The 144179-nt window shown below is 42.7% G+C and overlaps 5 protein-coding genes and 1 long non-coding RNA gene across 10 annotated transcripts; 5 read left to right on the top strand and 1 right to left on the bottom strand.

Annotated features, from left to right (window-relative positions):
* Positions 1-33106: 33106 nt before the first annotated feature.
* Positions 33107-130931, top strand: LOC125252375. Of its 2 annotated transcripts, XM_048165603.1 has the most exons (6): positions 33107-33324; positions 33816-33896; positions 34105-34185; positions 129233-129313; positions 129522-129602; positions 130344-130931. In XM_048165603.1, exons 1-6 carry the CDS (start codon positions 33206-33208, stop codon positions 130678-130680), a joined length of 780 nt encoding a protein of 259 aa, XP_048021560.1. In that variant the 5' UTR covers positions 33107-33205; the 3' UTR covers positions 130681-130931. The 2 variants fall into 2 exon arrangements, with proteins under 2 accessions (XP_048021560.1, XP_048021562.1); XM_048165605.1 differs by lacking the exon at positions 129233-129313 and having other exon boundaries at positions 33110-33324.
* Positions 41092-42723, top strand: LOC125252371 (olfactory receptor 10H1-like). The gene is made up of 2 exons (XM_048165598.1): positions 41092-41233; positions 41577-42723. Exon 2 carries the CDS (start codon positions 41584-41586, stop codon positions 42511-42513), a length of 930 nt encoding a protein of 309 aa, XP_048021555.1. The 5' UTR covers positions 41092-41233; positions 41577-41583; the 3' UTR covers positions 42514-42723.
* On the top strand, positions 41106-83344 carry LOC125252374 (olfactory receptor 10H1-like). Of its 3 annotated transcripts, none has more exons than XM_048165602.1 (2): positions 41106-41233; positions 82218-83329. In XM_048165602.1, the coding sequence occupies exon 2, from the start codon at positions 82225-82227 to the stop codon at positions 83152-83154; it is 930 nt and encodes a 309-aa protein (XP_048021559.1). In that variant the 5' UTR covers positions 41106-41233; positions 82218-82224; the 3' UTR covers positions 83155-83329. The 3 variants fall into 3 exon arrangements, with proteins under 3 accessions (XP_048021559.1, XP_048021558.1, XP_048021557.1); XM_048165601.1 differs by lacking the exon at positions 41106-41233 and adding an exon at positions 71132-71259; XM_048165600.1 differs by lacking the exon at positions 41106-41233 and adding an exon at positions 81762-81890 and having other exon boundaries at positions 82218-83344.
* Positions 71120-72706, top strand: LOC125252372 (olfactory receptor 10H1-like). Its single transcript, XM_048165599.1, has 2 exons — positions 71120-71259; positions 71572-72706. The coding sequence occupies exon 2, from the start codon at positions 71579-71581 to the stop codon at positions 72506-72508; it is 930 nt and encodes a 309-aa protein (XP_048021556.1). The 5' UTR covers positions 71120-71259; positions 71572-71578; the 3' UTR covers positions 72509-72706.
* On the bottom strand, positions 84455-86144 carry LOC125252376. Of its 2 annotated transcripts, none has more exons than XR_007181216.1 (4): positions 85533-86144; positions 85358-85420; positions 85206-85279; positions 84455-84840 (listed from the first exon to the last, which is right to left on the bottom strand). It is a non-coding gene; the product is annotated as an uncharacterized LOC125252376 (long non-coding RNA). The 2 variants fall into 2 exon arrangements; XR_007181217.1 differs by lacking the exon at positions 84455-84840 and adding an exon at positions 85064-85109.
* Positions 116750-118975, top strand: LOC125252370 (olfactory receptor 52N2-like). Its single transcript, XM_048165597.1, has 2 exons — positions 116750-116868; positions 117131-118975. The coding sequence occupies exon 2, from the start codon at positions 117138-117140 to the stop codon at positions 118074-118076; it is 939 nt and encodes a 312-aa protein (XP_048021554.1). The 5' UTR covers positions 116750-116868; positions 117131-117137; the 3' UTR covers positions 118077-118975.
* Positions 130932-144179: the final 13248 nt, after the last annotated feature.

The following is a 144179-nucleotide window of genomic DNA, read 5'->3' as shown; positions in this document are numbered from 1 at the left end:
TGTGACAAATACATGGGGAAATATACTTTTGTTTCATGTAGTTACAGGGTAAGTATGACATTGCGGGCCGTAAATTAAAGTGGAGCTTGTTACCCTCTTATTTCATGTAGTTACAGGGTAAATATGACATTACGGGCCGTAAATTAAAGTGGAGCTTGTTACCCTCTTATTTCATGTAGTTACAGGGTAAGTATGACATTACGGGCCGTAAATTAAAGTGGTGCTTGTTACCCTCTTATTTCATGTAGTTACAGGGTAAGTAATTTAAAAAATGCAAACAATCTGATATCACTGACTCCGAAACCTTTATTTGAAAAACAACTTTATTAAAAACAGGTCTACAACACTTATTCATTTTTTTAAATCAACTTTCCATTTCAAATTCTAAAGTCCTGACAGAAAGTAACACGTTTTGTCCGTTTTTTGGTTGTTGTTGTTTCTCGCTTGGCTTCCTCCTGCTCTTGTTTCTCAACTGATGAATCTTAAGAAGGAATCTCATTGCTATTCTGTATTATAAGAAAATACAGTACACCCCGAAATTTTCTCATGGTTTAGGCTATTCATCTTTTCACTTCCAACCAACTGTCACCAGCGCCTGCATGAGAGTCGACTTTGCATTTGACAAAGAACATTGAAATGAGCAACATGAAGCTTTCATGATGTTCTCGCAGGAGATTCATGTGAAACTCGCGTGAGAACTGCCGTCTCTGTTATTCTGTCTTGTTTGTTTCTCATTCTCATTATCTGTTATTCTGTGTATTTTGTTGTCAGCATTAATAAAATAATAATAATTAAAAAAACATCTGCGTGAGTTTCTCGGCACGCTTACGTCACGCTTCAAATTACGTCAAGCATGAACTCTCAACCCTCGCATGCACGCGCAGAAGACAGTTGGTCGAAAGTTTTAAAAATATTAAAATATTTGGTATTTTTCTTACAAATACGTATCGTTTCACTTCAGAAGACATCGATTCATCCATTGGTGTCGTATGGATTACTGTAGTTGTGCTGTTTGATGCTTCGACTTTTAGGAACACGTGAGCTTGCATTATAAAGCGTTCCCATATGATTTATTTTTTCCTAAAAACCTTTTTATGTTCATCTTAAGAAGGGAAGTCGTATACATCTCAGATGGCATGAGGGTAAAAGATGAGTAAACAAGCACATTTCCGGGTGTACTGTATTTTCTTTTAATACAGAATAGCAAATGGGATTCCCTCTTAAGATTCATCAGTGGAAAGAAAGAAAAAGAGGAACAAGAGGAGGAGATAGCCAAGCAAGAGAAACAAATGAGAAGTGTTGTAGCTTCAAAACTGTTTTGAAATAAGTTGTTTTTCAAATAAAGATTTCCAAGTGATATCAGATTGTTTGCGTTTTTTTTTTTTTTTTTTTTTTTACTTTCCCTGTAACTACATGAAATAAGAGTGTAACAAGCTCCACTTTAATTTATGGCCTGTAATGCCATATTTACCCTGTAACTACATGAAATAGGAGTGTAACAAGCTCCACTTTAATTTACGGCCCGCAATGTCATACTTACCCTGAAACTACATGAAATAAGAGGGTAACAAGCACCACTTTAATTTATGGCCCGTAATGTCATACTTACCCTGTAACTACATGAAATAAGAGTGTAACAAGCTCCACTTTAATTTACGGCCCGCAATGTCATACTTACCCTGTAACTACATGAAATAAGAGGGTAACAAGCACCACTTTAATTTACGGCCCGCAATGTCATACTTACCCTGTAACTACATGAAACAAAAGTAGCTATATTTGCCCATGTATTAATAAAGATTGCAATAGTTCTTTCTACTTGCCTTGAAACAACTTAATCAGTGCACTTTCTCGCTAAATTGCTCCCAAACATAAGATTGTTGTCTATCATAACAGTGTAAGTACCCCTTAGTTCTAAAATACTTACAGTATAAATAATTTGGTAGTTTCCTGGTTGTTACCCCTTTATTCCCAATACTTTACATATTGTTCCCCTATACTTACACATACGTACTGTATAGGTACACTATAATTATCGATAGTTATGCTGTAAATTCGTTATAATTACACAGTACTTTCCGGGCTGTAATCTAAAGCGTTACCAATGTTATTCTTCTTCTGATGTAATGAGTACATCTGGTGTTATAGGAAGTGTTCCCGGTTCCGGCTGACCTAATTTATGCAGCCTAATAATCCTTTAATCCTTTTCCACTCCAGTTGGACTGCAGTCGAGGATCTGTGACTCGGGAAACTGCTGTATAATCCTTTGTTCACCAGCTGCAGCGTGTTTGCTATATAGCACCTGGCAGTCTGTTTCTGTTTGTTTTTTGGGACTATAATAAACTTTGCAAACTACTTTCGCCTCTGGGTCATCTAAGGTCACCTGAAAGAAGGATCTACCATCTGCGGTTGATTTTGATATTCTGGGTATTATCAGCTGGCCTGAATTCTGAGATCACAATAGACGTGGACTATAATGCTTTAAGAGCTCGCTGAGGTACTGGGGAGCTAAACCATTTAGTGCTTTGTAAGTAATTAGCAAGATTTTAAAATCTATACGATGTTTAACAGGAAGCCAATGCAGTGTTGACAAAACTGGGCTAATATGGTCATACTTCCTAGTTCTAGTAAGAACTCTAGCTGCTGCATTTTGTACGAGCTATAGTTTATTTAACAAGCGAGCGGAACAACCACCCAGTAGAGGGTTACAGTAATCTAGCCTTGAGGTCATGAATGCATGAATTAACTGTTCTGCATTTTTCATTGAGAGCATATGTCGTAGTTTAGATATATTTTTAAGATTGAAGAATGTGGTTTTACAGATGCTAGTAACATGGCCTTCAAATGAAAGATTGGTATCAAAGAGCACACCCAGGTTCCTAACTGATGACGAAGACTTAACAGAGCAGCCATCAAGTGTTAGACAGTATTCTAGGTTATTACGTGAAGAAGTTTTTGATGCAAAAATTAGAATCTTTGTTTTTTTCTGAATTTAGTAGTAGGAAATTACTGGTCATCCAATTTTTTTTATATCAGCTATGCATTCTGTTAATTTTGTGAATTGGTAAGTTTCGTCAGGGCGCAAAGAAATGTAGAGCTGAGTATCATCAGTGTAACAGTGAAAACTAACGCCATGCTTTCTATTGATATCTTCCAAGGGTAGCATGTACAGAGTGAAAAGCAATGGTCCTAGTACTGAGCCTTGCGGTACTCCATATTGAACTTGTGATCGAAATGACATCTCTTCGTTTACTACTACAAACTGATAACGGTCAGATAAGTATGATTTGAACCATGACAATGCAATTCCACTAATGCCAACATGATTTTCAAGTCTATTTAATTCTCTGGAGTTGGCTAACGCGGCGGCACGTTTTGCAGGATTTTTTCACATTGCAGCAAAATAGACTTAAAATACTACGTAATTTTTTTTCATAGAGACATAAGTAATATATCAATTGAAACTATAGAATGTCTGGTTCTTTTATTTGTGTACACTCAGAGTAAAAACACAATGTTGTGCTTTTTGTAAAATAAAGAAAACTAACATGATGCGTGATCTCTCGTCTCCCTCTGAACGAAGTCCAATCTGATAGTTCTCAGAAAATGAACTGTAACTTAGTGAATACTAATGACAAAAAAATAGACTTATGTCTAAAGAAACGTTGAAATGTCAGGTTTTAAATCGTGTAAGTCAAATCGAAAACAAACATTCTGTGTTTATGTAATCTGTATGAAAAGAGAGCCATGTCAGAAGTCCGTGATTCAGCTCATTATCCACTAATGCGGCCACGCCCATGGAGCCAGCGCTATTCAGACACAAATTCAGTCAATACATGCATTCATCGTCTCAATCGTGTATTTATTGTCCTGAAAAGTGTTTATCTGGATGTTAAAGCTATGGTTAATGACCTCTAGAAGACATGCCGTTAGTTCCTGGTTCCTGTTCTTCTTTAAATGAATTTGTGGACTAAAGGTGCACAGAGATATTGAATAAACATTACTCCTCTATATAGAAAATTGACATAAACATATGAGAATCCATCAATATTTCTCCAAATGTGCATGCTTTTAAGCTAAAAGCCTATATGAAATGCCATAGAGGTAACATAACTGTTCAGACACTTTGCATCACAGAAATGCATTATATTTTAAAGTATATAATAGAATACCATTATTTTAAATTGTAATAATATTTCACAGTATTGCTGTTTTTTTCTGTATGTTTGATATACACCATGATGAGCTTGAGAAACATGATCACAGAGGGTTTTTTCACAGCCTACCTGACTGAAAGGCCTCATTATTATGCAAGTCATTTCAGGTCATTATTATGCGATTCTTTTGTCTTCTCAGGTGTAAATGACCCATTATTCATGATGATTCACGCCTCCACGCATACTGTGTTTTGTGTACTGTGCATAAAGTGTCTTACAAAAACTCGATAACAAAAGCAAAAACAAACCAGGTATAAATAGACAGACACTGATGAGCAAACACAAAAGAGCTGAATGCAATGACAGGATAATGAGTCCGGGAAGTGTGTTATGGGAAATTAAGTCCAAGAGTGTTATGAGGAACAGTCCGGGTCGGAGTGCCCTCTAGTGGCTAATTTGGGCACTCCAACTGGTGCTCATGACAGTACCCCCTCTCTACGGAGCGGCTACCAGATGCTCCATAAGACAAAAACAAAAACAAAACTCTCAGGAGGGAGGTGGACCGGAGGAGGACCAGGGGGAGGGACGGTGGGCCAGGTCCAGAGTCCCCGACTGAAGGCCAGGGGGGAGCCGGAGTAATAGACCATGGGGGCTCTATCGAGGTCGGAGTCCTGGCTGAGTGCCAGGGTGGTGCTGGAGGAACTGACCAGGTGGGTTCCAGCAGGTCTGGATTCCGGGCTGAATGCCAGGGTGGTGCTGGAGGAATTGACCAGGTGGGCTTCAGCTGGTCTGATGGCCTGGGCAGCAGTAGCAGGATGGTGGCAGGGTGGACGGTGGCAGGGCCGACCAAGGGGGCTCAGTGAACATATGAGGAAGAGCGGGCTGCTCGGTGATGGCCTCCATGGCCGTATAAGGGAGAGCTGATAGCTTGCGTGCATCTTCCTGGCACGCAAGACCGCCAAAACATAGAAAGTAAAGACAGCCCTCTTGGCCATGACCGGACTGACATGGAGAGCGGGCTGCTCTGGGACGGCAACAGGCTGCTCTGGGACAATAGCGGGCTCGGGCTGCTCCGGGACGGCAGCGGGCTCGGGCTGCTCCGGGACGTGGTCACAAGACCTTAAGTGCGTTCTCCAAGCACGCAGAACTGTCAAGATATAAAAGACAAAGACAGCCCTCTTGGCCACGTCAGGACTCACCGGGGGAGCACTCGGCTCCAATACCTCTGGGGTGGCCTCCGGGCCAACAGCGGGCTCTGGGAAGGCCTCCAGGCCTACAGCGGGCTCTGGGAAGGCTTCCTCTTACGTGGGTGAGGCGGTGGCTCTGTGCCTACCTCCTCTGTAGGCACCGGAGCGGACTCACAGGCTGGAGCGGGCTCTGGAGCGGCCTCACTGGCTGGAGCGGCCTCACTGGCTGGAGCGGCCTCACTGGCTGGAGCGGGCTCTGGAGCAGCCTCACGGGCTGGAGCGGCCTCTGGAATGGACTCACGGGCTGGAGCGGGCTCTGGCTGAGCAGGTGCTGCCCAATGGCTTCTATGGGAGAGATAATTGACAAAGCCCCAAAAATCCAGGATTTGAAGCCCCTTCAACTCCCATTGAGGCAACGGGTCATCCAGGCATTTATTAAAGATCTCCTTTATAGCCGCATCATTATAACCCAGCCCCACCGCCATAGTCCAAAATGACTGGGCAAATCCTCCCACCTCCATTCCCCGCTGGAGGCGACAACACCCAAAGTCAAGCCATCCGCTCCCTTACCGTGGCCGGAGGAAGAACTCGAAACCCCATACTGCTGGATCTAGGCATGACTGAGGTTTCTGTCACGTTTGGCACAGAGACAGGAAGGTAAGATCCATGTGCAGCTTTAATGGGGTAATCCAAAGTCGTAATCCAGACAGGCAAGGGTCAAAATCCACAAAACAGTCCATACAAAAACAAGGGAAAAACAAACAGAGAAGCCGGTGACCGTAAATGAAACCTCAATAACAAAAGCAGAAACAAACCAGGTATAAATAGACAGACACTGATGAGCAAACACAAAACTGAGTGCAATGACAGGATAATAATTTCGGGAAGTGTGTTATGGGAAATGAAGTTCAAGAGTGTGGTGAGGAACAGTCCGGGTTGGAGTGCCCTCTAGTGGCTAATTTGGGCACTCCAACTGGTGCTCATGACAAAAAGTGAGATTTGAGATCGGCCTGTAATTGACTAATTCTCTAGGATCAAGTTGTGTTTTTTTTTTTAATAAAAGGTTTAATAATAGCCAGCTTAAAAGTTTTTGGTACGTATCCTAGTGATAAAGATGAATTGAAAATATTAAGAAGAGGATCTATGACCTCTGGAATAATCTCTTTCAATAGCTTAGTCGGCTTAGTCACCTATGTTAAATACACAAAGATAAGTAACGTAACAAGGAACACCTGCATAACTCAATCAACAACCATGGAGACAACCCAGAAAAGGAAACACTGGCAAACAGGAACTGAACTCAATTAACACACACACACACACAAAAAAATAATAATATTCATGTTGCATTATGCCCCCTCCCAGAAAGGTGTGTCATCGCACCATAACAGCCCAACTAAGGAGAGAGGATGGGGGCTCTGGAGGAGGATGCAGAGCAGGCAATGGAAACCAGGGGAGATGGCTGATGGAGAGACCAGGGGCCTAATTTATAAAACTTTCCATAGATTTCATCCTAAAAGTTTATGTATGCACAAAAGCCAGATTCTGTGTACGCACAAAAGTTTTCAGATTTATAAAACCATGTGTACGGCAGAACCTGCACAAAAATCCCTTTATAAATCCCTGTCAGCGGAAGATTGTGTGTAGTGCATCAGTTTCATCAGCAGAAGCCAGCTTCAGGTCTTACAAGGAGTTTGTAGGCCGCTCTGCGTACATTCACATTTTCACACCAATTATACTCTAACAGAGTCTACTAACTACGTCATTACTAAGGTAAAAATGATTCTGATTGGCTAAGAGGAGATAGACAAGATTAGAAGTTTTCCACACATGGACAGATAGTAAGAAACGTATCTTCATGCGTCAGGAAGCTGACGAGGGAACCCTGGATTTAGGGACTGGATGTCCCTTTGGGGTCATGAGGTCGTGTCTCTCAGTCTCTAGCTCAGGGGTCTCAAACTCAAATTGGTGGAGGGGCGTTGCTGTGATTGACACCTCATAGGAGGGCCATATTAACATTCAAGCGCAAGAAAGCGCAACATTTCAGAAAATTTACTTTCCTTTGCATTATTTCTCATTTACTTCAAATTTCATTAGGCCTACTAAAATATTTTTATACCTATACTATAAATATTTTATTTACCATACCAAATGTAAACAGCAGTGTCTCTCTCATTGTTACAGAGTGTAATATAATTATATAATACTATTATTAATATAATACTACTAATATACTAATATAATACTATTAATTGCAATAGTCTGGTGCAACTTCTCACATCCAACAAGGTGCATGGAATAAAAAAATTAGTAATTTAGGAACAAAACCAGCAACACTTGTGGTGTGGAGGGGTCAGAAATAAACAAAAAACTGGAGCTATATATCAACTTTATTTTGCCAAAAAATAAAAATCTCTCATTGTTACATGCATTATTAGTTTTTAACATCTAGTGTAAGTATTTTCCCCTCCTTTATGTTAGCTTAAATAACATTGAAATCTTGCACTGAACAACACTGTACTGAACAAATACAATCCCTGAATACATTTGTACACTCTTCTGTTTCTTGACAGACACCTGCAGCGCTTCTGCTCACACAGCTGAGACACATTTGTCCAAGATGCCGTTTGAGCATCAGTAACGTTTAATGGTTGCATCGGACGCGTTTCGGTGGTTTAAAGGTCCCATTTTTCGTGTTTTTTTGAAGCTTTGATTGTGTTTATAGTGTGCAATATAACATGTGTTCATGTTTCGCGTGTAAAAAAAACACAGTATTTTTCACATAATTTACTTATTTGTATACCGCTGTTTCCACTGTCATAAAAACGGGCTGATGACTTCCTTGTTCTATGAAGTCCCTCCTTCAGAAATGCGTAACGAGAATGCCAGCGGTTCCTGTGTTGTGATTCGACAGCAGTTTAGGGCACCGTGCCCGGAAAGGTCACGCCTCTTACCATAACGTGGAGATGCATGCGCTCAGTGTTATTGTAAACATGTCTTTAATTTTACCCTATCAATTTGAGCCGGAATCAGACCCGGTGATTGGACTGCGGGATGAAAATAACAGCGTTTCGACGACATGGCGACAAACACACTCTACAAACGCAACTCTTGTGTATTCCTGTGGACGGAGGTTAGTCAAAAAACTGTTTTAGTGACGTCATTAAAGAAGGAAGTAGAGGGATGTAGTCCAAACTGGCCGTTCGATGTAGGCGACTTCTGTTAAATAAAATATCTCGCTTGGCATTGAACTTTGAGCTTTAAAATTTTACAGATTTTATTTATACTCTAACAACAACATTACACACTAACTAAAGTTTAAACCATGGGATCACGAAGAACGGGACCTTTAAATCGACGCTCGTGACTTAAAGTCGAGTGCTTTTACTTTAATTTAAGCCGCGCACACACTTATTAGGCAAGCGCGCTCATAATAGAAGCGACGCGGTTGAGAGCGCAGCTCATGGTTGCATAGCAACGACAGAAGCTACTGGAGCGAAAGCGCTTTGAAAAGGAAGAGAATGCGGCGTGGCCGCTTATGTGACGCGATATGTGAATGCCCCCATAGAACGGCGTCTTTTTCTTTGCATATCAGACAGGTAGCAACTAGAGAATAATCATAATAATTTAGCGGGCCGGATTATGTTTTATTTTTGAGACCACTGCTCTATCCGAACTGCCAATTGTCAGGACCTGCACAGAATATTAGCACACATACACAGATACACAGCTTCACAGCTTCTTCAAGGTTGAAGTCAGCCCAGGCTCCAACTGTAAACAGGAAAGTTTCTCAAAACATAAGATAACATGACAGACAAAGACACAGATATCAGCAGATCTTCTGAAAATAACATTTCAACAGCCACATAATCATTCTATGGTTGTATATGAAATAAATCACTCTAATCATTTAATAATAAAGAGGTTACATATTGATTATTGATTATCACTTTTATTATAATCACTCATGTCAATCATTCAAAAAAGGATATATATAAATATAGTGAAGAGGCAATGGAATTTTGATGATCTCCCTTCAACACCAAACTTGCTCATCCATGTCTTTATGGAACTTTGTGCACTGGTGCACAGTCATGTTGGAACAGGTAGGGGCTATCCCTAAACTGTTCTCAAAGTTGGGAGCATGAAATTGTCTTGGTATGTCTTAGTATGCTGAAGCATTAAGAGTTCCTTTCATTGGAACTAAGGGATCAAGCCCAACCCCTGAAAAACAACCCTACACCATAATCCTCCCTCCACCAAACTTTACACTTGGCACACTGCAGTCAGGCAAGTACCGTTCTCCTGGCAACCATCAAACCCAGACTCGCTCTAGAGTCCAGTGGCGGCGAGCTTTACATTACTGCACCTGACACTTTGCTGTTGGTCCCAATTGCTTCCACTTTGTTATTATACCACTAACAGTTGACCATGGAATATTTAGTAGTGAGGGAATTTCACGAATAGACTTATTGCACAGGTGGCAACCTATCATGGTGCCACACTTGAATTCACTGAGCTCCTGAGAGCGACCCATTCTTTCACAAATGTTTGTAGAAGCAGTCTGCATGCCTAGGTGCTTGATTTTATACAACTGTGGCCAAGGAAGCGATTGGAACACCTGAATTCAATGATTTGGAGGGGTGTCCCAATACTTTTGGCAATATAGTGTATATTAGAATTAAATAAACATTTAAACATTACCGCTTTATTATATATATTTATATATTACCTTTATTATATATAACCTGCTCTGGAGGTTACGTTCAGAGAGTAAGTTGCTATGGCTACTTACATACCCTGAACGTTACCTTAGTTTTTGGAACAAAAAGTTGAAGTTATCCACTTACTTACTCTTAAAGGTGGTACAGAGGATGTTTTCGTTGACTGAGTTTTTGAAATGAGCGTTTGAAATGATACACATTTTACGACTAGCTAAAACATTCTGACTATGCTCAACATACAGCGATAGTTTCCTGCTCCTGAAGCAGATTTATATACTTTCACATGGAATTTGAACACCGACTGTAATCGCAGACAGAAAGCAACTGGCTCTGACTGGACGCGTTTGAGCGCGATCAGTCATAAGTATCAATTTACATTCATAATCGGCCTTACAAATCGTTAAGCCGCGCACACACTTAGTGGATTCATTATGTCGGACTCACCTCATAATCTGCAGTTGTTACTCCTGTCTCCTGACAAAAACATTGCATGCGGCGCATGTAGTGTGGAAAGTTACTAGAGCGCGCAGCCGCGCGTCTCTCACAAGGAACGTCATGGCAGTGATTGACAAGCCAGAGGGCCAATCCGCGCACGTCTCTCACAATGGCAGTGATTGACAAGCCAGAGGGCCAATCGTTTACGCGATGATCGCGTAAACGATTGGCTGATGTTTTTAAGGCCCTACCTCGTGCACAGATGATGTATATTAATAATATTCCTTTCAGTGCACCTAATAAATAGTCTTTTATCACTTAGTAAAGACAGTTTCAAGTAATATTGCAAAAATGTATAAAACAAAACATCCTCTTTACCACCTTTAAACATACCCAGGTATGTCACATAACCTGCTTTCTGGAATACCCCCCAGCTGTAGCAGCAGTAGCAGTTCAGATTGCATATAGCGAATATATAACAGCAACAGAATACATAACAATTTCAGATGGTAATGTTAGAGATTTTATTAACAAGCATGAACATGCATAACGATTTTAATGTTGCAAATAATATTAGCAGCAGCAAGTAGACAATACTTAATAAATAAGTCAATAAATAATTTAAAAAGTCACTGACTTTGTGTAGCAGTATGCTATGCTTAGCAAATTCAGATCATAAATGTGATTGTAAATATATTAACAGCAGCAGCTGTTACAACACAGAAGGGTCAGAGACAGGAATTCACAGATAGAGATGTTTATTGATACCAGCAGAGTTAAACAGCAGTGCAGGTGAGTATGAGTTGATGTAATGGTGATAACCGAAGTGCAGATAAGTGATACTGTCCTTTTGTGGTTGTAGAAGTGAAGATCTTGAATGGCGTTGGAATGACAAAGCAGAGACGTAGTCTTAAACCAGGCAGTAGATCAGGGCAGGCAGCAAACAGTAAACACACAATCGAGGCAGACAGAGAACAATTGTCAAGGCAGGCAGCGATGTATTGTAAACAGAGAAAACAGTCCAGGGTCATACACAGGGATATCATAAACAGGAATATATGCTCAGAGTTGTTAGCCACGGCAAAACAAAACTTCGCAGTGAGTGAGTGTGAGCGTGCTGGTTAAATAGTCCACGGGATTGGCTACAGGTGTGCGCGTGATCAGCGCCAGGTACGGGATGATGGGAAATGGAGTCCAAGGGGAGAAGTTCAATACTCTGGTGACGATGACCTCTGGTGGTGATCAGAGGGAGCCACAGAGGCTTGATTTGTGACAGAGCCCCCACCCTGCGAGCGGCTCCTGACGCAAGGAGGAAATCGACGCTGGGATCTTCCACAAGGTCGAGGGGCCGGTTTGTCCGGATGGGTCAGATGAAAGTCAGTAGTAAGTGAAGCGTCTAGGATATCATCCGAATGGACCCACGACCATTCCTCTGGGCCGAACCCCTCCCAGTCCACAAGGTATTGTAAGGTTTTGCCCCGGCGTCTGGAGTCTAGCAGTTTGTGCACACAGTAAGCCTCCTCTGATCACCAGTCCCCTCTAAGTTCTCCTCTTGGGCCGCCAGCAGGCTTGAGCAGGGAGACATGAAGTGAGTTTGGTGAGATACGGTAATTGGATGGCAGTGATAGACAAAAAGAAACAGGTGTTATCTGTCTTATTATTTTGAAAGGAGTTAGTCCAGTGGAAGGCTTTTGAATTGAATTTTGTGCATATTCAGCCAAGAGTAGGAATCGGCTCCAATCTGCTTGGTTATGGTGGCAGCATGATCTAAGGAACCGAATGAGGCGTTCTGCCTGACCGCTGGACTGTGTATGGTAACCAGAGGTTAGGCTGATGTTAACACTGAGCTTCTGGAAAAAGGCAGACCAAACTCGAGAGGTGAACTGGGGTCCCTGATCTGACACAATGTCCTCGGGGAGGCCATAGAAGCGGAACACACAATTGCATAAATGTTCAGCAGTCTCCAGGGCTGATGGCAACCTTGGCAATGGGATGAGACGGCAGGCCTTGGAGAACCAATCAATCACGGTGAGTATGGTGGTGTGACCCTGGGAGCTTGGGAGATCAGTTATGAAGTCAATAGCTATGTGGGACCATGGCTGCTGTGGAATGGGTAGCAGCTGGAGGAGACTGGCAGGTACCTGTCGGAAGGATTTGGACATTTGGCAGGTGTCACAGTTCTGGATGAAAGCAATGGTATCTGACTGCAAAGATGACCACCAAAATTTATTATTGAGAAGCTGCTCAGTACCATTGATGCCGGGTGTCCAGAGCTAGGTGTGTTGTGTACTAACTTTGAAACTATGTGTGCTGCCGTTTTGACCAAGTCTCCCTGGAAGAAGAGATTATGATATCTCAATGGGATCTTCCTGGATAAATAAAGGATAAAAAAAAAAAAAAAATGTGAGTACCTTGTCACGTAGAGTGGTCGGGACGTAAGTCAGGTTTTGGGGACAGTGCGGTGGTGATGGATCGGTAACCTGGGCCTCAGTGATCTCAGTCATGATATCCCATTGGACTGGAGCTATGATGAGCGTGTTGAAAATAATGGGTTCGTTAGAAAGGGGGTCTGTAGAGGATTCAAACTGCCTGGACAAGCAGTTCCAATGCCCGTGCTGGAAGCATCAATTTCAACTGTGAATTCCTGCTCAGGATCAGGGCAGTGCAGTATGGGCGCTGTTATAAAACATTCCTTAAGCAGTTTAAAGGCATTGATAGCTGCCGTTGACCATGGTAGACGACTTCCCCCCTTCCTAAGCATGGTGGTCAGAGGGGCTGCAATGGTACTGAAGCCTCTAATGAAACGTCTGTAAAAATTGGCAAAACTAAGAAATTGTTGGAGCTCTTTTATTGTGGTTGGTCGGGGACAAATCAACACTGCCTGTACTTTGAAATCATCCATGGCGACCCCCTCTGAACTGATGATGTAACCCAGGAACGAGACAGAGGTCTGATGAAACTTGCACTTCTCCACTTTAGCATAGAGCTGGTGTTTGATCAAACGTTGCAGCACAGAGCAATCATGTCTTTCATGGTCCTTAAGTGAGTTAGAGTTTATGAGTATGTCGTCAAAATAAACTATGACCCACCTGTTCAGCATGCCTCAGAAAACATCATTGATGAAGGAACACGGAAGGACTATTGACCAGCCCGAACGGCATTAACAAATATTCATAGTGGCCAGTGGTCGTGGAGAAGACGGTCTTCCATTCCTCACGGATGCAGATTAGGTTGTAGGGCGAGTTTGGTGAAGTATTTGGCAGAGCGGAGTTGTTCAAGAGCTGCAGGTACTAGAGGCAGAGGGTAACGGAACTTGACAGTAATATCATTGAGTCCACGATAATCAATACAGGGGCATAAACCGCCGTCTTTCTTACTCACGAAGAATGGCCAGATGAACCCCTTGGACAATTCTTCCTCAATATATATGGTTTCATGGCCTCAGATTCAGGTTGGGAGAGAGGGAATGTTCTGATTCTAGGGGGCATGGTTCCTGGCAGAAGTTCTATGGCACAGTCGCCATCTCGATGAGGGGGTAATTGAGATGCTTTGATCTTACTGAATGCCTCAGTTAAATCGTGATACGCTGGGGGAAGCTCTGAGAAGATTGGCGGGTGTTCAGCAATGGGAACAGTGGTGTCTAGGTTGAGGGAGACGGGCTGCATGCAGTGGAGCAGACAATAATCTGACCAGTGTGTAATCTGTCCTTCTGACCAGCAGACTCGTGGATTATGCTTCTGAATCCAGGGGAGGCCGAGGATGAGTGGATTTTGTGGTGAATTAATCAGGAAAAAACAGATCATTTCCTTATGAAGGGCTCCAATCTGGAAAGTGAGGTCTCCTGTGGTGTGGTGAAGATGGCCCGTCCCGAGGGGGCGCCCATCTAGCGCTGCCACTGCCAACACAGAGTCACATGGAATTAAGGGAAAGTTTGGAGATTTGGCAAAATCAGCATCAATCAGATTGGCGGCGGCCCCAGAATCAAACATGGCCGGGGTAGTAATAGATTTACCATTTAGAGTAAGTACTACTGGTAATTCAACATTGCTTGAAGTGTGGTTATGTGTACTCACCGCAGAGGGGTTACTTTGGGCAGGACGAATGGGACATGAAGCTCGTAGATGGCCGGGCTGACCACAGTTGAGGCAGAGCTTGAGACGAATGCGACGCTCTCTAAATATTATTAATAGCGGAAGTGGCAATCTACACTGAACAAAATTATCTGAAAACCAGTCAGTATCTGGTGTGACCACCATTTGACTCATGGAGTCCAACACATCTCCAGCGCCATCTGATCAGTTTGTTGATTGCAGCCGGTGAGTATGCTGGCCATTCAAGAACTGGGATGTTTTCATCTTCCAGGAATTGTGTACAGATCCTTGCAACATGCTGCTGTGCATTATCATGCTGCAACATGAAGTGATGAATGGCACAACAATGGGCCTCAGGATCTCATCACGGTATCTCTGTGCATTCAAAATGCCATCAATAAAATGCACCTGTGTTCATTGTCCATAACAAACGCCTGCCCATACCATAACCCCACCGCCACCATGGGCCATTCTATCACAAAGTTGGCATCAGCAAACCGCTCACCCACACGACGCCATACACGCTGTCTGCCATCTGCCCTGTACAGTGAAAACCGTGATTCATCCGTGAAGAGAGCACCTCTCCAAATTGCCAGACGCCATCGAATGTGAGCATTTGCCCACTCAATTCGGTTACGACGACGAACTGCAGTCAGGTCGAGACCCCGATATATAAAGCAAAATCTATAGAATGCACTGCTTGTATAGCTTATTTTTTCCAAGCAGACAGACTGACAGACTGGCTAAACCGACTGTCTGCTAGCTGCCTCACATTACAGAAGTCAGATAATTCCCAACACATTGAAACTCTTCCACCTAGATATCACAAAGAGACTGTGTCTGTACCCCGAACTAGTAAAAACAAAAAACTTCCAAACCCATTTAAGGGTAAAACTTTAATTGATGTTCAACAAATAAAAAATAGAGATAATACTGATAAACAAATGATAAAGCTTGGATTGTTGAATATTAGATCCCTTTATTCATAAACAATTATTGTAAATGATATTATCACAGACAATAATTTAGATTCGCTGTTTTTGACAGAAACTTTGCTAAAACCGGACTATTACATTATTTTAAATGCGTCTAGCCCTTAAGGTTATCGACACAATCCTTGTCAGAAAGGCAAAGGGGGAGGTGTTTCTGTAATTTATAGTGATATCTTCAGTATTAGTCAAAAGTCTTTCAAATATAATTCCTTCGAAGTGATGGTACTTTATGTAACGTTAAGTAAGTTTACATTTGTGCTGGCTACTGTATACAGGCCACCAGGAAACCATACAGACTTTGTCAAAGAATTTGCTGATTTTCTATCGGAGTTAGTACTAGCTGCAGATGAAGTCCTTGTTGTTGTTGATTTTAATATCCATGTAGATAATGAAAAAGACGCATTGGGATTGGCATTTACAGACATTCTAAACTCTATTGGAGTTAGACAACATGTGTCAGGACCCACTCATTGTCGTAATCATATTTTAGATCTAATATTGTCACATGGAATCAATATTGATGCCGTTGAAATTCTGCAGCAGAGTGATGACATCTCAGATCATTGACACTGACAAGCTACGCAATATCGCGTTCATTATCAAAGGCGATTCATCTGCAATAATGAACGCGATATTGCGTAGCTTGTCAGTGATCTACGGTTCTGTCTATTAAATGACGCTCCATTTGAAAGCAGGTGATGGCGATTTCACGGTAATCAGGGACCCGGCTTTACTGACGAAATGCGCGTGACAATCGCATGCGATATATCGCCCAGCCCTATTATCTAGTCTCGTGTATACTACATTTAGTCAAGGCTGCAAAACTGCCTCCCTGCCATAAATATGGTAGAACATCACTTCTACTACTAAAGATCGCTTTATAAATAATCTTCCTGATCAGTTTCATCGCCTTTGCATACCAGACAGCTTAGAAGACCTTGATGTTGCAACAGAAACTATTGCCTCTGCCTTTTCCAGCACATTAGACTCAGTTGCTCCTTTGCGCTTAAAAAAGATTAAGGAAATTAATCCAACGCCATGGTACAACGAGCACACTCGGGCCCTAAAGGGAGCTTCCAGAAAAATGAAGTGCAGATGGAAGAAAACAAAACTAGAAGTTTTTTGTGGAGAGAGAGAATGATTGAGACCTTAAAAACTGCTAGATCTGCCTATTTTTCAACTCTTTTAGAAGAAAATAAACACAACCCTAGGTATGTATTTGATACAGTGGCTAAATTAACAAGAAATAAAGCTTCAACTTCTGATGTTTCCAAACAGCACAGCAGTAATGACTTTATGAACTTCTTTATGTCATGAGCCAGGTTTGATTGTTTCCACAATATTCGGGTGAGCCAACTGAATGTAAAGCCTTCTTGACCCAGTGTGAAGTTGTCTTCTCTCTCCAGCCCTCCACGTATGCGGCTGACCACGCCAGGATTGCTTTTGTGATTTCATTGTTGACGGGAAGAGCACAGGACTGGGCCACGGCGGTTTGGGAGGTGGAGGCGGAATGCTGTCTTTCACCTCCTTTAAAGAAGAAATGACTAAAGTGTTTGATCAATCCGTGAGTGGGTGTGAGGCTTCTCGTCAGCTTGTTGTACTGCACCAGGGGAAGCGCTCTGTCTCGGATTACTCCATTGAGTTTTGCACTCTCTGCACGATTTCTGGAGGGTTTGTGTCCCAAGATAAAGGATGAGATTTATGCGTGTGAAGTCCCCGCTGCTTTTGACCAGCTGGTGGAATTAGCAATCTGACTTGAGAAGTGAGCTGACCTTCGGCGTGCAGCTGGTACCATCCTCTCCTCAACTTGCGCCCACTGCTGTGTCTTTCGAGGCTGCCCAATTCCCTGAGCCTATGCAGACTTCGGGCATTCGCATCTCCCCCACCAAACACCAACGCTGTATCCTTTATCATCTCTGTATGTACTGTGGACGTTCGGGTTATCTGGTAGCAGTCTGTCCGCTAATAGAAAGCGCTCGCCAGTAGACCGGGGATTACTGTCGAGCGCTGCTTCACACTCCCCTCCTGCTGAGACTGTCACCACACTCCCTGTCATCCTCCGGTGGGCAGGGGCTGTTGCATCGTGTCAAGCCTTCATTGATTCAGGGTTGGAGGGAAATTTTGTGGACGAGAAATGGGCTCGGGAGAAGATCCTACCCCTGTGTTCACACTAGACAGCAGTGAGCTGCCTGGCATTCGCTATGTCACCGTACCGGTGAGTCTCACCATCTCTGGCAATCATCAAGAGGCTATTTCTTTTTCTATTTTTATTCAACTGTTGCCCCTATTGTTTTGTGTCATCCCTAGGTCGTCCAACATAATCCTCAGATGAACTGGGTCGAGGGGACTATTCAGTCCTAGAATTTGTCATGTCATGTTCAATATCTTGTGTCTGCTGTCCCTGATGTTTCTTCTATCTCTGTTTTACAGGAGGAACCTGGTGATTTGTCTGGAGTGCCGGAGGAGTATCACGATTTGCGGGCGGTCTTCAGTCGTTCCCGGGCTGCATCCCTGCAGTTTTGGTATAGTGTAACCTATGCAATACTTTAAATTGAATAAGTTGTAATCTGGCATTAATAGAGCAGGTATGAATTCGTTTCAGTCCCTCTTCCCAAATCTCATTTGAGATATTAATTCCGATATCATTTTCCCATGCTACTTTGAGGTGATCTGAAGACACTGCAGAATGAGAAACAAACAAAGAAACAAATTGTGTCACCAAATGTTTGTCCACAGGAGGTTGGCCCAAAAGATCGTATATATAATGATCCTGAGGCAAATCCTAAAAATTCAGTAAAAGAATGTTTTATGTAGTGGCACACTTGTAAATATCGGAAAAAATGTGATTGGGAAAGATCAAAGGTTTTATACAAGTGTTCAAAGGTGTCAAATTTATCACCTATATAAAAGTCCTTGACAGTGGTTAGTCCTTTGCCTCTCCACAGTGAAAATACCTTATCTGACAGGCCGGGCAAAAAATTTGAATTATTGCAAATGGGCAGGCGCACAGAAGGACACCTAATATTCAACGCGGTCTTCATTTGTTTTAAAATTCTGATGGAATTGAGCACAACAGAATTCTTACATTTTAATTTCTTTAAAGATACAGGAGAGCATCCAACAACTGACCAAGCCTCAATATACAGCCACTTTGGGTCTGTATCCATCAAATTATCGGCAGCTTGATCGCTAATCCACCAGAACATCATAGCTCTTGCATTAGCAGCCCAATAAATGACGGAAATCAGGGAGTGCTAAACCACCTTACTCTTTCGGCTTCTGTAAATGGGCCTTAGAAATTCTATGTGATTTAAAACCCCAAATGAATGGCAAAATGACAGAATCTAATTGTTTAAAAAAAGAATGTGGCAAATATATAGGTAGGTTTTGAAAAAGATAGATAAATCGAGGCAGAGAGACCATTTTAATGGCATTAACCCGACCGATTAAAGATAACGGAAGGACCCTCCATTTATCTATAGAGATTTTTAACTTATTTATGGCTTCCATGAAATTCAAACTGAAAATATGTTTCAATGTTTTGGGAATGACTAATCCTAAATAAGTAAAGTGATCCTCTGTTATTCTAAAGGGTAATGACCTCAGAAAGTGTGCATCCAGCCCTTCACCCAAGGGCATGCATACATTCTTCTCCCAGTTAACAGAATAACCAGAAAAAGAGCCAAAGGCCTCAAGTGATTCCATTAAAAGTGGCAAAGCAAAAGAAGGATCACTTAAATATAAAAGCAGATCGTCTGCATATAAGGACAGCTTAACCTCAGTACGACCATATGATATACCCCTGATCCCAGGATGATTACGAAGATGGATGGCCAGGGGTTCTAAAGCTAAATCAAATAACAGTGGGCTTAAACAACAGCCTTGTTATGTACCATGTTGAAGAGGAAAAAAAAGAAGACCTATCCGAATTAGTAAGTATTGCAGATTTGGGGGAAGAATAAAGCATTTTTATCAATAGTTTAAAATTCTCACCAAAGCCAAACCGATCTAAAACTGAAAATATATAGCTCCATTCAATACGATCGAAAGCCTTTTCGGCGTCTAACGAAAGAACAGCTGCCTTGGAACTCTTACTCTGATTACTATACAAAATATTTAGCAGGCGACGTGAATTAAAAATAGAAAATCTTCCTGGGACAAAGCCAGTTTGATCTGTGTGAATTAACGAGGCCACATGTTTATTTAAACGTGTTGCCAAAATCTTGGCAATCACTTTTTGATCACAATTGAGGAGACTTATTGGCCTGTAACTAGAGGGCTCTGTAACATCTCTGTCTTTTTTCTTTAAAAGGCATATATGTGCCTCATAAAAAGAATCTGGAAATATTTTCTTTGCAATTGAATGATTTACCATTCTAAGCATCAAAGGACCAATTGCATTTGAGCTGGCCTTATAGAATTCCACACCAAACCCATCAGGGCCTGAGAAGGAGAAGGAGTTAATTGCCTCCAAAATTTCACAGAGAGTAAACGGTTCCTCTAATTCCTTTTTGGCACTTTCATTAAGTTTTGGAAAATCCACCGAATCAAGAAATTGATGCCCTGTATTGCTCAGCTCAGAGCAGCTGGAAGAATAAAGGTGCTTATAAAATTCAGCAAAACGATTATTAATTTCTTTTGGATGTGTTAATAAAGTACCATTCCGAGATTTTATTTGAAGAATGGCCCTACTGGCCTGCGCACCCCTTAATTGCGTGGCAAGAAGCTTATCTGCCTTGTCTCCCAATTCGAATTGTTTCTGTTTAAGTTTAATTAACAAATTAGAAACCTGATCACTCAAAATAGAGTTATATTCATATTTCAGCTTAAGAATAGCGTTAAGGTCACTCTGAGCTTTAGATGAACGAAAAGTTTGTTCTAAAGACGGAAGTATGGATTCTATCTCTGACAGACGACTACGCTTTTCCCTCCTCAACGAAGATTCATATGCAATATGACGACCTCTTAACACAACTTTACAGGTTTCCCACAAACAAGAGTCTGAAACATCCCCCTTATTAATCCCCCTCCATTAGTAATTGAGGATTGAAACGCCAACAATACTGCGCTTTTGGCAGCAAAATTTTCAGACCCATAGAAATAGGGCTATGATCAGAAATGAGAATATTATGATATTATGATATTATGATAACCCCCTGAATGAGTTTCGAATCAATAATAAAGTAATCAATACGTGTATAGGAGTTATGAACGCGAGAAAAAAAAAGAGTAATCACGGGCAGTCGGGTTAAGTAATCTCCATACATCAACAAGATTCATGGATTTTATCAAATTATTTAAAACCCCTACGGACTGAAAAGAAGGAGGAACTTGTGAGGAGTGACGATCGAGATGGGGATCCAAATAGCAGTTAAAGTCTCCCGCAATTATCAAATTGGTCGAGTTAGTGTCTGGAATGAGCCTGAATAATTTCCTAAAAAAAACAGGATCATCTATATCCGGCCCATACACATTAACACATGTAATCGGGAAATTATTAATGGATCCGGATACAATAATATATCTTCCTGCAGGATCAGACACCACGGAGTGCATTCGAAAAGGAATTGATTTCCGAAAAAGTATAGCCACACCTCTAGCTTTAGACGAAAAAGTGGCTTGATAAACTTGCAAAATCCAATTTGCCCTAAGCCGTGTCTGTTCATTGGGTCTAATATGGGTTTCCTGAAGGAAAATAATGTCAGCCGACAGTGACTTTAAATGTGAAAACACTTTCCCCCTCTTAATCGGGTGCCCCATTCCTCTTACATTCCAACTAACAAATGTAATATTCACTCCAGCATTGCTAATATTATTAGTAATAGTGCCAGTCATACATTATCTTCAAAAACATAGCAAACGTAAAGTCAGTAGTAAACGTAGCAAGAATAAACATTATCTGGTGCAACAGAAAACATAAAAAAGAACTCACGAACTCCCCAACGCTGCTCCATGAACCGAAGCAGCAAGTATTCCCCATCATCTCGGAGACAACAAGAGTGCAAGACTAACTTAGCTTACCTTGGCCACAAAGAAGAGCAGGAATTATGAAAAACACACAAGGAGTAGCTACTCCAGAGTACACAAGGAATTCTCCGTTGCACAAATAATCAGTAATCAGAATCACGTACCACAGTGAAAGTTAACAAAATGTTTAAAAAATAGTCCACTTCCATTAGTCAAAGTCTATACTCAGACCAAGCGGAGTAAAAGCATACTTAGAGGCTACGCTGAGTCATTTGACAAGTTATCCACAAACTTCTTGGCCTCTCCCGGAGATTCGAAAGAGAGCTCGCGACCGTTGTAGTGCAGCATCAGTTTAGCTGGAAAACGCAGGGACCATTTCAACCCAGCCTCCCGCAGAGCTTTCGTTACCGAGCTAAAAGCACGTCGCCGCGCTGTCACCTCCGGTGTATAATCAGGGAAGATATGAATCCACTTTCCTTTATATTCCAGAGGAAACTTATCCCGGCTCAAACGGAGGATTAAGTCTTTATCCTAATCATTGTGGATCCGTGCGATAATGGTGCGAGGTCTCTGGCCTTGAGACGGCTTGGGTAACAGCGCCCGATGAGCTCGGTCAATCTTCACGGGTTTGGGGAAGTTGTCTCGACCGAAAAGTTCGGTAATCAAGTCCGAAATGAACACTGATGGGCGCCCCCGCTCCTCACCTTCACTTATTTCCACAAATTTGAGATTCAGCCTTCGAGAGCATCCTTCCAAATCGTTCAGTTTAGCCCAGAGAGATTTGTTTTCCACACGCAAGTCTTCACACACCTTTTCGACCTCTCCAAGGCGTAAATCAGTACCATTCAGGGCACCTTCTATCTCCACCATTTTTTGTTTAACGTCAGCCTGTTCTGACTGCAGGTTGACCAGCGTAGCATCCAACGTATCCAAGCGAGCACTTAATGCTGTCATCTTATCCTTTATCAACACTTTTTTAAATCATCCCCTTGGGCACCGATTGCGGCAAGTATCGCATTCACATTTCCCTGTGAAATAGGATCACCTGAGTTGGCGTCCTCCTTAGTTGCAACCGTTTTTGAGGATTTCTTAGACGCCATTTTCCTGACAGAACGAGTCAGCGCAGTAACGAAAATCACCCTGAACGCACTTAAAATTCACTAAATATTCAAGACAACTTACTAAAGTTGACTCTCAGTGTCAATATCGACTGTGAAGTGGATTGACGGTACTTTAATTTAAAAAATATTCAAAATGTAATGTCAACGGAGAAGAGCTCAGAAAAAGGCGACTATTTCATGATATGCGCACGTGCGCCCCCCGCAAACATATTTTCCATTTGTGCTGGTAGATTACAGCAAAACAATCCACATGCACACAAACCTCTGCTCTGGTCGCGTCTCAGGAAAACACACTGTGTTGTAGCACTGAGGAAACGAGCACCAACGATATGTCTCTGAATGACAACAGACCGAGGCGAGAGAAGTGATACTTCCTCATGCATAATACCGCAATTATAATCTTATGCATACTACAGCACAGTGATTGGATTAAATGAGCTTCATGTCATGAATATATGTCGAGAATCGCTTGAAACGGTCTACGTCAGCATGTTCGACCATGCCCATACTTGTACCGAAAGTACACGATGACGTCAGATTTTGTGACGTTGCTTCGAAGCAGCTTTTCAAACCGGAAGACAGAAATCGCTCTGAAAAATGCAAAAATAACTATTTTTCACTTATGAATAACATTAATGAGTACCTTTAGTGTTTTCAATGATGTGCATCCTAAACATATCTGTTTACAGCTCAAAAAAAGTGTTTTGGGGTTTCATGACCCTTTAAATAGACTCGAAAATTATGTTGGCATTAGTGGAATTGCATTGTCATGGTTCAAATCATACTTATCTGACCGTTATCAGTTTGTAGTAGTAAACAAAGAGATGTCGTATCGATCACAAGTTCAATATGGAATACAGCAAGGCTCAGCACTAGGACCGTTGCTTTTCACTCTGTACATGCTACCCTTGGGAGATATCATTAGGAAGCATGGTGTTAGTTTCCACTATTACGCTGATGATACTCAGCTACTGATGAAACTTACCAATTGACAAAATTAATGGAATGCATAGCTGATATAAAAAATTGGATGAACAGTAATTTCCTATGACTACATTCAGAAAAAAACAGAGATTCTAATTTTTGCACCAAAAACTTCTTCAAGTAATATCCTAGAATACTGTCTAAAACTTGATGGCTGCTCTGTTAAGTCTTCGTCGTGAGTTAGGAACCTGGGTGTGCTCTTTGATACCAATCTTTCATTTGAAGGCCATGTTTCTAGCATTTGTAAAACCGCATTCTTCCATCTTAAAAATATATATTTTCATATTCATGCATTCATGACCTCAAGGCTAGATTACTGTAATGCTCTACTGGGTGGTTGTTCCGCTCGCTTGATAAATAAACTACAAAATGTAGCAGCTAGAGTTCTTACTAGAACTAGGAAGTATGACCATATTTGCCTAGTTCTGTCAACACTGCATTGGCTTCCTGTTAAACTACAGATTTTAAAATCTTGCTAATTACTTACAAACCTGATTCCATAAAATTTGGGACACTATACAAATTGTGAATAAAAACAGAATGCAATGATGTGGAAGTTTCAAATTTCAATATTTTATTCAGAATACAACATAGATGACATATCAAATGTTTAAACTGAGAAAATGTATAATTTTAAGGGGAAAATGAGTTGATTTTAAATTTCATGGCATCAACACATCTCAACACACCTCTTTTTTTTTTATAACAGTCTGCAAACGTCTGGGGACTGAGGAGACAAGTTGCTCAAGTTTAAGAATAGGAATGTTGTCCCATTCTTGTCTAATACAGGCTTCTAGTTGCTCAGCTGTCTTAGGTCTTCTTTGTCGCATCTTCCTATTTATGATGCTCCAAATGTTTTCTATGGGTGAAATATCTGGACTGCAGGCTGGCCATTTCAGTACACGGATCCTTCTTCTATGCAGCCATGATGTGGTAATTGATGCAGTATGTGGTCTGGCATTGTCATGTTGGAAAACGCAAGGTCTTCCCTGATGGAGACAACGTCTGGATGGGAGCATATGTTGTTCTAGAACTTGGATATACCTTTCAGCATTGATGGTGCCTTTCCAGATGTGTAAGCTGCCCATGCCACACGCACTCATGCAACCCCATACCATCAGAGATGCAGGCTTCTGAACTGAGTGCTGATAACAACTTGGGTTGTCCTTGTCCTCTTTAGTCCGGATGACATGGCGTCTCAGTTTTCCAAAAAGAAGCGTAGCAGATATTGTACGCCAAAAATCAAGCCATGTATACTTCATACCCCATGCCAATAAATGCTGGTTGAATTTAATCCACTCTGAGAGTTGTCATGATTGAACTTCAAACTCTTTGCAATTTTTCTCTGAGAAACTCCACTCCGCCGCAGCATTGGGGAAATTGGTGATCCTCTGCCCATCTTGACTTCTGAGAGACACTGCCACTCTGAGAGGCTATTTTAATACCCAATCATGTTGCCAATTGACCTAATAAGTTGCAAATTGTTCCTCCAGCTGTTCCTTATACAGTACAGTCCAAAAGTTTGGAACCACTAAGATTTTTAATGTTTTTAAAAGAAGTTTCGTCTGCTCACCAAGGCTACATTTATTTAATTAAAAATACAGTAAAAACAGTAATATTGTGAAATATTATTACAATTTAAAATAACTGTTTTCTATTTGAATATATTTCACAAAGTAATTTATTCCTGTGATGGCAAAGCTGAATTTTCAGCATCATTACTCCAGTCTTCAGTGTCACATGATCCTTCAGAAATCATTCTAATATGCTGATCTGCTGCTCAAGAAACATTTAATGTGTACAATTGTACAAAATATTTGTGTACAATATTTTTTTTTCAGGATTATTTGATGAATAGAAAGTTCAAAAGAACAGTTATTATCTGAAATCTAATCTTTTGTAACATTATAAATGTCTTTACTGCCACTTTTGATTGATTTAGTGCATCCTTGCTGAATAAAAGTATTCATTTCTTTAAAAAAATAAAAATAAAAATTCTTACTGACCCCAAACTTTTGAAGGGTAGTGTATAACGCTACAGAAGCTTTGTATTTCAGATAAATGCTGTTCTTTTGAACTTTCTATTCATCAAGGAATCCTGAAAAAAAAAGTACACAACTGTTTTCAACATTGAAAATAATCATAAATGTTTATTGAGCAGCAAATCAGCATATTAGAATGATTTCTGAAGGATCATGTGACACTGAAGACTGGAGTAACGATGCTGAAAATTCAGCTTTGCATCACAGGAATAAATTACTTTGTCAAATATATTTAAATAGTACACAGATATTTTAAATTGTAATAATATTTTTAATTAAATAAATGTAGCCTTGGTGAGCAGACGAAACTTCTTTTAAAAACATTAAAAATCTTAGTGGTTCCAAACTTTTGGACTGTACTGTATGTACATTTAACTTTTCTGGCCTCTTATACCTACCTGTCCCAACTTTTTTGGAATGTGTAGCTCTCATGAAATCCAATATGAGCCAATATTTGGCATGACATTTCAAAATGTCTCATTTTCAACATTTGATATGTTATCTATATTCTATTGTGAATAAAATATAAGTTTATGAGATTTGTAAATTATTGCATTCCTTTTTTATTCACAATTTGTACAGTGTCCCAGCTTTTTTGGAATCAGGTTTGTACAAAGCACTAAATGGTTTAGCTCCTCCAGTACCTGAGCAAGCTCTTAAAGCATTATAGTCCTTCACGTCTATTGTGACCTCTGAATTCAGGCCAGCTGATAATACCTAGAATATCAAAATCAACCACAGGCAGTAGATGTCAGGTGGGGTGGGTGGTGGAAGGAGCGAGGACTCAATTGCAGGAAAGGAAGGGCTTTATTAACCCTCTGGAGTCTGAGGCTGATTTGGGGCCTGGAGAAGTTTTGACATGCTCTGACATTTGTGCTTTTTTCAGTTGTTCATAAACATATAAATGACAAAAGTGTCATTACACTGTATTCAGCACAAACTAGGCTACAATAATATGTGAGGAACATGTATGTACATGTTTGTGTTTTTGAAGGAATAATGTTTATGCGTGGTTACTGAAAACACAAAAAACTTAAGTCACTGAAATAAGGCCAAAATAAGTATATTAAATCTGTGTTCACAAGACTTTTGGGTATTGGAGGTTGTAAACTAGAGTTTTTGCTTCAAAATTATGTAAAAATTATGCTGCCTACTCCTTCATATAAAACAATATATTGATTTAGTTTTTGTAAGACACTTTTTGCCAAGAAACACAGTATGCGTGGAGGCGTGAATCACCACTGAAAAATGGGCCATTCTCACCTGAGAAGACAAAATAATTGGATAGTAATGAGCTGAAATGACTTGCATATTAATGAGGCATTTCAGTCAGGTAGGCTGTGAAAAAAACCTTCTGTGATGTCTCAAGCTCATCATGATATATGAAACATACAGAAAAATATTATTACAATATAAAGTAATGGTTTTATATTATACTTTAAAATATAATGTATTTCTGTGATGCAAAGAGTCTGAATATAGGCTTTTAGTTTAAAAGCATGCACATTTGGAGAAATATTGGATTCTCATATGCTTATGTCAATTTTCTATACAGAGAAGTTATATTTATTTAATATTCATTGTCATTACTATGAGCGCTGGTGTTTTCAATTCATCCTTGAAGTCGGAGGGCGCTCTCTGTGCATTTTTAGTCCACAAATTCATCTAAAAGAAGAAGAGGCTATTCCATGAATGGAGTTTCCAATTCATACTGCAGCCGGAGGGCGCTAAAGAAACAAAAACTCATCTAAAATTCATCTGTAGAAGAAAAGAAAACAGGAACTAACTGCATGTCTTCTAGAGCTCCCTAACCATGACTTTTACATCCAGATAAACACTTTTCAAGACAATAAATACACGATTGAGACGATGAATGCATGTATTGCCTCTGAATTTGCGTCTGAATAGCGCTGGCTCCGTGGGCGTGGCCGCATTAGCGGATAATGAGCTGAATCACAGACTTCTGACATGGCTCTCTTTTCATACAGATTACATAAACACAGAAGGTTTGTTTTCGATTTGACTTAAATGATTTAAAACCTGACATCTTAACGTTTTTTTAGACATAAGTTTAACTTTTCTGTGATTAGTATTCACTAAGTTACAGTTCATTTTCTGAGAACTATCAGATTGGACTTCGTTCAGAGGGAGAGGAGAAATCACGCATCATGTTAGTTTATTTTACAAAAAGCACAACATTGTGTTTTTACTCTGAGTGTACACAAATAAAAGAAGATATTCTATAGTTTCAATTGATATATTACTTATGTCTCTATGACAAAAAATGACGGAGTATTTTAAGTCTGTTTTGCTGCAATGTGAAAAAAAACCTGCAAAACGCGCCGGCGCGTTTTCAGACCTCAGAGTGTTAATAATAAAAATAAAAACAAAAACACAACAAAAACAACCCCGAGGGGGAAAACAGACTATAACTTAAACTTGACTTGACTGACTTGACAGGGACTGACTTGACTAGACTTGACGACACACAATGAGAAATACGACAACGAACCAGCACAGGACTGCAAACACAAGGAGAATAAATAGGAGAGCAAACAAGGCAGGTAACGAGGGAGGACAGGTGGGGCAAATCAACCAATAATGAGGTAACAAGGTGGGCGGGGTCAAAACAATAGACATGAGAGCACATGGCACAAAGAAACACATGACAAGCCATGTGCTCACACAAAACAAAACAAAGACACAAGCACATGGCCAATGAAGACAAATCACAAGCCATGTGCTTACACAAGACGAGACATGAACACGTGACTATGAAAACTCATAAGCCACGTGTTCACACAAAACAAGACAACATGGAAGCACGCAGCCCGTGAAACACAGACTGCGTGCTAACACAACACAAGACAAAAACACAACATGAAAGCACGCGGCAGGTGGAAATCACCGCGTGCTACACAAAACATGAGACAAGAGCGCACGGCAAGTGAAAGTACACACAAACCGTGCGCTCACAATAAAGACAGGACTGGGAGCGCGAGTGTCCGAATCCCAACACAAAACCGAAACCAAACTAGACACAAGTGCCGGGATCCGAACGCCACGCTCCCAACATGAAACAAGGCACGCAGACAAGAGAGCGCACAGCCCCGAAAACACTCGAGACCGTACGCTCACACAAAAACACGACAAGAACGGGAGTGTCAGAGCTCTGTCACAAAACCAAGAAATAAACAAGACTGAAGTGACAGAACCCTGACAGTAGATCCTTCTCCTATTTGGCACCTAAACTCTCTAACAATCTTCCTAGCATTGTTTGGGAAGCAGACACACTCTGTCAGTTTAAATCTAGACTAAAAACACATCTCTTTATCCTGGCATACACATAACACAATATCAATGTGGCGAGGGGGGCGTGGTTCAGCGGAGTCTGCAGTGGGAGAGAGAGTCGGGAGACGCATGGTGAGTTAGTGGGTTAAATGTAAATCACGAACACTTCTTCATTCTTTCTCATTCCAGTAATTGGTGCAGAGACAGGATAAAATGCCTGAAGAAGCAGGAGTGTGTGAGAGAGAGAGGGACTGCTGACTGAGGACGCTGGACTGATCCTGTGGATGTTACTAGAGTGAAGCCCTTCTGTGGATCTGTATTTTGTTATTGTTGTGCATTGCACAGACTTTTGGTTGGAGATTTATTACTTTAAAATCAAAGCTCAGTCAGCAGTCAAAGCCGACCCTGTCCTCTTCCTTCCCTACGAACTTTGAACTTGTTACACTGGTGGCGAAACCCGGGAAGGAAGAAGTGAGCCGTCGCCATGCAATCGACCTCCGCCACGCCATTTGCAGACATTATTTCATCCCTTGCGGTCTTGCATCAAGACCAACACCAAGCCCTGCTGGACCTTCGGACGGATGAGGAGCACTGCTTCCAGGCCATTCTTCAAGTCCAGCAGGAGGACCGCGAGAGGTTCCGGAGCTGGATTGACCAGGAGGTTCGTACAGAGACCACCGGACAGCTCGCTGCGCTCACCCAGATACCACTCAACAAAATGGGCCCATAAGATGACCCGGAGGCCTTCCTGGACCTATTTGAGAAGTAGGATGGCCCCGGGATCAGTGGCCCGTGCGACTCATCCCGCTGCTATCGGGTGAGTCGCAGGTGGCAGCGCAGCAGCTGCCTGTACAGAACCTCCTGGTCTTCGACGACCTGAAGAGGGCCATCCTTCAGCGGGTCGGCCGGACCCCAGAACAGCACCGTCAACGCTTCCGCTCCTTGGAGTTGGGTGAGTCCGGTCGGCCCTTCGTGATGGCCCAACAGCTCTGGGACTCGTGCCGCAAATGGCTGCTGGCCAACGGAAGCGACGTGGAGCAAGTCATAGATCTGGTGGTGCTGGAACAATTTATCACTCGGCTCCCAAGGAAAATGGCTGAGTGGGTCCAGTGCCACCGTCCCATGTCCAACTAGCGGAGGACCACATGGTGGCATGCCCAGGGGTTGGCGAACCCCTGCCATCTATCTCTCTCTCTCCCTCTCTTCCCCCTTCCTCCTCCTCTCTCTCTAGACCTGTCCCTCTCCCCAGGTCTTGTCCGCCCGGCCCTCCTCGTGTTCCGCCCCGGGGACGGGGCGGGACTGAACAGGGACAGTTTTCTGGGCCGAGGGGGGTGGGACTGACTGCTGCCGGGCCGGACCCCGCTCCTGCTTCTCCCCTCTCTCCGCGCCAACCATTTAACCCACTCTCTGCCACGAAAGCGGTGGGCAGGTCTGGGCCGGCCTGTTGGCGTTCTGGGGACCCGGAGCATTTTGTAGACAGCTGTCCTGTCATGGAGGTGGGGACAATGATCCACGTCCCGGACGACCCGCAGGATGCCCCTGGTCAGGCTGGCTGGTACCAAATACCTGTGAGTATCAAGGGGGGTACCTATCAGGCTTTGGTGGCAGTCGTTATTCAATTCAGGGGTCAAAAGCATAACGTTGAGGTGGCAGTTAACCCGCACCTCCAGCATCTGATAATTCTGGGAATGAATTGGCCAGCATTTAACAAATTATTGGGTTGTTTGTGCTCTGATGCCTCTTTGGGGGAAAAGACGCTGGATAAGGATGCACGAATGCAGGTGGGAGAGACTAACCGGGGATCAGTGTTAATTTTGACAAGAAATTTTAATTTAGTTTTAGTCTTAGTCTTTTGACTATAATTCTTTTTAGTTTTAGTCATCTGATTTGTTTTAATTTTAGTCTTATTTTAGTCGGCTAAAATTGCTTGGTATTTTAGTCGACTAAAATAAGACTAAAATCAATAACAGATTTACTAGACAACTTTTTACCGCTGGTATAGGAAACAAACTTAACCAAAATATATAAAACACAAATTCAACTTTATTTCAACACAACTGTGTCTTTATTTCAATTCAAAAGCTTTTATGCAGCAACAAACACTGTTATGGTAATGTAAACAATAACTAGCTGCCAATTCACCATCAATAAAAGAAAAATAAAGTTAGGTCCAGGACCTTAAAGCTTACAGCTGAGCTGAACAATAAGTGCAAACATTTTTAATTTGAATCTAAAGTGCACTGAACAACATTTTCTTCTTGCTACCACAATGCTGGCAATTCAACCACAGAATACTAACACTTATTTACCTCTATTCATTTTCAAGAAAGCACTTCGTGCTAAAGTGACTTTTGCTCTGTTACGCTTTCCCCTGGTAAGGTCACCTGTGACACTGAGTACTCTCTCTGCAAAAGCTTGCGAAGCCGGCATTGCTAACAGATCTAATGCTAATGGTTTCAAGCTGTGATAAAATGTGTCACATTTCCCAAGCCAAAACTGGATTCCTGAATCACAAGTAATGGGCTGTGAGACCTCCTCCTTATACTTGCTTAGTTGCTGTCTGATGCTACATGTGGAGGACTTTGGTTTAGGCTTTGCACGGCATTTGGACAGAAATCTGAAGACTGGCTGCCTTGAGGAGGAGGATGGTGGTCCAGGGTCAGGCTCTGGTCCATTCAGTTCCTCCACACCATCATCAGGGTGAGTCTCTTGACTCTGAGTGCACTGGACCACATACCCCTCTGCCTGCTTAAAAAGTTCCTGAACACTGTCATCAGCCACATGAAGGAGAGTATCACACACAGTAGGGTTGAGAAAGAAAGCAGCTGCAACAAGAGGAGAGAACTTTTCATCTGATGGATCCAATACCCAGGCAAAGCGCTGGTTTAAATTGACTTTCATTTTTCGTGCTAGAGTGACAAAATCCCGATGCTTTGTGTTTTCTTCAAAATCAGTAAGGTGGCTATGCAAATCTAAGAGGGCAGGGACGATCAGTGACATAGACATCGTGTCACTCTGAAGAGTCTGTGTGTGTTCGGCAAAAGGCAACATGAGTTCATGCAATGAGCTGAGCTTCTGCCACTCACTAGAGAGTAAGTTGTCCCACCCCATCACATTCGCTATTTCGCAAAGAGGATCTTTAACTTTGAGGAGCCCTGCAATTATGTAATATGTACTTGACCAGCGCGTGGGACAATCATTCACAACAATTAGGCCACACTTATCCAAAATCTTCTGTGTTGCAACAGATGACTTGCGAAAGAGCTTCACACTTGCCTCCTTGTTTAGCATGTGGACCACAAGCTGAAGCGTGTGAACCACACATGGCATCCTTTCCATATCCATCTCCATGTTTTGATAGCTACCAAAAAGAAAGTAAATACATATCAGGTAAATGAGGTAATACATTCACTTACTGTCAAATGAAATTATTAATAAAAGTGGCTTACCGATGGTCTTCAGTCTCCTCTGAATCAGTTTCACCTCGGGGGGACTCCTCTTGATCATCTGAGCTAGCCTCTTCTTCTTCTTGAGTACTGTGTTTAAATGCTGCTACCATATTGCTACCATTGTCCGTTATTACAGTCAGAATTTTGTCATTTGAAATGCCCCATTCCTGCATGCACTTATCCACGCAGGCCTTAACACTCTGAGGTCTAAAAACGCGCCGGCGCGTTTTGCAGTTTTTTTTTCACATTGCAGCAAAACAGACTTAAAATACTCCGTCATTTTTTATCATAGAGACATAAGTAATATATCAAATGAAACTATAGAATGTCTTCTTTTTTTTTGTGTACACTCACAATCAAAATAAAACTTTGTGCTTTTTAAAAATAAATAAAATATACAGGGTGTGCTGTCCTGCCATCTCCGTCTCTGCAAACATCATTCTAAAAGGTCACTAAAAGTAACTAAAATAGACGGCTTATACATGATACATGGACATGAGAGATATGTCTTTGCAAAGCTTTAAGTGTCTACTTTTAAACGAAACAAATAAATTCTAAAAAAAATATTCTCCCTTTATGTAATCAGTATAAAAGTAAAGAGAGGTACTGTTTCTCCTGTCTTACCTAATTATCTTTAATGTGTGCCCGTCCCACGCGCAGAGCGCTCTATTCATAAGATAATGTGCTGAGGCGATCTATGCAAACTGTAAACGCCCCTAACAGCGTCTTAAAAAGCATCACTACTCAGGTGAGCAGCCTCTTCAGATGGTCCTGGACAGTGAGGAAGAGTTCACTTTTTCCTCGGAAGAAGAACACGACTCTGACGATGAACGTCTGCATTTTGAAGAGCGACTTGATCCAGCTGAAGATACAGTTTCTGATGAGTAAGTGATTTAGTTTTACTTAAATTATTTGACGTGTTTTTTCTATATAAGCGTACATATATATTTGTCTTATATTTACATCTAGGCCTATCTATATAACTCTATATAACTTTATCTCATAAAAATGCTTATAAATAGAATGCTTTTCTGTTGATATTCGACTTGTTATTAATATGCATAGATACGTTGGATACACGCGTTAGATCGATTAACTGCATGCAGTTGAATAGCATATTATGATAGACGTGAATGTGCTAAAATATGCTTGGTTGTGAAATGCGCGAACGTGTTGCTATTCACTAAATGTGCTAACTGATATAGCAGACTGTAACGTTTACACATTCGCACACTTTGTCCGGTAATGGCCAATTGACAGACATATACAGCATGCTTGTATACCTGTTAATTTCCTGTCAGTTATGCATAGCTAATGGTATGAGAGTAGTATCTTATATGCTAATAATAACAACAGTTTTTTTGTTTTGTTTTAGAAATGTGGATCCATCACTCTCGCATTCACCTGAAATTCTCACTAAGAGGGCACGCAGCAACACAGGCGATAATGAGAAAGAGTAAGTACACGTTTACCAACTATATGTGCAAACTGATATAGCAGACTGTAACGTTTACACATTCGCACACTTTGTCCGGTAATGGCCAGTTGACAGACATATACAGCATGCTTGTATACCTGTTACTTTCCTGTCCGTTATGCATAGGTAATGGTATGAGAGTAGTATCTTATATGCTAATAATAACAGTTTTTTTGTTTTGTTTTAGAAATGTGGATCCATCACTCTCACATTCACCTGCAATTCCCACTAAGAGGGCACCCAGCAACACAGGCGATAATGAGAAAGAGTAAGTACATGTTCACCCACTATATGGTAGGCCTATGTACACTACCGTTCAAAAGTTTGGGATCACTAAGATTTTTTATGTTTTTAAAATAAGTTTCATCTGCTCACCAAGGCTACATTTATTCAATTAAAAATACAGTAAAAACAGTAATATTGTGAAATATTATTCCAATTTAAAATAACTGTGTACTATTTAGTCTACAGTGTCACATGATCCTTCAGAAATCATTCTAATATGAGGATTTGCTACTCAAGAGACATTTATTGTTTACAATTGTTCAGAAATGTTTCTTGAGCTGCAAATCATCATATTAGAATGATTTCTGAAGGATCATGTGACACTGAAGACTGGAGTAATGATGGTGAATATTCAGCTTTGACATCACAAGAATAAATGACTTTGTGAAATATATTTAAATAGTACACAGTTATTTTAAATTGGAATAATATTTCACAATATTCCTGTTTTTACTGTATTTTTAATTAAATAAATGTAGCCTTGGTGAGCAGACGAAACTTCTTTTAAAAACATTAAAAATCTTAGTGATCCCAAACTTTTGAACGGTAGTGTATGTATATATGTGTCTGTATGGCTTTCTTTCTTATGCGTGCACAATATTAGTATTAGTGCTTGGTAATGTTAATATATACAATAATAAACATTATATTAGTATTAGTTATTGATGATGCAAATAGTATAGCTCCTTTGTGTAATAACCATCTCACTGTTTTTTTTTCTCCAGCTATAGCCCTAATGAGAGTGCTCCAAAACCCCTTGCAAAAAAGGCCAAGAAAAACATTCAGACAAGCAACAGGCATTCAGCTCTGTCATGGAAAACAGATAATGACACTGACATGGTTCCACAGACTCTGAGATTCCTACCTGCACGGGAACCTGGACCACAGCTGCGTCCTGCTGATGAACACACTCCTAAGAGTCTCTTCAAAATGTTCAAAATGCAAGGAATAATGCCACCGCTGGTCGTCGGAACTGCATGCTTTGCAAAGTACAGCTTGGTAAAAGGCAAGACACACCTTGGAAATGCCAGGCATGTGACATTTACTTGTGTCTTCAGTTGAAAAGGAACTGTTTTCAAAAATGGCACACAGATGTGTGACTGTTCAGATTCTCTGTTCACCACCTCTCACTGACCATTGGGCTGCAAAGATTATCTATATGTGATCAAGCAGGTTATGTATAGGGTGTAAAAGTGGGCTTTTTATATAAACCTTACCTTTATTTGCCTGTATACACAAAATGTGCCTTTGACCCTAGTTTATATGTGGATTATATTGTTAACTTTATTTTAAATAAAAAAGAAAAAAAACAATGATATGTCTTGTCTTTGCATTTTCTTAGTTGACTCAGTCACATTCCTGACTGAATGGCTCATTATGCGGCTCATTAGGGGCAGGGTCTTAATCTCCCCAGGTGTAAATCACTTCATTATTCATGAAGAGTCACACCTCTTCGCATATGGCCTAGCTAAACAAAAAGTGTCTTGGAAATTTAAAATCAATACAATGTTTTATGTGTCAGAGTAGGGAGGATCATTTCCACATCATTTTGAAGCAAAAACTCTACACTAAAATATACAATTCTCAAAAGTCTTGTGAAAAAACATTTAGTATGCATTTTGAGGTATTGTTTCAGTTACTTTTTTGTTTTGTTTTTTCAATAACCACGCATAAACATTATTCCTTTAAAAACACAAACATGTACATACATGTTCCTCACATATTATGGTAGCCTAGTTTGTGCTGAATACAGTGTAATGACACTTTTGTCATTAATATGTTTATAATCAACTGATAAAAGCACAAATGTCAGAGCATGTCAAAACTTCTCCAGGGCCCAAAATCAGCCTCAGACTCCAGAGGGTTAATGGACTGGGCAGTGTGTGGATGGGCAACTTGTTCAAGAGCGAGCAGGATGTGTTCTGGATTGTTTTGATCAACACAAAAAAAGCAACAACTTATGCCAAGGAATGATGCAGACAGTCCCTTTTTAGTCCATAGGTCAATTCCAATTGACACTTTACGAGCACCACACAGTCGTTTCTTAAACTTTGTCATTTCTTCCTCATAGTGTTTTTCAATCAGATTGTTTATCTTTGTTTTCTTTGGCACTGTCAGCTTCTTATCAAATGTTTCTATCATGAGAATAAAGTCATCATCTTCTACTGTAGTCAGTGGTAACCCTGAACGTCCAATCCATTTTGCTATAGCCTCCTCTTTTACTTGCTGTTCTCTGGCATTGCTTTTGTACTTTGTAGTACCTAACAGTGCTTCTGCAATGTTTTGATTGGACATTTTTGCCTTTTTTGTGCTTGGTTCACCGCCTTCATCAGGAGACTTCTGTAGCTGTGACATAAAAAAGGAAAATAGTTTAAATACGTTTATATTATTTATTCATTGCAATCACATTATTTGGTGTGGATAAAAAAAGTAACAAGATTTTATAAGGTATTCATTTGTCTAGCAATATTGTATGTTTTAAATACCACAATATTGCTAGATTAGTATGTATAATGATAGGATGTGAACAGTCACGTTTCACATGACTAATCTAGAAATATTTGTGATGTTGTCAACAAGTAGAACATTATGAAATATACTAAACATTAGTATTAATCAAATGTATGTAGTATAATTTTACATATTCGTATGGTGCTCTCATCTAATTTGAAGAAGGGGCTATTTTGCAGTACTTTTCAGTTCGTAATATTTAATGCTACAACATCTACGCACTGCAGTCCAATTTTCTTTAGCTCAATAAACATCGTTGTGAATTTACCTTTGAGAAAATATCAGGGTGGCTCGTCTGTAAATGTCTTTTCGAATTGGTTGTGTTCTTGCCACGAATGACCGCTCCGCATGCTTCACACTTTGTTTTGTTTTGTTCGTCATCAAACGTGAAGTGAGCCCACAAGTCTCCCCTTCTTTTTCTCCCGGCTGTGGACATTTTGTAGCTCTTTTACACATCGTCTCTTCCAATGCCGTCTTCCCGCGAGCTCAGTCAAAGACTGAATACCTTCGCTTCACGTCTCAATAAGTCAGGCTCTGATTGGTTCTCTTCTCATGCAGTCTCGCCTGTTCCGTTTTGACGATTGGTTCTTGTGTTCATTCCTCACATCTCTCCCGTCTGCTGATTGGATTTTCGTCACAGTCTATTTTCGTCTTGTCCTTTATTCGTTGACGATAATGTCAATCAATTTAGTCATAGTTTTAGTCTCCATCAGTGACTTATTTTTTAGTTTTCGTTTCATTTTCGTCCGCAAAAATATATTTGTGACGAAAATAATGACGAAAATATTTAGTCAACGAAGTTAACACTGCCGGGGATCAATCAGTACAGCCTCAGAAGAACAGAGCGGAATCAGAAGACTTATTCTTTCAGACCGCGATGACTTTCCCTGGAGCAGTCTCAGGACAAAACGCTAAAACATGCCTTTGAAAAGGTCAGTATCATTGACGGTCACCCTCTCCAGCCTGGACGTCCGCTTTCTTATCCATATTTTGCGATCATAAAAGATAGGTTGTATCGAGTGACCCAAGACACTCAGACAAAGGAAGATACACCCCAGTTGTTAGTTCCAGAGAGCCGCAGGGAAATGCTTTTCCAAGCGGCTCATTCTAATCCAATGGCTGAGCATTTAGGACAAACGGCAACACTAAATCGCCTCATGACCTGATTCTTTTGGCCGGGCATCCACGAGAATGTGCGCAGGTGGTGCGCGTCTTGTCGTGTATGTCAGATGGTGAATCCACCGGCCGCTCCAAAAGCGCCTTTGCACCCCCCCCCATTAATGCAGGTCCCCTTCGAGAGAACTGGTATGGACCTCATCGGGCCATTAGAGCAATCAGCGAGAGGGCATCGCTTTGCATTAGTCATTGTGGATTATGCAACGTGATATCCCGAAGCAGTGGCTCTCCGCAACATTTCCGCTAAGAGTGTTGCGGACGCACTGTTTAGTCTAATCTCCCTAGTGGGGATTCCAAAAGAAATCCTCACTGATCAAGGCACGGCGTTTGTCATGCACATTACGCAAACTTTACGAGTTATTGGACGTTAAATCGATTCGTACCAGCATCTTTCACCCACAAACGGACGGACTGGTCGAACGTTTTAACAGCACGCTTAAATCCATGATTCGTAAATTCGTTCAAGAGGACGCCAAAAATTGGGATAAGTGGTTAGAACCCCTGTTATTCGCTGTGTGAGAGGTCCCGCAAGCCTCCACAGGGTTTTCCCCCTTCGAGCTTCTCTTCGGACGCCACCCCCGCGGGGTGCTGGACGTCCTAAAAGAGACTTGGGAGGACGGACCGTCTCAGGCTAAAAACGAAATTCAGTATGTGCTGGACTTGAGAACAAAACTCCACACCTTGGGGCGGCTATCCATGGAGAATTTGTTACAAGCCCAGGACAGACAGAGCCGGCTGTATGACAGGGAGACTAATTTGCGTAAATTTTCACCGGGAGATAAAGTGCTTGTATTGCTCCCCACTTCAAGTTCAAAATTACTTGCAAAGTGGCAAGGACCATTTGAGGTTACACGGAAAATTGGTGAGCTCGATTATGAGGTGATACGATCAGATAGGAGAGGAGCACGTCAAATTTACCACCTCAATCTCCTGAAAAAATGGAATGAGGCAGAATCAGTGATACTGGCGACGGTGATTAGCGGAGAGGATGATCTCGGGCCAGAGGCAAATGTCAAAAAACAATCCCTCACTCTGGCCCCAGGGGGAGATGTTTTGTGTTTTGGGAGATGACGTGTTTTCTCCCCTACCGGGCCGTACAAACCTCATTCAGCACCACATCGAGACCGGGCGTGGTGATTCGCAGCCGGCCATATAGATTGCCTGAACACAAGAAAAAGGTAGTACAGGCAGAATTAGGGTAATGCTTGAAATTGGGGTAATAGAAGAATCCCGCAGTAACTTGGCGAGCCGATAGTTTTGGTTCCCAAAACAGATGGCTCAGTACGGTTCTGTGTGGATTACCGCAAGGTGAATGCTGTGTTGAAATTCGACACGTATCCAATGCCACGGGTGGACAAACTGCTTGACTGGCTCGGTACGGCTCGCTTTTGTTCGACATTGGACCTTACGAAGGGATATTGGCAGATCCCCTTGTCGCCATTATCCAAATAAAAGACAGCTTTCACGACGGCGTTCGGATTACACCAATTTGTTACACTTCTGTTCGGGCTGTTTGGGGCACCGGCCTCCTTTCAGCTACTCATGGATAAAATTTTGCGGCCCCATGGTGCATATGCTGCTACCTATCTGGATGATATTATTATCTTCAGTAATGACTGGCAGCAGCATATGCAGCATTTGAGGGTCGTCTTGAGATCGCTGAGGGGGGCCGGGCTTACGGCCAACCCGAAGAAGTGTGCGATTGGGCGCGTGGAAGTAAGGTATCTGGGCTTCCACTTAGGACATGGACAGGTGCGTCCCCAAATTGATAAGACGGCAGCAATTGTGACCTGTCCGCGCCCCAAGACCAAAAAGGAGGTTAGACAGTTCCTCGATGCTGGCGGGATATTATAGAAGGTTTGTACCGAATTATTCGGACCTCAACAGCCCTTTGACTGATCTAACTAAAAAGGAGGCACCAGATACGGTCCAGTGGACGGAGCCGTGCCAGCAGGCCTTTACCCAGGTGAAGGTCGCTCTATGTGGCAGGCCATTGCTTCACTCTCCTGATTTTTCTCTCCCCTTTGTGTTGCAGACTGACGCATCAGGGGGCGTGGTTCAGCGGAGTCTGCAGCGGGAGAGAGAGTCGGGAGATGCATGGTGAGTGAGTGGGTTAAATGTAAATAACGAACACCTGTTTCTCATTCCAGTAATTGGCGCGGAGACAGGATAAAATGCCAGGAGAAGCAGGAGTGTGTGAGAGAGAGAGGGACTGCTGACTGAGGACGCTGGACTGATCCTGTGGATGTTACTGGAGTGAAGCCCATCTGTGGATCTGTATTATGTTATTGTTCTGCATTGCACAGACTTTTGGTTGGAGATTTATTACTTGAAATAAAAGCTCAGTCAGCAGTCAAAGCCAACCCTGTCCTCTTCCTTCCCTACGAACTTTGAACTTGTTACAATCAATTTATACTTTCAAATCCGTAAAAGGATTGTTAGGCTGCATAAATTAGGACAGCAGGAACCAGGAACACTTCTTATAACACTAGATGTACTCGTTTCATCAGAAGTATTTGCAGAAGACATTGCATCTACGCTAATATTAGTCTCTATGTTTATCCCGAGGTATACTGTAGTCAACCGGATCCGGACCATACCCAGGTGAGATTGAGGACCTGCGCCTTGACACAACGACAACGCAGCCCTGAAGTATTAGCGGAGATTTAGTCAACTAGATCATCCGCTGTGAAGGCCTCATCGACACGACAGCCAGTGGCACAGTTCCTCAGCAAACCGTCCATACCGGCGTGATGAATACGATCCTCAATTGGATGGAGCTAAGAGCTGCTGTGCAGCCAAAATTATATACCAGTTATCACTGTAAAGCTGCTTTGACACAATCTGCATTGTAAAAAGCGCTATATAAATAAAAGTTCATCTGTTATACTAACCACAAACTAAGCTTCTAATGACAGGTTCGAGAGCTGCAGATCCAACCACAATTTTGCTATGCTGTTTGCAAATATATACTAGAATTATGGTTTTGAGAAACACCAAATCACTGAGCTTTGGTAACAACAAATCCTGCAATCATAGCTGGCTAAAAATGCTTTTGGGAAACAAACCCCTGGTAAGCAGTGCACCAATCACAGAAAAAAGAGATACAAGTGTATTTTCACTCTTGGGGTATGATGACAAGACATAAGTTGTGGTGACACATAAATAAAATGGTGATGCCTGCTTAAATCTACTCAGAGACAACCAGGTTGTGCTCTTCATAACTAATGATAATTCAGTAACACTGACTAATAGAGTTAGATGCCTCTGTATATGAAGTGACATTTATATGAAGTGACATTTTTATGAAGTGATGACTGTGTATCCATTGGTCATTTTCCTTGGTAAGTAAAGAATATTTTAGATGTAGTCATATTATATAAAACTCATATTACATAATTGTACAGTGATCTGTAAAGCAAGCAGTGAGCAGTGTAAGCAGTGAGTTCTGTAAGCAAGTGTAAATGAAAAAAGGTCAAATTCCCTTGGTAAAATTAAGGAGTAACCTTTCTACAGAAAGAAATAGATAATAAAGAGTGACATAACAAAGAAAACCCTAGTATGTTTTTCAACATTAATATAAAACATGACTGCTCTCTGGAAGCATAAATAATCTACCTGTAGCAATGCTTTGAGATATTATGTTGTTAATACAAGTGTTTGTCACTTAATCTGTGTTTTCTTTAGGTCACAAATGGACAACCTGACATTTAGATATAGTGTACTCTTAGTGGAGGGACTGCAAATTACACCTCAGTCAAGCCAGCTTACATTCATTTTTCTGTTGATGGCTTATGTCTTTGCAATGGTGTCTAACATTGGGATTTTGATTCAGATCTTAGCGGAAAAAAGTTTACACCAGCCTATGTACATTCTTTTCTGTCATTTGCCAGTGAGTGATATTATAGGAATAACTGTCCTTGTACCGCGTTTACTGAAGGACTTAATGACAGACCCATCTGAGCGCTACATCACATATGTGGAGTGTGTTTTCCAAGCTTTTTTTGCACATTTTTATGGAACAACATCCCATACTATTCTAATGATCATGGCCTTTGATAGATATGTGGCCATATGCAATCCACTGCGATACCCAACTATAATGAGCAATAAAATGATTGTAAAACTGTCGGCAGGAGCCTGGGGTGCTGCAGTAGTTCCAGTGTCAATTTTGATCGGCCTCAGTGTGCGTCTCTCTCACTGCAGATCATTCATTGCAAACCACTTTTGTGACAATCCTTCACTATTTAAACTGTCCTGTGAAAATACAGTGATTAATAATATATATGGATTAACTTTTACTGTGGTTTTACTCACCTCCTCACTGGGGTGGGTGTTACTGACATATCTCAGAATAGTGATGGTATGTATAAAAAGCAATAACAAAGCAACCAACAGCAAAGCCATTAAAACCTGCAGCACTCACTTAGCTGTTTATATAATCATGCAGATCTGTGGATTTGTTCCCATTGTTCTCCATCGTTTCCCTGTATATGCTGAGTCTAGGAAGTTCGGGGGTATGATGTTTCATGTTATACCACCTGGATTGAATCCCATAATATATGGTTTACAATCCAAAGAAATAAGACAAAGGATGTTAAAAATGTGCATACATAAAAGTTAATTCAAACTGATTTTTATTTATTTGTACATTTATTTATGCAATCAAAACAGCTAATGATGTGACCATTTTCTTTAAGTGCAAATTTTAAATACTTCAATACATATTTGGTAACACTTTATAATATGGTTCAGTAGTTAACATTAGTTAACTGCATTAGTTAAAATGAACTATTGATGAACTGCATTTCTAGAGCATTTTTTAAATCTTTGTTAATGTTAATTTCAACATTTACTAATACATTATTAAAATCAAGAATTGTATTTGTTAACATTAGTTAATGCACTGTGAACTAACATGAACAAACTATGAACAGCTGGATTTTTATGAACTAATGTTAACAAAGATTAACAAATACAGTAACAAATGTATTGCTCATGGTTAGTTCATGTTAGGTAATACATTAATTAATGTTAACAAATGAACCTTATTGTTACCACATATGTTAATTTCTTTCTATGAATTTCCTCTGTATAGGCATATCCGACAAAGCAGGCAACATGTATCAATGTATAACATAAATATGTGTTAACAGTCAACATTATTAATGAAGGCATAATTTGTAGCTGGTGTACACTAAATAAATATTAATAATTATTGTTAATTAGTTCTTTTCATCATTCAAGTGTTAATAAAGTGTTAATCCATTTGTGCCCAAATTTTTCTGAATGGTTTCATGCATATAGTCCTGTTAATAGTGTCCTATGTGAACATGTTCTGCATTTATTTTCCCCAGGTTTTTTGTTTTTTTTTTCTTAAAAAAACGTGTTTGAATGTGCGGCAACTATAGTTGCCGGTGGGCAAATATGTTGTATGCACCCCTCAATGTAAAATTTGAATAGGAGGAGAACATTTATGCATCTAACTCAAAATAACTGCTTTCAACAGATCAACAGATCAATCAAAGTTGAAGAGGTTCGAAGTGAACACAAAAAAGCTGCATCTAACTTATAATCTCTTGAATATGAAAACAAAACAAACAACAAATCCGTTTGTTTTAAAGTGGTGGAACATAGTGCAGAACAAAGTGCAGCCATTAAGTTGCTCCAACAGAGCATTGTGAATTAAAAAGTAAAATTATATTGTTCATTAGAAAAAATTACATCTATATGTGACCCTGGACCACAAACCCAGTCATAAGTTGCATAGATATATTTTTAGCTATAGCAAACAATACATTGTATGGGTCAACATTATTGATTTTTTTTTTCTTTAATACCAAAAATCATTAAACATGATCTTTACTTAATATCCTAATTAAGATATTTTCTAAATTTTCTACTGTAAATATATAAAAAAAAAAAAAATTGTGAGTGGATATACATTGTTAAGGACTTCCTTTGGTCAACTTTAAGGCAATTTTCTCAATATTTCAATTTTTTTTGCACCTTCAGATTCCAGATTTTCAAATAGTTGTATCTCGGCCAAATGTCATATCATAACAAACCATACATCAATTGAAATCTTATATATATTCAGCTTTCAGATGATGTATAAATCTTAATTTCAAAAAATTTACCATTATTACTGGTTTTGTAGTCCAGGGTCACATACAACAAACAAACAAAAATTAAATAAATTAAAAAATAAATAAGTTAACAAATAACAATATATAATATATAACAATATAAAATATTATGAAAGCAAAAAGCACTAAACAAGACAAATAACCTTGATTTATTAACCCATTAAACACAGTATACCCCATTTCCCCATGATATATGTACTTACAAGTCATTTGCCCAACGGCAACTATAGTTGCCGCTTGGACCTTTGACTAAGTATACAAAAAACGTCTCGGTTACAAAGGTAACCCTCGTTCCCTGAAGGAGGGAATGGAGACGTACGTCGGACAGACCGATGAATAGGAATCTCGCTAGAGAGGCCAATCTACTTTGAGTGTAACTAAAACGAGCCAATGCACATTGGCATGCAATCATATGCATCAGCTGCTCGCCTCGCAGCGCGGGTATATAATGAGCAGCAGGTGCGTTGCATCTTCAGGTTTTCGCTGAGGAGCCGAACCGGATAGGCAGCAGCATCAGCGGGGTACAGCGACTGTGGCGACGGGACGTACGTCTCCGTTCCCTCCTTCAGGGAACGAGGGTTACCTTTGTAACCGAGACGTTCCCATTCAGTCGGTCACGTTCGACGTACGTCGGACAGACCGACGAATAGGAATCCCTACCAAAGCGCCACAGGAGCTGCCCCCTTCCAGCGCTCTGTTGTAAGCCACCTGAACCCCCTTGCCTGAGGATGGTGGGACAGGGCTAACACAGAGAGAGTCGATCACTGCTGTTCCCCAAAACCCATTCAGTGAGACTATTGGATAACGCTGGGAAAGCGTACCCTTTCGCTGGGAAAGGAACGCTGCGGAAGCCACATCCTTCCCCGAAGGAGTTATGTGGAGAAGTACATATGGACTAACCCTGTAGGGCTGTGCTACATATGGAAGAGCTGGGGTGACTCCAACCCGATGAAGGGTAGGTTCTCCCAGAGGGAAAGACACAGGCTTCGTTTAGGAGCAACCGTGGAACCAACCATATGGGATCCCCGTAGGGTCATACATATGGAACCCAGCCTAAACCCGGTTCTCAAGGATACAACGGAGTATAGGCCTGGCGCCAGACGCTCTGCCACGTCAGCTGCCGAAGGGATATCGGAGGACTCGACAGGGTCTGCCTTGTAGGGACTCTCTGGAGAAAAGAAGCGCATGTAGCGCAGCAAGCCGACACTAAGCCGGGGCCTCTCCGTGCCTCTGACCTGTGGCGAGAACACGGGAGGAGACCGGCTCGACGCGAAGGCTATAGTATCTAGCGAACGTGTAGGTGTCGCCCAGCCCGCAGCTCTACAAATGTCTGTCAGCGAGGCGCCACGATCCAGCGCCCAGGAGGATGCGACACCTCTCGTGGAGTGAGCATGCAACCTGAGCGGGCAGGGCATGCCCTGAGCTTGGTAAGCCAGGGCGATGGCATCCACTATCCAGTGGGCCATCCTCTGCTTGGAGACAGCCTTTCCCTTCTGCTGGCCTCCATAACAGACAAAGAGCTGGTCTGAGGTCCTGAGGCTTTGGGTTCTGTCTATGTACTGTCGCAAAGCGCGAACTGGACAGAGCAAAGCCAGGGCTGGGTCTGCTTCCTCCGAGGGCAGTGCTTGCAGGCTCACCACCTGGTCCCTGAAGGGAGTGGTAGGAACCTTGGGCACATAGCCAGGCCGGGGTCTTAGTACCATGTGGCTATCACCCGGCCCGAACTCCAGGCACGATACATCGACCGAAAATGACTGCAGGTCCCCTACCCTCTTGATGGAGGCCAATGCAACCAACAGCAAAGTCTTCATAGACAGAATCTTTAAGTCTGCCGATTGCAAAGGCTCAAAGGGAGCAATCTGAAGTGCTCTTAGCACCAGAGTGAGGTCCCAAGAGGGTATGGAGGGGGGACAAGGAGGATTTAACCGTCTCGCCCCCCTAAGGAACCTGACGACCAGGTCGTGCTGACCAACAGATTTGCCATCTATGTGGTCGTGGTAAGCGGAGATAGCAGCAGTATGGACTTTGAGGGTGGAGGGGGACAGCCTACGCTCCAACCCTTGCTGCAAGAAGGAAAGCACGACTCCGATCGAGCATCCTCGGGGGTCTTCTCGGCGAGAAGAGCACCACTCGACGAACAGGTTCCACTTCGAGGCGTAAGCACGTCTCGTAGACAGTGCAAGTGCCGAAGTGATGGTGTTAAGTACCTCAGGGGGTAAGTCACCTAGAACCTCCGCGTCCCGTCCAGGGACCAGACATGGAGTTTCCAGAGGTCTGGATGCGGGTGCCAAAGAGTGCCCCGTCTCTGAGAAGAAGGTCCTTCCTCAGAGGAATGGGCCAGGGAGGGCTGTCGCAAGGAGTGAAAGTTCTGGGAACCAGGTCTGGTTGGGCCAATAGGGCGCAACTAAGAGGACCTGCTCCTCGTCCTCCCTGACTTTGCACAGGGTCTGTGCAAGTAGGCTCACTGGGGGAAACGCATATTTGCGGAGGCCCCGGGGCCAGCTGAGTGCCAGTGCGTCTGTCCCGAGTGTTCCCTCGGACGGGGTAAAACAACTGGCAGTGGGAGGTTTCCGGTGAGGCAAACAGGTCTACCTGAGCCTCTCCAAACTCTCTCCAGATCAGCTGGACCACCTGGGGGTGGAGTCGTCACTCTCCTGGCAGCTCAGCTCGTGATAGCTCGTCGGCCACATGGCTGAGCACACCAGGGACAAGAATGGCATGAAGCGACCTCAGACGCTTCTGACTCCAGAGGAGGAGATGGCGGGCGAGTTGCGACATGCGACGGGAGCGTAGACCACCTTGATGGTTGATGTACGCAACGGTCGCAGTGTTGTCCGTACGGACCAGTACATGCTTCCCCCCTAGCGGCCCTTTGAGGTGGCTCAGAGCAAGACATACTGCTAGCAACTCGAGGCAATTGATGTGCCAATGCAGATGGGGTCCCGTCCAAACCCCTGACACTGCATGCCTGTTGTACGTGGCACCCCAGCCGGTGGCAGAAGCATCTGTGAATACCACAGCATGCCGGGACACTTGTTCTAGGGGCACTCCTGCCCGGAGAAACAAAGGGTCCGACCACGGACTGAAGGCTTGGCGGCACTCCTGAGTGATTAGCACCCGGATTGGCCGCGTTGCCACGTCCATCTCGGGACTCTGCCGTGAAGCCAGTGTTGAAGCAGTCTCATATGAAGCAGACCAAGCGGGGTTACTGCCGCCGCGGCCGCCATATGCCCCAGGAGCCTCTGAAAGAATTTCAGTGGGACCGCTGTCCTGCCATTGAACGTATTCAGGCAGTTCAACACCGACTGAGCACGTTCCTCTGTGAGGCGTGCTATCTGTTCGACCGAATCCAGCTCCATACCGAGAAAAGAGATCCTCTGCACAGGGGAGAGTTTGCTCTTTTCCCAGTTGACCTGAAGACCCAACTGGCTGAGGTGTCTGAGCACCAAATCCTTGTGTTCGCACAACTAACCCCGGGACTGTGCTAGAATGAGCCAGTCGTCGAGGTAGTTGAGAATGCGAACACCCTGTTCTCTCATGGGAACAAGGGCTCCCCCTACGACTTTCGTAAAGACGCGGGGAGACAGGGCCAGCCCGAAGGGTAGGACTCTGTACTGATATGCTCGACCTTCGAACGCAAAGCGCAGGAATGGCCTGTGTCGCGGAAGAAACGAGACATGGAAGTACGCGTCCTTCAGGTCGATCGCTGCAAACCAATCTCGGGGACGGATGCACTCAAAAATGCGCTTCTGCGTCAGCATTTTGAACGGTAGCTTGTACAGGCTCCGATTCAAAACTCGCAGGTCCAAGATCGGTCGTAACCCACCGCTCTTTTTGGGTACAATGAAGTAGGGACTGTAGAACCCTGACCTCATATCGGCTGGAGGGGCCGGCTCCATCGCGTCCTCCGCCAGTAGGACTGCGATCTCCGCACGCAAGACAGGGGCAACGACATCTTTCACTGTAGTGAAGAGGACGTCCCTGAACTTGGGGGGATGCCGGGCGAACTGAATCGCATAGCCGAGCCTGATGGTCCGAATGAGCCAGCGAGACGGACTGGGGAGCGCTAACCAGGCTCGCAGAGACCGTACAAGCGGGACCAAAGAGACCACTGGCGTACCCGCAGCGGGGCAGCGAGGTGGAACACAGGGACGCGGCTCGGGGGGCTCTCTTTGTGAGGTGGCCCGAAGCGGCGTCACAGTGTGCTAGGCAACACTTACCTGGTTCCACGGATGGACAGAGGGAGCAGTCGAGGCTTTGGCTGCCCGCTGCTCACTGCTGTCCGCTGGCGACAGAAGAGGGGGATGAGAGTGGTGAGGTTTTTCTCCTCCCACTGCTCTCCAAACCCTCTTCAGACCTGGAAATGGAGGAACTGCTCTTTTAATTTTGGGTACCACTGCCTCTTGGGTCAGTGGCGGAACAGAAACAAACCCAATAAAAGGATTTACCACCCGGCCCTCCTCCAGGGGTGGAAGAGCAGCCCCACCCATCTCTGGGTCGCCCGTCTCAGGGGTGATTCTCACCAACCACTTAAACAGCTGCAGAGACGGGAGGCGTCATCTCCCCACAATGGACACAGCAGAGCCTGCTGGGCCAGAGTTTCTTGCAGGGGACGACACCCTTGGCGACGAGCAGACCGAGGGGCGGCCCAAGAGGAACTCAATGGTTTGTCATGGGAAGCTCCCCGATCCGCTACTAACTGAGGAGAACCGCTGGGCTCAGTCCTCGACAGTGTCACCGAAAAGGCCACCTCGTAAGATGGGAGCATTGAGAAAGCATTTAGCTTGACAACCTCTCGCACCTCACAAGGTAAGCCAGGGGGCACTTCTGGACCACTGAGGTGGACATCGTCTGGCTGAGGGCCTGCGCCGTGACTTTGATCACGGTTAGTCAACAAGCGCAGCTCAACCCCAGCACAGAACTACCCTCATGCAAAAAGAGTGCCTTGGCCTCACATGCAGGGTGGGTGTGGTCTGTGTACAGCCACCCCAACCAAGAGGGTAGTGAGAGAGGAAAAACTTATGCAGATTTTGGCACTTTTGGCATTCCATATTTATGGCACCAACATACCCCCATACTGCCAAGTTTTCCATGCACATCTGGAAGACCCAGGAAAGCATGGCTGTAAACTCCGAATCTGAGTCAGCATAAGCACACACCATTACAGTGGGCAGCGTCACCCTCATTTCCAGAGCATAACAGCACTCTCTCCGATGCTGCAATCGACGTCTGTCCCTCAGCTGGAGCTCTGAATGAAATGCTAGGTTCCCCTATGAGAAGGACCAGCAATCCACTCCAGAAACTGCACAGCTTGCAATGCGCTAGAGAGGGAGGGGCCCTAGGGGGTTGGTTCCCCGAAGGAACCCCTCAACCTCATGTCACCCAAGCCATATCAGCAAAGTAGACCTCTTCTGGTGCACCAGAGAGGGCGCTACAATGGAGATTATGCAAGGGAACCGCGCATCTAGAGCGCCGAGCGAGCGCTGGGTTGCCGTGACAACCCGCGCTGCAGCCCGGCAGCTCGACGGCACACGACACGCAGAGGAGCGAGAGGTTTGCTCTCGCTGATCTCCACGGTCTTCCCAGAGTGTCGGGCAGACCCGCGGCTGTGCTTTTACACACAAGCGGCAGCTGGCCAACAACAGAGGGGACTCAAGCTTCCCGGAGAAAGAAGGGTCACGACCGGCGTGTCGACGTGATCATGTTCTCATATGAAAACATGAAACACCCACGAACATCATTTCAACACGCGCCCAGACATGTGAAACAGTGATCGTGGCCGTCAGTGAGGACAGGAACGACCGCATCCAGAAACACAAGTAGGATGTCATCTTTAAAAAGACGCGAATCTACTTGTGTAAGCTCTTTCAGGGACTTTACTCTTTTAAAAGTGCTGAAGCACGCAGGGGAACGGCCGCCGCAACACAGACAGGGATTGTGTGCAGCCTGTCGTGTGCTCTCTCTCTCTCTTTGAAGGCGCTCACTCTTACCAGCCGTAAAAATGGCTTTTCAGCGCTCAAAAGCGCACCGTACCGGCCGTGAGAACAGCCTTCCGACGCTGTCAAAACAGCTATTTGCTCAAAAACGGCAAATGAAACAAAAACAGAAAAAGAGAGGACTTCAACCCCGCTGCTGTGCTGTTCGCCTGCACTCGGAAAAAAAAGAGAAGTTCAACCAAAAAGCTTGACTCGTCTTCTAGCAGACACTCGCTTGCAGAGAACAGGAACAAACACCGTTCGGCTCCGAAGCGAAAAGCTGAAGATGCAACGCACCTGCTGCTCATTATATACCCGCGCTGCGAGGCGAGCAGCTGATGCATATGATTGCATGCCAATGTGCATTGGCTCGTTTTAGTTACACTCGAAGTAGATTGGCCTCTCTAGCGAGATTCCTATTCGTCGGTCTGTCCGACGTACGTCGAACGTGACCGACTGAATGGGAACTATAAATCTCTTGTAAGATTTGTTTTGTTTGGATGATTCTAGAGACCCTCATGATTACGTAGATATATGTATGTCAACAAAAAATCCTAATATTAACATGAAAATTACTTTTATTTGGGAGGGTTTGCCTTCGCTATGCTTCCTGGAAGTAGGGGTTGGAAGTTGACAGCCTCATGTCACAGGAAGGAAGTCAATACCTTTTTTTTTTATCTTTAAATCCTTTATTTGTATGTTTTCTTGCATGTCATTGAGAAATAAAACATGGAAAATATCTAGAAAAAAACTTACAAAAGGAAAATGACAACCATACACTGCGGCAACTATAGTTGCCGGTGGGCTAAAATGGGTTAAGACATAATTTATGTATTAAGCAAATGTGTAAATAAAAAAATTGAGTGAAGAAAATGAAATAAAGCAACATTTACGCATCAGCATTTGCACATGCACAGAAACCAAGAACTTATAATGCTTCGTTGAGCTTAGTTTGAGCCAACCCTAGATTGTTAGTATCAGAAAATTCTCAACTCCTCAACAGTTTCTCCAGTTCTAAGAAGGGAATTTCACGCTTCACCTTTTCCATTGTGATTATACAATATCAGTAGAGGGCATTGCTATCTTGCTATCTATAAGTAGTTACATTCAAAATAAGCTACCCAAATCCTTTGGAGACTTTCAGTTGCATGACATACTATAGACAATTCTTCATCAGATAAGGTTCATTCATCTGGAATTTATCTTTTAATATTGGTAAATATGTATATTGCTTTAATATACTGTATATCTTTATTCTTTGTAATTTAATTCATATTTAGTTCAGTCATGATACTTTAGATGGCACAGACTGATATCCCCATTATTATGAAATCTACTAGCAATCACATAATTTACTACACAGCACAAGCAGATTCTGTGGCCAATGAGATTAGTCAGGGTAGCATCATATGTTTTGATAGAAATGAAAATGAGACTCTGAGGGATAGAAGAAGTACAGTGTGTTCAATTGATTGTACTATTGTTTAACAACATACCGATTGTTCAACTGATGAAATGTCTTTCTGAAAAAAAAAAAAAATCAGTACAAAAAACACTATAAAACAGTTGTGAAAAAAGTTGTGATAGTTTCATGATCTAGGACAGGGGTCTCAAACTCAAATTGGCTGGGGGCCGTTGCTGTGATTGACACCTCATAGGAGGGTCATTTTAACATTCGACCAAAAGAAAGCGCAAAATTTCTGAAAATGTACTTTCCTTTGCATTATTTCTCATTTACTTCAAATTTCATTACTAAAATATTTTTGCCATACTTAACAAAAAAACTCCACGAAAAAATACTGCAATGATCTTTCTTGAAACTGTCTGTGTTTCTCATAAACTTTCATTCTCGGTTTGGAAAACAACATATTTCATTCACACTTTGCAGCCAAACAACATATAGCCTGAACTACGAAAGCCCCGAACCAGCTCTCATCAAATCTGCCTGTGCGCTTAATTTTTTATTTTTATTTTTTATAGAATCATGTCATTCTTTTGAATATGAAATATGGTATGAGACAACTAGAGAATAATACTACTAATAATAACAACAATAATAATTTAGAGGGCCGGATTATGTTTTATTTTTGAGATCAGTTGCGGGCCGGGTGGTATGGAAGCCCATTTCCGCAACTAAAAAATAAATAAATAAATAAAAATAACAACGTTTCACACAGTTGTGAGAAAAAAAGTCAGAATTCTGACTTTTTATCACGCAATTGCGACTTTATATCTCAGAATTCAAGTTTATATCTCACAATTGCGAGTTATAAAGTCAGAATTCTGAGATATAAAGTCGCAATTGCGTGATAAAAAGTCCGAATTCTGACTTTTTTTCTTGCAATTCTGACTTTTTTTCTCACAACTGTGTGAAACGTTATTTCTCACAGTTCTTACTTTGCTTGCGTTTCCTTTCATTGCGACTGACCATCAGGATTGCTGCTTTGTTATTATTATACATGAATAATTAGCGTCGCACACCTGTAGGTGATAGATAGGTGCGTAGGAAAGAAGACTGGTATAGTCAAAATATGAAAAAACAAAAAAATGAATCCCGCACACTATCAACTTGCAAACCAATAAAAAAGACACTTTATTAGCAACGTTTCGATCGTAAGATCTTCATCAGGCATAAACATTGTATTCAAACTCCATTGTATTTAAAACATCATGAATCACAAAGAATCATCAATATCCAATCAAGATCAGTGATTAAATAATCATTAACACCACATCACATTATTAACTCAACAATTATATAATAAAATAGAATATATATATATATATATATATATATATATATATATATATATATATATATATATATATATATATAATATAATATAAAGGAGTATTATTAATGATATCATATATCCAATGATCATATTTCATAACATCACATTAAACAATGCTTCATCATTCATACCCATAGGTGATAAAGTCTGAAGAGTAAAAATTTTTTTTTAAATATTGGTATTTATTATCTTCTGATCCTGAACTGAGTACAATTTTCCGACACCATCCACTGATTGTATTTAAACGAGGGAAAAATCTAAAAGATCATGTAGTACACGCTCGTTTCGCTCGTCAGCTCCTCATCATCACTCATCACCTGCACCTGGACTCTATTGTCAGCACTCCCCATATATTGCACTCACTCCCTTCACTCCTCATCCGTTCTATGTTTATGTTAAGTGTATGTTTGGTTACTTCCTTGCCCGTGTTGATTAAAGTATTGTCTATAATTGTGGAAATCCGTATCTGCCTCGTCTCTCTCTACCAGTACACGTAACACTATCATGTTTCATCAACTTTGCAACTCAAGGGTAGAATCATGCAATTCTGCAAATTACAGTCGAGGTATTTGGGGAGTAAAAGTTGTTTTTAACAGAATGCATACACTAATGAATTTGACACAATAATAACAATACAATAGTAATAAGAAGAATCAGCTGTGGCAGAGGCACAATAAATCAGACAAAGCGGCACAAAAAGTGGCACATTTTATACACCAACAGCTTCAGACTTCACAGCAGCACGGCTATCGTTGGATGCACTGTTACACAGACAGAGACACTGACCATCAGTTAACTGCAAGAAAAAAAGTCAGAATTCTTAGATATAAAGTCGCAATTGCAAGAAAAAAAGTCAGAATTGCGAGAAAAAAATTCAGAATTCTGACTTTATATCACGCAATTGCGAGTTTATATCTCAGAATTGTGACTTTATATCACGCAATTGCAAGTTTATATCTCAGAATTATGACTTTTTATCACGCAATTGCGACTTTATATCTCAGAATTCTGACTTTATATCACGCAATTGCGAGTTTATATCTCAGAATTCTGACTTTATATCACGCAATTGCGAGTTTATATCTCAGAATTCTGACTTTATATCGCACAATTGTGAGATATAAACTCGCAATTGCGAGTTAAAAAGTCAGAATTCTGAGATAAAAAGTCGCAATTCATCTTTTTTTTTTTTTTTTTTAGGCTTCCATAGGGGGAGGGTGGACCGGAAGGCAAATGACAGTTTGAGACCACTGATCTAGGAACTTTATGCAGCGTGTACCACTGTAAAAGACTGTATGTCTATCCTTCACAGTGTCACGCTGTGGCTGTATAAGCGCACAACAAAGACAAAGGATAAAACTGTAACAGTATTTATTTTTAATCCACAAGGCAAACACAGGAGAACATAAGAGAAAACACAACCACGTTTGATACTGACGACACAAAACCAAGAACTGAATGAACTGAAGGCTAATATACACACAAAGATAACGTAACAAACACCTGCATAACTCAATCAACGACCATGGAGACAACCCAGAAAAGGAAACACTGGCAAACAGGAACTGAACTCAATTAACACAAAATAATGAATATTCACGTTGCATTACGCCCCCTCCCAGAAAGGTGTGTCCTCGCGCCATAGCAGTCTAACTAAGGAGAGAGGGTGGGGGCTCTGGAGGAGGACGCAGAGCAGGCAGATAGCAAGAAACCAGGGGAGATAGCTGATGGAGAGACCAGGGGCATAATTTATAAAACTTTCCATAGATTTCATCCTAAAAGTGTACGTATGCACAAAAGCCAGATTCTGTGTACGCACAAAAGTTTTATAAAGCCATGTGTACGCCAGAACCTGCGCAAAATCCCTTACGTCTTCGCAGTGTTACTGATGATGGGGTTGACAATTTGTTTGAGTACCTCAGGGAGGCTTTTAGAGACAAACGCAGCACACCTCAGCTCCTGCACAGTTTTTACAGCTGAAGACAGCTAGAGGGGGAAAACATAAGAGACCTCTCATGCACTGTCACAAGCCCTCAGCTTGGTTTTGAAATGTTCCCCTGATGCTATTGCGAATGAAAGGGTGGTATTGAGGAATCAAATCGTTGAAGGCGTCCACGATCCATCTCTGCGAAGGGAGCTTCGCAAATTTATGAGAGACCACCCTGGGTACATGATGATAGAGGTGCAAGATAAAGCACAGCTTTGGTTTGTAGAAGAGCCCTCAGTGAGTTCAAGAACTACTAAGTCTCATTGTAGTAGTAACCTGACACAGTGTTCAATTCTCAAGGTGCAAGAAAAAAAAAAAAAGTCACCTTAGAGGATGTTCTTGAAGTGGTAGCCGAACAAGGCAAAGCAATTAGTGAACTGACTCAAGTTGTCAAAAATGTGGCTGTAAGGGGTGGTAGTACAAGGGTGGAGACCTCTAGGCCTAGGTCACAGCCAAAATTCACTGAGGATGGACAACCACTATGTTTCAAGTGTCAAGTCGCAGGGGGGGGCAGACAGACTCAAAATATGTGCCTCCAACCTGTGACCAGTTGTTGCAACATGCTGTGGGTACGTGTCCTGTAGTAGAGCTTTCAATTTGTGGTGTCACCACTAAAGTTCTATTGGATACAGGCAGTCAGGTGAGCACAATATATATCGGAGCAGTTTTTTAGAGACCATTTATGTGGTAAAGATGACGACATCCTCTCCATGGCTGGTTGGCTAAAGCTCACAGTGGCCAATGGGCTTGACATACCCTACCTGGGTTACTTAGAGCTTGAGGTGGAGGCCATGGGAATTAAGATGCCAGATTGTGGCATCCTAGGGGTCAAAGACGTTTCTAGCCCTGGAAACACAGTGCCGTGCATCCTAGGAATTAATATAGTCAGCCGATGTAGACAGCTAGTCCAGGCAGAACTTGATACCACCTTAGAAGGAAAATTAGATTCCGATTGGAGATTCTGATTGGAGAATCTAACTGTTTTCCAGAAAGTCCATTCTTTAACAGAAAATCCATTGTGCGTCTAGCCAGAAAATGGACAGAGCACATACCTGCTGAATTGGTTGTGACAATTAAAGCGACAGGCTTCAATAGGGGCATTGGGGAAGGAAGTCCTATGTTGTTATCACCTCTTAGTACCCCATTGCCAGGAGGTCTGGTTGTCATCCCCACCCTCGTTGACTCCCACTGTCCCTGCATACCTGTTAAAATTATACATTTTTCTCAGGAGGACGTATGGTTGTCACCCAGGACCCGGCTGGGGTGTCAGAGGTGGAATGCGTGGACAGCTTGCAGCAGTGTGAAGTAAGATTTCAGCAGATTTCGGCAATCCTTGAACAGGTGACTTTAAATATGAAGGATGAGCAAGCAGAGATCATGTGCAGGAAATCTTGGATAAGATTGATGTAGGAGGAAGCAAGTATGAGCAAGCTCAGCTCAGGTCATTGTTGAAGAAGTACATTGACATCTTTGCCCTAGAGGATGAGGACCTAGGCTATACAGACAAGATCACACATGAAATTCATTTAATTGATGATGAGCCTATCACACTGCCTTATCATCATGTTCCTCCTAATCAGTATAGAGAAACGTCTAGGTTACTAGTGTAACCCCCGTTCCCAGAAGGAGGGAACGGAGACGTTACGTCGATACTGACGTAATGGGGTCTCGCTAGGGAGCCCAATCACCTCCAAGGATACAAAACAAGCCAATGGGAATTGGCCTGTGAGATTTACATGCCGGGCCCCTCCCCCGGCATCCGGGTATAAATAGGGCTGGCATACTCACCTTCATTCATATTTTTGCTGAGGAGCCGAGACAGGTATCTGGCCGCTCAGCGGTGGCTCAAAGCTATGGCAGGGGAACGTAACGTCTCCGTTCCCTCCTTCTGGGAACGGGGGTTACACTAGTAACCTAGACGTTCCCATTCAGTCAGTCACGTTCGACGTTACGTCGATACTGACGTAATGGGGTCCCGTGGAAAACGCCATAGCAACTAAACCACGTTACGAGTGTTAGGGAGGCAGGTGCTGGCAGGCTGAGGCGTGCCAAATGCAAATGCGGCCCATACTCGGAACCCTCCAGCGCCCAGAGCAAGCCCAGGAATGTCTTCCATACTGGTGGGATGGAGAGGACAGGGCGTTACCGTGGAGAAGTCGAAGCTGCTGTTCCTACCCCACGGGGAAGAGTGCTTCGGAACTCAATCCCTTGTTTTTCAGCAACGACAAAAACGCCAGGAAAGCGTTCCCCGAGGAGGGGAAGGCTACGGAGACCACACCCTGCCCGAAGGGAGGTAACGTGTGGAAGACATATATGGACTGGTCAGAGAACAGTAACGCATATGGAAGATCTCTGATGTAGGTCCTACTTTCCGGGAGGAACGACTAGCAATCAGAGACGGGGCAAAGCAAAGCCGCCCAGGGAAAGACACGGGTTTACCGTCAGGGAAACCTTACCGTGGACAAACACATATGGGATTACCCGAGGGGAATCACAGCATATGGGCATCTAGCCCAGTACAAGGGCAGACCAACTGGGCATACACACGAGTACTGGACCTAGCGCCGGACGCCTCCGCCACGTCTGGCCGCCGCAAGATGCAGGAGGAACTCCACAGGGTTCGCCGTTACGGGGAACTGAACTGAGGAGCGGGAAAAGTGCTCGCATTCCCTCTCCCGAGGGAAATGGCACAGCAAGCGAACACCCATGGCTATCTAGGAGTAGACAGCACACGGGTGGACACCGGTTCCACTCGGAGGTTATAATACCTCGCGAATGTATTCGGTGTCGCCCAGCCTGCAGCTCTGCACAAGGGCGTCGGACTGGGGGGGTAAAGGGTACCGAGTACCCAGGGCCCGAGGCAGGGGGGGCCCCCTTAGAAGTCAGTTTTCTATACATGCATATACATACACTAACATTTGTATAGCATTTATGTACAAATAGGAAAGTTCCTGTGCAAAACTAAACTTGTAGTTAGGCACTGGTTTGGTATAAAAAAAGTCATTTTCATGCTGTGCAGGGCCCCACCACCCCTCTCGAATCAATGTAAATGGTACGACCCGCAGGTTAGGTGCTTCTGCTGCGGACCTGCGGTGAATCAGTTAATGAGACAGTAGCTGGAGTTAGCCTTGATATGAACTAGGAAGACAGGGGAAGAGTCATGTCTTTCCTTAAGGAAAATCAGGGGCTCAAAAACGAAAAGAAAAGAAGATTAAAGAGAGAAAAGGCAAATGAGGGCAAGCAGTCGCTCACTCAGTTTTTTGAAAAGAAAGGTGAGCTCCAAATGCATCATCGAGCATTGACATTGTTTTAACATAAATATCTACTCCAGGTAGAATAGCATACATTTATGTTCGTACTCTATTTGAATAAGATACCAATACTTTATAGTATCACACCCTACATAGCGAGCAAACACTATTTCTGTGTAAATAACGGAGTGAGAAGCAGACGGAGGCGGAGCTGGGAGCTCAACACACAGCCACTCCAGGCAGCTGTGCAGCTTGTCTCCTCTTCTGCTGCAGTTCTCCGAGTCAGAAGTTTACATGAAAACACTGTATATTTCCCTCAATTGTCTAAATCTAACACCCGCGAAAACACAGATCGTTAGCGCCTATTTTACAGCATTGTTATGCAAATTAGATCGCGCACGCTCTTACATTAAGTACAGGATTGTTCTTCTCAGTTTAATGCACATCTTAATGATTGAAAATGACTTATTTTAAAACGTAATTCAAAGACTGAATGTCTAGTTCGGCGGTTAGTGTACCCTGTGATTCTATAGTCTGCATTTATTTTAAACAGACAAATAATCAGCAATTAACTTGTACTTAGCCTACACTTTAAAAAAGGTATTGTGACAATAAAGGATATTTTAGCAACCATTTGAAGCCATATATTTCAGTTTCAGACAAAAATATATTAATCAGAGTGTGGCTTATTTTGTTTACATTTTAAAGGTGCCCTAGAATCAAAAATTGAATTTATCTTGGCATAGTTGAATAACAAGAGTTCAGTACATGGAAAAGACATACAGTGAGTTTCAAACCCCATTGCTTCCTCTTTCTTATATAAATCTCATTTGTTTAAAAGACTTCTGGAAAACACGCAGATCTCAACATAACACCGACTGTTACGTAACAGTCTGGATCATTAATATGTACACCCCCAATATTTGCATATGCCAGCCCATGTTCAAGCATTAGACAAGGAAAGTCAGTATTAACGTCTGGATCTGTGCACAGACAAGGTAAGCAAGCAAGAACAACAGCGAAAAATGGCAGATGGAGCAATAATAACTGACATGATCCATGATAACATGATGTTTTTAGTGATATTTGTAAATTGTGTTTCTAAATGTTTCGTTAGCATGTTGCTAATGTACTGTTAAATGTGGTTAAAGTTACCATCATTTATTACCGTATTCATGGAGACAAGAGCCGTCGCTATTTTCATTATTAAACACTTGCAGTCTGTATAATTCATGAACACAACTTCATTCTTTATAAATCTCTCCAACAGTGTAGCATTAGCCGTTAGCCACAAAGCATAGCCTCAAACTCATAGAGAATCAAATGTAAACATCAAAATAAATACAATACTCACATGATTCGATGTATGCACACAGCATGCATGACGAACATCTTGTAAAGATCCATTTGAGGGTTATATTAGCTGTGTGAACTTTGTAAATGTGCTGTAATATAGTGGAGAGCTCGTGTGGCAGGGAGCGCGCGATGTAAGCGGGTGGCGCCGAGTGTAAATCAGTGCATTGTTAAGGATGCCCCAAAATAGGCAGTTAAAAAATTAATTTAAAAAAATCTATGGGATATTTTGAGCTGAAACTTCACAGACACATTCAGGAGACACCTTAGACTTATATTACATCTTGTGAAAAAGCATTCTTGGGCACCTTTAAGTGTTTTTATGATAAAAATGCAATACCCCACCCATTGGTATCACTATGGTATTTGGTACGGGGGCCCAGCAAGATGGTTTGTACCCAGGGCCCAAAATTTGGTGCTACGCCCCTGGCTCTGCAGATGTCTGCAACAGAGGCACCGTGCGCCAACGCCCAGGAAGAAGCAACACCCCGAGTGGAGTGAGCTCGCAACCCGAGGGGGCACGGCTCGCCTTGGGAGTGGTACGCCAAGGTGACGGCATCCACTATCCAGTGGGCCAACCTCTGTTTGGAGACAGCCTTTCCCTTCTGCTGACCTCCAAAACAGACAAAGAGCTGCTCAGAGCTTCTGAAGCTCTGCGTGCGGTCCACGTAAACGCGCAGGGCACGAACGGGACACAGCAACGCAAGGGCTGGGTCTGCCTCCTCCGGGGGCAGTGCTTGCAGGTTCACCACCTGGTCCCTGAAGGGAGTGGTGGGAACCTTGGGCACATATCCAGGCCGGGGTCTCAAGATCACGTGAGAGTAGGCCGGCCCGAATTCCAGGCACGAATCGGTGACCGAAAATGCTTGCAGGTCCCCAACCCTCTTGAAGGAGGCGAGCGCGGTCAGGAGCACTGTCTTAAGAGACAGATGTTTCAGCTCAGCTGACACGAGGGGCTCGAAGGGAGCTCTCCGAAGGCCCGAGAGGGCGATGGAGAGATCCCAGGAGGGAATGAGGCGAGGCCTAGGGGGATTTAACCTCCTGGCGCCTCTGAGGAACCTGATGATCAGGTCATGCTTTCCTAGTGACTTGCCATCAAGCACATCGTGATGCGCTGCGATGGCGGCCACATAGACCTTCAGGGTGGAAGGGGACAGCCTCCATTCCAAACCCTCTTGAAGGAAGGAAAGCACAACACCGACCGGGCATTTCCGGGGGTCCTCCCGGCGGGAGGAACACCACTCAACGAACAGACTCCACTTCATGGCATAGGCGCACCTCGTAGAGGGGGCTCTAGCCGAAGTGATGGTGTCGACTACCGCGGGCGGTAGGCCACTTAAGTCTGCCGCGTCCCGTCCAGGAACCACACGTGGAGGCTCCACAGATCGGGCCGTGGGTGCCATATGGTGCCCTGCCCCTGAGAGAGGAGGTCCTTCCTCAGGGGGATGCGCCAGGGATGGGCTGTCGCGAGGAGCATGAGTTCCGGGAACCAGGTCCGGTTGGGCCAGTACGGCGCAACTAGCAAGACCTGCTCCTCGTCCTCCCTGACCTTGCACAGTGTCTGTGCAAGGAGGCTCACTGGGGGAAACGCATATTTGCGTAGGCCCCGGGGCCAGCTGTGTGCCAGTGCATCCGTGCCGAGGGTCCCCTCGGTCAGCGAATAAAACAACTGGCAATGGGCGGATTCCCGAGAAGCGAACAGGTCCACCTGTGCTTCCCCGAACCGGCTCCATATCAGCTGGACCGCCTGGGGGTGGAGTCTCCATTCCCCCGGGAGCGTGAGCTGTCGTGAGAGCGCGTCGGCCGCACGATTAAGCTCGCCCGGGATGTAGGAGGCGCGCAGCGACCTGAGTCGGCGCTGACTCCACAGGAGGAGATGGCGAGCGAGTTGCGACATGCGACGGGAGCGTAGACCACCCTGATGGTTGATGTACGCTACAGTCGATGTGTTGTCCGTCCGGACCAGTACATGCTTGCCCTGCAACAGCGGTCGAAACCGGCGCAGCGCAAGGAGTACTGCCAGCAACTCGAGGCAGTTGATATGCCAATGGCGATGGGGTCCTGTCCAGGAGCCCGACGCCGACTGGCCACTGCATATGGCACCCCAGCCGGTGGTGGAGGCATCTGTTGTGACAACAACATGCCTGGACACTTGTACTAGGGGCACCCCGGCCCGTAGAAAAGCAAGGTCAGACCACGGGCTGAATGTGCGGCGACACTCCGGTGTGATGACCACACGGAGTGAGCCGCGGTGCCATGCCCACCTCGGGACTCGGTCGTGAAGCCAGTGCTGGAGCGGTCTCATATGGAGCAATCCGAGCGGCGTGACCGCGGCTGCGGATGCCATATGCCCCAGGAGCCTCTGAAATTGTTTCAGTGGGACCGCTGTTTTCCGCGAGAACGAGTTCAGGCAGTTCAGCACCGACTGTGCACGCTCGTTGGTGAGACGCGCTGTCATGTTGACCGAGTCCAGCTCCACACCGAGAAAAGAGATGCTCTGCACGGGGCAGAGCTTGCTCTTTTCCCAGTTGACCCGAAGCCCCAACTGGCTGAGGTGACTGAGCACCAGGTCCCTGTGTTCGCACAACTGATCTCGGGACTGGGCCAGAATGAGCCAGTCGTCGAGGTAGTTGAGAACACGAACGCCCACTTCCCTGAGCGGGGCAAGGGCCCCCTCTACGACTTTGGTAAAGACGCGAGGAGACAGGGACAGCCCGAAGGGTAGGACCTTGTACTGATATGCCCGCCCCTCGAACGCAAACCGTAGGAACGGTCTGTGTCGAGGGAGGATCGAGACATGAAAGTACGCGTCCTTCAGGTCTATAGCTGCAAACCAATCCCGGGCGTGAACGCACGTGAGAATGCGTTTCACGGTGAGCATCTTGAACGGGAGCTTGTGAAGGGCCCGGTTCAAGACACGCAGATCCAGGATCGGTCGTAACCCCCCGCCTTTCTTGGGTACTATGAAGTAAGGGCTGTAAAACCCAGACTTCATCTCGGCTTGAGGGACAGGCTCTATTGCGTCCTTCGCCCGCAGGACAGAGGCGTTGGGCCCTGTCACCGAGGTGAACAGAACGCAGCTGAACCTGGGGGGACGCCTGGCGAACTGAATCGCGTAGCCGAGTCTGATTGTCCGGAGGAGCCAACGGGACGGGTTGGGAAGGCGTAGCCACGCCCCCAAGCTCCGTACGAGTGGAACCATCCGGACAACAGAAGTACCCATGGGGGGGCAGCACGGAGCACTGTGGCCCAACTCGGGAGGCAGTGCGTCCCGAAGTCGGGGCTGTGAGTGGGGTCCACTCACGTGGCTCATGGTGGGCAGGGTGGCGTGGGAAGGCAGTGCGTTCCCGGGGCGCCAAGACCCTGCCCGTGGCGAAGGAAGGAGCGGCTGAGAGAGAGGGAGCGGAAGCTCACTCACCCCCAGCGCGGACCTTCTTATGTGACCCAGAGGTTTCAGAAATTGCTCTTTTATTGAAAGGGTGGGTACCGCTGGTACAGCGGCGGAACAGAAAAAAACAACACAGGATTTTCCCCCGGGCCCTGTCCCGGGGGAAGGAGTGGAGCGGTCCCCGTCTCCTGAGCAGCCTCCGAAACCTCCGGGTCTCCCGTCTCAGGGCCGCTTCTTAGCCTTCTTCTTCTTTTTAGAAGGAGGCTTGGCGGTCTGGGCGGGGGGCGTGGCCTTCCTGCGGGTGTCTCGAGGAGGGTGGGAGGGTTCCGACCTCACAGGAGCCTGAGCCGCAGGGGGACGCCCTCGGCGAGGAGCAGACGGAGGCACGGCCCGAGGCGGATTGGTGGCATCATCACGCCTGGGCAAGATGTGTTTGATGGCCTCCGTCTGCTTCTGCACCGCCGAGAACTGCTGGGCAAAGTCCTCGACGGTGTCGCCGTAGAGGCCGGCCTGGGAGATGGGGGCGTCAAGAAAGCGAGCTTTGTCGACTTCCCTCATCTCAGCCAGGTCCAACCAAAGATGCCGTTCCTGGACCACCAGGGTGGACATCGTTTGACCCAGGGCGCGTGCCGTGACCTTCGTCGCCCGGAGGGCGAGGTCGGTCGCGGCGCGCAGCTCTTGCAGCAACCCTGGTTCAGCACTACCCTCGTGCAGGTCCTTCAGAGCTTTCGCCTGATGGACCTGCAGAATCGCCATGGCGTGCAGGGCAGAAGCCGCCTGTCCAGCAGCGGAGTAAGCTTTGGCCGCGAGAGCGGCCGTGGTCTTACCCGCTTTAGACGGGAGACGCGGGCGATTCCGCCAGGTGGCCGCGGACTGCGGGCACAAGTGCACCGCGAATCGCACGTTCCACCTGCGGGACGTCCACGTACCCCTTGGCGGCTCCCCCATCGAGGGTAGTGAGAGTGGAGGAGGCAGAGGACCGTAGTCTGGCAGTGTGAGGTGCCAACCAGGTCTTCTGGAGCTCCTCATGCACCTCCGGGAAGAACGGTACTGGGGCGGGACGCGGCTGAGCGCTGCGCCCCGAGCCCAGAAACCAGTCATCCAGCCGCGAGCGTTCGGGACACGGTGGAGGGTTCCACTCGAGCCCGATGCCCGCGGCGGCCCGGGCAAGCATGGCTGTAAGTTCAGAGTCCGCCTCCGACTGAGCAACCATCCCAGAGGGCGGAAGCTCGGAGTCATCGTCGCTCTCTGAACCGTTCAGCCCACTCCCCGATGCAGCGATCGACATCCGATCCTCCTCCGGAGCGCCGAAAGTGACGTGGGGCACCCCCGAAGAGGGCCCCGCGACAGCAGACGGCATCTCAACGGCACATGGTGTTGTTGAGGAGTGGGAGGTTCGTGGGGACGGACCCGACGAAGTGGCTCCCACCGTGATCCTCAGATCTCCCAGAGCACTAGCCTGGCCAGTGGCCGCTACAGCCGCTGGCGCTGGGGTAGTGACAGAGGGGCCTCTCACCTCCGTGTTAAAGAAGGAGAGGTGCGATCTCAACACCAACATGGACATGCCCTCGCAGTGAGGGCATGTACCATCCACGAGCGCCGACTCAGCGTGCGGTCTACCCAGACACGTGAGGCAGTGATCGTGGCCATCAGAAGAGGTCAGGAAACGACCGCATCCAGAAACACACGGACGAAAAGCCATCTTGAAAAAGACGCTGATTGCCCGTGCTTGCTCTTTCAGTATACCTCACCAGCCGAAGCACCCAGGGATGGGCGTAGCACCGTCCTGTGGGCAGCGCGTCGTCACCCCCACCGCTGAATGTGCCTTCCCACCAGCTGGAGAGACTCGAGCAGGCCCCCGGAACAAAAACAGGCAGTAGCAATTAAAATTGCTGTTTGCAGGACCGTGTCCCTATATTCCTATATCCCTTTTTGCTCTTTTGAAATTTCTGAAGGTGAAAGATGATCAGCCGATCGGCTCCGAAGCAAAAGTATGAATGAAGGTGAGTATGCCAGCCCTATTTATACCCGGATGCCGGGGGAGGGGCCCGGCATGTAAATCTCACAGGCAAATTCCCATTGGCTTGTTTTGTATCCTTGGAGGTGATTGGGCTCCCTAGCGAGACCCCATTACGTCAGTATCGACGTAACGTCGAACGTGACTGACTGAATGGGAACTTGAGTTCCTTGCTCTTAAGTGGGTGATTGTTGAGAAGTTTCGGGGGTATTTGTTGGGGTCCAAATTTATTGTGATAACTGACAATAATCCTCTGTGCCACTTGAAAACAGCAAAGTTTGGAGTGATTGAACAAAGGTGGCTTTCGCAGTTATCCATCTTTGATTTTGATGTCCAGTGTCGTCCAGGGCATCGAAACACAGTAGCTGACACATTATCTAGGCAGCCGTTCACAGGGGAGCCTGAGCCGGCTTCGGAGGATGCGGAGTATGATGGATGTGTGGCAGTCTGTGGTTGGATTCACCATGGTACAGAACTGGACCCTGCACTTGTGGCTGCTGGGATATACAGCTGTAAAGTGAGGCAAATGCAAGCTGCAGTGTCAAACTCCCTGGATGATGGTAATGGACTGGGTCAGGGAAATACTCCCACCTTTCCAGGCTATTCAGCTTCCAGCAGCGAGACTTTGTAATTAGTGGATTCAGGAAGTTTTGGGATCAAAAGAGAAGGCCTCATGGGAGGGAGCTAAAAGCTCTGCCAAAACCTGCTTGGTCAATGTTGAGTGCCAAGGTCTACTGTACCGTGTCTTTGAGGATATCAGACATGGGGAATGTTATCAGTTCTTGTTACCTCTCAGCTTGAAGAAGTCGGTCCTGGAGTATGTGCACAATTCTATGGGGCACCAAGGTATCGAGAATAACCTTCACTTGTTGAGGCGCAGGTGCTTTTGGATAGGGATGCACAATGATGTGGAGAAGTGGATAAAAGATTGTCAACAATGTGTGATGACTAAGCTGCCGCAGCCAAGAGTCCACCCTCCCATGAAATCGTTTCTGGCTTCTAGACCTCTTGAGGTAACCCGCATTCGATGGTCGGGAAAACATTCTTGTAATTACCAACATCTTTACAAAGTTCACTCAGGCCTTCCCTACCCAAGATCAAAAAGCAGACACCACTGCCAAGGTGCTGCTTAGGGAGTGGTTCATGAAGTATGGTATTCCAACACGTCTGCATTCGTAATTTTGAGAGTGAGGTGGTGGCTGAACTTTGTAAGCTTTATGGGGTGAAAAAGAGCCGCACCACGCCATACCACCCCACTGGCAATGCTCAGTGTGAGTGGTTCAACAGGACGCTAAATGACCTGTTGAGAATGCTGCCACCTGAAAAGAAACGTTGATGGATAGAGTCTATTGCCCAAAGATTGAGATCGGGGCATTGGTGTACCTGAGGAACAGACCAGTAGGCCATCACAAAATACAGGATGCGTGGGGGCCGATCGTATATCGGGTAGTAGGAATTGTGGACAACACCTACACAGTGGAGCCGTTGGAAGGAGGGCCTGCAAAGAGAGTAAACAAAGTTGATATCAGGCCCTGTGTGAATCATCCTAGTCCCCCTCCTAGGAGAATGCCTAAGGCACGAGAGGAGAAGTCTGAGTCCCATAGTGAAGTGGAGTCCGAGGATTCAGAGGAGGGTGTAGTTTTAAGGGAGGAGAGATCATGTGTGCCTGCAATAAGAAATCTTAGTACCCAGTCTGTTAGCAAACAGGGTAGGGAGCATGCACCCATTGTGGTACTTGGCAGAGAATCGGTTGATTTTGCTCATGTCAATGTTTTATCAGAGCCTGCTGAGGCCTTGGAGACTGAGGAAAGGCTGGATTCAGCTACTAGTGTGTTAACTTGTCCTGTTGCTGCACCACGCCGATGTACAAACCCGATTCCAAAAAAGTTGGGACACTGTACAAATTGTGAATAAAAACAGAATGCAATGATGTGGAAGTTTTAAATGTCAATATTTTATTCAGAATACAACATAGATGACATATCAAATGTTTAAACTGAGAAAATGTATAATTTTAAGGGAAAAATAAGTTGATTTTAAATTTCATGGCATCAACACATCTCAAAAAAGTAGGGACAAGGCCATGTTTACTACTGTGTGGCATCCCCTCTTCTTTTTATAACAGTCTGCAAATGTCTGGGCACTGGGCACTGGGCACTTGCTCAAGTTTAGGAATAGGAATGTTGTCCCATTCTTGTCTAATACAGGCTTCTAGTTGCTCATGTATGTGGTCTGGCATTGTCATGTTGGAAAATGCAAGGTCTTCCCTGAAAGAGACTACGTCTGGATGGGAGCATATGTTGTTCTAGAACTTGGATATACCTTTCAGCATTGATGGTGCCTTTCCAGATGTGTAAGCTGCCCATGCCACACACACTCATGCAACCCCATACCATCAGAGATGCAGGCTTCTGAACTGAGTGCTGATAACAACTTGGGTTGTCCTTGTCCTCTTTAGTCCGGATGACATGGCGTCCCAGTTTTCCAAAAAGAACTTCAAATTTTGATTCGTCTGACCACAGAACAGTTTTCCACTTTGCCACAGTCCATTTTAAATGAGCCTTGGCCCAGAGAAAACGCCTACGCTTCTGGATCATGTTAAGATATGGCTTCTTTTTTGACCTATAGAGTTTTAGCCAGCAACGTTGAATGGCACGGTGGATTGTGTTCACCGACAATGTTTTCTGGAAGTATTCCTGAGCCCATGTTGTGATTTCCATTACAGTAGCATTCCTGTATGTGATGCATACAGGGCCCGAAGATCACGGGCATCCAGTATGGTTTTCCGGCCTTGACCCTTACGCACAGAGATTGTTCCAGATTCTCTGAATCTTTGGAAGATATTATGCACTGTAGATGATGATAACTTCAAACTCTTTGCAATTTTTCTCTGAGAAATTCCTTTCTGATATTGCTCCACTATTTTTTGCCCCAGCATTGGGGGAATTGGTGATCCTCTGCCCATCTTGACTTCTGAGAGACACTGCCACTCTGAGAGGCTCTTTTTACACCCAATCATGTTGCCAGTTGACCTAATAAGTTGCAAATTGGTCCTCCAGCTGTTCCTTATATGTACATTTAACTTTCCCGGCCTCTTATTGCTACCTGTCCCAACTTTTTTGGAATGTGTAGCTCTCATGAAATCCAAAATGAGCCAATATTTGGCATGACATAAATGTCTCATGTGTAGCTCTCATGAAATCCAAAATGAGCCAATATTTGGCATGACATAAATGTCTCACTTTCAACATTTGATATGCTATCTATATTCTATTGTGAATAAAATATAAGTTTATAAGATTTGTAAATTATTGCATTCCTTTTTTATTCACAATGTGTACAGTGTCCCAACTTGTTTTGGAATTGGGTTTGTAGTAGGAGGCCAAATGTTGGACAGGGTTCAAATTTGGAGTGGGCTCGTGGGCTGCTTGGGTGGGCTCATGGGCTGGTGGAGCGGACCCGTCGGCTGCTGAAGCGGGCTCATTGGCTGCTGGAGCTAACTCATGGACTGCTGGAGCTGACTCATGGACTGCTGGAGCTGACTTGGGAACACCTGGAGCAGACTCGTGGGCAGCGGGAGCGGACTCGTTGGCAGCCGGGGCTGGAGTGGGCTTGTTGAAGCTTGGAGAGGAGTCTGGAGAGGTGATCCAAGACATGCCCTCGTATTCTATTATAAGCTCCACTGGTACTGGACCGGGCTCGTGGAAGCCTGGAGCGGCCTTGTGGATGGCCAGTGCGGGCTTGTGGAAGCATGGAGCGGGCTCGGCGAAGGCTGGAGCGGATTCGGCGAGGGTAGGAGTAGGCTCGTCGAGGGTTGGAGAGGGGTCTGGAAACGGGGTCCAGTCCATCCCCTCATACTCAATCAAAAGACCTACTGACACTGGAAGGGGCGTTGCCAGGAGTGACGGCTCAGACTCGGAGGCGGAGAATACTGGGGCTGTTCGAAGACAGCAGACGCTGGAGACTGGGGCTGTTCGGCGGCCTTCTTTTTCTTTCTTGGCCGTTTGGGCCTAGTGGATGATCTTTTCTTTGCCGGCTTGGGGTTTTGGTCCGGCAGGACACCAGGGAAATGCCCACTGGAGGGGTAGGCAGAGGAAACTTGTGGTTGGTGAACTGGCCAGGCTGCTTGTACTTCTGTGGGGACTGGACGAGGAGTACACGATTTTTCGAGAACCTCTTAAATAACAAAATCAGAACAATTCAGAAACAGAATCAGATTAATTGTCTCGACTAAGGGAAAAAAAAAAAACAGGCAGGTTCTTTAAAACGAATCGTGTCCTCGTCCAGCCCCGCCAGAAAACAGGCGTTCAACGGGGCATCTGGCCAGTTCACCAAATAAGCAGCTCAGTAAACTCCTCCACATACCTCTCCAGCCGGCGACCGTCCTGCCGGAACCCACACAGGCGATCCTCTGCTGAAGCTTGCTGGGGAGACATGGGCGAGCCAGGAAACTTGAATAAATCCATCTTTTTTTTTTTTTTTTTTTGTAGGCGGTTGGGTCCGTTCTTCTGTTACGTGTGGTTGCAGTAAGGATGAGGCGAGTAAGGAAATCTACAAAAAATGGTATCTTTAATCAAACAAAGGAGCAGACATACAACCAAACACAGTAAACTAACCACAATAATGGACAGGGAGTGCTAGGAGTGAGTCCAACTTAAAGGGAGTGCTGACAAGGATAACAGCTGCAGGAAATTCAAGGAAATGGCAGGAAGACTGATGAGGGAAGTGAGTTCAGGTGTGCAGACAAAGAGGATGCTGGGAACTGGAGTCTGGGAAGGCGTGGTTGTAACAACAAAACTTAATAAAAAAAGTCACTGACTTTGTGCAGCGGCAGTATGCTATGCTTAGCAAATTCAGATCATAATTGTGATTGTAAATATATTAACAGCAGCAGCACACATAGCAAAATCATACTACAACATTGCAAAATGTATTAACAGCAACAGCACATAGTGCAAATTCAATATTGCATGTAGTAAATATCATTAATATCAGAAGTAGCAATCTACACTGCACAAAATTATAAACGCAACACTTTTGTTTTGGCCCCCCATTTTTCATGAGTAGAACTCAAAGATCTAAGACTTTTTCTATGTAAACAAAAAGCCTATTTCTCTCAAATATTGTTCAGAAGTCTGTCTAAATCTGTATTAGTAAGCATTTCTCCTTTGCCGAGATAATCCATCCACCTCACAGGTGTGGCATATCAAGATGCTGATTAGACAGCACAGGTGTGCCTTAGGCTTGCCACAATAAAAGGACACTCTAAAATGTGCAGTTTTACTGTATTGAGGGGGTCCGGGGGGCTCCGAAAACCAGTCAGTATCTAGTGTGACATTTGCTTCACACAGTGCAACACATCTCCTTCGCATAGAGTTGATCAGTTTGTTGATTGTGGTCTGTGGAATGTTGGTCCACTCCTCTTCAATGGCTGTGCGAAGATGCTGGATATTGGCAGGAACTGGAACACACTGTCGTATACGCCAATCCAGAGTATCCCAAACATGCTCAATGGGTGACATGTCCGGTGATTATGCTGGCCATGCAAGAACTGGGATGTTTTCAGCTTCCAGGACTTGTGTACAGATCCTTGCAACATGGGGCTGTGCATTATCATGCTGCAACATGAGGTGATGGTCGTGGATGAATGGCACAACAATGGGCCTCAGGATCTCGTCACGGTATCTCTGTGCATTCAAAATGCCATCAATAAAATGCATCTGTGTTCGTTGTCCATAACATACGCCAGCCCATACCGTAACCCCACTCCCATGAGCCCATGGGCCACTCGATCCACAACTGCTCACCCACACGACGCCATGCACACTGTCTGTCATCTGTCTGCCAAACCGGGATTCATCCGTGAAGACAACACCTCTCCAAAGTGCCAGACGCCATCAAATATGAGCATTGGTCCTCTCAAGTTGGTTACGATGAAAATCTATGGAATGCACTGCTTGTATAGCTTATTTTTGTCCAAGAGCATGATCTAATTAAGTTCATCTGTTATACTAACCACAAACTAAGCTTCTAATGACAGGTTCAAGAGCTGCAGATCCAACCACAATTTTGCAATGCTGTTTGCAAATATATGCTAGAATTGTGGTTTTGAGAAACACCAAATCACTGAACTTTGGTAACAACAAATCCTGCAATCATAGCGGGCTAAAAATGTTTTTGAGAAACAAACCCCTGGTAAGCAGAGCACCAATCACAGAAAAGAGAGATACAAGTGTATTTTCACTCTTGGGGTATGATGACAAGACTTAAGTTGTGGTGACACATAAATAAAATGGTTATGCCTGCTTAAATCTACTCAGAGACAACCAGGTTGTGCTCTTCATTACTAATGACAATTCAGTAACACTGACTAATAGAGTTAGATGCCTCTGTATATGAAGTGACATTTATATGAAGTGACGTGACAACTGTTTATCTATTGGTCATTTTCCTTGGTAAGTCAAGAATATTTCAGATGTAGTCATATTATATCAAACTCATATTACATAACTGTACAGTGATCAACAATTATTCTTGAGTTATGTAAGAAAGTATAAATAAAAAAGGTCAAATTCCCTTGGTAAAATTAAGGAGCAACTTTTCTACAGAAAGAAATAGATAATAAACAGTGACATGACAAAGAAAACCCTAGTAAGTTTTTTCAACATTAGTATAAAATATGACTACTCTCTGGAAGCATAAATAATCTGCCCGAGATATTATGTTGTTAATACAAGTGTTTGTCACTTAATCTGTGTTTTCTTTAGGTCACAAATGGACAACCTGACATTTAGATATAGTGTACTCTTAGTGGAAGGACTGCAAATTACACCTCAGTCAAGCCAGCTTACATTCATTTTTCTGTTGATGGCTTATGTCTTTGCAATGGTGTCTAACATTGGGATTTTGATTCAGATCTCAGCAGAAAAAAGTTTACACCAGCCTATGTACATTCTTTTCTGTCATTTGCCAGTGAGTGATATTATGGGAACAACTCTTCTCATACCACGTTTACTGAAGGATTTAATGACAGACCCCTCTGAGCGCTACATCACATATGTGGAGTGTGTTTTCCAAGCTTTTTTTACACATTTATATGGAACAACATCCAATACTATTCTAATGATCATGGCCTTTGATAGATATGTGGCCATATGCAATCCACTGCGATACCCAACTATAATGAGCAATAAAATGATTGTAAAACTGTCGGCAGGAGCCTGGGGTGCTGCAGTAGTTCCAGTGTCAGTTTTGATCGGCCTCAGTGTGCGTCTCTCTCACTGCAGATCATTCATTGCAAACCACTTTTGTGACAATCCTTCACTATTTAAATTGTCCTGTGAAAATACAGTGATTAATAATGTATATGGATTAACTTTTACTGTGGTTTTACTCACCTCCTCACTGGGGTGGGTGTTACTGACATATCTCAGAATAGTGATGGTATGTATAAAAAGCAAAAACAAAGCAACCAACAGCAAAGCAATTAAAACCTGCAGCACTCACTTAGCTGTTTATATAATCATGCAGATCTGTGGATTCGTTCCAATTGTTCTCCATCGTTTCCCTGTATATGCTGAGACTAGGAAGTTTGGGGGTGTAATGTTTCATATTATACCACCTGGATTGAATCCCATAATATATGGTTTACAATCCAAGGAAATAAGACAAAGGATGTTAAAAATGTTCATAAATAAAAGTTAATTCTAGCTGATTTTTATTTATTTGTAGATTTAGTTATGCAATCAAACAGCTAATGATGTGACCATTTTCTTTAAGTGCAAATTTTAAATTTTAAATACTTCAATACATATTTGGTAACACTTTATAATAAGGTTCATAAGTTAACATTAGTTAACTACATTAGTTAAAATGAACTAATAATGAACTGCATTTCTACAGCATTTATTAATCTTTGTTAATATCAATTTCAACATTTAATAATACATTATTAAAATCAAGAGTTGTATTTGTTAACATTAGTTAATACACTCTGATCTGTCATGAACAAACTATGAACAGCTGTATTTTTATTAACTACTGTTAACAAAGATTAACAAATTTATCCAGTAACAAATGTATTTCTTATGGTTAGTTCATGTTATTTAATACATTAACTAATGTTAACAAATTAACCTTATTGTTACCACATATTTTAATTTCTTTCTACAAATTTCCTCTGTATAGGCATATCCGACAAAGCAGGCAACATATATAGATGTATAACATAAATATGTGATAACAGTCAACATTATTAATGAAGGCATAATTTGTAGCTGGTGTATACTAAATAAATATTAATAATTATTGTTAATTTGTTATTTTCATCATTTCAAGTGTATGATATAATTTATGTATTAAGCAATATGTGTAAAAAAAATAGAGCGAAGAAAATGGAATAAAGCAGGCAACATTTGTGCATCAGAATTTGCACATGCACAGGAAGAATATTTAAAGCTTCATTGAGCTTAGTTTGAGCCAACCCTAGATTGTTAGTATCAGAAAATTCTCAACTACTCAACAGTTTCTCCAGTTCTAAGAAGGGTATTTCATGCTTCACCTTTTCCATTGTGATTATACAATATCAGTAGAGGGCATTGCTATCTTGCTATCTATAAGTAGTTATATTCAAAATAAGCTACCCAAATCCTTTGGAGACTTTCAGTTTGATGACATACTATAGACAATTCCCCATCAGATGAGATTCATTCATCTGAAATGTATCTTTTAATATTGGTTAATATATATATTGCTTTAATATACTGTATATCTTCATTCTTTGTAATTTAGATAGATAGATAGATAGATACTTTATTTATCCCGGTGGGAAATTCACAGTTTCCAGCAGTATACACAACTGATATAACATACAGTAATACTAGAATATAAAAATAATAAGGTTAGTTTACTGTGTCCTTCTAAAGTCCACCACCATCTCCCTGGTCTTGGTGGTGTTAAGGTGCAGGTGATTTAAGTCGCACCACCTAACAAAATCCTGAATCAATCTCTGTACTCCTCCTCCTGTCCACTCCTGATACAACCCACGATAGCAGTGTTGTCTGCGAACTTGTGCACGTGGCAGAACTCAGAGTTATAATGAAAGTCTGAGGTGTACAGGGTGAAGAGGACCGGAGAGAGCACAGTTCCTTGTGGCTCTCCCGTGCTGCTCACCACCATATCAGACCTGTAGTCCCCTAGTCGCACGTACTGAGGTCTGCCTGTCAGGTAGTCTGTAATCCAGGCTCATGTTGATGATACGCTGTAGTGGGTCTCCCAGCTCCAATGCGCAGGCCTTCAGGCCTTTTTACTGGGACAAAGCCTCCTTAGCTCTCTGCACACCTGAGCTGCTGTAATCATGGTAAGGTGATTATTCTCCTCTACGCTAAGGCTATGTCTGGGGGGACAGAAAGAGCAGAAAGGCTGGGGGGGGGGGGGGGGCATGGGTGCAGCATTATGATGTGTGAATGAGTTGGAATGGTCAAACCTATTGAAGAAGCTGTTCAGCTGATTTGCTCTCTCCACATTTCCTTCAATGATATCACCCCTCTTTGAGCTGCATCCAGTGATTAATTTCATACCGTCCCATACCTCCTTCATGCTGTTGTTCTTCAGTTTCTGCTCCAGATTCCTTCTGTACTGCTCCTTTGCTTCCCTGATCTGGACTCCGAGTTCTCTCTGCACACGTTTGCGCCCCCGCTGATCATTGTCTCTAAAGGCCCTCTTCTTCTGGTTCAGAAGACCCTTGATGTTACTCGTAATCCAGGGCTTGTTGTTAGCATAGCACCGTACAGTTCTAACTGGAACAACAGCATCCATATAGAAGTTGATGTAATCAGTAGTGCAGTCAACAACCTCTTCAATGTTCCCACTGTGCGACCCCTGCAGTACATTCCAGTCTGTGGTTTCGAAGCAGTCTCTCAGAGACCATTTCCTAAAAGAGCGTGTGGTTATGGGTAACCTCACTCTTGGTTTGTAGTGAGGCTGAAGCAGAATAAGGTTGTGATCTGCTTTCCCCAGTGCAATCAATGGAGTGGCACTGTATGCATCCTTTACGTTTGCATACAGTAAATTGTGTCCATAGTCACGTGATTAAAATCCCCAGAGATTAACACAAATGCTTCGGGGTGCTGTGTCTGTAACTTAGAAACAGCGGAATTGATGACGTCACACGCTACCTCCGCGTCAGCGCGCGGGGGGATGTAAACAATGACCACAATTATGCATCCAAACTCTCTGGGCAAGTAATAGGGACGCAAACTTACAGCCAAAAGTTCAATGTCCCTGTAACAGCTGGAGATTTTAATGCTCACATGCCCAGGATTACACCATCTTGTGTTCACGTATAAGGCGAGTCCACCTCCTTTCCGCTTCCCGCTGGCTTTAGTGTCTCTATCCGCCCTGACTGTTCTGAAGCCAGGAAGCTTAACCGGGATGTTAATCGTGAGCCACGTTTCACAGAAGCACAACAAACTGCACTTTCTATAGATCTTAATATTTTTTACCAGTGCAGCCAGTTCGTAAATCTTATTCGGTAGGTATAAATCCTTATAAAACACAACGAGACACAAAAACAAACACTAAAACACTAAAAAGGTAAAGAAAACACGGAGCTGCTGGAAAGGCTGCAACTCTGGTGGCACACATGGCGTGTATTTAATTCATATTTAGTTCAGTCATGATACTTTAGATGGCACAGACTGATATCCCCATTATTATGAAATATAATAGCAATCACATAATTTACTACACAGCACAAGCTGATTCTGTGGCCAATGAGATTAGTCAGGGTAGCATCATATGTTTTGATAGGAATGAAAATGAGGATCTGAGGGATAGAAGTAAAGTGTGTTCAATTGATTGTACTATTGTTTAACAACATACTGATTGTTCAACTGAAATGTCTTTCTGAAGAAAAATTCAGTAGAAAAAGTACTATAAAACAGTTGTGAAAAAAGTTGTGATAGTTTCATGATCTAGGACAGGGATCTCAAACTCAAATTGGCTAGGGGCTGTTGCTGTGATTGACACCTCATAGGAGGGCCATTTTAACATTCGAGCAAAAGGAAGTGCAAAATTTCTGAAAATGTACTTTCCTTTGCATTATTTCTCATTTATTTCAAATTTCATTACTAAAATATTTTTGCCATACTTAAAAAATATATTCAGCAGTGTCTGCATCATTGTTACATACAGTATTAGTTTTTAACAGTTAGCACAAATATTTTCCCTTACTTTATTTTAGCTTAAAGGTCCTCTAAGCGATGTCACACGTTTTTAGGCCAAAAAATTTTTTGTCACATACATCAAACATCTCCTAACTATCAAGCACAAGCTCCAAAAACGGCAACAAAAACAAACTGGTGCAGCCTGGACCACGAATCATAATAAACATGCTCCAGCCAATAACCGACAAGAATGATTTTAAATGCGTGTTCATGTTTCAGGAAGCACGGATGGGAGGGGAGGAGGAGGTGGAGGAAGGGTCTAGCTAGCCTTATTTGACAACACTTCGAAAGTCAACAGGAAGTTACTCCGCTCAGGATCGCTTAGAGAGCCTTTAAATAACATGAAAATCTTGCACTGAACAACACTGTACTGAACAAATGCAATCCCTGAATACATTTGTACACTATTCCATTTCTTTCCAGACACCTGACAGCGCTTCTGCTCCCACAGCTGAGCCACATTTGTCCAAGATGCCGTTTGAGCATTTGTTAGTAGCATCAGACACGTTTTGGTGGTTTAAATCGACGTTTGCGACTTGCGTGAGTGCTTTTACTGTAATTTAGGCAAGCGCGCTTATAGAAATGATGTGGTGTGGTGTGGTCGCGATGCGCACGCGGTGCGGCACGCTCATTTTTTCAGATGCGCCTATGCCGCGGCAAAATGAAAACGTCTTTCAATCGATTCGGCTTGAGCCAAGGAATCAGAGGAAAAAATAATTTTGTTTCTAGCCCTTATGGTTCAAAAGTTATTAACATAAACATAAGTGCAACTTTGGACAGCTGGTGGCGCTAGAGGGATTGAGTTAGAGACTCCAAATTTGCTATGGACATAGATCAGACTGTCCTCTAACTGTGTGCCAAATTTCATAACTTTCCCACAAACGGTTCTATGGTCTGCCATAGACTTCAAGAGCGGAAGAAGAAGAAGAAGAAGAAGAAGAAAAAAAAAAGAACGCCAACGGATACAATAGGTGCCTCCGCACCTTCGGTGCTTGGCCCCTAATAATTTAGAGGGCCGGATTATGTTTTATTTTTGAGATCAGTTGCGGGCCGGGTGGAGGGGGATGGCGGGCCGGAAGGGAAATGGCAGTTTGAGATCACTGATCTAGGAACTTTATGCAGTGTGTGCCACTGTAAAGACTGTATGTCTGTCCTTCACAGTGTCACGCTGTGGCTGTATAAGTGCACAACAAAGACAAAGGATAACTGTAACAGTATTTATTATAATCCACAAGGCAAACACAGGAGAACGTAAGAGAAAACACAACCACGTTTGATATTGACGTCACGAAACCAAGAACTGATTGAACTGAGGGCTAATATACACACAAAGATAACGTAACAAGAAACACTTGCATAACTCAATCAATGACCATGGAGACAACCCAGAAAAGGAAACACTGGCAAACAGGAACTGAACTCAATTAACACAAAATAAAAAATGAATATTCACGTTGCATTACGCCCCCTCCCAGAAAGGTGTGTCCTCGCGCCATAGCAGTCTAACTAAGGAGAGAGGGTGGGGGCTCTGGAGGAGGACGCAGAGCAGGCAGATAGCAGGAGACCAGGGGAGATGGCTGATGGAGAGACCACTACTTATAAAACTTTCCATAGATTTCATCCTAAAAGTGTACGTATGCACAAAAGCCAGATTCTGCGTACGCACAAAAGTTTTCAGATTTATAAAACCATGTGTACGCCAGAACCTGTGAAAAAATCCCTTACGTCTTCGCAGTGTTACTGATGATGGGGTTGACAATTTGTTTGAGTACCTCAGGGAGGCTTTTAGAGACAAACACAGCACACCTCACCTCCTGCACAGTTTTTACAGCCAAAGACAGCTAGAGGGGAAAAACATAAGATACCTCTCATGCACTGTCACAAGCCCTCAGCTTGGTTTTGAAATGTTCCCCTGATGCTATTGCAAACGAAAGGGTGGCATTGAGGGATCAATTTGTTGAAGGCGTCCACAATTCATCTCTGCGAAGGGAGCTTCGCAAATTTGTGAGAGACCACTCTGGGTGCATGATGATAGAGGTGCAAGATAAAGCACTGCTTTGGTTCGTAGAAGTGTCACCTTAGAGAATGTTCTTGAAGTGGTAGCCGAACAAGGCAAAGCAATTAGTGAACTGACTCAAGCCATCACAAATCTGGATTTAAGGGGTGGTAGTACAAGGGTGGAGACCTCTAGGCCTAGGTCACAGCCAAAATTCACTGAGGATGGACAACCAATATGTTTCAAGTGTCAAGTCGCAGGACATGTGGCAAAGAATTGCCCACAAAAACAGAGCTCTAGAGCCATGGGATCTGGATCTTCTGGCCCGCAGGGAAACGAGAACGTATAGAGAAGTGAAGGATTACATCTCACGGTTGGTAAGGAAAGGAGTCATACGAGAAAGTAATAGTGCCTACGCATCGCCAATCGTGCTGGTACATAAAGCAGATGGCAGTATCAGGCTATGTGTAGATTACCGTAAACTAAATGAGGTTGCTAACAGAGGTTGTGTTCCTGGGACATCAGATATCGGCCGATGGTATTGGCAGAGAACCTCAGAAAGTGGCAGTTATAAAACAATGGCCAGTTCCGTCTATGGTAAATGAATTAATATCCTTCCTTGGAATCTGTAGTTATTAGAGACGGTTTATTCAGGGGTTCTCAAAGATAGCTGGCCCACTTCATGACGTGGTGAATTCATGTCCGACCACTGAAATCACCAGCAGAACTAATGTCCTTTTGGGGAGTCTGTGGACTGAAAAATGTCAAACCGCTTTTGACACTCTGAAAGATAAGCTTACTAGTGCGCCTGTTTTAGAGGTGGTGGACTATTCAAAACCCTTCATCGTGGAGACAGATGCGAGCAGTCAGGGACTGGGCGGCATTTTATATCAGCAACAGGAAGATGTAAAATTGTTGAGATTGTTGAGAAGTTTCGGGGGTATTTGTTGGGGTCCAAATTTACTGTGATAACTGACTGTAATAAGATCAAGTTCGTGGGGAAGGAAGAGGACAGGGTGGGCTTTGACTGCTGACTGAGCTTTTATTTCAATAAGAAAAATGAACAAACAAAAGTCTGTGCAACGCACAACAAAACGGTCCACATCCACAGATGGGCTTCACTCCAGTATCGATCTCCCGATCTGTTCCAGAGTTCTCAGTAAGCAGTCCCTCTCTCTCTCTCACACACTCCTGCTTCTCCTGGTGTTTTATCCTGTCTCCGTGCCAATTACTGGAATGAGAGACAGGTGTTCGTGATTTGCATTCAACCCACTCACTCACCACGTGTCTCCTGACACTCTCTCCCGTTGCAGACTCCGCTGAACCACGCCCCCCTCGCCACACTGACAATAATTCTCTGTGCCACTTGAAAACAGAAAAGTTTGGAGTGATTGAACAAAGGTGGCTTTCGCAGTTATCCATCTTTGATTTCAATGTCCAGTATCGTCCAGGGCATTGAAACACAGTAGCTGACACATTATCTAGGCAGCCGTTCACAGGGGAGCCTGAGCCGGCTTTGGAGGATGCGGAGTATGATGGATGTGTGTCAGTCTGTGGTTAGATTCACCGTGGTACAGAACTGGACCCTGCACTTGTGGCTGCTGGGATATACAGCTGTAAAGTGAGGCAAATGCAAGCTGCAGTGTCAAACTCCCTGGATGATGGTAATGGACTGGGTCCAGGCTATTCAGCTTCCAGCAGCGAGACTTTGTAATTAGTGGATTCAGGAAGTTTTGGGATCAAAAGAGAAGGCCTCATGGGAAGGAGCTAAAAGCTCTGCCAAAACCTGCTTGGTCAATGTTGAGTGCCAAGGTCTACTGTACCATGTTTTTGAGGATGTCAGACATGGGGAATGTTATCAGTTCTTGTTACCTCTCAGCTTGAAGAAGTCGGTCCTGGAGTATGTGCACAATTCTATGGGGCACCAATGTATCGAGCATACCCTCCACTTGTTGAGGCGCAGGTGCTTTTGGATAGGGATGCACAATGATGTGGAGAAGTGGATAAAAGATTGTCAACAATGTGTGATGACTAAGCTGCCTCAGCCAAGAGTCCACCCTCCCATGAAATCGTTTCTGGCTTCTAGACCTCTTGAGGTAACCCGCATTCGACGGTCGGGAAAACATTCTTGTAATCACAGACATCTTTACAAAGTTCACTCAGGCCATCCTACCCAAGATCAAAAAGCAGACACCACTGCCAAGGTGCTGCTTAGGGAGTGGTTCATGAAGTATGGTATTCCGACACGTCTGCAATCTGATCAGGGTCGTAATTTTGAGAGTGAGGTGGTGGCTGAACTTTGTAAGCTTTATAAGGTGAAAAAGAGCCGCACCATGCCATACCACCCCACTGGCAATGCTCAGTGTGAGCAGTTCAACAGGATGCTAAATGACCTGTTGAGAATGCTGCCACCTGAAAAGAAACGTCGATGGATAGAGTCTATTGCCGAAAGATTGAGATTGGGGCGTTGGTGTACCTGAGAAACAGACCAGTAGGCCATCACAAAATACAGGATACCTGGGGGCCAATCGTATATCGGGTAGTAGGGATTGTGGAGCTGTTGGAAGGAGGGCCTGCAAAGAGAGTTAACAAAGTTGATTTCTCTCAAATATTGTTCACAAATCTGTCTAAATCTGTATTAGTGAGCACTTCTCCTTTGCCGAGATAATCCATCCAACTCAGAGGTGTGGCATATCAAGATGCTGATTAGACAGCATGATTATTGCACAGGTGTGCCTTAGGCTTGCCACAATAAAAGGCCACTCTAAAATGTGCAGTTTTACTGTATTGAGGGGGTCCAAGGGGCTCAGAAAACCAGTCAGTATCTGGTGTGACCACCATTTGCCTCACGCAGTGCAACATATCTCCTTTGCATAGAGTTGATTAGTTTGCTGATTGTGGTCTGTGGAATGTTGGTCCACTCCTCTTCAATGGCTGTGCGAAGTTGCTGGATATTGGCAGGAACTGGAACAAGCTGTCGTATACGCCAATCCAGAGTATCCCAAACATGCTCAATGGGTGACATGTCCGGTGATTATGCTGGCCATGCAAGAACTGGGATGTTTTCAACAACAATTGGCCTCAGGATCTCGTCACGGTATCTCTGTGCATTCAAAATGCCATCAATAAAATGCATCTGTGTTCACTGTCCATAACATACACCAGCCCATACCATAACCCCACTCCCATGAGCCCATGGGCCACTCAATCCACAACTGCTCACTCACACGACGCCATGCACACTGCCTGCCATCTGTTTTCCAAATTGGGATTCATCCGTGAAGACAAAACCTCTCCAAAGTGCCAGACGCCATCAAATGTGAGCATTGGCCCTCTCAAGTTGGTTACGACGAAAATATATAGAATGCACTGCTTGTATAGCTTATTTTTTTTCCAAGAGCATGATCTAAGTAAGTTCATCTGTAATACTAACTACACATTAAGCTTCTAATGACAGGTTCAAGAGCTGCAGATCCAACCACAATTTTGCAATGCTATTTGCAAATATATACTAAAATTATGGTTTTGAGAAACACCAAATCACCGAGCTTTGGTAACAACAAATCCTGCAATCATAGCTGGCTAAAAATGCTTTTGGGAAACAAACCCCTGGTAAGCAGTGCACCTATCACAGAAAAGAGAGATACAGGTGTATTTTCACTCTTGGGGTATGATGACAAGTTGTGGTGACACATAAATAAAATGGTTATGCCTGCTTAAATCTACTCAGAGACAACCAGGTTGTGCTCTTCATAACTAATGATAATTCAGTAACAGTGACTAATAGAGTTAGATGCCTCTGTATATGAAGTGACATTTATATGAAGTGACGTGACAACTGTGTATCTATTGGTCATTTTCCTTGGTAAGTAAAGAATATTTCAGATGTAGTCATATTATATCAAACTCATATTACATAACTGTACAGTGATCAACAATTTTTATTGAGTTCTGTAAGCAAGTGTAAATAATAAAATAGGTCAAATTCCCTTGGTAAAATTAAGGAGTAACCTTTCTACAGAAATAAATGGATAATAAAGAGTGACATAACAAAGAAAACCCTAGTAAGTTTTTTCAACATTAGTATAAAATATGACTACTCTCTGGAAGCATAAATAATCTGCCTGTAGCAAAGCTTGAGATATTATGTTGTTAATACAAGTGTTTGTCACTTAATCTGTGTTTTCTATAGGTCACAAATGGACAACCTGACATTTAGATATAGTGTACTCTTACTGGAGGGACTGCAAATTACACCTCAGTCAAGCCAGCTCACATTCATTTTTCTGTTGATGGCTTATGTCTTTGCAATGGTGTCTAACATTGGGATTTTGATTCAGATCTCAGCAGAAAAAAGTTTACACCAGCCTATGTACATTCTTTTCTGTCATTTGCCAGTGAGTGATATTATAGGAACAACTGTTCTCATACCACGTTTACTGAAGGACTTAATGACAGACCCCTCTGAGCGTTACATCACATATGTGGAGTGTGTTTTCCAAGCTTTTTTTACACATTTATATGGAACAACATCCAATACTATTCTAATGATCATGGCCTTTGATAGATATGTGGCCATATGCAATCCACTGCGATACCCAACTATAATGAGCAATAAAATGATTGTAAAACTTTCGGCAGGAGCCTGGGGTGCTGCAGTAGTTCTAGTGTCAATTTTGATCGGCCTCAGTGTGCGTCTCTCTCACTGCAGATCATTCATTGCAAACCACTATTGTGACAATCCTTCACTATTTAAACTGTCCTGTGAAAATACAGTGATTAATAATGTATATGGATTAACTTTTACTGTGGTTTTACTCACCTCCTCACTGGGGTGGGTGTTACTGACATATCTCAGAATAGGGATGGTATGTATAAAAAGCAAAAACAAAGCAACCAACAGCAAAGCCATTAAAACCTGCAGCACTCACTTAGCTGTTTATATAATCATGCAGATCTGTGGATTTGTTCCAATTGTTCTCCATCGTTTCCCTGTATATGCTGAGACTAGGAAGTTCGGGGGTGTAATGTTTCATATTATACCACCTGGATTGAATCCCATAATATATGGTTTACAATCCAAGGAAATAAGACAAAGGATGTTAAAAATGTTCATAAATAAAAGTTAATTCTAGCTGATTTTTATTTATTTGTAGATTTAGTTATGCAATCAAACAGCTAATGATGTGACCATTTTCTTTAAGTGCAAATTTTAAATTTTAAATACTTCAATACATATTTGGTAACACTTTATAATAAGGTTCATAAGTTAACCTTAGTTAACTACATTAGTTAAAATGAACTAATAATGAACTGCATTTCTACATCATTTATTAATCTTTGTTAATATTAATTTCAACATTTAATAATACATTATTAAAATCAAGAGTTGTATTTTTTAACATTAGTTAATACACTCTGATCTGTCATGAACAAACTATGAACAGCTGTATTTTTATTAACTACTGTTAACAAAGATTAACAAATACAGTAACAAATGTATTTCTCATGGTCAGTTCATGTTAGTTAATACATTAACTAATGTTAACAAATGAACCTTATTGTTACCACATATTTTAATTTCTTTCTACGAATTTCCTCTGTATAGGCATATTCGACAAAGCAGGCAACATATATAGATGTATAACATAAATATGTGATAACAGTCAACATTATTAATGAATATACTATAAAAATATACTAAAAAAGTATTAATAATTATTGTTAATTTTTCATCATTCAAGTGTTAATAAAGTATTAAGATGTATTTTATGTATCACGCAATATGTGTAAATAAAAAAATAAAAAAAGAGAGAGAAGAAAATGGAATAAAGCAGGCAACATTTGTGCATCAGAATTTGCACATGCACAGGAAGAATATTTAAAGCTTCGTTGAGTTTAGTTTGAGCCAACCCTAGATTGTTAGCATCAGAAAATTCTCAACTACTCAACAGTTTCTCCAGTTCTAAGAAGGGTATTTCATGCTTCACCTTTTCCATTGTGATTATACAATATCAGTAGAGGGCATTGCTATCTTGCTATCTGTAAGTAGTTACATTAAAAAAAAAAAGCTACCCAAATCCTTTGGAGACTTTCAGTTGGATGACATACTATAGACAATTCCCCATCAGATGAGATTCATTCATCTGGAATTTATCTTTTAATATTGGTTAATATGTATATTGCTTTAATATACTGTATATCTTCATTCTTTGTAATTTAATTCATATTTAGTTCAGACATGATACTTTAGATGGCACAAACTGATATCCCCTTCATTATGAAATCGGTAACACTTTACAATAAGGTTGTATTAGTTAACATTAGTTAATGCATTAGTTAACGTTAACTAACCATGAACAACACCTCTGTTCAGCATTAGTTAATGTTTGTTAACGTTAACTCACGCATGTATTAATGCATCTGTAACCCACCACAAGTGGGTGAATAACTGGCCACAGGCTGTAGTAAGAATGTATTGCTTGTACAAGCTTTTATTCACAATAAATACCAAGTTTTGTATAAAAACAATTAGATATTTAAAACACGAGTACACATCATTCAGCAAGGAGAAAGAAACAAAAACAAAACAAATTTATGACAAACCACAGGGCTCCAATCCGGGCACAACTATACGTGTGTAGGAAAATATAGCCACTACTTGCAATGCACACTCCAAATACAGTACAAAAATCCACGGCACTCAAAAGGATAAATAAATCACCAGGAACCACAGAAGAATGCCCACCACCTCACCAGTGCCAGTCACACCCTTGGAGGAGACCCTGCAGCTGCCATGGAAGTAAGATGGAAAACTAAAAAGAAAAAGAAAACAGTATCAATTGAAAGCATACAATAATATAAATACACAACATCCAAAGAAAAAATGAGGGTAATTCACCAAAAATAAAAGAAATCAAATAGTAACAATAGCCGTGCTAGTCCTGCAACATAAAAACCTTTTATTAATAACTGAACACACATTTGCATAAATCAAATTATTTAATCTAATCAAATACCTTTAAATGAACTTAAAAAAAAAAAAAGGAATACATCAACCACACGGTTCTTCTTTAAAAGGAACCTAAAAACAAACTTCATGAAAACAAATAAAATAAAACTACAAACAAATGAAATGTAAACATATAAATGAAATAAACTAAATAGCACTTGTCATTACCTAATTCGCTCTCACTCATTCAACACTCTGAAGGCTGCATCACCAGGCCAATCACCATCAACACACAAGGACTTCTGAAATGCAACAACAAGATAAAACGACTTTCTACCCACCCAAATTAACCTACTATTATCCTTGCATAAACCCATTACCTTGATAAAACAAATACATACGACTGCCTTATGCCCCACGTTCAAAAATCACATAAAGGTGACCTACAGACAAACAATTAGAAGCATGAGCAGCATGAGGCAATATAACAGTCTCGTTGCTCAAAACAGGAACAGCCCTCGGTTAAATTAAATGAACTATTAAGAACAACATTACCTGATGCAAGCTCACGCTTATTTCCGAGTTCAATGAATGAATGAAACGAGGACGCGCAGTACTTCCGTGCGTCTATTTATAGCGTGCCAACTACGTAATGACGCAATTCTTAAAATTGTCCCAAAGACTATTGGGAGTTGTAGTCCCCAACCCATACGTCAACCGGTTACACCCATCCCCCCCAAAATCAAATCGACGTCCCGGCGATAAATTATATTTTCACACCCATGGCCTAAACACACAGCTTTGGGAACTATTGGATGGCCTTATCACAGGGAGAGCTATCTGATCATTAATGCACACAGATTGAGGGAGATGATACGGGTTCCGATGACATCCTGCAGTTAATCTCTGTGTGCGTCTTGGTTCCCCACCACCCTGTGAAACTGGTAACGCACTACTTTGGCTCCTACCTGGACCAGACAAAACATTACCTGTACATTCATCCTGTGAATGTACCTCCTCCGTTGGCTGTGATACAATTAAAATGAGATTTTCATTTAGATTGGGCTCTTCATCCCTCATATGAGGGGACAACCCTGGATCCTCTGTAGCATTATAGACTGGACGCAACTCACAACGATGTATTCGTTTAACTTGCCCACTCCCATCCGCCGGACATATAGAATACACTGGACCTTAAACCATCTGGGCTTTGCACAATCCTGTAAAGGGTAGGATCCCAAACATCCTGGATTTTATTTCTGCCTCTTACCTTATGAGATCTTCGATACACCAACTGACCCTCTTGCAGAGAGTCACAATTCACCTTTTCATTGTTAGATCGAGCCCGTTGGGCTGCAGCAGCTAGCAGGCGAGCTCTAGCACATTTAAAAACTTGTTCCAAATTTTCTTTATGTTGTACTATCCAAGGTTCTCCAGTAGGATCAAGATTATCCTGCCCCAAAATGAAGTCAACTGGCAACTGAGGCTCTTCCCCAAACATAAGAACATATGGAGAATAACCGGTCGACTGATGTTCCGTAGTGTTGTAAGCAAACACAAGTTGTGAAAGAAAATCTGGCCAATGATACTTCTTTTCAGAAGGAAGTGTTCGCAATAAATCATGCATTGTCCTATTAAATCTCTCGCATTGACCATTACCTTGGGGCCTATATGGTGTTGTACGTGTTTTGACAATGCCATATATTTTACACAGTTCCTGGATAATTCTACTCTCGAAGCATCGACCTTGGTCAGAGTGAATTTGCCTTGGCAACCCAAACAAATGGAACCAACGCTCAACCAATACTCGTGCCACAGTCTGTGCGGTCTGATCTTTTGTTGGTATAGCTTGGGTAAACTTCGAGAAGACATCTGTCATGACCAAGACATTTTCTGTTCCATTGGAAGAAGGTTCCAATAATGTAAAGTCAATGGCCAGGATGTCTAATGGCCTTTCTGCTCTGAGATGACCCATAAAGCTCCGAACTTTCGGTCGAACCTCCTTGGCTAATGTACAACGCTGACATTGTTTGCACCAGTCTTCAATAAACTTATACATCCCAGGCCAGTAACAGCGTGTCCTGACCAGACTAGCAGTCCGCTCCACCCCCTGATGGCCATGATCGTCATGCAAATTACTCAAAACCTCCTCCCTTAGGGTCTGAGGTAGTACAACCTGGCGAAACTCCTTAAATCCATCTTGGGCTTGAAACCGTCGATACAGGACACCATCCACCTTCATTAGCCTTTTCCATTGACGGACTAACTCAATCACTGTAGGGGACTCAAAACTCCTCTCTTTTCGTGTAGGAGGTCTCTGACGATCCCAATACACAAGAAACCGACTAATCACTGGATCTGTTCCTTGCAACTCCTGAAGGCTTGTTTTAGACTGAAGAGGAAGAGCAGAAATGGTTTCAACAGTCAATGCAGACTCATTATTAGCACATCGTCTTACCGTTTCTGGAATAGAGGTTGTCACCGAAATCTCTGTCATCAAAACTGCATACTGTCTGGACAGTGCGTCTGCATTGCCATTAGATCGACCTGGTTTATACTTCACCTCCAAATCAAAATCTGCAAGCTGTCCGACCCAACGTTGTTCCAACGCTCCAAGCTTAGCTGTCTGATAATGGCTTAAAGGATTATTATCAGTGTAAACAGTACATTTGTGTCCCAACAAATAATCTCTAAACTTGTCAGCTACAGCCCATTTTAAAGCTAGAAACTCCAGCTTCATTGAACTATAATTTTTCATATTTCGCTCCGATGGTCGTAGGCCTCGACTTGCAAAAGCAATAGGTCTAAGTTTACCCTGATGATCTTGTGACAAAACAGCTCCCAATCCTTGATGACTTGCATCTACTTCCAACACGAAGGGTCTACTAAAGTCTGCATAGGCCAAAACAGGAGCGCTTGTCAGCAACCCTTTCAGTGTTTGAAATGCATACTCACAATCCTCCGTCCAGCTTTCCTTCAAGCACATCTTTGATGACTTGCCCTTTTGGTTACGGCTGACTTCCGCCACCAGCCGATTCAAGGGCCCTGCAACACCAGAAAAACCTTTAATGAAACGCCGATAGTAACTGGCGAATCCTAGAAAAGACCGGAGTTCTTGCACGACTATTGTTACTAGTACAGTTACCTATTACTTACCAACAATAAGTGGTGAAAACCCAAAATAAAACACATTACATTGACAAGAGAAAAAAAAAGATAGATTACCCTGCCGACTACGCCAAATTGTAACCCACCACAAGTGGGTGAATAACTGGCCACAGGCTGTAGTAAGAATGTATTGCTTGTACAAGCTTTTATTCACAATAAATACCAAGTTTTGTATAAAAACAATTAGATATTTAAAACACGAGTACACATCATTCAGCAAGGAGAAAGAAACAAAAACAAAACAAATTTATGACAAACCACAGGGCTCCAATCCGGGCACAACTATACGTGTGTAGGAAAATATAGCCACTACTTGCAATGCACACTCCAAATACAGTACAAAAATCCACGGCACTCAAAAGGATAAATAAATCACCAGGAACCACAGAAGAATGCCCACCACCTCACCAGTGCCAGTCACACCCTTGGAGGAGACCCTGCAGCTGCCATGGAAGTAAGATGGAAAACTAAAAAGAAAAAGAAAACAGTATCAATTGAAAGCATACAATAATATAAATACACAACATCCAAAGAAAAAATGAGGGTAATTCACCAAAAATAAAAGAAATCAAATAGTAACAATAGCCGTGCTAGTCCTTTAAATGAACTGGATTAAAAAAAAAAAAAAAGGAATACATCAACCACACGGTTCTTCTTTAAAAGGAACCTAATTCGCTCTCACTCATTCAACACTCTGAAGGCTGCATCACCAGGCCAATCACCATCAACACACAAGGACTTCTTGATAAAACAAATACATACGACTGCCTTATGCCCCACGTTCAAAAATCACATAAAGGTGACCTGATGCAAGCTCACGCTTATTTCCGAGTTCAATGAATGAATGAAACGAGGACGCGCAGTACTTCCGTGCGTCTATTTATAGCGTGCCAACTACGTAATGACGCAATTCTTAAAATTGTCCCAAAGACTATTGGGAGTTGTAGTCCCCAACCCATACGTCAACCGGTTACACATCTATTCATGTTAACAGCGCAAGTAGTTAACATTAGTTAATCATTGTTAACATTAAATCATGCATATATTAATGAATCTATTCATATTAACAGCGCAAGTAGTTAACATTAGTTAATGCATTAGATAACATGAACTAATCATGAACAATGCCTCTTATTTAGCCTTAATGTTTTAAGGTTAACTTACTGTACTTACATTAGTTTATGTAGCAGTTGACACATTTCTAACTCTCCACTCACTTACACTAAAATAAGGTAAAAAATACCATTGTGTACCTTATCAGCATTATTTATTAACAAGGCATTGATTTGGGCTGTAAATATAATTACGAAGTGCAAACCATCTGAACATTAACAGATATGTTGTTCATGTTTATATGCATTTTACTATCATTACTTACATTCAACAAAGCATTTATTAATGGAATTTGTGAACCTTATTGTAAAGTGTACACTATTTCATCATTAACTGATGAGTTACCAACATTTGTAGACCCTTTATTAACATGACTTACCATTAACAAAGCATTTATTAATGGAATTTGTGAACCTTATTGTAAAGTGTACACTATTTCATCATTAACTGATGTGTTACTAACATTTGTAGATCCTTTATTAACATGACTTACCCTTAACAAAGCATTCATTAATGAAATTAAACGATATTTTGAGCCAACAATCCACACCTACCCATAAACCTACCCATAACCATTTCTTAAATCTCCGTACAGTTATAAATAAAAGAATAAGAGACAAGCGTAATCACAATAATTTATTTTTTTTGCAAAAATGTCAAAAGTTGTACCGAAAGTACGTTAGTTCAAATGATGATGAGTTGCAGTCGCAGTCCTCTCTGGCGGTAATAGTTTTAATAGGGTACAGAGCAGAATTTAAGATAATAATCCATGAAAATATGATGAATCCGGCTTCTCTCCGTGAAGGCGCGCACGCAAATGTCAATCCACTGAAACACGGCATGTCGCAATCTGTGACGAAGCAGGTGAGAACCAGAGGTGAGAACCAATGAGCGTTTGATATCAGTGAACCATGCCGTAACGGATCTCGTGGGCGCGCGCGACTTTTTAAAATTTGAATCATAGCGAGCGCGGGCTTTGACTATGACGGTCGCTGCTGAGAATGAAGATGAAGAACGACGGAAAAAACGCTGAATTTGGATGTTCCTTACAAACATATGGATTATAAAGATTTGGAGTACAGCGAACAAATAAAGTTGTGATTTGTGAATTTATGTTGTGCTTTGGTGTGTCTTATGCATTGTCAGTCACTGCATAGGAGAAAACGCCTCACAGCAAACAAACTAAATATTACAAAATGGGTAAACAATTACAGACATTTTATTTTTCATTTAAATGCTTTGTTAATGGTAAGTCATGTTAATAAAGGATCTACAAATGTTAGTAACACATCAGTTAATGATGAAATAGTGTACACTTTACAATAAGGTTCACAAATTCCATTAATAAATGCTTTGTTAATGGTAAGTCATGTTAATAAAGAGTCAACAAATGTTAGTAACTCATCAGTTAATGATGAAATAGTGTACACTTTACAATAAGGTTCACAAATTCCATTAATGAATGCTTTGTTAATGGTAATTCATGTTAATAAAGGGTCAACAAATGTTAGTAACACATCAGTTAATGTTGAAATAGTGTACACTTTACAATAAGGTTCACAAATTCCATTAATAAATGCTTTGTTAATGGTAAGTCATGTTAATAAAGGGTCAACAAATGTTAGTAACACATCAGTTAATGTTGAAATAGTGTACACTTTACAATAAGGTTCACATATTCCATTAATAAATGCTTTGTTGAATGTAAGTAATGATAGTAAAATGCATATAAACATGAACAACATATCTGTTAATGTTCAAATGGTTTGCACTTCAGAATTATATTTACAGCCCAAATCAATGCCTTGTTAATAAATAATGCTGATAAGGTACACAGTGGTATTTTTTACCTTAATTTAGTGTGAGTGAGTGTAGAGTTAGAAATGTGTCAACTGCTACATAAACTAATGTAAGTACAGTTAGTTAACCTTAAAACATTAAGTTAGTTAATGTTAACTAATGCATTAACTAATGTTAACTAATTGCACTGTTAACATGAATAGATGCATTAATACATGCGTGAGTTAACGTTAACAAACATTAACTAATGCTGAACAGAGGTGTTGTTCATGGTTAGTTAACGTTAACTAATGCATTAACTAATGTTAACTAATACAACCTTATTATAAAGTGTTACCATGAAATCTACTAGCAATCACATAATTTACACTGCACAAGCAGATTCTGTGGCCAATGAGATTAGTCAGGGTAGCATCATATGTTTTGATAGGAATAAAAATGAGGGTGTGAGGGATAGAAGTACAGTGTGTTCAATTGATTGTACTATTGTTTAACAACATACCGATTGTTCAACTGATGAAATTTCTTTCTGAAGAAAAATTCAGTAGAAAAAAACACTATAAAACAGTTGTGAAAAAAATTGTGATAGTTTCATGATCTAGGAACTTTATGCAGTGTGTGCCACTGTAATGACTGTACGTCTATCCCTCACAGTGTCACGCTGTGGCTGTATAAGCACACAGCAAAGATGAAGGTGAGAACTCTAACAGTATTTATAATAATCCACAAGGCAAACACAGTAGAACGTAAGAGAAAACACAACCACATTTGATACTGACAACACAAAACCAAGAACTGAATGAACTGAGGGCTAATATACACACAAAGATAAGTAACATAACAAGGAACACCTGCATAACTCAATCAACGACCATGGAGACAACTCAGAAAAGGAAACACTGGCAAACAGGAACTGAACTCAATTAACACACACACACACAAAAAAAAAGAATATTAACGTTGCATTACGCCCCCTCCCAGAAAGGTGTGTCCTCGTGCCATAGCAGTCCAACTAAGTAGAGAGGGTGGGGGGACGCAAAGCAGGCAGAAGGCAGGAAACCAAGGGAGATGGCTGATGGAGAGACCAGGGGCCTAATTTATTAAACTTTCCATAGATTTCATCCTAAAAGTGTATGTTTGCACAAAAGCTAGATTCTGCATATGCATAAAAGGTTTGAGATTTATAAAACCATGTGTATGCCAGAACCTGCACAAAAATCCCTTCATAAATCCCTATCAGCAGAAGATTGTGCGTAGTGCATCTCCACTGTTACGACCCTGTCTTTTCCTTCTTCACCTGGTGGTGGCAGTGTGGCATCTGGATGTGATGTCAATATCAAATTGGATAATTTATGGGTGGAGAGTATAAATATCTGACTAATGTACTCAACAGTACTTTCTCTGGTAGAACGTGTTTCTCCAGAGAAGTCATTTGCTCCAACCTGCTTTCATTTTGTTCTTACTTCCCAACCTTTCTTACCCATTGGATTCTTATTTTCTTTTGTTTATTTAATTCCCTAGACATTGTGCTATTTTGTTTAGAACAGATAATTTTGTAATAAACAACATGGCAATTCAAAGAACTCATTTGTTTGTGTGATCCTCATATGTGACGGTCAAGAACAAGCTGGCCGTGACATAAATTGGTTGGCTCATCCGTGATCCTTTGGAGTGGGAAATGTTGGTAAGTATTTAACTATTTTTGAGAATGGTCTTTTTGAATGAGAACTCTGGTTAGGAAAAGTGTATCCAGCTGGGTTGTGTATTCAATCCTTCCGACGGAACACTGGTTGTTGTTTTGTTTATTATTTTGCCTTTTTTATTTTTGAGGGTTATTCTGGGTGGAGATATAAATCTCTGTCGGGGGTATGCTTTCGGACTTTCAGTTTGACTGATCGTCACTGAGTTTAGTAAATGTGTCTTCAATTTGTGGTAAGTCTTTGAAGTTTTTTGTGAATGAGTAGGTTACGTAACGGACTGACGTAGATGAAGCGGTGGCTTATGGGAGGTGTAGTTCTAGTAATCATGAGCGTCTCACGTGCATGAACTGTTTGTTTGTGTTGTCGCATAGGTATGTGTGAAAAGATTTCTTTGCATGTCCCTCAGAATCTTTACTTGAGAGGTGTACAAAGGAGCAATTATTACAAATTGCCAAATGCTTTAGTATTGATCTTACTACTCAAGATAAGAAACTAAAGGAAACACTTGTGACGACTTTGAAACGATCACTCGTTGATAGAGGAATTTTAAAGGTAAGAACTGAGTCTATTGCTCCCAGTGATTCTTCTGTGTTTTCTCCTCATGATGTTGATGTTGAAAGTGAATTGAAATTTCAAAATATGTCACTGCAAGAGAAACAGCTGTATTTAGATGCGGCAAAAATCCGTGCTGAGTGTGAGGATCGTGCTATGAGAGAGAGAGAGAGATAGAAAGAGAATTTGCAGCAAGGAAATTAGAGCAACAGTTATCCGTACATTAACTGGAACTTGAATTGGAGAGAGAACGGGAAGGTAGAGCATTTAAGATTAAGAAGTTGGAGTTAGAGTTGGCAGCAAAAAAATGCAGAAGCTCCGCAAATTGATGTGCCTTTTGTTGAATCACATCCGTCAGCTAATTATGAACCTGTGTTTGATGTTCACAAGAATGTGAGATTAGTTCCTCCATTTTCTGAAAAGGAAATAGAGAAATATTTCTATCACTTTGAATGGGTTGCGTTGTCCTTGAAATGGCCAAGGAAGTTTTGGACTTTAATGTTACAGTGTGTTTTCACAGGTAAAGCTCAGGAAGTTTATTCAGCTCTCAGTCTGGAACAGAGTGGTCAGTATGATATAGTGAAATCTGCTGTGTTACATGCATATGAACTCGTGCCTGAGGCATATCGCCAAAAATTTAGGAATTTTAACAAAAATTATGAATGCACTTATGTTGAATTTGCAAGGGGAAAAAGAGTTTATTTGACCGAAGGTGTACTTCAATGAAAAACACAACTAAAGAGCAGCTAAGAGAATTGGTGCTTCTGGAGGAGTTTAAGCACTGTTTTCCTCATGCTGTAGTTACATATCTTACCGAGCATAAGGTGAGTAAACTTTCTGAGGCTGTTATCATGGCTGATGAGTTTGTGTTAACCCATCATGGGTCGTTCAGTTCAGTCAGTCTTAAGAATGACATGAGTAAGTCTAAGTTTTGTTCTCAAGCCAAGACAAAGTCTGTTGTGATGGGGCCAAATATTAAAGCGACAGTAGTTGAGAAGTCCAAGCCTGCATTTTCAAAAGACATGGTTTGCTTTTATTGTAAAAAACCTGGCCATAAGATCTCTGATTGTCTTGTTCTTAAGAAGAAGAAAAGACTCCCAAAACCTGTTGCTTTAGTTGCTACATCACCATTCATAAATTATACTTTTGAGGAAAGGGAGAGCCCTTAGTCTCATTATTGTGGTAAACCTGCTGATCAGAGTGTTACTGGCTCTGTTTATTATATACCTTTCATCACTGAAGGAAATGAAGCTCTAGCGCAAGTTCTGCCGGGAAGACTCAAATGTTACGTCACTATTAATTCAGATCTAACCAATCATTATCTAACACTTGGAGTATAAAAGATTGGTACTTACACTTGTCTGAGTTCGCAGATGCTGACGCGAACTTCATTAATGTAGCGTCAGTTGCAAACCTTACAAATGTCTTCTAACAGTCATATCGTGTGCGCATATTCAGATTCCGAAGAGGATTTTGTTCCACCATCTCCTCTTCCCCTGCGTCGTAGTTCACGCATTCAGTGCCGTGACACCTCATGGGCTCAGTGGTCTTCGGATAAAATAATCAACACTCTCGAAGCAGTCGGAATACCTCTCAGTCAAGGATTATCCAGAGAAGACCTTGTAAGGATTTAGCCTATTTATTAGCTCAATTTAATTGTTACAGGGAATAAGAATTGAATCAACTGTAAATGATTCACTGTAAATGATTCAGAATTAATATTTAACACTTCATCAATTATTCGTCCAGCGAAAATTGAGGTTAGAGTATTTTACCAATTCTGGATAAAATATTATTCTGCGGCCAACAGTAACAATATTTTATTATGATTATTGTTATTATTGTAATTATTATATTATAAGCAAGAGGTAACTTGATCTTTTACGTTTAAGGCAGTAATTTGACACACAGCACAAGAAACTCGTATATGTGAAAATCAAAACAAGATTTATTGACTACTTCTAATGATTACAGGAAACTAAGGCTAAACACACACACACACACACATACATACATGCACACACATTCGCGGAGTTGATGAGTTATGAAAAGTCCCAAGTTCAGTGCTAACTTAACTCATAACCTGAGGAAAATCACAAAAGCAGAGCTTTGGCTTGATTCTTTAGGTTTAAAGGAGTTTCACCAGTTTCCAGTAAGAGAGAGAGAAGTTTGCTTGTACCTGCGTTTGCTGTGACAGCTGAGGTAATCGGGTTGTTCCGTGACTCGTGTACAGCGGAATCCCGTTCTGGATTGGCTGTCTTTCAGGTGACGTCTTCTCGGGAAAGCCCTGTGGGTAGCGCGGAAGCTTTGAAGGATGCTGCTGGCTGAGCGTCTGGCTTGAGCGGCTCTCTTCTTGGGAGACTTTGGTCAGATATTTCACGAAGTGTTTTGGAGTCTGGATGTGACGGCTGTTGAATGATCAGCGGCGCGGCTCGTGGTTGAAGTCGGGTGTTCGATGGAAAATCAGCCCCGGTCAATCAGTTATCAATGACCCATGCGACTTTTCCGCCGTGGTCAAAGTAGCGGTGCTTCAGTCCGGCTTTTGACCGATTTCGAGCGATTTCTGACCGACTTCGGACTGACTTCGGACTTCCAGCTTCTGACATTAGCTTGTTCGGACAGCATAGTTTTAAGGGAGCGATCCTCCAATGAGACGTTGCTACGGAGATTAGACACGCCTCGTCTATTGTCTATTGATCACATCGCGTGATATCTGCAGAACATTCTCCTGTTTTCTTAACAACAATATAAAGTTTCTTAATATTTTCCTGATACTGAATTTCAATGTTTAATTCACACAGAATTACAGAGAATTATAAATTCTGCATTTAGAACTCAAACATGACACACTTCTTACATATTACTAGACTGACCTAATTAAAACAATGATTACAATAATGCATTTGAAGAAAACCCACATATTGAATACATTGAATAGACATGTTAGTAATTACATCATGGCATGTATTATTCTGTATATAGTTTAAAATGATCTCTTAATGATGGTCCATTTGAAATTCAAGATTGAGTCTGTAAGCATAAAGTCATTGAACAGTGACCGGAGTCACAAGTGACCGGGTCAAAATGGATACCTCCACACAAAGGGAGGTATAGATAGGACAGATTCGTCTTTAAATCCGTTGATGGGTGTTTTCCTGTTCCGTCCGATAATACAAGAGGGTTTTGTGAGAGAGTCAATAGACTTAATGTGATCAGACCCTGTGATAGGTTCTGATTAGTTTATTGCTGATGAGCTAAGAAGTCCTTTAGACAGAGTCCTTTGTTAAAAGAAGTCACATCATCACTTCTGTTAAGGCTAGGTGTTTCCTGTCAGGAAATGGATCTTTTGGACCAAATGAAGCTTTGTTCAATCATGTTGTTCATTGATAAAGTCATTGGTAAGTTCTGTCGAGCGATGCCCTACAGTCCCCCTTTTGCTTGGCGAGGTTACTGGTGCGAACGTCGGCAGGCACTGGAACAAGAGGCAGAGAGAGAACAGACACACCCAAGACACAAACAACATCTCCATCACTGACTGAATTCTGGTGAAGGGCTTGGGTATCTTGGAATAAACGGGTTCGGAACACTTCAACTAACATAGGGGTGTGTTGTTTAAGACCAGTTGTAATTGGGTGGTTTCGACTGATCTAATTGTCAGTGGTTCAACGAGGAGGTAGAGGCATGATCTCAATCAGGTTGGTTGAGTTCTTGAATTCAGGTTCAGGTTCTTGGTCGGTTTTATCACGTCGGAAGATGCGCGGGACGCCCGACGTGCATCTATCAAAAGACTCTTGCACGGTGTTCACCCGCTTGTGCAGGATGAAGGCCAGTGTCAAGGTCACAATATATCCTACAATAGTAGAGATGCAAAGTGCTGTGTCAGCAGCAGACCAAGACCGAATGAATGGCACGCCAGCGGGCAGAAGGCAGGCTATAGCTTCTAAGGCCGTATCAACAGAGGTCAGATCAATAAGTTGAATGCTGAATGCTGAAGTACGGTGAGATTTCAAGTTCAGCCTGGTACTCATCGTCGCCAAGGTGATACAATGCAAGATCGTCTATGTGGAGGATCGAGCCCTTAGGGACATTGATCCAGAGAGTTTGGTTAGGCAGGATAATGCGTGTGGCAGCTAGTATCGGATCTAATTGATTCTAGGCTGCAGATGCCCTTGGTATTGTCGCGGACGAATGGTTTACTCGGGTAAAGGTAATGAATGTCTTTAGTGAGCGTACACATTTTTAGGTTTGGGGCTAGGTACAACTGTTCGTTGTTATCGTGGTACGTCACGACCTCAGGAGTGTGTATTTTGACATAGGTGTTCCCTTGCCAAAATCCAATGTTAACAACATCTTTGAGCCGGTAAATATTATTCGAATCGAGAATGGGCAAACTGAGGAGGAAGACTAATGATAGTGAAGGAGGAAAAAGAAAGCATGAGGAGAGAGACAAGAAACACAAAGAGACACAAGGACACTGAGTTTACGAGAGCAAAGTGAGTGTCACATGTGTGGCAACTCCTTTCTACTAGAGGTTGTCACTAGCTGTGCTGTGGAGGAGCGTGTGTAAGTGTTGTGTAAAACAAAACCAGAAAAATAAAAGCAAAAACTTTCCCTAAAATGACAAGTCATTAGTGTGGTGTAGAGTATGGGATTGTCGGTCTGTGTCAGTGGGTTTGAACCTCCCCCTTTTCCTGTCGGTTGGAACCTTGGTGCCTCTTTATCTGGTTTCGATGGACCCATCGAAGGACAGGCTCGTTGCGGCCTTGTCTGATTTTGATTCGGTAGGCAACAGGCGAGAGCTTGTCCACAATCTCATGTGGTCCTGTCCAGTGAGGTAGGAATTTCTTTGACAGGCAATGGGGAGCTTTCTGCCTTGGCTGGGCAAAGCTGTAGTACCACACTTTGTCTCCGACATTGAGTTCTTGTTAAGAGGCCTTTTTGTCGTAGTAGGCTTTACGACCTTCCACGCTTCTCTGGAGGTTTTGTTGTGCGAAGGCGAAAGTCGCTCTCAGGTGCTGATGCAACTCTTCCAGATACTGATGAGTGGTGTAGGCGGTGACAAGGTTCATGTCACCAGGTTGGTACAGCAGGTGTAGTGGTAGTGTCATTTGTCGCCCTGTCATCATTTCGAATGGGGCTACTCCGGTAGACCGGTGAGGGGTGGCCCTGATGGCCATCAGTACCAGAGGGAGCTTGATATCCCAATCCTTTTGGTTGACGGACACATACTTCTTCAACATGCTTGCCACTGTCTTGTTGGCCCGTTCGACCTGCCCTGAGGAAATTGGATGATGGCTTATGTGAAGCTTGGCCTGTATGCCCAGGAGTTTCCATACATCCTGCATAACCTCAGCGGTGAAGTGGGTTCCTCGGTCAGAGTTGACTCTTAGAGGCAGTCCAAATCTTGAGAAGATGTGGTTCATTAACAGGCAGGCTGTTGTTTCTGCTGTATCGTTGGGAGCTGGGAGACACTCTACCCACTTTGTGAATTCGCAAACCACGGTGAGGAAGTATTTGTTACCCCGTGTTGACCGTGGCAGGGGTCCTACCCAATCTATTTGGAGGTCTGACCATGGGAAGGTCATTCCTTTCCGTTGTAGTGGTGCTCTGTGGTTTGGGTTTGCCGGTTGGAACTGGCAACACACCAGGCATCCTTTTACGTATTCCGTCACATCTTGCTGCATGCCAGGCCAATATGCTACTTGTTTGAGCGTTTCATAGGTGGCCTTGGCGCCATGGTGTCCAGCGAATGGTGCATCGTGGGCGTGTGTCAGCATTATCCCCCTTTGGCTCTGAGGAACTACAAGCTTTGGCGCAGTTAGGGGCTCAGGGACATATGTGAGAACGCCGTCCTTGAGATGCAGCATGTGCTTGATTGAGTGAAGGTGGCAGAGATCAGAGGAATTGGATAGGTCGGAGGTGGAAATGGGATGAGTTATTGGGTCGGAAATGTGAGCGATAATGGTTTGCAGCGTTGGATCCGACGCTTGGAGGGTGAGGAGATCATCCGCAGTGAACTGAGGTGAGAGTTCAACATGGGAGGAGGCGGGGGTTTGCGCGCCAGCGGCGTGCTGGTGGCGGGTTATGGCAGCAACTGAAGGGTTGGGTGGGAGGGATGGGAATTTCCAAGGCTCTCCATGTGATGCACCTGCTTTGGCAAGGGCATCGGTTTGGTCATTGAGATCTTTGTCTTGCCCTGGTTGGCGTGAATGACCGCGGACCTTTTTCCAGTAGATGATCATGTCATGTGTGGTGACAATGGTATCGCATGCTTGGAAAAGCTCCTGATGTTTGACAGGCTTGTTGTTAGCTGTCTTGAATCCGTTCTGTTTCCATCCGGCTAGATGGCATGTGAAACTTAGACGGGCATAGTTCAAGTCAGTACATATCAGGAGTTCTTTGATGTTGTGGGAGGCGGCCAGTTGTAGGGTGATGAGGACGGCTGCTATCTCTGCATATTGCGATGAGTGAGGGCCTAACTTGAACTGTTGTGGTGGGCAAGGGTCATTGTTGAGCCAGACCACGCCTGCTCCCGCTTTCAAGTTGCCTTGTTGATTGTAGGAGCAGCCATCGACATATGCTGTGGGCATGCCTTCACACACATTCTCCTCGAAGTACCTATAGTTTGTCAGTTGCGGTGGTGCCGGTTCTTTGGCTTCTGCTGAGGTATTCAGCGTGTCTGTTGAACAGCTCTGATAGGCTGCTAGCCCGTTTCCCAGTGAGGATTTGTGGTTTTGGGCATATCTTGCCTCGACGTCGGTGGCGCATTTGGGTGAGTTGGGATGCGCACTATGTGGATATCAGTCAGGCCACAGTCCAGGGAATCCTTTGCGAAGGAGTCCTTATATTTGCACAGAACTTCTTTAAGTCCTTGGCGATCCATTTCACTGTGGAGGGCATCCGCCTCGCTCAGGATTTGTTGGACTTATGCATTGAACCCAGAGTAGGGTTCCTCTGAGTCATTTGAGGGACTGTGGGCCTTGACAGTCAGTTCTACAGGTGACTCTGTTGCAGTCTGTGTTGACACAGCGTAGACAGCGAGGCGAGTGTCATCTGTAAGTTCTGATCGGCAGACACTTTCTTTAGGCACCGGCAGAATAGAAGTGATGGTGATGATCTCATGGGGCTTTGTGCAAGTTACGGTGTTGTGGCATTCATCTGACATTAGTTCAACTGGTATGTGGCCGATGACAGGAACTGTCAGTTCAAAGTCATGGAACGCCTGGTTGATGAGCCATCCCAGGTGACTGGCTTTTGGCACATTGATGTCTTTGGCCGTACAGTTGTTGAACAACACATACACAGCACGAGATGACACTTCTATGAGAGGTGTGGCTTCCAAGGTCAGTCCTAGTTTTAGGCAGGTCCTGGAAGGTTGGAAGAAGCCTAGCTTACTGTTAAGGGTCTGGCCAGGTCGCATGTTGAGGCGGACACTGACACTCTTGCTGTAAGCGGGGATTGTGGCTTCTTGCTCGTTGATCATGGCGCATGCATCTGGTATTGTTTGACCAGACCGAAGATTCTTGAGGTTGACTGAAGATGTCAATTGGTGTGACAAGGGAGCCCATATGACGTCATTCACGGTGTCAACGCAGGCGTTGAGACGGACCATGACGTCTGCTCCTATGTAGACGTCATGAGGCAGGTTGGGGACAACCAGGAAGTAGTGACTCAAGAGTCTGTCATTCCATCGTATGTCTGCAGCACAGACAATCTTGGAGGTAGCCATGGTTGTTGACCATGGATTGAGAGGGAAGCGGCTATGCTTCGAGACGTGTGGTATGCTCTGATTTGTCTGCTTCAATGTTCTGAAGAGCTTCAGGCTGATAGCTGAGTTTTCAGCCCACAGGGCTAATGCTGCATCAGGCACTGATATGTCTTGGACATTTATGGCAGTCATGATTCGGAGGGAACCTGAGTCTGACGCTTGCAGTGAGCAGAGGAATGGGTCTTGGTTCTTGTTGCTTGAAGTGGAACTTGCTCTTGACTTTGAACTTGCATCGTCAGTCAGTGGATGGGGGGCGGTGTCTGTGGCTTGACACTGCAATTCGTTCAGGTTTACTGACTGGAGGGGCAGAGGCTCACGGACTTGTGTCCATATCTTCAGGTGTTTGAAGTCTATTAAGGGCTCAAAGCGGTTAAGCAGGTCTTTCCCAATGAGGAGAGGATATGTGTTGAGTGGTGAGACGTATACTGGGTGAACAAGATTCATTGGTCCCACCGTTAGGTGAATCGGTGCCACATGTTTTAGTTGTAGGCCTGTGTGGGAATATGCTTGGAGGTTCAGCTCACACCTTTGAAGTTTGAAGGTTCCGTTAGACCTCTTTGTTCTGTTTTGGACTTCTTCAAGGAGTTCTGTTGACATTAGGGTGATGTCAGCTCCAGTGTCGAGGAGGGCTTCGACCTTGATGTGTTGTTCGATGATAATGGAGAGGTAAAACTTTCTTGCGATACCTTTCTCAATGAGATCACCCAGGAGTTGGGGGACTGGAGTTTGGGATGAGAGAGGTAGGATGTCAGCATTTATTTCGTTTTCTTCGGAGGAGTGGCAGACGACCAAGACAGCACTTTCAGGAACTGGAGTGGTTTCCACAGCAGGTGTTTGTTGGATGCTGCTGTGATCTGACCCATCAGGTGTTGGATCAGTTTCTGACTGTTTTGCAGGATGTTCAGGTGGGACTTGTCCGTTTGAAGTTATGGTGCTTGTGGTTCTCTGAGAGAGAGATGAGGTGCTGTTCTCTGGGGTGTGTTGAGTCAGGTGGTCGCTGCCATCTCGTCCGGCAGCTAGTCAGGATGAATCTGGTTTCGCTTTCTCTTCCCACTTCCGGTCGTCCTCCTTTCGTTGGAAGAACTCTTTCATCATCATTTTCATCAGCTCTTGAGAGCCAGGTGAAGTCTTTTGTTCTGGTATGGATTCATTTTGGGCTCTGTCAGCTTGGAATCTTTGTGAGTTTTTTCGTCGATTCCTTGGGCTGGTTGCTCCAGGGTGTGCACTTGTCTAATGCCTTTTATAATGTTGGAAACGTGGGCTGGCATATGCAAATATTGGGGGCGTACACCCCGACTGTTATGTAACAGTCGGTGTTATGTTGAGATTCGCCTGTTCTTCTGAGGTCTTTTAAACAAATGAGATTTATATAAGAAGGAGGAAACAATGGAGTTTGAGACTCACTGTATGTCATTTCCATGTACTGAACTCCTGTTATTTAACTATGCCAAGATAAATTTAATTTTTCATTCGAGGGCACCTTTAAATCAGTATTCACATCACTGGTATTCTTTTGTGTTTAATCTAGGATTACCTAGGCTATGTTATAACAAGTATTAGGTAAGGTTACAGCTTATCATAAAATCCTATATTTAAATCTTCTGTGGTAAGTATACTGAGACAAACTACCCGTAACGGCGTCAGTTTCTATTCTTCCTATTTACATCTATATGGCTTGCTTTATTCAGCTCATCAGGGCATCTCATTCATCCACTCTGTCTTCCCCGCATCTTATATGATCTATGGCAAGGTTATATGCTGGCCTATCAGCCTAATTGGCTTTCATGCTTGACCTTATGTGGCAATATTACGGCCTATGCGGCAATCTTCACACCCTTAAAGCTATGGCAGAACGAAAAGCTATTATATGATTCTTTCTGTTAATGATTCAACATTCATTAAGTCTGTGCATTCATCACCTCTTTCTCTTTGGTGATATTTAGGAATGCATTCAAAGAATCCTTCAACTGGTGCGTATTTTCTTCACATTCTCAGTTCTTTTGGGGGTAGGCTCCGCCCCTGCCTTCATCTTAAGGTAGGATCTGCAAACGTCTGCTACCCTCCGGATTGTACTATGGACAGGGCCTACGCCAAAGAACTTTATCATTATCATTGGTTATTTACATTCATACTGTTGAATAAATCGTATTCAAACGTTTCTTTGCTTCCCAAGTGTTTCTGGTAGAACTCATGTATTAGTACTGGGTTTTGAGATGGGGGTTTGTTGAAGTGCCTTTGCATCGAATCCATCTTTCCTCTGCCATAGTATCTGGTGATGTTGTAGTTGGTGTCCGTTCTGCACTTCCAGTTCCTGGGATTACATTTATTCTAGGAAATGATTTAGCTGGGGGGAATGTTTGGGGTGAGAGTAATGTGGCAGCTCCACCCATAGTAGTATCTGTACCCATAAAAACTGATGTTGAAATTCATAAAGAATTATCTGATTTGTTCCCAGCTTGTGCAGTCACTCCATCAATGACTGAATGTCTATCTGAAAACCAGGATGACAAGGTTCTACTCAGTGACCCCTTCTTTTCTGCTAATGCAGGTGAATCTGAATCTGATGTCTATAAATGTTCTGAACAGAAAGACTTGAAGGTCTGCTCTTTGCCATCTACTGATAAAGAAGAGTCTACAGAACTGCAAAGTGAATCTGAGGTTATATCCACTTCTGAAAACATTTGTACTGGTCTTTCTAATGTTGATGACTGTTCTTTGACTTCTCTTTTACAGATCTCTCGAGAGGAGCTATTAGAGCACAACAGACTGATGATATACTTAAGTTTTTATTCTTTGCAGCAAGGTCCAACAGGGAGTCTGATCTTTCTTCATTGTATTTCCTTGAAGACGGCCTTCTTTGTAGGAAGGGGATCATGCATAAGGATATGATAGAACCTAAAATTCAGATTGTAGTTCCACTGCAGTTTAGAGATTCTGTATTGAAATTGGCTCAAGAAGGACTCGCTGGTCATACTGGAGTCTGGAAAACGTATAGTCATATTAGGCATATTGAGTTTTGTTGGCCTAAAGTAAAACGAGATGTGGCCAAATATATACGATCTTGTCACACGTGTCAGATTACTGGTAAGCCCAATCAGAAAGTGCCAGTTGCTCCACTACAGCCTATTCCTGTGGTTTCCAACCCTTTCGAACATCTGGTCACTGACTGTGTTGGTCCTCTGCCACAGTCTAGGGCTGGTCACCATTATCTTTTCACTATTGTGTGCCAGACTACCCGTTATCCTGCAGCTTACCCATTGAGATATCACCACTAAATCTATTTTGAAAGCCCTCACTAACTTCATGTATATCTTTGGTATTCGAAAGATTATCCTATCAGATCAGGGTTCAAATTTCATGTCAAAGCAGTTTTCAAAACCCTTACGTCAACTTCACGTTACCCACAATGTTTCTAGTGCCTACCAGTCAGGGGATTCTTGAAAGGTTTCATCAAACCTTAAAGTCTCTTAAGGTCATATTGTGTGAAATTTGATGTGGACTGGGAAGAGGGTCTGCCATGGATGCTATTGGCTATACATGAAGTAATTCAAGAAAGTTTGGATTTTAGTCCAAATGAATTGATGTTTGGTCATCCAGTACGAGGACCTACTGCTGTCTTAGCTGATGAATAGCGTACTACTAAGTCTCCAAAAAGTATTGTAGACTATGTTGGTGGATTTCATTGTAGACTTTATGAGGAACGGCCGATAGCTCAAAAGAAATTTGGTAAGTCTCAAACAAAAATGCAACAACGTTTTGACAGGAAGGCTAAGTTTAGGAGTTTTCAGGTAGGTGATCAGGTATTGGCTTTATTATCTCTTCCTACTAATCCGTTTCAAGCCAAGTTTACTGAACCTTACAGTGTAGCTAAGTGTCTTTCAGATAATAATTATCTGTTGAATACTCACAATCATAGGAGAAAAGTGCAGGTCTGTCACAATAATTTGTTAAAATCCTATGTTGCTCCGGTAAGTTCTGCTTCTGTTGGTATTGTGACATCATGTGATCCTTCTAATCTAGATCAGTCTGTGGTTCTTTCTCTCCATTGTATTTGTAACCAAATAAAAAAACTTATTTTTACGTCTAGCTGAGGCTAATTTGACCATCAACCTAGCTAAGTCTGAGTTTGGAAAAGCAAATTTATTTGGGTAAAATAGTTGGAAATGGTTGTGTATCTCCCATTGGTGCTAAAGTCAAAGCCATATGTAGTTTTCCTACCCCTTCCAATATTCGCAAGTTGAGTAGATTTCTCGGAATGATAGGTTACTATCAGAGTTTTTGCCAGAATTTTGCCAGAGTGGTTTCGCCTTTGACTGATTTATTGAGTCCGAAAGTTGTTTTTCTGTGGTCTGAGACATGCCAACAAGCTTTTGAAAATTGTAAGGCTTTATTGGCAAATGCCCCTATTTTGAAAGTTCCAAATTTCGAGAAGTCTTTCTGGCTTGAAATTGATGCTAGCGCTTGCGGTGCAGGCGCTGTTCTCTTGCAAGAGGACTTAAATGGAGTTGAACATCCTTTTATTTTTCAATCGTCATCAACAGGTCTGAAAAGGAAGCCCTTGTCCTTGTGCTGGCTATACAACATTTCGTAGTATATTTTGGTTCAATTGCTGCCCCAATTATTGTTTATACAGATCATAACCCTCCGTTTTTTTTAAATCGCATGAGGAATCGAAACCAACGACTTATGCGGTGGAGTCTTATTTTACAGCCTTTCCACCTGGAAATTCAGCATGTGCAAGGGAAGGATAACGTAATCGCTGACGTCCTTTCTAGAACGTAATATCATGCATGTTTTTCTCTTCTTTCTTCTTTTTGCATCTCTATGGCCCAGAGGTGCTGGAAGATGAGGTGGAGTGAGAGGTGCTTCATGAATAGATGGACCATATTTTTAATTTTTTTATTTTTTTCATATTTTGCTTTTTGTGTTTTCCCCCTCTTTCTCTTTGATTCTTTGCAGAATCTTTTTGAGGAGGGAGGTGTTACGACCCTGTCTTTTCCTTCTTCACTTGGTGGTGGCAGTGTGGCGTCTGGATGTGACGTGAATGTCACATTGGATAATTTATGGGTGGAGAGTGTATATATATCTGGCTGATCTACTCAACAGTACTTCCTCTGGTAGAACGTGTTTCTCCAGAGAAGTCATTTGCTCCAACCAGCTTTCGTTTTGTTCTTACTTCCCAACCTTTTTTACCCATTGGATTCTTATTTTCTTTTGTTTATTTAATTCCTTAGACATTGTGCTATTTTGTTTGGAACAGATAATTTTGTAATAAACAACATGGCAATTCAAAGAACTTATTTGTTTGTGTGATCCTCTTTATGTAACTTTCAAAACGAGCTGGCCATGACACCACCCTGTCTCCTCCCCAAAACCACCATATATGGAGCTTGTTTTACTATGCATAACCTCATCTGCATATAATTTCCATTTGTATTTCCATCCACGTGTCACCATGGTGTAACATCTGGATGGATCCGTTCAGAGTCAATAAACTTTGGAGTTTTCCGAACACTTTTAACCTGATGAACTTTGTTTGTAAATCACTAAATCGGCTCCGGACGACTGTGACTTTCGGCAGGTTTGTGGACCTGTGAGGGTAAACAGAAAACTCCAACTTCCTCACTTTGGTGACTTCAAAAGGAGCACCCCCCCCCAGAGACTGACCAGATCCACATTCCAACACCCACACACACAGGTACACACAAAAACACACACACAGACACATACAGAAACACACAATCATACATTTTTGACTGTATATGTAAAATACAACTATGCTGAAATATATCCATCATGTATTTTAGGGCCTATGCATGTTTCCTAGTGTTTAAATGAGTGTATTTGTGCTAGTGTGCATTTTAATAGTGGAATCTTGTCTGTAAACCATAACTTCTTTTATATGCATTTCTGATGTATCGAGTTTGATCTCTCCTTAAAGCTCCGGACTCGAGCTATTCACTGAGGTATGTCACATAGCTGACAAATGCATTTTTCTATGTGTTTAATGATACTGTGAAGAAAGCACTCCATCTCGAAATCCGATCTGATAGTCATTAAGTATGCAAATTCAGCTAGGAGACCAAACAAAGGAACTTTGCCCGCCAAATAGTGCTGCGCATCTATTGGTCGCTACAATTCAGGAGGTGTGTTAGCTTGGGTTTCCATAAAAACAACGACACACACCTTCTCCGTTCTCTCTTTGGGTCTCCCGATTGTCTCACGAGCACCTCGTGCACGTTTCTCCCGGATGCCTCCGGTGACCACGCGCTGCCATCGCGCTCAGCTTCGGGACCGCCATCTTCCAGTGAAACTCACTCTCAAGTCCTCAGTTCAAACCTTCCCGCGGAACGGAAGAAGCCAACGAACTGCACCAGCACTAAACTGAAATTCGACACGCACAACCAATGCAAGTATACTGCCGTTTCTCAATCTTAGATGATGAAACTGATTTCCGTGCTGGCTCAGGACTGTTTGTAAGTTTGCTACTTGCCTTCTCTCTTTCCTTCTCTACTTCCACTCTTGTACATAGGTGTGTATATTCTTGTATATATATTTAGACGTATAATCTCTGTAGTCGTAGCTGCATATATTAAACACTTAATTCATGCTCGATTGCTCTGTTTGTTCTTTCAACTGAAGACCAAGTCACTTTAACATTTCGATCCTATATCCTTGCTCTATGTTTGGATGCTAGAATAGGAAGTCTTTCCTCGTGGCCAGAGGAAAGAAAAATCTTCCTTTTTATAACATTCTGAGGAGCTGCAGTTTGCTGGATAAACTAACAGTTTCTCTAAATAATTAGTAAACCAGAACTAAGCATATATGTAATTGATTATAATTCGTTGTAATTAATTCACAATATATGTTTAATTCCCCGTTGGGTCGATATATGAATCATAATTTATTCATAAGGCTTTATGAATTATTATATTCATATTTCATCCATAAATTGATTACTAACTGTAGTAAATCGTCACAATGGTTAACACAGTCAAAGGTACAAGACATTGGAAAATATTAGATATGGACTATAAATGCCATTTGCATTACATTGCTAAAAATCATCCAGTATCCTTATGTTTTAGAATAAATATATCAAAATATCCATAAAAACAAAATTGGATAAAATACTTCTTAGATAGTCAGAATAGAGTTGATTCATTTATTTCCACTGGCCAAATAGTATTTTAACTGTTTTAAACAATTCAAATCAAATTTATGCATTTTTGCTAATAAAGTTAGGGTTAGGGTTAGCATATCCCCTAACCCTAACATATCTTTTAGGATGTTTATAGGCTATTTTTAGTGGAAACAGATAGGCCTACTTGCAGTGCATCCAGAAAGTATTCACAGCTCTTCACTTTTTCCACATTTTGTTATGTTACAGCCTTATTCCAAAATGGATTCAATTCAATATTTTCGTCAAAATTCTACAAACAATATGTCACAATCAAAAAGGAAGATTTAGTAGCTAATGTGAAATATAACAATTTATATTTCAGACAGGAAGAGTGCAAGAGTCAGAAGAAGCACGTGCAGTGTAGCGAATTAACTCAAAGGGGGAATATTAATAATTATGATTAATTATGAATATGTGAATCAGTTAATCGGATTAACTTGATGTAGCTACATTAAAATGAATATTAATCAGTTAACCAATCAATTAACCTGTTCGTCCAGTGAACACTCATTGTTAATTGTTTATTAATTCTAAGAAATGTTCATTTCCAGGTTATGGAAAACAACATTCTTATTGTACAGTACTACTCAGAGCATGTAGTCAAGATCTAAATCATTTAAGAGGCAATTTATTATCAGACGGAGTCAGAACCAAACATGTATTGTGCACAAGCTTTATTAACCTTCTGAGGTCTGAGGATTTTTGGGGCCCTGGAGAAGTTTTGACATGCTCTGACATTTGTGCTTTTTTCAGTTGTTCATAAACATATTAACACTCTGGAGTCTGAGGTATCGCCAGCAATACCACCTCGGTTTTTTTCTTACCAGTGTGAAAGAGACTCAAAATACTCCGTCAATGTTGCATATACAATTAAGAGTTATACACCATTTTAATTTGTTGAATATCTTCTTTTATTTGTGTACACTCAGAGTAAAAACAAAAAACAAAATGTTGTGCTTTTTGCAAAATAAAGAAAACTAACATGATGCGTGATCTCTTGTCTCCCTCTCAACGAAGTCCAATCTGATAATTCTCAGAAAATGAACTGTAACTTAGTAGATACTAATGACACAAAAATGAGACTTATGTCTAAAAAAATGTTGAAATGTCAGGTTTTAAATCATGTAAGTCAAATCGAAAACAAAAATTCTGTTTATGTAATCTGTATGAAAAAAGAGCCATGTCAGAAGTCCGTGATTCAGCTCATCATCCGCTCATGTGGCCACGCCCACGGAGCCAGCGCTATTCAGGCGCAAATTCTGAGGCAATACATGCATACATCGTCTCAATCGTGTATTTATTGTCTTCAAAAGTGTTTTGCATAGCCATAGTTAGCGATCTCTGGAAGCCTCTTTTAGTTTGGTTAGTTCCTGGAATGTCACATGGCCTATTCTTCTTTAGGAGATATTTGTGGACTAAATGTGCACAGAGCGCCCTCCGGCTGCAAGTATGAATTGAAAACAGTATCCAGCACGCATAGTGATGACAATAAATATGGAATAAATATTACTCCTCAGTATAGAAAATTGACATAAATATATAAGAATCCATCAATATTTCTCCAAATGTGCATGCTTTTAAGCTAAAAGCCTATATGAAATGCCATAGAGGTAACATAATTGTTCAGACACTTTGCATCACAGAAATACATTATATTTTAAAGAATATAATAGAATACCATTATTTTAAATTGTAATAATATTTCACAGTATTGCTGTTTATGATGAGCTGAGACATTATTACAGAGGGTTTTTTTCACAGCCTACCTGACTGAAAGGCCTCATTAATATGCAAGTCATTTCAGGTCATTATTATGTGATTATTTTGTCTTCTCAGGTGTAAATCACCCATTATTCATGATGATTCACGCCTCCACGCATACTGTGTTTCTTGACAAAAAGTGTCTTACAAAAACTAAATCAATATATTGTTTTATATGAAGGAGTAGGCAGCATAATTTTTACATAATTCTGAAGCAAAAACTCTAGTCTACAACCTCCAATACCCAGAAGTCTTGTGAATACAGATTTAATATACTTTTTTTGGCCTTATTTCAGTGACTTAAGTTTTTTGTTTTTTCAATAACCACACATAAATATTATTCCTTCAAAAATACAAACATGTACATATATGTTGCTCACATATTATGGTAGCCTAGTTTGTGCGGAATACAGTGTAATGACACTTTTGTCATTTATATGTTTATGAACAACTGAAAAAAGCACAAATGTCAGGGCATGTCAAAACTTCTCCAAGCCCCAAATCAGCCTCAGACTCCAGAGGGTTAAGCACATGATTTATTTTAAAGGGGTGATGAACTGAGAAATAACATTTTCCTTGAGCTTTTCACATATAAGTGGTCATCATACTATCCTGTAAGTTTCAGAACTGAAAACTTGTTAGTCAAATAAAAGCTTATATTGACACCAGGCCCAGCAAACGATGACGTCTATCCACTTGTTAAGTCGTGACGTAAGGAGCGCTGTTACTAGGTCCAAGCCTCGACTCGTTTCACTGGAGAATGCCATTTCCACAGACGTTTATGAGCACTATTTATTCATAATAAACATTTAACATTTTAAAGTTAAAAATGTAAAATACTTACAGTCTACAAAACAGTCTCTGTGCTCACATCGTCACAGACATTAATATTTTAACGATTTATAAAAGATTAATCACTGTCTGGCCATCTGGGTGTCACAGAGACGAACTCTGTGATACTCTGACCATCGGAGGGCTCCCTCTCCGGAATACTAATACACTCATACACTCACATTCACTCTTACATTCACACGCACTACCCCGTACCTTGGACCAATCACTACATCCAGCTGCAGCTCATTTACTGGACTATTTAAGCCACTCACAACCTCACCATCATTGCGAGGTCTTGTATTGCCACGGTGTACATTTCTGAGCGTTTTCTATTACTGATTGTCTGCCTGTTATTGACCTTGTTTATTCCCCGTTCACAATTCTCTGCTGCCTGCCCCTTGGACTGTTTATTGTTATTTACTGGACTGTGATTGATATCTGCCCGCCCTGATCTTCTGCCTGCTCTACGACCACGATTCTGTCTGTTCCCTGCCATACCTGTCTGCCCCTGCTTTTGACCCCTGCCTGTCTGTACTACGAATTCTGTTAATAAAGCCTGCTGATGGATTCCAACTCGTGTGACGATTCGTTACACTGGGATTTTGGTATGGCCATAAAGGTTATGATTATAATTTTTTGGAAGTATAACACCACATTGTGTCTGTATATTCGCACCATTTGTTGTTTTCTTGTGGTATGAGATTTGGACCCAGAAGCACTGCAGCGTGACGTCAGACTTAACAACCGAATGATGTCAAAGGGCAGCAAGCACCGCATCTGCAGAAGAAGATCAACGCCTACTTCATCAGTGCCTGTTTAGCCCTGCCCACCGATTCACACATGATATGCAATAGAATAGGTAGCCTAAGTAACATAGCTACCAAGCAATAAACATGCCATTGAGGATTACAAAATATTGTGCAGCGCCTGGACTCGACAGTAATGAAACAACATGTAAGTAACTGTGTTAATTCTAATGCCTGATCTGATATGTAATGATTCATGTACTGTCAGATGTTCTTTGTCTATGTGTCAGTAAATTAAAACCGTGACTAAACGTGCTAAAAGAGAGAGTGATTTCAAATGGAAAGATGTCAGCCAATCACAGCAGTGGGTGTTTACACTGAAGTCTCACAGCAGACACGCCTCTGAAAACAGAGAGTTCAAATCAGAGGGCTAAAATCAGGGTAGGGAAAAATGCCTTTTATTTCTAAATTATGACAATTTTGATGTAAAAAGCATACTAACATTATAAGTGCACCCCAGGAAACATTATAAAACAATAAAACAAAGCAGTTCATGACCCCTTTAAACTTACTATCAAATACACAACTAGTATTCAGGCCAGTTAAGTGATGACGTGTGGCTTTTCAAGAAGTCAAAGAGAGGAGGACAGTATCATCACAGCCTGCATCTGGATGAAGGTTGAACTGTATTGATCCCAGCAAATGTTCTGACCATGATTCCAGTTTAGTCGTTTCTTTGGGAACTGTTCCACAAATGTTCTTTGTGGGTTTTGAATTTTTATTTTTTTTATTTAGCTGTGCATAAGTTGCAGTAGGGTGAGTTTGAAGGGAAAGAGAACAACACAAAACAGATAAAGAACTTTTAAGATCAGTTATTAGTGTATTTAGTGTTTTCTACATTTAATGAGGATCTGTGCTATTCAGTAATGTTTATGACAAAGCTTCAGTCAAAAGTTTAAACTCTGATAATATTATTTAAATTTGTTTCAAAGTCAGATTACTTCTATTCCTTCTTAAAGAGGCTGTTTCATTTGGTTTAGCCATAAATGTTAGTTAATGTGTTGGAGCCATATTTAGATACTTGCACACTATTAATTTAAGAGACTTTAATTTATTTATTTTCTATTTCAAATATTATGATTTAAATATAGAAAGAAATTTTATATTGGTTTAATACTTGGACTAACCTGTTTTATATGTATTTACTTGCTCCTCCTCCTTGACACGTCACTACAGCGCGAAAGTGCAAGTGTTAATAGCCAGTTAGCATTGTTTGGCAGGAACAGGTTAGAGGGTGGAGAGCAACAGTTTCTTTAATCGCATGCTCACACCTGTAGTTCGTATTTTTGGAATTTGATTTGTATTTTATTTGAAAAGTGAACCGGAGATCGTGATTAATAAATAACGTTTTGTTTTGTGACGATTGCATCTCCGTGCGTGCTTTATGGACAGGACATGTGTATTACATGAAGAGACTCCTCCACTAACCTCATGGGGCTAAAGAAAGTTGTTAAAGATTAGCCGTAACATAATGCATTATCTATCAAACATGTACTAACATGTAGTTAAGGCTGCTGTTATTCATGCATGAATTCATATGACTCCTGTCGTAGTTAAGGTTAGCTCTTTATTGGTTCATGATTAGTTAATGCTTTCAAGAATCAGTTCATGCTGAATTAACTCTCTGGAGTCGGGTAACGCGCTGGCGTGTTTTGCAGGATTTTTTTCACATTGCAGCAAAACAGACTTAAAATACTCTGTCATTTTTTGTCATAGAGACAAGTAATATATCAATTAAAACTATAGAATATTTTCTTTTATTTGTGTACATTCAGAGTAAAAACAAAATGTTGTGCTTTTTGCAAAATAAAGAAAACTAACATGATGCGTGATCTCTCGTCTCCCTCTGAACGAAGTCCAATCTGATAGTTCTCAGAAAATGAACTGTAACTTAGTGAATACTAATGACACAAAAATGAGACTGAAAAAAACATTAAAATGTCAGGTTTTAAATCGTGTAAGTCAAATCGAAAACAAATATTCTCTGTTTATGTAATTTGTGTGAAAAGAGACACATGTCAGAAGTCCGTGATTCAGCTCATTATCCACTGCGGCCACTCCCACGGAGCAAGCACTATTCAGAGGCAAATTCTGAGGCAATACATGCATACACAGCAAAATCCCCAGAGTTAAATCAACTCTGCTCAGAGTACATATGGTCCCTCTCTGAAAAGTGTTAAAGCAACACTGAAGCAGAGTTCAATTTAATGAGATAATTAAGCAATTAATTAAGTAATGATTGTGCATTAGTGATGAACACCTGCTGTTAACAAGCAGAATCACTGAAGAAATAAGAAAAAACACAAGAACTACAAGTGACTTAAGTCACAGCCTTATTAATTGCTTAATTATCTCATTAACTTTAACTCTGCTTCAGTGTTACTTTAACACTATTTAGAGAGGGATCATATGTATTCTGAGCAGAGTTGATTTAACTCTGGGAATTTTGCTGTGTAGGTCGTCTCAATCCTGTATTTATTGTCTTCAAAAGTGTTTTGCATAGCCATAGTTAGCGATCTCTGGAAGCCTGTTAGTTCCTGGATAGTCACATGGCCTATTCTTCTTTAGAATAATTTGTGGACTAAATGTGCACAGAGCGCCCTCCGGCTGCAAGTATGAATTGAAAACACAGTATCCAGCGCTCACAGTGATGACAATAAATTTTGAATAAATATCACTCCTCTGTATAGAAAATTGACAAACATGAGAATCCATCAATATTTCTCCAAATGTGCATGCTTTTAAGCTAAAAGCCTATATGAAATGCCATAGAGGTAACATGAATGCTCAGACACTTTGCATCACAGAAATACATTATATTTTAAAGTATATAATATAATATTATTTTAAATTGTAATATTTCACAGTTTTGCTGTTTTTTCTGTATGTTTGATATACACCATGATGAGCTTGAGACATGATCACAGCCTACCTGACTGAAAGGCCTCATTATTATGCAAGTCATTACACCTCATGCGGTTCTTTTGTCTTCTCGGGTGTAAATCACCCATTATTCATGATGATTCACGCCTTCTGTTTTTTGACAAAAAGTGTCTCACAAAAACTAAATCAATATACTGTTCTAAATGAATGAGTAGGCAGGATAATTTTTACATAATTTTTAAGAAAAAAACTAGTCTACAACCTCCAATACCCAGAAGTCTTGTGAACACATAGTATTTTTTTGGCCTTATTTCAGTGACTTAAGTTTTTTTGTTTTTTCAATAACCATGCATAAACGTTACTCCTTCAAAAACACAAACATGTACATACATGTTCCTCACATTATGGTAGCTTAGTTTGTGCTGAATACAGTGTAATGACAGAGAACATAGAAGAAAACACAACCATGTTTGATACTGCTGACACAGAACCAAGAGCAAAATGAACTGAGGGCTAATATACACAATGAGATAATTAACATAACAAAGAACACCTATACAACTCAATCAAAAACCATAGAAACAAACTAGCAAAGGAAACTGTTACAATACAGAAGGGTCAGAGACTGGCGATAACAGTTATTGACGTTTATTTGACACAGCAGAGATAACAGTAGTGCAGGTGAGTATCAGGTGAACTTTGGAGTGAATGATGAGATGTAGAAGAATGATACTGTCCTTTTTGTTTGTAGTGGTGAAGATCCTGGATGGTGGTGAAGACAAATGACACTGGAGACAGAAGACACTCACACACAGACTGGGAACACAGGAGGAGACTTGGAAATGCTGGAGACGGATAAGTAGATCGCTAGGAGTCCTTGAGGTAAGCATGAAAGTAAGTCTAGATGCAAACAAGACCAAACAGTGACTGAGTGAGTGTGAGTGTCTTTTGTACTGGTGCTGATTGGCGTGCTGATGAGGTGCAGGTGCGTGTGATCAGTACTCTGGAGATGGAGTGCGCTGTGATTGGAGGGTGTTGGACAGACAGAAACACTGTTAAATTCAATATGGCATTTAACTCGACTAAGGTCTATTGCTTGCTCAACATTTTTATAGTCAGGTTCAGTGTTCACTGTAAACTGGTCCTGTATTGTGAAGAATGTAAAAATGGTGCAAGTAAACACAAAAACATTGAAATTATAATTTAGAAATATAAGAAATAGAACATCATGCTCCAGGGTTCCAGAAACTTGAGTACTGTGCACTCTTCAAAAATGGTGCTTGGTACACTAAAAGATACTAGTGGTGCAATGGGGTTTTGAGACAAATGAAACTTTGCTTCCCATTTATTACCTAAAGAACATTTTATGTACATGACACAACATCAAAAACTAACTAATAAACATTATTAAAGGATTATTTAACTTTAAAGTGAAAATTGCCCCAGATTTACTTACCCTCAAGCCATCCTAGGTGTATATAACTTTCTGATGAACACAATCAGCGTTATATTAATAAATATCTTGACGCATCCAAGTTTTATAATGGCAGTGAACAGGACCAACGAGTATGAAGCTCAAGAAAGAGCATCCATCCATCATAAATGTACTCCACATGGATCTGGGGGTTAATAAATGCCTTCTAAAGCGGAGATGCGTTTAGAAAAATATCCATATTTAGCAAGTAAAATATTTTATCAGTTCAAAAATCTTACACTATGTAGCTCTGGATCGGCGTGTACGACAGTGTGTTCCAGAGCCTGCCAATATCCAGCAAATTCACACAGCCATTGAAGAGGAGTGGTCCAACATTCCACAGGCCACAATCAATAACATGATCAACTATATGTGAAGGAGATGTGTTGCACTGCGTGAGGCAAATGGTGGTCACACTAGATACTGACTGGTGGTCACACTAGATACCCCCCCCCCCCCCAATTGAAACCCCCACCCCCCGGACTGTTTGCAAATATATATTCTGTTTGCAAATATATACAAGAATTATGGTTTTGGGAAACACCAAATCATTGAACTTTGATGGTAACAAGAAAACCTGCAATCATAGCTGGCTAAAATGCTTTTGGAAAAAAAAAACCTGGTAAGCAGTGCTCCAATCACAGAAAAGAGAGATACAAGTGTCACACTTGGGGTATGATGACAAGACTTAAGTTGTGGTGACACATAAATAAAATGGTGATGCCTGCTTAAATCTACTCAGAGACAACCAGGTTGTGCAATTTATGACTAATGAAAAATCAGTAAAAGTTAGATGCCTCTGTATATGAAGTAACATGACAACTGTGTATCGACTTGTCATTTTCTTTTGTAAGTAAAGAATATTTCATATGTAGTTATATTATATAGAACTCATATTACATAATTGTACAGTGATCAAGAATATTTCTTGACTTCTGTAAGCAATTGTTAATGAAAAAAAGGCCAAGTGTGACATAAGAAAACCCTAGTTAGTATCTTTAGAACATTAGTATAAAATATGACTACTCTCTGGAAGCATATATAATTTACCTGTAGCAATACTTTGAGATAAACTGTTACAATTTTTTGTCACTTAATCTGTTTTCTTTAGGTTACAAATGGACAACCTGACATTCAGATATAGTGTACTCTTAGTGGAAGGACTGCAAGTTACACCTCAGTCAAGCCAGCTCACATTCATTTTTCTGTTGATGGCTTATGTCTTTGCAATGGTGTCTAACATTGGGATTTTGATTCAGATCTCAGCAGAAAAAAGTTTACACCAGCCTATGTACATTCTTTTCTGTCACTTGCCAGTGAATGATATTATGGGTGCAACTGTTCTCTTACCGCATTTACTGAAGGACTTAATAACAGACCCATCTGAGCGCTACATCACATATGTGGAGTGTGTTTTCCAAGCTTTTTTTACACATTTATATGGAACAACATCCCATACTATTTTAATGATAATGGCCTTTGACAGATATGTGGCCATATGCAATCCACTGCGATACCCAACAATAATGAGCAATAATATGGTGGTTAAACTGTCAGCAGGAGCCTGGGGTGCTGCAGTAGTTCCAGTGTCAATTTTGATTGGCCTCAGTGTGCGTCTCTCTCACTGCAGATCATTCATTGCAAACCACTTTTGTGACAATCCTTCACTATTTAAACTGTCCTGTGAAAATGTAGTGATTAATAATGTATATGGTTTAACATTTACTGTGGTTTTACTCACCTCTTCACTGGGGTGGGTGTTACTGACATATCTCAGAATATTGATGGTATGTATAAAAAGCAAAAACAAAGCAACCAACAGCAAAGCTCTCAAAACATGCAGCTCTCATTTGGCTGTTTATGTAATCTTGATAGTATTTGGTTTCGTCCCAATTTTTCTGCATCGTTTTTCTGAGTATGCTGAGACTAGAAAGTTTGGGAATGTAATGTTTCATGTTATACCACCAGGATTGAATCCCATAATATATGGTTTACAAATCAAGGAAATAAGACAAAGAATGTTAAGACTTTGCATAAAAAAGGTTAATTCTAGCTGATTTTCACTTATTTACAGATTTATATATACAATACAGTTGCCACTGTAATAATGTGAACATTTTCTTTGAGTGCAAATTTTAAATTTTAAAATACAATATGTATTGTAATTTCTTTCTAAGAATTTCCTGTGTTTATAGGCATAGCAGATAGAGCAGGCAACGTGCATAGATGTATAACATAAATATATGATAACAGACAGCATAATTAATGAAGGCATATTTTTCAGCTGGTGTACACTAAATAAATATTAATAATTACTTTTAATTTGCTCTTTTCACCATTTCAAGTGTATTATTTGATAAGAATTTGTATGATATGATTAAACAATACGTGGGTAAATAAAAAATAAAGAAAAGAAAATTAAATAAAGCAGGCAACATTGCACATCAGCATTTGCACATGCACAGAAAGCAAGAATATTTGAATCTTCTTTGAGTTTAATTTGAACCAATTTGGTTAAAAATTGTTAGTATCACAAAATTCTCTCCAACCCTCCAACCTTTTCTGCAATTGTAAGAAGGGTACTTCACAATTCACCCTTTCTGTTGTGATAATACAATATCAGTACAAAGTATTGCTATCTTATATTGCTCAAATATGTGTCCTCGTTCTTTGTAATTTAATTAATATCTAGTTCAGTCATGAAATACTAGATGGTGCAGAATGATATACCCTTTGACATGAAATCTGCTGGCAATCACATAATTTACTACACAGTACAAGCTGATTCTGTGGCCAATGAGATAGACCTTAGTCAGGGTAGCACCATATGCAGTTTTTTATTGGAATGAAAATGAGGCTGTGAGGGATAGAAATACAGTGTGTTCAATGGTTTGTACTACCCAGATAGCATGTAATCTTTGAAACAATGTTGAGTCAGTGTTGATGCGTCAACACTATTTGCATTGAATTAAAGGTACAATATATACAAATGTTGGTCGCTAGAGGGCGTACATTCAAAACAACAAAAACAATGGCATAGCTTGATGATGCTGTGAAGAAGCGTTGAATGATGGGAACTGTCATCTTTAACTCCACCGCTGATGTAAGTCAGTTAGACGGGAATCAAAAATCATGTTCATGGATGAGGTAAAGCAGTAGTTTTATAAATATTGTGTTTGATGGCATGATTTTATTTCATTTTAATGAATTAGATTCAAGTAGTAAGGTTTAATATTAAATTGGCTTGTCATAGATGTTACTGTTGTAGCGAAAATTAACTCAAAGGGGAAATATTAATAATTATTCATAACTCATTATGATTATTAATTATGATTAATTATGAATATGCAAATCCGTTAATCAGATTAACTGGACATAGCTATATTAAAATTAACATTACAATCAGTTAACCTGTTCGTCCAGTGAACGCTCAGTGTTGATTGTTTATTAATTCTAAGAAATGTCAATTTCCAAGTTATGGAAAAATAATATTTCTTATTGTACTGTACTACTCAGAGCATGTAGTCCGGATCTATCACTTAAGAGGCAATTCATTAGCAGACGGAGTCAGAACCAAACGTGTATTGTGCACAATCTTTATTAACTAACTCACAAACACATAACTAAACTAACAAACACATAACATAACATACATAAAGGGTCACACACACACACACACATGCAAGTCAGAATGAGTAATGATAGTGTTGAACCGGAAGAGATGCTGTTACTAGAGCTACATGAAATGTCAAAGGCAATCTGGAAAGGAATCATCAGTTTCTTCAGCAATAGCAAGGTAAGTCTTACAAATTAATACTAACTCGCTGTTTAGTGTTAAAATGTACGATACTTGCAAGATGCCCTTAGGCTGAGGAGCATCGGCTCTGCCATCTGAGGAGAGATCTTGGGTGATTCAGTCCGAAGTTATTGCCAGTTTTTCCATGTTGGATGAGGAGCACATGGCTCGTTTGTAGGCCGAGGCCTACAGGCCTTGAAGGCCTGGCCTAGGCCGGCCGCAAGGAGATCGATTCGGTCGTTCAGAAGCAAGGAGAAAAAAAAGAGGGAGTGGCACTGTTCGCTGGTTTTTAACCTCTGGTCAAAGTCACACCTCTCAGTTGTTGACCGGACCAATGAAGATGTTGTAATTCTGGGTGGCAACACCCCTCCTGTCAGAGCTTTTACAACCCAGAAAGATTAACAAGCTGAGTTCTTGAATCAGAACTATTAAAGATTCTTTTAATACTGATGTGTTGCACAGGTATGGGTGTACCGCATACACAAACATTTAAATCTTCCCGCTACGAACGTATAGACACTAAACATGGCATGATTGAAGTTACTGTGCAGGTCATAACATTTAACAATCATCAAACATGTAAATACAATGAGTACAATACAACATCAGTAATAATGGATACCATTTCCTGAGAAGGATTCATTTATAGCACAGTCTGTCTATACATTAATGCCATAGAGTCTGTGTTCTGTGTGGAAAATGCAGGGAAGATGCAGATTTTCTGTGTCTCTACTCTGTTCTCCATGCGACAACCGCATTCCTCGGCGCAATAAACTTGTAACTGAAAACTTCCCGGGGGATGGGGACAGACTCCAGAGTGAGCTTAAAACTATTGGTTATAATAATTGTGTCTGATTTGCCTCAGTCATTACATAATTCCCCCCCTTTCGCTCGTTGTTGTCTCTCTTATGACAACAGTGAGCGACGTTGAAGGTGCAGAAAGATCAGACACATCACTGGCACACAAGGCTGGAAGGCTGTGATGGGCCCTGGTTGTGTGTGTCTCCTGGAGTGGTGGTCGTTTCATGGCGGTTGATGCAGACAGTCTGCAAACTCAGGTCTCTGAGCTGGTGCTGCAGGAATCAAAGCATCCAGTGCCTTGACAGTGTGTCACCTGTCAGTTAGTGTTGGTACCGTTAATGCGGGCAAGATGTTTGCTGGTGGCAAGGTTCAGGTCTCTGAGCTTGCTCAGCAAGTGTTGAAGTAGCAGGTGCCTTGACAGTGTCACCTGTCGTCTGGACGCCTGTGAAGCAGGTGGTTGTAGAAGGAGGTTACAGGAGTTGTAGTGTGAAGAGGGTTTCAGACTCACCTAGGTCTGATGGCAGAGGAGCAACCGGTGATTGTAGCCTCTGCTCTCAGTCAGAAGCAGCCTGAAGTTTGCAGTGTCACTCTGCTCTTGTGGCGTGGCTGGCTTGAGCAAGTCTGAGTGGTCTTGTGTGAGTGGTCAGAAGCTTGTGCTTCTAAATACTTCTCAAGTAAGTACTGTTCAAGGGGCTCCTTACTAGCGTTAGAAGCTCCTGCAGGTTCGATGCAGGCATGTTCAGTCGCCCTTGTGCTACCTGACGTTGGAGATCATGCGGTGTCTGCAGGAAGAGGATGTTTCCATCCATGGCTTCTCCCTGTAGTAGGTCTGGTGCCTGGGTCTGTCTGAATTAATCCTTCTCCTTCTGTAGCTTTAGAGGATTTCAGGCAATTAGCTGATAAGGTGTCAAGCAGAAGGCTTTGGCTCCCCCCTCTGTACCTCTGTGCTTGGCTGGGGGAGGTTCTTCTGCTGCAGGCAAGAGAGTCTTAGTTCTCTTTGGGCCATGTCAAGTTCATCTTTGGTGTTGTCCAGCTGCTGGGTCAGAGCTTCAGTCCCAGATCTGGACACATCCAGAGGACGTTCACAGGTCCTGATTGTGTCATCTTCGACCTAGAGTTCAGAATTTGCTATTTTTAACAGTGACTATTTGTGAAAGAGTTCTTTTACCACGTCTTCTCTGGCTGCCTTTTCCAGCTGCTCTCGTTGCGGAGCAGCTGTCAGAGCCGTTTGCAGTTTGTGGCTTTTCTTCTGTGTCTCTATTCTGTCAGGGTCCTTGTGTCTGTCCCGAGCCTCCATCTCTAGCTGGTATATGTGGCTTTTAGCATGCATCAGCTCCTTGTGAGTCTCTGTGATCTGGAGTTTGAGGTTGTTCACCTCCTGTTTCAAAACAGTGAGGATGTGGGCCAGGAAGAAGTTGACTTCAGTCAGATCATTGTGACCATACCTCTGGTTTGAGTCATCTGCCTTTACTTCTCTTCCATCTTTGTCCAGTTGATTTTGGCTCTGGTGCTATAATTGATCAGCAGCACTGGTTAGGAGGGTGTTCCTCACGACACCTAACCAGTCCTTTTGGTCTGCCATCTGGGCAGTTAGGCTGAGCATCTGCAACATTTAGGCACGCTTGTGGTGAGAGTAAGGGCAAGAGACTACTGCAAGATCAAACAGAATTTAGGGCTAAAGGCACAGTGAGCAGCCAGATGTATAAAATACAGCTAGGTTTAACAAATGACTTAAGATGGTTCTTGTGGTCAAATTATTTCTTAGTATTTCTTACTGATGGCTCACGACAGGCTTGACCTCTGAACAAATAGGAAAGAAAAAGGGAGAGGAAGAGGAGAGCTTTCCTATTAGATTCTGCTTATTAGTGGTGCTCAAAATTATGCCCTAGTAATTGTTCAGATTACTTTGTAGCTGGCTCATAAAATTGAAGCAACTGTTGTAAATAAACAAAATCAAGAAGGAGAGTATGTCTAGTTGCTTGTGGTTATATTGGGAAACCACACAAGAAAAAAAGGAAGATGTAAGTAAATCACAAAGATGAAAGAAATAATACTAGTAAAAATTAATAGCTGACTGCTATTATAATTAAAATCAATAAAAAGATTTAAAGAAGTGACTAAAACTGCAGAATGGGTTTAGATCAGTTCACACTGCATACACACAAGCTGTAGTTAAAGGCTTCACATAAATGATGCTAACCGCTAACTGTAGAAGCTATTAGTTAGCTTAGCCTGAGCGGAAGGGTTGCTAGGTGGGGTTAGCTTAGCCACCTAGCCTGGTTTGTTTACACCATGGCATCACAAGGTGATGAGTTAGCACTTCCTGTGACAAGTTGTTGTCATGAGAAGCAGTGCATGTCCGAGCGATTCTACAGTTCATGAAGAATGTCTGCGCATTTGAAACGAGTTACGCATCAAGTAAAAAAAAAAAAAGAGGGCTTATGCTTCAATAATTCAACCTTAAATTCAGTCAGATGCAAGTATGGTTTGACGTTTGTAAATTTTACTCATGTAAAATTCTTCTCTCTACTTGTAACATCTTTTGACTAATTTAGAGAGTAGTTACCCAGATTTGATGCAAATCAAACTGGTCTAGGCGCGCAGAAACCTCGTCTTGTGAATAGATACTGATGTTTCTATTGGCCAATGAAACATAGTATTGATCACCCGGTGGTTATGCTTGTAGATGCAGCTAAAGTTTAGATGAATGAGTCTCTCTGACTATAATTTCTAAGGCCTTTGCTCTGTAGAAAGGATGCCGACATCTAAATCTACATTCATATAACACTGTACTGAGATTTTTCATCAGAAACAGGTTTAGCAATTCTGCAATTGGTATTTCTTAAACCAAAGTAGAATAGTTACTGGTACAGTTTACCGGCTGCTGAGCTGAGATTCCTTCGTCAGAACAGGCTTACGCTCTAATACTGAAATTAGGTTTTCTTCGCTAAAATCAGATTAACTTTACACTGATACCATTTGACTTATTCAAATGTGGCAAGACTCTCTCTGTTACAGCAGAGGTGTCAATTCAAGCTATGGTTTTATCTGCATCTAGCAAGCCAGACCCACCGATCTACATGCGAATCGAACGTTGTGTCAAATGTCATTTCAGAGCTATACATTATTAAACACTCTTTTAGTTGGACGGGGGTTTACGCGAGTGGCGTTAGGCCGTGCTAACTTAACCAGTTCAATCTAGTGTCATAGTGCCGTAGCTGGAGTTACTATTTCCTTTGACAAGTCGTTGTCATGGAAATCAGTGTACCATGTGCTTTATGCATTATGCTAACTAGGGACCTTTGTAAAAGCTATGTGGAAGGCACTGTGTTTGCCGTTCAAAGTCATTGGGGTCTTGAGAACCCCCTGCTGAGGGGCCTTGTGTGTTACAGGCCTTCTGTGTCAGTTCACAGGAGTGGCACTGTGTGAGGGCAGGTTGTGCAAAGGGGTGACTAGCCGTTGTAGGAGGCAAAGGTCCTGTTGGTGTCCTCCATTCATTCCAGGTTTGTCTGAGTCGGTGGCAGTAGCCTTGGGACTTTCAGATCTGCCCTGCTTGGTGTCGGGGGCAGCACTCAATCTGCATTCAGGCTTCTGGGTCTGAGAAATCCTTTATGCAGACTGGCTTCAACTGCTGATAGTCTAATTGGAGTTTTTCTGGCTGTTAAGTCAAAACTCATAGTGAATCTGGTGGGATCAAGAACAGAGAGCCTGTCTTGGTGGGTCACGCCAGTAAGGGACTTCGGGCAAAAAGGAAGGTCTCATATGTTGGCATGAGCGCTGTGATATCCTAGGCTGCAGGCTCTGGCCCCTCCCCCCCTTTGTATAAGGCTGGGGGAGCTGGTGCTTGGTGTGGTCCATTTGCAGTTGGTAGGACTGTTTCAGTTCTTTTTGGACCACCACAAGTTCGTCTCCCACACTGGTGCATTGCCGAGTCAGTGTTTGGGTTTCAGCTCTGCATGCGCTTTAGTGTCTCTTTAAATACAAACAGTTCTTTACGTTCTTTGACTGGCGAAGTTCAACAGCTGTCAGAGCCTCCTGAAGACTGGTGACCTCCCTCAATTGCTCTGCTCTGTCATGGTTCTTGCATCTGTCCTGTGCCTTCTCATGCTGAGTGGGTTGGTTCTCTGTGGAACTCAGTGACTTGCAGCGTTCGTTCAATTACCTCCTGTTGGAAGCCCGTATGAGCATGGGCTAAGGAGAAATTGAAGCTCCTTTTGGCTCAGGTCAGGTGTCAAGTGTCTGCTGGTGCTGCCGATCTCGCTGTCCCTTACTCTGCTGTTGCAGGTTGTTGACTGCTTTAGCTGAAGGGCAACCATCACATTGTTCCGCTGGGTCTCCAGGGGTCCTGGATGGCAGGGCTGGATGTACTGGGCAGACAGGCACACTTATGGGGACATGAGAGAAAGAGATAGTACAGGCAAATGCAAGTTCGTACAGCTATGTGGGCCATATAGGAAGTGGCTAGCTGAAGTGGGGGAAGCCAGCATGAGACTAAGGTGTTTAACTATCTTGGATGACAGCTGTAAGCTGTGTTGACTGATGACGGGGCTGGTACACGTCATTAAACTATTACTCAGAGTACAGATGATTCCTTTCCAGAAATGATCACCATAAGGTAAATGAATAGAACAAACTGGTAGAGAGAGAGAGAGAAAAAAAATGAAATAAGAAAAGGGAAAGGAAGGAAAGAGGTTTTTTACCCATTTAGTCTTGCTAGGAGATATGGTTAAGCAGGTGTCACTGGTTCAAGTGATGACCTAATCTCTAGACTAACAGAGAAAGACCAGATGCCTTGAGGTCGAAAGGAGAAGAAACAACGGGAAGAGTTTCTAGTCCTTTCCGGAGCCCCAAGTGCACTGGACGGTGGCCGTACTTCATGTACTCAGCACTAAGGAGTGAGGAGGGGGAGCTGAGAGATAGGTGTTAGCGTAGTAATAACCTATAACTCATTATGCCTCATTAAGGAAACAACAGTTTCTAGAACTACTGTAATCCTATAGAAAAAGGGAAGAGGGTGATAGTAGAATAACACAAAAAAAAAAAAAAAAAAAAAAAAAAAAAATAAAATAAAATAAAAACAGAAGGTCCCTTTAGACCTAGGGAATGTGAATACCCAGGTTGATTTAATTAAATGCTAAGTTTGATTAAATCCAACTTGACCGAACAGAGATATAGAAAGAAAGTGAAGGAAATAAAATGACACGTAGAGGAGGAATGAAGTTGAACAAAATAAAATTAGAATTTCCTAGTAGATTTAGAAATCTAAAAGGAAAGTTAAACAAACAAAATTGATTTAATTAAATTTTCAAATTTAACCAAATTCAACTTGGCTGCATAGGGATAGTCAGGTGAACAAAGTATTAGCATGAAGTAGAGATAGGAAACTAAACAAATTGATTTAATTAAATTTTAAATTTAATTTAAATTCAACTTGACTGAATAGAGGTACTCAGACTTGACAACGTGAGTGACGCCACATATGCACACACATACAAACGGTTTAAACCAGAGATGGGTGCCCTTTGAGGCGTGCCTTGTGAAGCTTTGGAACTCAAATGAATCGTTTGTGTTGCATCAGTGATTCGGAGCGTGTGTCAAACTGCCACAGTCACGTGATTTCAGTAAACGAGGCTTGGTGATGCGTCCTAGCAGTTTCAGAGTGTTTCAATAAGCGCTACAGTTTACTGAAATATCATGTCTTGACAGAAACCTCAGGTTTAAGGATATTAGATGATTCATTGATCACATTTAATTGATAACAACTTAATAATAACCATTTGTGAATGGCTTATTAAAGATGTCTCGTATTCGTATATCTCTAGTATTCACTACGCTTACTGTTCTGGCTCGCAAAGGGGCGCTTTGAGCGGTTCGAACAGTGAATCGTTCGTGACGCAATTGATTCATTTGATTCAGAGCTTCACAACGCATTGTGTTCCCATCAGCGGTTCAAATCAAAATCCCTCCTAAAGGGAATCCCAAAGTCTATAAAGTCTTTGGCTTGAATGCTTCACGCTTGCACATGTCTAGGTGCTAGCAGGGTGCTAGCAGCTTTTAGTCGAGGTAAAGGGTTTTAACTCGTAGGGTATACGCGTAGGGTTTCTATAGAGCTAGATTCGGCTATGCGTGATTCGTTGTTTGCACAACAGTCTGTGATGTGGGTGTGCTGCTATCAGACTTTCAGAGGTGTCTGCTCTACACGCTCTGTTGTCATGCGTTGCCAGGAGACCAATGCCAGCCCGCAACACGATCAGAATGGAGCAGAATTCTAACCGCGTTGCAAGCCCGCATTAAGAACTCCAGTGTGGTCACGCATAACTCACAAATCACAACAGCACATCATTTCACAGACGGTGGTGGATTGCTAGTTAGCTACACTAGAATTTACACCACAGGTTCGTTGCGTGTGTTTCATATGTGCGGTCCCGCGCATGAATATGAATACAGTGACGGAACGAACAGTAAAAAGGCTTTTAATCGGTGACCGGGGAGTCTCGCCCAGAACACCATTACAAACGCTGTAGTGAGATTTCTTCGTCACACAGGTAAATTTATGCTGCTTAATCTGGAATTCCGTCATCAGAAAAAGGCTTATGCATTTACAGCTGAAAGTGGGGATTTCTTCGCCCAGATTCAGGTTAGTTTATTTGTTCGTGCTGCTAATCTGAGATTCCATCGTCAGAAAGACTTATGCATTTAAAGCTGAAAGTGGGGGTTTCTATGCCCAAGTTCAGGTTAATTACTTTCGATACCCTTTGTACGCGCTACTAATCTGCGATTCCGTCGTTCCTCATTTAGCAACTGAAATTATGATTTCTTCGATCATTTCAGGTTAGCTTCTTCATACAATTTAAACATGCCTTATAGCATCGAGGAACGTTCTGCCGTTCAAGAGAATGTGCATTGAAGCCCCAGTTTGTGCATGTATAAGATGTTAACAAAAATTATGCCAAAACACATGATTGATTACTGGTCCATCTGCAAACAATTGCTTAAAATGATGCCTTTCGTTCTCCACCAAATATGTAGCGAAAATTAACTCAAAGGGGAAATATTAATAATTATTCATAATTAATCATAATTAATAATCATAATGAGTTATGAATAATTATTAATATTTCCCCTTTGAGTTAATTTTCGCTACACTGTATTTGTCAAATTCAATGGTGCGATAACGCTGCACAGTTTTATGTATTGAAAACAATCATAATAAAAGTAAATAGGAATGTACCCACATTATTTGCAAAAAGGATGATTAATATTTATGTATAACCAGGGCTGGGGAGTAACAAAATACATGTAATGACGTTACGTATTTAAAATACAAAATTTGAGTAACTGTATTTCGTTACAGTTACATTATAAATAGATGGTAATCAAATTACCGTTACATTCAAAAAGTATTTTAGATTACCAAAGTGATTACTTTGAATTTTAACACTCTGAGGTCTAAAAACGCGCCGGCGCGTTTTGCAGTTTTTTTTTCACATTGCAGCAAAACAGACTTAAAATACTCCGTCATTTTTTATCATAGAGACATAAGTAATATATCAAATGAAACTATAGAATGTCTTCTTTTTTTTTGTGTACACTCACAATCAAAATAAAACTTTGTGCTTTTTAAAAATAAATAAAATATACAGGGTGTGCTGTCCTGCCATCTCCGTCTCTGCAAACATCATTCTAAAAGGTCACTAAAAGTAACTAAAATAGACGGCTTATACATGATACATGGACATGAGAGATATGTCTTTGCAAAGCTTTAAGTGTCTACTTTTAAACGAAACAAATAAATTCTAAAAAAAATATTCTCCCTTTATGTAATCAGTATAAAAGTAAAGAGAGGTACTGTTTCTCCTGTCTTACCTAATTATCTTTAATGTGTGCCCGCCCACGCGCAGAGCGCTCTATTCATAAGATAATGTGCTGAGGCGATCTATGCAAACTGTAAACGCCCCTAACAGCGTCTTAAAAAGCATCACTACTCAGGTGAGCAGCCTCTTCAGATGGTCCTGGACAGTGAGGAAGAGTTCACTTTTTCCTCGGAAGAAGAACACGACTCTGACGATGAACGTCTGCATTTTGAAGAGCGACTTGATCCAGCTGAAGATACAGTTTCTGATGAGTAAGTGATTTAGTTTTACTTAAATTATTTGACGTGTTTTTTCTATATAAGCGTACATATATATTTGTCTTATATTTACATCTAGGCCTATCTATATAACTCTATATAACTTTATCTCATAAAAATGCTTATAAATAGAATGCTTTTCTGTTGATATTCGACTTGTTATTAATATGCATAGATACGTTGGATACACGCGTTAGATCGATTAACTGCATGCAGTTGAATAGCATATTATGATAGACGTGAATGTGCTAAAATATGCTTGGTTGTGAAATGCGCGAACGTGTTGCTATTCACTAAATGTGCTAACTGATATAGCAGACTGTAACGTTTACACATTCGCACACTTTGTCCGGTAATGGCCAATTGACAGACATATACAGCATGCTTGTATACCTGTTAATTTCCTGTCAGTTATGCATAGCTAATGGTATGAGAGTAGTATCTTATATGCTAATAATAACAACAGTTTTTTTGTTTTGTTTTAGAAATGTGGATCCATCACTCTCGCATTCACCTGAAATTCTCACTAAGAGGGCACGCAGCAACACAGGCGATAATGAGAAAGAGTAAGTACACGTTTACCAACTATATGTGCAAACTGATATAGCAGACTGTAACGTTTACACATTCGCACACTTTGTCCGGTAATGGCCAGTTGACAGACATATACAGCATGCTTGTATACCTGTTACTTTCCTGTCCGTTATGCATAGGTAATGGTATGAGAGTAGTATCTTATATGCTAATAATAACAGTTTTTTTGTTTTGTTTTAGAAATGTGGATCCATCACTCTCACATTCACCTGCAATTCCCACTAAGAGGGCACCCAGCAACACAGGCGATAATGAGAAAGAGTAAGTACATGTTCACCCACTATATGGTAGGCCTATGTACACTACCGTTCAAAAGTTTGGGATCACTAAGATTTTTTATGTTTTTAAAATAAGTTTCATCTGCTCACCAAGGCTACATTTATTCAATTAAAAATACAGTAAAAACAGTAATATTGTGAAATATTATTCCAATTTAAAATAACTGTGTACTATTTAGTCTACAGTGTCACATGATCCTTCAGAAATCATTCTAATATGAGGATTTGCTACTCAAGAGACATTTATTGTTTACAATTGTTCAGAAATGTTTCTTGAGCTGCAAATCATCATATTAGAATGATTTCTGAAGGATCATGTGACACTGAAGACTGGAGTAATGATGGTGAATATTCAGCTTTGACATCACAAGAATAAATGACTTTGTGAAATATATTTAAATAGTACACAGTTATTTTAAATTGGAATAATATTTCACAATATTCCTGTTTTTACTGTATTTTTAATTAAATAAATGTAGCCTTGGTGAGCAGACGAAACTTCTTTTAAAAACATTAAAAATCTTAGTGATCCCAAACTTTTGAACGGTAGTGTATGTATATATGTGTCTGTATGGCTTTCTTTCTTATGCGTGCACAATATTAGTATTAGTGCTTGGTAATGTTAATATATACAATAATAAACATTATATTAGTATTAGTTATTGATGATGCAAATAGTATAGCTCCTTGTGTAATAACCATCTCACTGTTTTTTTTTCTCCAGCTATAGCCCTAATGAGAGTGCTCCAAAACCCCTTGCAAAAAAGGCCAAGAAAAACATTCAGACAAGCAACAGGCATTCAGCTCTGTCATGGAAAACAGATAATGACACTGACATGGTTCCACAGACTCTGAGATTCCTACCTGCACGGGAACCTGGACCACAGCTGCGTCCTGCTGATGAACACACTCCTAAGAGTCTCTTCAAAATGTTCAAAATGCAAGGAATAATGCCACCGCTGGTCGTCGGAACTGCATGCTTTGCAAAGTACAGCTTGGTAAAAGGCAAGACACACCTTGGAAATGCCAGGCATGTGACATTTACTTGTGTCTTCAGTTGAAAAGGAACTGTTTTCAAAAATGGCACACAGATGTGTGACTGTTCAGATTCTCTGTTCACCACCTCTCACTGACCATTGGGCTGCAAAGATTATCTATATGTGATCAAGCAGGTTATGTATAGGGTGTAAAAGTGGGCTTTTTTTATAAACCTTACCTTTATTTGCCTGTATACACAAAATGTGCCTTTGACCCTAGTTTATATGTGGATTATATTGTTAACTTTATTTTAAATAAAAAAGAAAAAAAACAATGATATGTCTTGTCTTTGCATTTTCTTAGTTGACTCAGTCACATTCCTGACTGAATGGCTCATTATGCGGCTCATTAGGGGCAGGGTCTTAATCTCCCCAGGTGTAAATCACTTCATTATTCATGAAGAGTCACACCTCTTCGCATATGGCCTAGCTAAACAAAAAGTGTCTGGGAAATTTAAAATCAATACAATGTTTTATGTGTCAGAGTAGGGAGGATCATTTCCACATCATTTTGAAGCAAAAACTCTACACTAAAATATACAATTCTCAAAAGTCTTGTGAAAAAACATTTAGTATGCATTTTGAGGTATTGTTTCAGTTACTTTTTTGTTTTGTTTTTTCAATAACCACGCATAAACATTATTCCTTTAAAAACACAAACATGTACATACATGTTCCTCACATATTATGGTAGCCTAGTTTGTGCTGAATACAGTGTAATGACACTTTTGTCATTAATATGTTTATAATCAACTGATAAAAGCACAAATGTCAGAGCATGTCAAAACTTCTCCAGGGCCCAAAATCAGCCTCAGACTCCAGAGGGTTAATGTCATTTATTTCATTTAATAGGCTATTAACGTAAGCTGTTTGAGGATTTTTAATCAATGAGCCAATTGTTGATTCTCCGACTCTGTTTAAAAAAAAAAAAAATTAAAAAGCCTGCGCGCAGCCTGTTCAGATATTAGCAACCTGCAGAGTGCAGACATGAGATCGCACGTAAAAAATGGACGGTAAAAAAGGGCATAATGCATTTCTCTAGTGGAAATTCAAAGACAGTTTTACTTAACGAAAAAAAAGGACGTACAGTAACATCATAGTGCAATGCAAGCTATGTCTACCTGCAACAACCTTCTATCGGCTTCAAAGGATTCAAGATCTGAAAAAGCATCTTGAGGTAGGCCTAAGCTGTGGTCTTTAAAAATGTTATTTTCCTTATTTACTCCTTATTTTCCTATTTACTCGTACGTTGAGCTTTAATTGTATGGTTATCATTAGCCTACATTTAATATTTATAAGAATTTATAGGTCTTTGAAAAATAACACAAAATCCTCATAGAATTAACATCCACTTAATCATGCGTTAAATAATATTGTAATGACTGAGGCAAATCAGACACAATTATTGGTTAGTTAACCAATAGTTTTAAGCTCACTCTGGAGTCTGTCCCCATCCCCCGGGAAGTTTTCAGTTTATTGCGCTGAGGAATGTGGTTGCCGCATGGAGAACAGAGTAGAGACACAGAAAATCTGCATCTTCCCTGCATTTTCCACACAGAACACAGACTCTATGGCATTAATGTATAGACAGACTGTGCTATAAATGATTCCTTCTCAGGAAATGGTATCCATTATTACTGATGTTGTATTGTACTCATTGTATTTACATGTTTGATGATTGTTAAATGTTATGACCTGCACGGTAACTTTAATCATGCCATGTTTAGTGTCTATACGTTCGTAGCGGGAAGATTTAAATGTTTGTGTATGCGGTACATCCATACCTGTGCAACACATCAGTATTAAAAGAATATTTAATAGTTCTGATTCAAGAACTCAGCTTGTTAATCTTTCTGGGTTGTAAAAGCCCTGACAGGAGGGGTGTTGCCACCCAGAATTACAACATCTTCATTGGTCCGGTCAACAACTGAGAGGTGTGACTTTGACCAGAGGTTAAAAACCAGCGAACAGTGCCACTCCCTCTCTTTTTCTCCTTGCTTCTGAACGACCGAATCGATCTCCTTGCGGCCGGCCTAGGCCAGGCCTGCAAGGCCTGTAGGCCTCGGCCTACAAACGAGCCATGTGCTCCTCATCCCACATGGAAAAGACTGGCAACAACTTCGGACTGAATCACCCAAGATCTCTCCTCAGATGGCAGAGCCGATGCTCCTCAGCCTAAGGGCATCTTGCAAGTATCGTACATTTTAACACTAAACAGCAAGTTAGTATTAATTTGTAAGACTTACCTTGCTATTGCTGAAGAAACTGATGATTCCTTTCCAGATTGCCTTTGACATTTCATGTAGCTCTAGTAACAGCATATCTTCCGGTTCAACTCTATCATTACTCATTCTGACTTGCGTGTGCGTGTGTGTGTGTGTGTGTGTGACCCTTTATGTATGTTATGTTATGTGTTTGTTAGTTTAGTTATGTGTTTGTGAGTTAGTTAATAAAGATTGTGCACAATACACGTTTGGTTCTGACTCCGTCTGCTAATGAATTGCCTCTTAAGTGATAGATCCGGACTACGTGCTCTGAGTAGTACAGTACAATAAGAAATATTATTTTTCCATAACTTGGAAATTGACATTTCTTAGAATTAATAAACAATCAACACTGAGCGTTCACTGGACGAACAGGTTAACTGATTGTAATGTTAATTTTAATGTAGCTACGTCCAGTTAATCTGATTAACGGATTTGCATATTCATAATTAATCATAATTAATAATCATAACGAGTTATGAATAATTATTATATTTCCACTTTGAGTTAATTTTCGCTACAATATTTTGTAAAGCCATTTTTTTTGGTGTACTTTACAGACAAACTTTAAATCGTAATAATTCATTCCAAATGTTTAGGTATATGGCACGTGCGCGAGTTCATGATCAAAAATAGAGATAGGGCCTACACTAGTCCACTGGTCAAAAACCAAAGGTCTTTTAGTTTTATTTTGGTCTATCTTTATTCCCGGGCTTGCAAACAATCTGCTTTGTAATAATTTCCCAACATTTCAGGAAATATTTACTAAGCCTGTAAACAGGACGTTAACACAGACACACGCTGAATATGGACACAATGAGAACAGACGCACCAGCAGAGGAAATACTGCACCATGCACAAGCTCACTGTTCGCGAAATATAGGAATAATAATATAAATATTGAATTGGGGTTGATATGAATGTACCTCTAAAGTTTTGATGGCTTTTCCTCTCATCTCCAGCGCAGCGCTGCTTTGTGTATAGCGGTAACCATGGAAATGCTATATATCACTGCTGTTCCAAAAGCGCCACCTACTGTCAGAGAGTGAATTTGCATTTCATTCAGTCCGTCTGCTGATTTTGTTTTATGTAGCATAATTTCACAAAGCTAAAGTCAGACCATGCTGTTTTTGCTGTTAATCTTGAAATTATACAATAATTTAAATCAAAAACAACTGATCATACTCATGTACATAACATCTTTGTTGGGATTGTGATAAAAATCCAGTGTTTGCCTCTAATATCAAAGAGCTACACATTGTTTGAACAAATAAACAACAAATAAATTTGCTTTAAAAAAAATCTTCAACCAGTATCAGAATCGGCCAATTTGCTTCTATTGACCATGAAAAATCAAAATAGGTGCATCACTAATAGGAATAAAAAAATTTAAAAAAATTGAATAGGTTTTTTTTTTTTCCTGCTGTTTGTTGTTTAAATGGTTAATATTAATGCAGGTTAAATATTAGTATAAACATATTTATACTAGGGATAGTTCACACAAAATGATCTTTTTTTTTTTTTTTTCCAAACCTGTAAAATGTGGTGGAGAGATGCAAAAAACTGTTGAGAAAGTGTAGGTGAGTCGGCTTTGAATATAGGCCTTCTCAAGATTATTGGGTAGATCATTTCAATTTCTTTATAAACATTCTAAATGTTACACATTAACTTTGTTAATAAAACAATTTAAACCACTGTGCCAATTCAACTCTAAACACCTATAAAACAACCTATTATCACGGATCCCTTGTCCCCAGAACTCCATATCCCATGATCCTCGTGTTTCCACACCTGCACTCACTTCCCTCGTCTTCTCCTCCTCATCACGGATTGCCTGCACCTGTTCCTGATTGTCAGCTCACCCTTTATAATGGACTCACTCCCTTCACTCCCTGTCCGTTCTCTGCTGTATTACTGTTGTGTTTATCGTGTTTAGTGTGATCTTCTCCTCCGTTGTATATTAATAAATACCCTTCTACTGTGGATTACTGAGTACTGCCTCTTCCGTCCTGCACTACACGTAACAGAAGAACGGACCAATACCGCTGGAAATCCACAAGGAAAAGATGGGTATCTTCCTGTTTCCCGAACCTCCGAAGCCTCTTAGGGCGGACGAAAGACTTTGCCATCTGCGGCAGAGTGGCAGGCCGTTGGAGAGGTATGTGAAGGAGTTTTTGGAGGTTTCTTATTTGGTGAGCTGGACTGATGCCTGCCTTAATGCTGTTTTTCTGATGGGACTGGACAGGGACGTTATTCGTTATAACGAACCAGCCTGTAATTTCTCCTTAGTCGATTCCCTGAATGTGATTCTCCTGTTAAATGGTTCTAATTTTGAAGTAGATAAAGTTCTAGAGAACCAGAGTCCTTGTCCAGCCCCATCAGCAGCTTATCGGGCATCACCAGCTCACCTTACCCCAAAACCCTGCACATACCGCTTCAACGGTCCTGTCCACTCCTGGCCGCCAGCCGCCGCCGAGCCCTCTGCTCCAGCCGCCGCTACCGAGCAAGCCGCTCCCGTTCCAGTCGGGATTTTGATCATATATGAGGGGATGGACTGGGCACCTGTCCCAGCAGCCTCAGCTCCAGCCGCCGCCGCCGAGCCAGCCGCTCCAGCCTCAGCCGCCGAGCCAGCCGCTTCAGCCTCAGCCGCCGAGCCAGCCGCTTCATGCTCCGCCGCCCACGAGCCCACTCCTGCCCACAAACCCACGCCATTCCTCAGACTCCTGAAGTCCCTCCTTAACCTCTCCAAGTATTTTTTGGGGGGGGGCCAAGTACCCATGGGTGGGATACATGTGGGCGTCCTACATGGGGGTGGGCCTCAAGGAGCGCCGTGGCTGCCCACTGCTCCTGACCCGCCGTGGCTGCCCGCTGCACCTGACCCGCCGTGGCAGCCCGCTGCACCTGACCCGCCATGGCTGCCCACTGCACCTGACCCTCCGTGGCAGCCCGCTGCACCTGACCCGCCAAGGCTGCCCACTGCACCTGACCCGCCATGGCTCATGGACCCGCCCTGGAGACCTCCACTCCTACCCATGCCTCTCCCTGCACCGGCATGAGGTCTCCAGGGCGCCCACCCCCCCTCCCCGGTGTTCCATCTATGGCGCGAGGTCGCGCCTACCGGGAGGGGGAGGTACTGTCACGGATCCCTTGTCCCCAGAACTCCATATCCCATGATCCTCGTGTTTCCACACCTGCACTCACTTCCCTCGTCTTCTCCTCCTCATCACGGATTGCCTGCACCTGTTCCTGATTGTCAGCTCACCCTTTATAATGGACTCACTCCCTTCACTCCCTGTCCGTTCTCTGTTGTATTACTGTTGTGTTTATCGTGTTTAGTGTGATCTTCTCCTCCGTTGTATATTTAGGGGCCAAGCACCGAAGGTGCTTAGGCACCTATTGTAATCGTTAGATTTCTTTTTATTAGGGGCCAAGCACTGAAGGTGCGGAGGCACCTATTGTTCCCTTTCGATACTTCACTCGTACTGCGTATGGGGAAAGGTCTCCCTTTTTCCCCGCTGCTGAAGCCTTTTTCAATAACGCAGTGTAACTGCATCGTCATTGGTTCACTCATAGACAAGTTGTTGAACCAATGACGGCGCGGCATAGCTGCGCGACCTATGGCGACAAAGCGCGCGAATATTCCCGCCGAAATGGGCGGGGTTAGGGGCTATATAAGCAGGCGTTTCGCCATAGGATTTCAGTGTTTTCTCCTTCAGCGACGACCTCTACTTCTCTTCGCTGATCTCCGCCTGAAGCCGAAGAAGCTCGCCGCCTTCCTGACAGCTCTCGCCGCCGTCTGAAGAGGCTCCCGCAGCGGACTCGCCTGGACTCGCCGGTTGAGGACAGCGCCGGCGCCCTCACTGACTGCAGCTCCTGCGCCGTCGTCGAGCCGCCGCCTCCCGCTTCCCGCTTCCCGCTCCCGGCCGCTTCCTGTGCGTCCCCTGCCGCCATCCGGCGCGCCGCCTGAGAGCTTCACCCGCGGCTTAACGCCGCTCTAAAAGAGCGATTTCAGCGGTTTTCACCGCTTCTAAGAGCTTCCGCGGCCCTCGCCGCTCTACAAAGAGCCACCCAACTGCCGTTTTCACGGCACCGGCGTCTCACGATGCCCTGTCACTCATGTGCTACGTGCAGGGCCCCCCTGCACGATAGCGACGGTCACAGCGAGTGTGTCGCCTGCCTGGGCAAGCCCCATGCGGACGGCGCGCTTGCTGGAGACTCATGCCCGCACTGCGAGTGCATGAGTCTCAGTTCCCTGCGCTCGCGGGTCGCCTTCTTCACGGAGGGCGATCTCGCCGCTCGCGCCCTCCCGTCTCCTTCCTCCCGCGAACCGGCCAGGAAGAGACAGCGGGGTAGAGCTACTCAGCGCCCGGAGTTAGGCGAGCTCACGCCGGCCCAGCCCCCGCGTGCCTCGCCTTCTCCTCCGAGGGAACTCTCTCCCGTCCTGTTCTCTCGCCCTGAGCAGCGTCCCTCTGCCGAAGCAAGTGACCTCGTCTCATTCGGAGGAACAGACGACGAGCAGGATGACTCCATGTCACTTGCGGCTTCCGAAGCGGAAGGATGGGCTGGCGAGCCGGATGACCCCGCTCCCCCGCCTCCCTTGGAGCCCATTGAGCACGGCCAGGGCATGGATGCCGAGCTTTTCCGCATCCTGTCCAGAGCCGTGGAAGAGCTGGACCTCGAGTGGGCCCCTCCAGAGGAGCCATCTCGCGGCCGCCTGGACGAGTGGTTCCTGCCAGGCCGCCGCCAAGCACCTCGTCCACGAGGAGCTCACGAAGTCGTGGTGCGCTCCGTATTCCGCCCGCCTTCACACAACGCACCGCTCCGCCCTCACCGCTGTCGACGGCGCCGAAGAGAAGGGATACGAGCACCTGCCACCCCTAGATGAAGCGGTGGCTGCTCACCTCTGCCCTCCCGCGGCTGTGGGATGGAAGACCAAGAGGGCCCTTCCTTCCAAGCCCTGTCGGACCACCTCTACTTTGGCTGGACAGGCTTACACCTCGGCGGGCCAGGCTGCCTCCGCGCTCCATACAATGGCCATATTTCAGGTCTTCCAGGCCAAACTCCTCCGCTCGCTGGACGAGTCTGGAATTGACGCGCCGGCTTTCAAGGACCTTCGCAGCGCCACCGACCTTGCCCTGCGAGCCACGAAGGCTACGGCCCAGGCCATCGGGCGTTCCATGGCCAGCCTGGTAGTGTTGGAGCGCAACCTGTGGCTCAACCTAACGGAGATCAAGGACCTGGATAAGACGGCCTTCTTAGACGCCCCGGTCTCTCCCTCTGGTCTCTTCGGGCCTGCAGTGGACGGCTTCACCGAGCGCTTTACTGCTGCGCAGAAATCGTCTCAGGCTATGAGGCATTTCTTGCCGAAGCGCTCCAGCTCTGCTTCTGCGTCCAGCCGCCCCAGGACTGCGCCGGCTCAGCAGAACAAGCCAGCTCCACCCGCAACACAGGCAGCGCCACCCAAGGAGCATCGCCAGCGCTCGCGCCCTGCGAAGCGCCCTCCCTTCCCGAGACGCCAGGGACCCCGGCCCAAGATTGTGCTGGACCCGGTGCCTCCGAAGTCGTCCTGATTCGTCAGGAAGGAAGAGGATGGGGGATCGTCCCGTTGCGACCGGACAGCCCCCAAAGCTCCCACGAGTAATTTCCCCTCCGCCTCGTTTAATTCCGGGCGTGGGAAACATGCTCCAAGTGATAGCTGGGCCCACACCTGTTGCGCCCACTCCAAACGCCGTTTTCACGGCGAACAATATTTCACCTCATCTAAAAAAGAGCAAATTTCCTCTTCCACCCCTCTCGGTGTACGACCCCCTCAACGGCGGTCTGTCACCCGATATCATTCAACCCCTTGCCACTCGGGCCGAGGCCTGGCAGGCCATCCCCGATGTGTCAGAATGGGTTATGGGGATCGTAACCCAGGGCTACTCGCTCCAGTTTGCACGACGGCCCCCTCGCTTCGGCGGGGTGCTTCAAACCTCGGTCAATCCGGACGACGCTCATGTCCTCCGAGCCGAAGTTATGACGTTGCTAAGAAAGGGAGCTGTGGAAATAGTTTCCCCGACAGAGAGCGAGTCAGGCTTTTACAGCCGCTACTTTCTGGTCCCCAAGAAGGATGGTGGTCTCAGACCCATTCTAGACCTCAGACTTTTGAATCACTCCCTCATGAGACGGAAGTTCAAAATGCTGACGCTGAAACAGATCCTCGCGCACATTTGCCCCGAGGACTGGTTCTGCTCGCTGGACCTGAAGGATGCGTATTTTCACATCCAGATAGCCCCCCGTCACAGACGATTCTTGAGATTCGCATACGAGGGAGTGGCGTACCAATATACGGTCCTGCCCTTCGGGCTGTCTCTGGCTCCTCGCACTTTCACCAAGTGCATGGACGCGGCGCTTTCCCCTCTGAGGCAAATGGGAATCCGGGTCCTGAATTATCTCGACGACTGGCTCATTCTAGCCCGTTCGCGAGCCGAGCTGGAACACCACAGATCCGTGCTCCTCAGCCATTTACAATGTCTGGGTCTCAGGGTCAACTTAGCCAAGAGCTCGCTGTGCCCCACCCAGCGAATCTCGTTTCTAGGGGCAGTTTTCGACTCAGTCCGCATGACGGCAGTAGTCTCGCCGGAGCGTGCTCTAACGATTCAGCAGCTCACGGCCTCGATCAAGAACAAAGCCTGTCTCCCTCTGAAGTTTTTCCAGAGGCTACTAGGGCTGATGGCTTCCGCCTCCCCGGTGCTGCAGCTCGGCCTTCTTCGGATGCGGCCTCTTCAGTACTGGTTGAAGTTCCGGGTTCCTCCCAGCGCCTGGCGGCACGGCCGCTTATGTCTCCAAGTCAATCAGGCCTGTCTTCTAGCCCTGAAACCTTGGATGGACCCTATGTGGTTCAAGCGCGGAGTACCCTTACAGGCGGTCTCATGAAGGACGGTGCTCTCAACGGACGCTTCCAACTCGGGTTGGGGCGCTGTGTGCGAGGGCAAACCGGCCTTCGGCTCGTGGAGTCACGAGGAAAGCCGTCTACACATCAACTGTCTAGAGATGCTAGCAGTGATGAAGGCCCTTCAGTCTTTTCAGGCTCACTTGAAAGGACGTCATGTTCTAGTCCGATCGGACAGTATGACAGTGGTGTCATATTTAAACCACCAGGGCGGTCTCTCGTCCAGCCGCTTATGCGCTCTGGCGAAACGTCTTCTGGAATGGGCTCTTCCGAGGCTTCAGTCGCTCAGAGCGACTCATGTTCCTGGCAGGAACAATCTGGGAGCAGACATGTTGTCACGGAGCAACATCCCCTCCGATGAGTGGATGCTCCACCCCCAAGTGGTCCTCAAGATTTGGGAGTTCTTCGGGAGGGCAGAGATAGACCTCTTCGCCTCAGAAGACAACTCTCATTGCCCAACATTTTTCTCGAAGGAAGTCGATGCTCTGGCCCATACATGGCCCAGCACGCTCCTTTACGCCTTCCCTCCGATCGCACTGATCCCTCAGGTCATCAGGCGCATCAGAGAAGACCAACACAGAGTCCTTCTGGTGGCCCCGCTCTGGAGGAACCAAGTTTGGTCCTCGGAGCTGTTCAAGCTCTCCCTGAGAGCCCCGTGGCCGATTCCCCTGAGACGGGACCTCCTCTCTCAGGCAAACAGAACGATCTGGCACCCACAGCCGGAGCTTTGGGCTCTGCACCTCTGGTCCCTCGATGGGAGCCGACCAGCCTCCCCGGGGACATCCTAAATACCATTTCTCAGGCTAGAGCCCCGTCCACGAGACGCCTCTATGACCAGAAATGGTCGGTCTTTGTTGATTGGTGTTCCCCACGCAACATAGACCCTGTGGAGAGTGACGTATCCTTCATACTGTCTTTCCTCCAAGAACGCTTGGAAATGGGGCGCACCCCTTCTACTCTTAAGGTTTACGTAGCAGCCATTGCGGCGTTCCATGCTCCCATTGCTGGCCAATCAGTGGGACGTAACGGCCTTATAATCCGTTTCCTGAGGGGTGCTAGGCGATTGAATCCTCCTCGCCCCCTCACCGTTCCCACTTGGGACCTCTCGTTGGTCCTCAGGGCCTTAAAGGGAGCCCCCTTTGAGCCAATGGGTTCAGCCGATCTCAGGCCCCTAACGCTAAAAACCGCTCTGCTGTTAGCACTGGCATCGGTTAAGCGCGTTGGCGATTTGCAGGCCCTCTCTGTGAGCCCTGCATGCCTTGAATTTGGGCCTGGAGACTCGAAGGTCGTTCTGAAACCTAGGCATGGCTACGTTCCTAAGGTGCTCTCAACCCCGTTTAGAGCTCAGGTCATCTCGCTTTCTGCTCTTCCTCCCTCGGCGGATGAACGAGAGCTAGAGCTACTCTGCCCAGTCAGGGCATTGAGGACCTATGTGGAGCGATCGCAGCCTTTCAGGCAGTCGGATCAGCTCTTTGTTTGTTTTGGTGGCCGCACCAAAGGGTCTCCGGTCTCAAAACAGCGCCTTTCCCGTTGGATAGTGGACGCTATTAACCTGTGCTACTCCTCACTGAGTGCAGACTGCCCCATAGGAGTCAGGGCCCACTCCACTAGAGGAATGGCTTCCTCGTGGGCTTGGTCCAACGGAGTTTCCATTCAAGACATCTGTGAGGCGGCCGGCTGGTCTTCGCTGTCCACTTTTGTCAGATTCTATGATCTCGATGTCCCGACCTTGCAAGCTCGGGTTCTTTCAGTGTGATTAAGCGGCCTCTGGTGAGTTCCGCCTCACACAACCCCAGGAATTATTTCCTTAAGTGTAACTAGGGTTCGATTAAGGCTTTGCCTTCTCGCTTGTCTTTTGGACCCACTCCCATGTGTCCAATATCAGGCTGTATCGTTCCCAGCCGTGGCACGGCGTGGTTGAATTCGTTCCCCATACACAGTACGAGTGAAGTATCGAAAGGGAACGTACTCGGTTACTAACGTAACCTCGGTTCCCTGAGATACGGAACGAGTACTGCGTCACTTGCCGTGCCACGAGGCTGCGGCTTCAGGGTCGTCGCTTCAGTCGATTACACTGAAATCCTATGGCGAAACGCCTGCTTATATAGCCCCTAACCCAGCCCATTTCGGCGGGAATATTCGCGCGCTTTGTCGCCATAGGTCGCGCAGCTATGCCGCGCCGTCATTGGTTCAACAACTTGTCTATGAGTGAACCAATGACGATGCAGTTACACTGCGTTATTGAAAAAGGCTTCAGCAGCGGGGAAAAAGGGAGACCTTTCCCCATACGCAGTACTCGTTCCGTATCTCAGGGAACCGAGGTTACGTTAGTAACCGAGTACGTTATTGTTGGCGTTTTTTTTTATTTTTTTATTTTTTTATTCTTCTTCTTCTTCTTCTTCTTCTTCTTCCGCTCTTGAAGTCTATGGCAGCCCATAGAACCGCTTGCGGGAAAGTTGTGAAATTTGGCACACAGTTAGAGGACAGTCTGACCTTTGTCCATAGCAAATTTGGAGTCTCTAACTCAATCCCTCTAGCGCCATCAGCTGTCCAAAGTTGCACTTATGTTTATGCAAATAACTTTTAGAAACAAAATTCTTTTTTCCTCTGATTCCTTGGGTCAAGACGAATCGAATGCACCCTATGACGTAATTTTCCGTCATGAAAATTGTACTTTTTCGAACTCCTCCTAGCCGTTACTCCGATTTTCATGAAAATTGAATCAGATCATCTTCAGACCATGCTGACAAAAAGTTATGGAATTCAAGTCGATTCCTCAAACCGTTTTCGAAAAACTCGCAAACGAATTGTACGTAGCGCTTGCGAAAACAGAAGTAAGGCTGTATCTCCGCAATGCTTTATCATATCCGAAGCAATTGTTCTTTTCTTGCCTTCTTCGCACACATATGAGAGTTAGCCAACTCTCTTGCAAGCTCCACCAGGAAGTCCACCCGTCTTTCCTGCCTTCCGGTGCATGCTTGATACAGCACATGTGCATTCAGCCGCCGAGCCAGCCGCTCCAGCCTATCACGAGCCCGCTCCTATTATGAACTTTGCTATGGAACTCTCCAGCCTAAAGACTGTTTTCCCTCCCTGCCTCCCTCTCCCTTCACTCCCTCCTGTTCTCCCTTTTTTGTCTGTCGTCCTGCTTCCACTGCGGCCTTCTGGAGCCCCGGCTACGCCTCGGTCGGCAGAGCCGCCGGTGTCGCCATGGTCCGCCGGACCTTCGGCATCGCCTGGACTCCATGCCTTTTCGGCAGGCCACTGCACCTGACCCGCCATGGTTGCCCTCGGCCCCTGACCCGCCATGGTTCTTGGACCTGCCCTGGAGACCTCCACTCCAGTCTACTCCTCCCCCTGCTCCGGCTTGAGGTCTCCAGGGTGCCCACCCCCTGTGCTGGGGGGTCCAGGTGAAGATGATCTGTGATGATGGGGAGATGACGAGGGAAGTGAGTGCAGGTGTGGAGAACAGGAGGATCATGGGGATAGTAGTCCAGGGAGACAGGGGATCTGTGAAATTACCCCCGTTTGTTCCATCTACGGCGCGAGGACGCGCCTACCGGGAGGGGGGGGGGGTAATGTCACAGATCCCCTGCCTCCCTGGACTACTATCCCCATGATCCTCCTGTTCTCCACACCTGCACTCACTTCCCTCGTCATCTTCACCTGGACCTCCTCGTCAGCACTCCCCATATAATGGACTCACTCCCTTCACTCCCTGTCCGTTCTCTGTTGTGTTATGTGTATGTTTGGTGTTCCCTGCCTTGATTTATTAAAGTACGTTATATTATTGTGGAAATCTGTATCTGCCTCATCTCTACACCAGCTACCTGTAACAAAAACAGCAATACTGTGAAATATTATTGCAATTTAAAATAATGGTATTCTATTATATTCTTTAAAATATAATGTATTTCTGTGATGCAAAGTGTCTGAACAATTATGTTACCTCTATGGCATTTCATATAGGCTTTTAGCTTAAAAGCATGCACATTTGGAGAAATATTGATGGATTCTCATATGTTTGTCAATTTTCTATACAGAGGAGTAATATTTATTCAGGATTTATTGTCATTACTATGAGCGCTGGATACTGTGTTTTCAATTCATACTTGCAGCCGGAGGGCGCTCTGCCCCTTTTGTCCACAAATGCCTGCTAAAGAAGAATAGGCAATCCAGGAACTAACTAAACTAACAGAGGCCAGAGATCGCTAACTATGGCTATTCAAAACACTTTTCAAGACAATAAATACACGATTGAGACGATGTATGCATGTATTGACTGAATTTGCGTCTGAATAGCGCTGGCTCCGTTGGCGTGGCCGCAT

This window comes from Megalobrama amblycephala, linkage group LG18 (assembly GCF_018812025.1).
Source record: "Megalobrama amblycephala isolate DHTTF-2021 linkage group LG18, ASM1881202v1, whole genome shotgun sequence".
In the NCBI taxonomy this organism is placed as follows: Eukaryota; Metazoa; Chordata; class Actinopteri; order Cypriniformes; family Xenocyprididae; genus Megalobrama; species Megalobrama amblycephala.
The sequence above is the reverse complement of the archived record's forward strand: the minus strand, read 5'-3'. Positions and strand labels throughout refer to the sequence as shown.

Bases quoted from the DNA above. Each gene is read 5' to 3' on its own strand.
- LOC125252372 (XM_048165599.1), top strand. From the start codon at position 71,579: ATGGACAACCTGACATTTAGATATAGTGTACTCTTAGTGGAAGGACTG.
- LOC125252375 (XM_048165603.1), top strand. From the start codon at position 33,206: ATGGTCCTGGACAGTGAGGAAGAGTTCACTTTTTCCTCGGAAGAAGAA. The intron at 33,325-33,815 runs GTAAGTGATTTA...GTTTTGTTTTAG, and splicing joins GAAGATACAGTTTCTGATGA to AAATGTGGATCCATCACTCT. The intron at 129,603-130,343 runs GTAAGTACATGT...TTTTTTCTCCAG, and splicing joins ACAGGCGATAATGAGAAAGA to CTATAGCCCTAATGAGAGTG.
- LOC125252374 (XM_048165600.1), top strand. From the start codon at position 82,225: ATGGACAACCTGACATTTAGATATAGTGTACTCTTACTGGAGGGACTG.
- LOC125252370 (XM_048165597.1), top strand. From the start codon at position 117,138: ATGGACAACCTGACATTCAGATATAGTGTACTCTTAGTGGAAGGACTG.
- LOC125252371 (XM_048165598.1), top strand. From the start codon at position 41,584: ATGGACAACCTGACATTTAGATATAGTGTACTCTTAGTGGAGGGACTG.